Consider the following 139,696-nt stretch of genomic DNA (forward strand, 5'->3'; position numbering starts at 1 on the left):
GAGTTCCATCTTTACCTGAACCTCTCCTGTCCTGCGGTGTCCCAAATCTGAAGTTTGATCCTTTTGCCCGGCTCGATCTCCACCAGCCGGGAGAAGAAGTCCACCCCCACAGTGGGGTCTGACACCTGGGCGAAGCGGCCCTCTGTGAACCTGCGGATCAGACACGACTTGCCGACTGTGGAGTCTCCGATGACGATCAGGCGAAACTGATAAAGCCATATCGTCTCCATGTCTCATGGGAAATAAGATCTGTAGCGAAATTCAGAATAAATCCCTCCGTTACTATATTTTTCATACTTGGGCATCAAAATGTCTGATTTTATTCTAGCAACAGTTTAATAGATGTAAAGTTTAGCATCACATAAAAGAACAGATTTTCACATTGAATGGATAGAAACAGTTGAAAAATGTTCCCCTTTTAAATTAAATTTCCTCATATTATTGATAAAATATTGTTAAATTCAGTGAGACACAAAAACTGATTTCAAATCCCTGCAGAAATGGCCTTGATGAAACAGAAAACGTAAACCTGGTCTTCACCTTTAATTGCAGATTTCCCTTTGTCACAATATTAAGCTGTGAAAAAATATACAGTTTTATTTGTAAGTCTTTTTACGTACATGAAACAGCAGGAAACCCTGTGTCCATGTCATTCTTAAATATTAAAGTAAGGATTATGACACAGTCAAACATTACTACAAGACCAAAAAGTATAGAAAATTGAAACATATTAAATAAATCAGCTTGGATTTAACTCCCTTTAAAGCTTCTACTCAGAGTTAAAGCAACAGGGAAAAAGGGATGTGTTTAATCCCCGTTTTCTTTCTCGGATGACTCCCAGATTAATGTGCAGTTAATCCACAGACTGTGTGGACCACATGGTTATGATACTGAGATTATCACAGGAAGAGAATGACAGGCTCGGATCATCTCAGCCGTGTGCATGTGATTCACAGTAGTGATCTAATCTGAGGGGACGGACGGGAGGAGGAGGGAGGCCACTCCTCTACTACTCAGTAAACACCCTGCCACAGTCATCCCCCAGGTGGCCTGCAGACAGGTTGCTCAAAAGCAAATGAGGCCCTGAAGGTAGAAAAGTGGTTTGGTGTGAGATTCACAGAAGGCCTCCAGCTGCAGCCATAACAACATATAAGTTCACAGCTCATCATGAGGCCCTGCCCTGCTGGTCTAACGTCAGTTTATGAGTGTATTATCCACTATAATAATTCACAATAATAAAAACAGCAGGTGATGACTTACCTTAAAGTTATCGGCTCAGTATGTGTAGAAAACAAACCCCATATCAATGGTTGTGTTTTCAGGAGATGAGGCTCCAGACTGGTTTGCTTCCGGAGAAATCTCATAAATTACATCATCTTTTGTAAACGTCCCTCTGGTCTGTGGTCAGTGTTTTAAGGTGGAATCGTCCGGCTGTGTGGTGGTGATGGTTAAAGGAAGCAGAGCGGTGGCTGTGTCCGTGAAGATGTGCTGATGAAATGGCAGCAGGACACAAACAGCAGCATCACACATCTCCCCCTCGCCCTCATCAGCACCATTACCGTAACTGTACACAGAGAGGCGCAGCAGCATCAGCAGAGCTCACGGTGAGGCCTTCACAGACTGTGGGAACAAAAACACATGAACATGGGTTGAGTTCTCTATAAAAGGATAAATACAAATGTAGACTCAGTAAATAATACTCATTCTATTTTACATCAGCATTTTACAAACTGTAATTATTTTAACTCACTTTAGATTTAAATAAAATCATTTTTCTGCTAAGAATATCTATACTATTGTAAGGATTCAACCTTAAAAAACCTTGATGAACATAAGTTATGATTTGGTGCCATAGAAATAAAATTGGATTTGAGTGTTGTCATTTAATGTTGGTACTAGTGTTCATTTTTAAAGTTTATCCAACATTCAGAAAAGAATAAACATGCAGTGCCGTGCATTAATGTAGGCTACAAAAAAATTACACATGTTGCTGTATTACATTCACTGTGAAGTTTTGAGGTTATTGTACTTTACTGTAATGTTTCAACTTAATACTTCAGCCTCTACATATGAAGATTAAAATATTATATTTGGTTTTAGCCTTAATATTTAAAGTTTAGACATTAGAGATGAAGAACTTGAAACCATGTTATGTGATTTTAATATTTGTTTTCATTGGCCTTTGATTAATTTGTGATTTAATGCTTATTGATATTTCAATGCTTTTCATATATTTTCCACGGGTTGAAGATCGTACTGTGTTCTAATTTTTATACTGTTTTTATTTGTAATAAGAATATGCTTCATCCTTGATCATTAACTGGTAACCAAACTAATGTAATCCCAACCATATTTAAAGTTAATGGTTGTATTAGCGCAGCCTCCAACACATTTGATAGTCAAATACTGGTAAGACCTCAATGTATATGTAATAATTGTGTCATTGTGTAATATACAAGAGGGTAGTCAAGTTTACATTATGAGTATTTTTCTAAAACACTTTTTTATTTTTGCTTTAGTTCATTTTTTAATACTGGTCTGTAAATGTTTGTGGTAAAGGTCCTAATAACATCTTTCTGCCTGAATGTCTTCTTTACGATGAGTACTTGAACACACCATCTGCTATGAACAGCTGTATTGAAGTTGCTCACAGAGTGAACTGCTTCAGACTGAGAAGAGAGGAGGACTTCAGAGGTCACTGCATTATATTTGAGAAGAAAGGAAATGCCCTATTTATAATATTTTTCTACTTTCAAGGACTTTACTTTAACTAGTTCAGTAGTTTTGGTTCTTTGACTCAGTATCTGAGTTTTTCTTCATTATACTGAGAAGGTTGTTCTTCCTTCAGGGCTGCAGCCATGCAGCAGGAGCTGTTGTTCAAAGTGTTGGTCATCGGGGACCTGGGGGTCGGGAAGACGTCCATCATCAAGCGGTACGTCCATCAGATCTTCTCCCAGCACTACAGAGCCACCATCGGGGTGGACTTCGCTCTGAAGGTGCTGCAGTGGGACCACGACACAGTGATCCGGCTGCAGCTGTGGGACATAGCAGGTCGGTCACACTTTGTCAAAGGTTTATTACACATCAGGTGACTGTTACAGCTATGTGTGTTTGTGTTTGTGTGTGTGCGTGTGTGCGTGTGTGTGTGTGTATACTCATTTCCAGCATTAACACTGACCTCAAGCTTGATCCTAATGAGGCTAAACATCACTTCTGAGGTCCTGGCTAAAGTTAGGCTTAGGGCTGGAGTAGTCACGGTCAAGGTTAGAAATAAGGTTTTGGTTAGGGTGTCCACAATGAATGAAAGTCAATGCAAAGTCATAAAGCGAGAGCTGTGTTTCAGCTTCAGCATCTTGTAAAAGCTACTTCTATAAGGGTTTAGGAGCCTTTTTAGGAGAGTGAGCACATGTTACATAACAACATAAGGACTAACTGGAGAGTGCCGGTAGATATCTCAGTTTATCATGCAAATCCCTGAAAGTTGTGTTGTCTTGAAAATGATTTCCAGAGCGATCGCCTCAGCATCTGAAAACAAAACCGGATAAATAGAAATGAGCCTCTAACACAAACTAAACATGAGAGGATGAAGTGAGCGATGTGAACTCCCAGTGAAAGAGTGTGACAGTGGTCCCTCCCCGTCATTTCATGTCTGGTTGAGGAATGTAGATCTTGTGGCTGACCATGACTCAATTGACCCCATGGTCATAATATCACATGACGGTGACTACTGTAGAATACACACCCACACACATACACACATACACACATACTCTTATACCTGTCAATAATGAACGTGTTGATTTCATTTTCTGGATCTTTAAGGTAGCTTCACATCCAGCATTACATGTGTGTATGTGTGTGTGTTTGTGTGTGATGCCTCCCAGGACAGGAGCGGTACGGGAACATGACTCGTGTCTATTACCGGGAGGCGGTGGGAGCACTTGTGGTGTTTGACGTATCGAGGGCCTCTACGTTCGATGCTGTGCTGAAGTGGAAAGACGACCTGGACTCAAAGGTCAGATCACAGCTCTGTGAGCTCCACCCATCGGTGGTCCACATTTGGCAGAGAGACTCAAACTCTCCCTGTCTCTCTGCGCCTTTTTTAAAGTTGTAAATGAAAAACCATACTGAACATACCCGCACAAGCTGGGCCACCACCACACACTTCAACAATTCATGTCAAGGTTTTGTTCAAAGTAAGCTTAATGTTCATGGTTGTATAAGATTTAGTTTTAGTGAAAAGGAAAGCACATGTTTTTCTTCAAGCACTGGCATTGAAAGCAGTTGGTGATGCATCATCCACTTTACAGTTTAGTCCCATTCAGGAGCTGCATCCCAAGGACTCAGTCGACAAAGACCACATCTACTTTTTTACTCCTCCGCCTTAGTGGACTGCAAATTCAGAACAGAAATGAGACGGCAGATTTGGATGATTTTCTAATTGTGTCACCGGCTTGTCCGCCCCTTGCCATGGCCATAGCTTGTTCCCTTCGTCATCACAACGAATCCTGGACGGACTGAAAGGGGTTCCACTTGTTGGATCTTTTGTTGCTCTGGAATTGAAGGCTCTAGAATTCTCTGCCAGGGTTGAAGGAGCCTTTGAAAAGGGACAGCCTATAAATGAGATACAATCAATCTTCAAATGCAGCCATCGAAGGATGCAGCCCCATGAATTGGGAAAAGGCTCAAATATGAGCCTGTTGTCCTCCTCTCATACATACCTCGGAAAAATGAAAGAGAATTTAGTTTTGCTTAATTTCTGGATTCCAACGTGTTTCCGTTTGCGATAAAGAATACTTTGATAAAGCACAAGGTTAGACGAAGGGTAATTCGTCAAATGAAAATCTAGCCTAATGCAACACAGACGTAGGACCCATATTTTACTACACTGATTTGTTTATCTCTTAATACTGTCACTAAATGGTCAAAGTATCATATGTTGTCGGAATTTCAGAATTTCTGATTGTATATTGTACAGAGGGAAAAATGTAAGTAGAAATATGACAATTATAATACTTTTGGTAATGCTGAGGGGGATCTGGTACAGATTCATTTTCAATTCCTCTGTTTCTGAAAAGAGAGATGTTAATGCTGTGCCAACTAAATCTAATTTTGGTTCTTATTTTGTTTGTTTATTTATTAGTAATTTGGATGACTTGAAGTTTTTTAATAAGATTGAGAAGTGTTTGTAGAGGAGTTTATAATTCCCCTGTGTCTCCTTTGTTGGTTTGTTTGGCCTTTGCAGAGAGATGCACTCTACTGAATGCAATTCTAGGTATTTATGATTCATATTAAGAATTTAGAGGAATATAGTTCACCTGTGTGAATCACTGTAGCTGTCATGGCGTTGTTGCTATAGCTGCAGCGAAAGCAAGTAACACGTCAATGTTGATTTCACATCTTGGCTCTGCCTGCTGCCTCCAAGTTACTGAAGGTTTACCTTTCTGAAACTGGCAATTCAGAACAATTAGGGAGCAATGTTCCTGTTGAATAAGTCAAAACATTATTTGTTTCATTTCCTAAGCGAACAATGCCACAAATCCCTTCAAGTAAAGATGCACTGAAAGACATGTGAAGATTATCTGGTTCCTTGCTTTGACGGATGACTTCTCACGACATCTTTCGAATGTGGCCGTTCAGAGAAGGGATAATTACTTTTGATCATTCTGACACCTTTATGTTTACAGGACTAGGAAATACACAACTAAAGGTAGATAAGACAAGTGTCATACCCATTCATTTAATGGTTAAACCTTTGGCCTGTAAGGAAGTTGCACTTTTCCACAACCATCACGTAACCCATCCCTCTTCTTTCTTAAGGTGACTCTAAACAATGGGAGGCCAGTTCCCGCTGTGCTCTTGGCCAACAAGTCCGACCAACTGGGTTCCCAGCAGCCCAAACTCGACTCCTTCTGCAGGGACAATGGCTTCGTCAGCTGGTTCGAGACCTCTGCAAAGGTACAAGAGGGGGAACCTTGGGAAGTAGGAGGCAGTCACTGAGGGGAGTGGGGACAGGCGTCAGTTACTGTAGCTGGATTTCTGTCAAGGTGTTTTGACTTGTTCCAAAAAGTCAAATCACAGGGCAAAGAAATTCAGAGTTAAATCAATGCCATAGTGATATTTTGCATTGACTTTGATATATTAGATTGGTTGGGTTTCTCTTTAATATTGAAGGGGCTCAACCTTATTATGTTAAGTGCCTAAAAGGGAGAGTTCACCAAGAAAGGATATTCACTCATTATCTATTCACCACTAAGCCTAAAAGTCCAGCAGAAGTAGCTAAGTTAGCAGACGTTAGCATGTGCGATGGTCCCTAAACGCACCTCACTGGAAGATATCAGTGGACCTTGAGGTTAAAACACGATGTCAATGACCTCGTCTCGACGGACTGGGATATGAATGTTGGGGCTTGAGGACACATGGATGTCACCACACGAGCAGTATGGTGTCATGTTGTGTTTTTTCTGTTCTTTTATTACGTCTGAAGATTTGTTCTCCATTGACTTCAATTGTATTGGATTCTGCTCTAACACTGTTTACCCCTGAGACTCCTAAAGTGTTCTGTGGACTCAAACACTTGCCGGTGGGGTTTTTCACTGCTGACACTAAAAGTAAGAGAACACTATTTGAGAACGAGAGGGACGTCTGCAGTCTGGTGTGAATTATTCCTCTGGTCTTCCCCCCCCTCTCGTGTGGGACCTGTCTAATGAGTTACGCACCAGAGTGCAAGTCAGAGACGGCAGCGCTGGTTGGGGAACATGAGAGAGCTCAGCACACAGGTCAGACAGATTAGCACACAGAGCAGTGTGTGACATCCCGGCTTCTAATTAGTTTTGTGGGCAGTGTCCAAAAAAAAAAGAAATGACCAAAATAACCATAGAAAAAAGAACAGTTTTATGATCGGAGCCACAGGACGCTTGCTTCTCTACAGCAGAGAAATCCTGTAATGTGACAAATAACACACTGGTTGTTTAACTGGCCGCCTGGAAAAAGAAGGTTTCAATAGGGAGGAAATTAAGATAAACCATCAATTCTGTGATGTTCTGGTGTTAAAGCTAAAATACTTCTGGAAAAGGAAATAACTCAACGAACCTCATAGAATATATGATTCTGAAGCAATAATTAATTTCTCTCAAACCTGCAACAGCTTCACTTGGTTCTAAAATGTGGACAATGTGACTTTTTTCATAAGACATGATGTGCTTCTGGTAAATAAATATATAACTGCAAATCCTTTAAATCATTTGGGGTCTGTGTTCCTGTATTAAAGCGAGTGGAGAGTGTAGAGGCAACAGTTTGGACTGAAACACTGGACTGCTCAGTTTCCTTCACTGAGCAGTGGCCGCTGTAGTAGCAGAAAACGTACATGACCTGTTTCCATGTGTTGTTTTTTTCTTGTCACAGGAAAACACAAACATCGAGGAGGCGGCCCGCTGCCTGATCAAGCACATCCTGGACATAGAGGAGAGTCCGATGTCAGAGCGAGACCCCAGCTCCCTCACCCTGTCCGGATACGCCAACGCCACCAAGGATCACCTCAAGTGCTCGTCATGTTCGAAATGGTGATGAGTCTCCGCCCAAACCGAGTAGATAACAGCTGTGAGGCCACAGAGAGACGTTCAGCTCAGGGACATTATTCCAAAAGATTCATAAAAATGTGTTGTTATTTAATATTTAACCAGAACTACTCAACTCTTTAGTCTTTAGTCTTTTTGTCAGAAACCGAAACGTATATTTCACAGCCATTGTTTGCCTTCCTTTTCCACCACAGAATTTTACAGTCTTATTTTATTTATATAAATATAGTATTATAAATAGGCTACATATCTTAATGTTTAATAAATCACTACATTTGTAGAAGAAATTCTGGTACACATTGTGTTTGATGTGCTCAGTTTCTGCATCCTTCTTCTCTTGCTTTGAACATATCTGCCACTGTGACTCTGACATTTGGCTGAAGTGACAGCTCCCGGTGAGGATGTTTCTGTAGCTCTTACATAACTTGGACAAAACAAAATCCACATTTTGACATTTTGATCTGTGGTGTGCACACAGACATATTCAGTCTTCTTGTTTTCTTTGACCTTTACCTCCGCCCACCTTAACGCCATCTTCATCAAGTCAAGGTGGAGGAAATTAAATCTTTAAAGTCACGAACAAGGACATAACTACAGGTCTGACCATGTATAGTGTGGTTTATCTGGACTAAAACACACAGATCAAAGTGTGAGGGTTGTACCCAGCGAACACCTGAGAAGTGATGATGTCATGAGAAGCTGAATTTGAACCACAGACTGTAACGACTGACCAAACCCGCTATCCAGAAATGAATCCAAAGTATCCTGGATATGAACGCTGCCATCTTGGACTGATTTTATTACCTTTTGCACTTTCATTACGTTATAGCTTCATTTATAAATTGATAAAACTTAATGCTTTTTCTGCTCATCAGTCTACACAAGTAAGTAAAATGATCAAGAGAGAAGCACATGGCACAGGCCAGCCCCCAAAACATGAAATATCATTATCTTCTACCTGAGTAAAAAGATGATAGATAACTTGATTCATCAAATCGTCTGTATGAAGTGATGGATTTCCCAACAATTACACAAGATGAATAAGAAATTACAAACAGAGACGTAAAAAACGACATCAGAAAGATAAAACGTCCCCGAAGTGACGCAGCAGGATCCCAGAGAGACACAATCAGGGCTTCAAATTTGCCTTGACACATTTTCTCCAATCTGTGCTCCCTTCCTCTTCTGAGTGTGTGCCCCAGTTTGCACATGTTCTCCCCCTCGTGCTTTGAATTATTTGGCGTGTTCCTAATCTTGGCTTAACCGGTTCCGCTGGGTATTAACCCAGTAGGGTTTGGGCAAAAGTATGTTGTCTAATGACTTGGGGACTATGTGTGGACTCAGAAAGTGAACTAGCCCCGAGTCTGTCACCACAAAGGTCATACCACACTATCTCTCTGCTGAAGATCACAGACGTATTGTACCACCTGAGTAAAGAGCATGCATTGTGTGCATTGATAACTGCCCTGGAAATATGTGAAGACGTTTTCATTCACGCTGATCATAAACCGATGGGCTGGAAAATCAGGTTTTGCACGATGCAGAGGAAAGAAACTCACAGGACTCCTTTACAGTCGGAAACAAACATGTGGAGATAACGGAGGAGAAGCAATTTAGCAGATATGTCCATTAAATTAACAATGTAATTAGCTGATAAAAGCTAAACGCTATTAGCAAATTGAGTATTCCTTTAATTAGAACAGCCCTGATGAAGTATCGAGCCCTTCACCAAGTCTCTTGGTTTCGTCCAGCGCTTCTCAGTCCTCTCATGATATAACATTGTATGCGTTTCACTCAGTGGCAACATCTATGTTCCAAAATGAAAGTAAATTTTGTTAAAATGACTTTACAGCAAACCTGATAACTGCTGAATGATTTCTTGGTATGAGGCGTCGTCTTTCTTTTTTCATTTCCAGTGAAGAACCTGATCTGTGGCGCTCAGAGACCACAGAACATGCAGCCTTCGTGGAGTCGGCCTCGAGTGTCATTTCATATTCCATGTTTTCAAATTAGGCATCTGCTTTATGTTTCATTTCGCTCCCTTTGATGTGTAATAGCCCGGCCTTGTACCGCAACACATTGGAAACGGCGTTCTCTGCGGATCCAGACGCCATTCAATAAAAATGTACTGTATATGTGGTTCCATATATAACACTGCACCACACATCTTCAAGGTCCATATATCTGTATCTTTGTAAAATATGTGAACATTAACACAATTTTGTGAAGTCCTATTGGCGCTGGGCACTTTCCCATTTTGCCTGTGCTATAATTGATCATTGTGAGAATCAAAATGAGTAAAGGTTTATATTTTTTTACCATTTTACATTTTCAGAAAGAAGTAGAAATGTTGAGATAATCATTTTGACTTGAGTCTCGTCATTTTGACCAAATTCTTGACATTTCGACCATATTTTAGATGATTCAATTTAAAAATGTTGACATTTCAATAAATTTTTCACAACCTTTTCACCGTTATTCGTGGCATTCTGACTTGATTGTCGACATTTCAAATTAATATTTGAAATGCCAAAAAAGATCATCTTCTGATTCAGTTTGACTTTATTCTGAACATTTCAAATATGTTTGACAGTTCGACTTTATTCCCAACGTTTCATTATTTTTCATAACATTTCAACTTCATTCTTGAAATTTCAGCTTTATGCTCGACATTTTACCTAATTCTGGACGTTTTGACTTTATTTCAAACGTTTCAAACTTCATGACGTTTTGAGGTAATTATCGTCAATCTGCATTTCCACAATATTCTTTAAATGCAAAAGGGGGAAAAAATCCTCCTCCTCCCATCTGTCTCCTGCTGCATTTCACATACAACCTGATGTGTTTTCATTAATATTCAAGTGGCAGATATGAACGCACCTTGCGATGACATGGATTAGCCTCAGTGTGTCAACATGTCATTGGCCAGCAGGTACTCGGGGAGAGTTTGCATTGAGGTGATGAACCAGCTGATGCTGCCCCCCCCCCCCCCCCCCCCCCTCGCCTCGAAAACCCGGGGCAGCCTTCTGCTTTAAGATGCCCTCCCCCGGACCCGAGAGGTGGCCCAATCGCCCTCCTTTCCCAGTCACCTGATTCATGTACTGCCATTTTACGCACAAGTTTGACTGATGAAACAACCCGGTGTTGGCCTATCGGAAACCTGAACACAGAAATACACCCTTTTGTAAGAAGATGAGAAGAACTGGATAGAGAGAAGAAGAAAAAAAAAAGAAAAACCCGGCGGAGGGCTGTGTGCAACCAGCGCGGGGAGCTGTGAGGATCAGACTGGGGGGGTTTGCGCTGCGATCTGTGCGCACGTTCAGAGGAGGAACCGGGTGAAGAAGAAGAAGAGGAGGAAGAAGAAGAAGAAGAAACGAAAGAGGGGGGGCGGAAGGACAATACTGGTTCTTTCTTTTTTATCGTCTGTTAGAAATGACGCTTCACTCGTAGGGGATGCCGCATAGATTTGATGATAGTCACCGGTAGTCGGCTGCGATTGTTTCGGATTCAATCCTCGTTCGGGCGCATCCTCCGGCATCTCGCCCTCTGGCAGCGGCTGTTTCAGGGACTCCACATTGTCTTATGTGCAGGATCATCGGATCGGACATTGATTTATTCAGGGGGTTATATTTGATTTCTGCGGCCGGACCCTCCTCATGCCTTCGACTGCATTTTGAATCGCTTCCCTGGATGTGACCGTCTCGCGCTGAATTTTGGCCGCCGCATGAATTCTCCCACCGGATCCTGGTCTGTGTTCTCTCCGCTGTCCTCCTCCTCCTCCTCCTACTCCGACACCCCCCCGATCCTCGCAGAGGGCACTACCCTCCTCCCTGCCGCTAAAGACATTTCGATCGTCCTCCCCGCTTCCCCCCCAGCCGGACTCGACCATCATCACCCCTCCTCCTCCTCCTCCTCCTCTTCCTCCTCCACCTCCTCTGGAACATGTCGGGACAGTCTTTGACGGACCGGATCGCCGCCGCGCAGCACAGCATGACCGGGTCTGCCATCAGCAAAGCCGTGTGCAAGGCCACGACGCACGAAGTCAGCGGACCTAAGAAGAAGCACCTTGACTGTAGGTTAAACATGCCATCACTAGCACTTGCATGCATCGCTTTCCCTCACAAAGGGCAGCTTGTATAAACAGCATCTTATTACCCCCCCTCACCCCCCCCTCCCCTCTCCTCTTTCATCCGACCCAGTGATGTTTGCAGCCTCTTTAATTAGCCACCGTTAGATTGAAAAGGTTTTTTTTTCTTTTTTACGCACGGAAAGCAAAAACCTCCTCAGTGGATCCAAGCAGTAAACGTGAAATCCAGGAGGGGGGGGGGGGGGGGGGGGGGCGCACAGGCGGCCACTATCTGTGCATGTCATTCAGGGGAAATAGGCCACTCACTCCGGTACAGGCTAATCATATTGCAACCAGCCGCTTTACAGTGTATAGGCCCATCCATTATTAACGCCAGTGTCTCCAGCAGCACTGTGATCCTCCGGAGACACCTCGCGCAGAATGGGGCTTTTTTTTTATTCTTATGCAGTAACGTGTTTTTTTTTTCCGGTCATTTCCCAGAAATCCAAGTTCACTGCCACGTCCTCTGCTGCATTATTATCATTAATGAATGTGTCAGTCCTGAGGTGCAGAGAGTCGGTGTGTGTTTTTGTGTGTGTGTGTACTGTGTGTCTGTACTGTGTGTACTGTGTGTACTGTAGCCGTGACGGTGGGTGTTACAATGGGGGCTTTTCTGTTTTTCCTCTCGGTGTCACCACAGATTCTCGTATCTTCCCATCCCTGCTAATTACCTGCAGCAATTACACACACACACACACACACACACACACAGACACACACACACACACACACGGGAGCGGGAGGATTCCTCACATGTAGATTTTGCCAGTGATTATTAGGTTACGTGGCTCCTCCGCCTCACCATAATTACTTGACATGATCGATGGAGAGCACGGGCAATCAATGGTGCTGCCAGTCAGACTCACATGGTGGGGGGGGGGGGGGGGGGGGGTGCAGACAGACAGACAGATGGGCAAAAAGCAGGACGGCTGATCAAGAGAGAGAGAGAGAGAGAGGGGGGGGGGGGGGTATGCATCATCAGTCGGGGAGAAACAACGAGGCAGGTAGCCAGACAGCCTGAGAGTCAGTCATCCAGCCACACACCCAGCTAGTCAGCCGGCAACTTTGGCATCAGATTAGTCGATTGTGTCCACTCCACAGCAGAGGTGACACTGGGAATTCTGGCAATTCTGCCCCCCCCCCCCCCATAGCAGATTTGCCAGCGTGTGCTTCAACGCAAGTCATTTAAATCAGAAGGCTGTATCACTTTGCAGGACTGAAAAGGCCCTAAAAGGTCCAGAGAGCGAAGTTTACATCTGCATTTGTGAGAAAATAAACCATTTAGTGACTAGAGTTTAATCACAGCTGCTTTTGATGTCACACAAATCTGCTTATCATGACGCTGACCACCACCATAGGCTAATTGATGTGGTTTACAGAGGTCCGGCTGCCATTCGTGAGGCTCGTGCTCTAGATTTCCGTTGCGCCATTCTCGACAGGAGCAGCGCGGAACCCCCCCCCACCAGTAAAGAAACTGGAGGATTTCTACAGAGAACGCTGACTACTGACCTAATTTCTGCAGAAAATCGAGCCAGTTGACGATTCCTAAGGAAGAATTGTGCGTAAAAGGCATATGATCAGATGAAGTGCACCGTTATTGGTTTACTAGTGCTTATTACCAAGCCGCAGTCTGAGAAGACCTTGTTAGGAGTGTAGATATGAAATGCCAGAAGGTCGTCCACCTTTGTCACCCGCCGTGAGTCAGAGATTCTCGGAATCTACAGCGATTGTCTCTCAGATATTCTGAAAAAAGCCGAGGGCATTTATGTGACAAATTGTCATCGAGCAAAGTGGTGATAAAATGGTTTGTACCACCACTCTGGAGAATGACTCTCACAATGAGTCAGGTTGTCCTGGTCGAGGCGGTTACATCAGGCCTGTGTTGTTCTGATCCAAATCTTATTCTGATCATTTGTGGAATAAAACGCTCAAAAGCAGAAACTGCCATTCAAATGCAGCTGTTCTAATTTCCACAGCTAGTTTCCACAATTTATATTTCCTGTAAGAGTTCCTCTCATCTCTACACAGGAAATGATATACAGTTTTCTATACGTCTTTTATCGAGAGGTGAAACTGCACTTTAAGGTTAAAGAAGGGCGCAGGAAGACGGTTTGTTTGTAATCAGGAAGACTCTAATGGAACTAATCCCTCCACTGTCTGGGAGGAACAATTGGAGTCGAAGTGAATAAAGATCGGAAAGAAAAAAAAAGATATAAACTCCACAGCTCCCAGGAGATCCTGGTGAGGCGGCTGTACAACACTGTGGGTCAATGTCAGGTCTGAGAGCTCAGATATGTGTGACCCACATTGTCTCGGTGCAACTCAGCCGAACCACCCCTGGATTTCAGGATTTTCTCAGTGTTGCCACCTGTTAAAATAGGATTTAGTATCATTGAGTAAAAGGAAAGGTGGACGGAAACTCGGCAGGAATTCAAATCAGTTTGGAGGTTTGTCCCAGAAGTGGCAAAAAAACTAAAAATCCCACTGATATTTGTAATAGCTATTCTAGTAACATTAATCATTTTAAATACAGCTTTGGAACTAAGCCTTCCATGAGGGAGTCGTTCAGTTCATATGTTAAGATAAGGGAGGACATTTTCTTTTAATTCCTATTTCTGAGATGAGCAACAGACAAACACCATTACCCACAATACCTAGGTTTGACAGAGCCCACAAGTCAAGGGGCCGGGTGAGGTCAGACATTTGGGGATGGGGGAGGAAGTGGTGAACAGGTTTGTAGACGGCAGAGATTACAGATTCAATGGAAAAGATCATTTGAGCTGTTTTTTTTTAACATGCTCACAAATTAATTGTTTAGCTTTAATCAGTTTAATTCTGTATTCAATGTGCAGTATGATTTGTCCAGGAGTGTGAAAAAGAAACCCTGGTTGCTATAAATATCAACTAAACAAAGATATTAAATATAAACTAGTGTCTTTATGTAAAAACATGAAGTGAGCCACACTCTTGAGAAGATAGGCTGTGTTCCAAATCCAACATGACAAACAATAAATGAATGATTTTTCTTCCTGCTGGAACAGAACTCAAAGGTTCCACTTTCATAAAGATAATGAAACAGATGTTACTCACAGAGTTGCCTGTCAGTAACATTTAAAATCTTCCTCCTTTGGTGAAAACCAGAGAAAAAATGTCTCTCTAGGTCGATTTGTTTTCACATCAAATGCACCTGGGCAGAGATTCTGGACTGGATCACCTCATCTGAGAGGTTTGATGAATACAGACAACATTTCAATTACATTTAAAAATTTACTCGACGTGTTATCGATCCATTCTTTCTGAGGCACTGTGGGAAGAAAAGATAAATGGCCGACCCACTCCTCCAAATACAAAACATGATAAATCAAACGCAGCGCTGGTCATTGAAGCTAGTCAGAGGGTCGCGACCTTGACAGACTGGGCGGTGACACAAACGGCCAGGGTGGATTATTCACTGCCCACGGCCAATGATCAGCACGACACACAGAGTTATGGGATTTCACTCTCACTGGACAATACTCTGCGTGGCTGAGATAGTCGAGCGCGGCAATAGAAAACCAGATTTATCTGCCGTGGAACAGTAATCAGGCCAAAAATGACCTCCTTCCCTGAGAGCACGGTCATCTGTGTTAATCGGCACATGATTTCTCTGGTCGTGTGTCATGGCCGCAGCAGAGATGTATTCCACACGTTTGCGAAAGAAAATACAATGTGTTGATAAGAAGTGTGAACGCTTTGCACCGCAACAGGCACATTTATGGCATGTTAGTCAAATGAAGAAGCTGAAATGACTCATGTGTGTTCTGCCTTGACGTAAACACACAAAGTGAGTGACTGAATGAATAATCCTCCTCATTTACTCCCACCTGTGTGTGTGTGTCATTACAACAACCTGTCCTTCTGTTTCAGGTCCCGCAAATTACTCATTTTACCTGACGCCAATTTCTGAAAAGAAATATAGTTTTTATAAACATTTTCAGTGAGTCTCGTTACGAGGGGGGAATCTCTCCAGCCACACGTACTTTAAAAACCTGGTCTTTCATTTGATCCTAACTAGCTTGGCAATTATCCTACATTTTAATTTGATGACGCTTCATATCATCATCAGTCTTTGCATAAATGTTTACAGCACTGATATCCCAGTGCTTATTTGTAATTGCGTTATTGACGCGGACTGCGGCTTATCAATAATCCCAGCCGGCAATCGTAGCGTCAATACTTCATTACATCCCTGCACCGAATAAATCCTAGATGATGCATTATCACATCGAGGCAGACACAGCATGGGCCGCTCTATTATTTAGGTGTGATCGTGTTTAAGTAGAGTTGTCCTCGTTTTGCAGTTTTTCGCCTGAAAGTAAACGATATCTTTGAAATCTGAAACAAAGGATTTTTACTGTGTCCCGAACAGTTGATGCAGCGCACTCGTTGACATTCTCATTTTTTCTTAAGTTCCTATATCGGAGTGGGATCCAGTAAATCCAAGACGTATTTGACACTCTGTTGAATTTCTTCTGGTCTGAATAAACGGACAAGAGTAAAACAGTAGACAGCTCTAGGAAATATGCCACAAAATTTAAACAGACAATAAATAGCCTAAAATATTGTTTGGCTGCCATGTTTGATCCTAATTAGCTTAACCAACACATTCCACTGTTGTTTATAACAATCAAACCGATGATAACCACTGGAGCATAAGTTAGAGGATCATTAAAGTCTTTAGGATCCAGACTGGACCAAAGTGGTGGAGCGGCACTGTCACTGGCGACAATAGTGAGCGGGCACGTCCACTAAAGTGTGTGTGGACTTATGACAGGAAACATTAATTAGTTGGAATCAATATGGTCCCAGTAATTATTGAGCCAGGAGGAAATTCACAAACAAGCCATTAGCGATGTGTAAAGCATGACTGAACGCCACCATTAGCATGATATTGTGATATTAATGCCCTGAGATCTAATTAGGTGAGGGGACTTTGAAAAACACAAATTCCTCCGAGCAAAACTTAGAAACATAATGTGGTGACTCCGGGGTGTGGTCGTTTAAATGTACAGTCAAAGAGCAACAATGACCAGGTGTAAATATATGCATTGGTTTCTAGATGTTACAGACACTAACTGACTTCTGGTCTGACAGCTGATGCAGAGTTTAATCAATAGCCCCACAGAACCTGTGTCTCTGTCCCTGAGCTTCTCACACTTAAAAAACAACAAAGTGAAGATGAAGAGTATTCGAAACGTTAGCTGCAGTGAATTGCTGCTGCTTCAGATGCCATTGACATCCATTACACTTTAACCAACTGGGACTCAGAGTTCTCCTCCACTCCTTCCCTCAGTGGTTTCACTGGCTGCACCACAGCCTTTGCTTTACGTGGTTCTTTTGTCATCTTTTGTCAAATTCAAGTAAAGTTGTTCCTCCTCTTTAATGTTTCTTTACATTATTCATTTATTTATTCAGCTGATCTGATCAAATTTAGGATTTATCCTTTTATCCCTTTGTTGCAATGGTCGTATATGTGGTTTACAGCTGAATTAACTGACTTTTAAATGATCTCAGTTTTGATATATAACAACATTGCATTTTTTAAATCAGAATAGTGAGATTAATGTAATTGGTTTATTCAGGAAAAGACCATAAACCCACTGAACCTTACATTTTACAACCACTCACATAAGAAGCTTGTTTGTGCCGTTTGACGTCCGGCCCCTTTTACTTGGGGTCGGTACTTTTTTGTTTAAGATTAAACAGATGCCAAACATACTTCACATTTTGTTCTCGAGCCAAAATCCTCAAGGAATTCAGGGCATTGTTTTACAATCTGGCCCAGTTTTACATTTACTGCTGAAATCTTAATCCCCTATCATCTGCATTTCACTATGTTCAGAGGACATTGTAAAAAAAACATTATTGGATTCTTATTCCTCTGCTTTTAAAAGAAATTATCTGTGTTTATTCTTTAATAACACATCGCACATCCGCACACACACAAACACAAACACACTCAGCCTGCCATTTGCCATACCTTTGAATCCGACACACACAGCAAACCACTGAGCTTCTCTCCCTTTAGAAATCTGCTCCACGTTTGCTTTGAAAAGGCAATCTCCACTCACGATGTGAATCTCAGAGGGTAAACGCTGGGGTCGAGTCGCTGTTGGTCCATTACCAGTCACAAAGATGCTCTGGATGAAAATTCAGTCTCAATATTCATCATCATCAGTTCATTTGACATCAGCCTATTCGTTTTGGGTTTGTAAATGATGCAGCCCTTTCAGTTGATTGCGCTGCGATGGAATTGACCTTGTGATGTAACTTTCCATCTTGCGAGTTGATATTTTGTTGACACGCTGGTGGAGTGGGTAGTTAGCCGCGTTGAATCACAGCCAGGAAATAGATTTTTCGATACAGCAGCTCCGGCTATATAGCGTCTGCCATTAAATTATCATTTGGTCATTGAACGTGCGCTGATATAGAGTGAGTCAAAATTAATGTACCAGTCGATATGGCTTCATTCATTGATTGATCATTAACTCTACCCGTCAGCTCGCTAAGGTTATAAATGGCGACTTTTGGCACGTGGCTGCTGCTTTTATTCACAAGGACGCACCATTAGTGAACAGGCAGAGATTGAGTTTGAGGACACTGCGGAAAAAAAACCTGCAACTCTACACTCGGTCCCTCACCTGCTGGCCCCAAACCTTCAGCTATATTCCATGCTCTGCTAATCATGTGTTTATTTATGTGCCTCTTGTCCCTACTTGTCCAGATTCATTCATTCATGCTGTTTCCCCCCCCCTGTCCCGCAGACCTGATCCACTGCACCAACGAGATGAACGTCAGCATCCCCCACCTGGCGGACACACTGCTGGAGCGCACAGCCAGTAACAGCTGGATAGTGGTTTTTAAAGCGCTCATCACCACACACCACCTCATGATGTACGGCAACGAGGTGAGTCCGAAGCACAGACGTATGGAAGCCCAGATCAATAGTGACATTTCTTTTTTTACAGATTATGTTCATATATGTATATAAACTCTCATAATTTAGTGCGCACTGGCTAATTTTGAATATGCAGACACTTATAAAGCCACAAGTACTTTACCCTCTTATTATAAGTCTTGACGTAGACAGGGATAAACATCTATACCTACATTACATTGTTTAGTTATGATTTAGTATTAATTAGTCAGTTGATAGAAAACTCATCAGCAACATTTTAGATGAACTATTAATCAATCAAGGCATGATGTTTTCCTGCACGTGGCATCTATTGCACTTCTGTCCGTCCTGGGAGAGGGATCCTCACATGTGGCTCTCTCTGAGGTTTCTACGTATTTTTACCCTGTTAAAAGGGTTTTTAGTAGTTTTTCCTTACTCTTGCTGAGGGTTAAGGACAGAGGATGTCACACCCTGTTAAAGCCCTATGAGATGAATTGTAATTTGTGAATACGGGGTATACAAATAAAATTTGATTGATTGATTGATTTATCAAGAAAGAAATGCCAAATATTTGACTGAACTCTTAAATTTGCAAAAATAATTGTTAATTTTTCATCTTTGAATATTCTTTAATTACTTTATAACCCCAATAATTGTTTTATTCATAGTGAAAATAATCTGCACCTTGATCCATGACTTCTCTGCCCTCCCCAACCCACCCACACACAAATATGACAGAGAGCGGCGGTGGCCAGTTGTCCAGCACCAGCTATCAATCTGTCCGGCGGCTGACATTTTGCTCACCTGGTCATCGTAACTCCTCTCCAGCTCTTGCAGAGAGTTTCTTTGAAGCCTTATCTTCCACGTGTCCAACAAGGAACGATGAAGTGTCCAGCTGACATTTCAATGGCCACTGAGGCAAATTGCCTGACTCCGCCGCTCGCTCCTACAAGAGCAACAACCAAAACATCAAACGAGTTAAACCCTGAGCGTCTCAGACCGGGAAGAGGAGCGAGGGCAGGGTTTACTGTGCGGCCATGACAGCCCTCTGAAGGAACAGGAACAACAAAGGGTTTGGTGACATGAGTAGTGACATGTTGTTCTTTTTTACAAAATGTCAGGGATAAGCTGACTGTGCCTGATCTGGTGTTTCTCAACTGAAAGCAGCGTGATTTGGCATCTTTGATTTCTAGGAGAAAGAAAGGTTACAGAAATAAAGGCTTGGTTTTGTGGTTTCAGTAAAGGGTTGTTGTTGTTAGTATTGTGCATTTGATTCACTGTAAGCTCCTGGTTTGTGTGGACCATGTGTTTTTCGGTTTTTGCAGTAACTCCTTCTGTGTCAAGTCCAGTTGTCTCTAAGGTCAAAATGTCAATTTCATTACTTTAAGTCAACAAACTCAGCCTCTGTGAGCTCTCATAAAGCTGCCAGTCTTCAATTAACTCTTCACTCACTCACACACACACACACTCACACACACACATACACACACTCACACACACACACACACACACACACACACACTGCTGATGTGTCTGTGTGGATATTACCTTGATATTGTCAGGGAGCAGCAGCAGATAAGACACTAACTCTTCCCTCTGTTCTCCTCTTTTCAGAGATTGATGCAGTACCTTGCCTCCAGAAACACGCTCTTCAACCTCAACAACTTTCTAGATAAGGCTGCACTACAAGGTGATTTAATGCCATTTGGCTGTTTGTAAACTCAGCAGTGCTGTTCGTCTCACAAAATGACTTTATGTCACGCTCCCCCCGGCTCTGTTACACCATCAATAAGCCTATTTCAGAGGGAGAACCACATCCCGGGATCTTAAAGCTACAAAAGTGCTTTTTCTTTGTCAAAATGAGCTGTTCATGGAAAACAAACATGCAGTGTGTTTTAATTGAATTTGTTCAAAAGAGGAAGATGAATAAGTAACTACATCTCAAGGTGAACTGGTGCCAGAGCGAGAAACAAGATTTTCATTAGGAAGGTAGCACACTTCATATGAAAAGGATTATGGTGTTATAATCTGATTTGTCAACCAGGCAAAAAGTAATAAATCTCTAACTGCAGCGCCCCCTCTCCCCTCCCCCAGGTTACAACATGTCAACTTTCATCAGACGGTACAGCCGCTACCTGAATGAAAAAGCCATGTCTTACAGAATAGCAGCGGTGGACTTCACTAAGATGAAGAGAGGGTAACAAACACACACTACTGACACGCCACTCATACATAAAGACATTATGGATCTGTTTAATCAACTCAACTGAACGTTACTTTTCACTCTTTGACTTAAAATGATGGGCTGACTGTGTTTTTACTTGTAAGCTCGATTTCAACTGTTTAACAAAACAGGTACGATGTTTTTCTACTTTTGATAAACAGCAGCTATGATGGCGTCACTTGTTTTGGGATAATGGTGAATGCTAAAACATTTCGTTTTACTAAGTAGAAAAGAGTCATAAAGTACGTGAACTGAACCTGTAATATCTATAAAGTTGGTTCGCATTATCTAACATGAGCTACTGGTCATTCTCATAGACTGTAAATAAAGTCTCCTCTTCTTCCCGTTTTACCATAATGAAGCTAAAATATCCTGGTACCATCATTTTACACTTTATGTAGTGCAAGAGTCTGGGCAATAGTGATCCTGGTGTAGAGTCAAGGTATTGAGGTCTTGCCGATACACGCGCCAGACCACTCAGGAGTCAGTCTCAGCTGTCAATCATAATGTTTCAGAAAAATCTGACTTTTTCGTTTGGTCTATGTCATATCTGCTAACATGGAAGAGGTGGGATTTATAAATTATACCGCAGCCAGCCACTAGGGGGTGCTCAAGAAGATTTGGCTTCATTTTTGGGATACTCTCATATCTCTCATCTTTACAGACAGATAATGGGTCATACCAAACTAAATAAGGATCAAGTGGCAAACCATCTGTTTTGAACTGAATCTGTTATTATTTTCTTTCTTCTTTAATCGTGTGCAGTTCTTCATCTTTAATTCCTGTGTGTTTGCTGTATTTGTGCTCCTGTGCTCTTGTGCGTTACCAGAGCTGAGGGTGTGATGCGCACCATGAACACAGAGAAGCTGATTAAGACTCTGCCTGTCATTCAGAACCAGCTGGACGCACTGCTGGATTTCCAGGTAAACATGTCGCTGCATCTTAACAACTGCAGCCGTGTCTGTTCATACCGGGTATACACATCCATCCTGAGTGAAGCGATCACAAATGGTCAGCGCTACGTTACACGCACACACACGCACTGACACACACTCAAACATTGCCATTGTAAAAACATCAGATATTGCTCTTCGCAAACACAAATAATGATGGTTGTGATATTTGGATATGGAGCCGGAAGTGAGATCTGAGCGGAAGTGATCCCAGGAGACACATTCAGGACATTTAAATGCCAGGTGTGAACAGACAGACATCCTGATGGGATCTGTCGGCACAGATGTCCACACCGGGTGTGAACAGGGCCGGAAATATCTTGATCTGATCTTCTCCTCCTCTTCCTCTTCCTCTTCCTCCTCCTCCTCCTCCTCCAGCCCAACTCCAACGAGCTGACCAACGGAGTCATCAACACAGCTTTCATGTTGCTCTTTAAAGATTCTATACGGTTGTTTGCTGCTTATAACGAAGGGGTCATCAACATGCTGGGTAAGGCACACACTCCACCGTTCACACACATGCACTGTATTTATGGAGTAATGTCCCTGTAAGAGTCGAGATCACAAGACCGTGACTCCACTCAATCTTTCTTTTGGGGGGGGGGGGGGGGGTCGATTTGTCCTGCTACTGTCTCTCAAAGTTCAATTAAATCACTGGATGGTCAGGGACATCAGGACAATTCCAAAACAGAAAACACCCAAGATACTTATACCACACACTTATTAACATTATCATGAAACATCTCAGGGACCTAGAATACATAATAAAACAAGTATTTGTTGCATGTTTACCTGTTTTTTGGGGGGTGAATAAATAATGAAATTAAAGCCATAATGCTATAAATATGGTCTTATTATCCACAGAGAAATACTTTGACATGAAGAAGAATCAGTGCAAAGAAGCCCTGGAGATCTACAAGACCTTCCTCAACAGGATGACCAAACTGTCCGAGTTCCTCAAAGTGGCTGAGGTAACGTCTGTTCGTCCTCCTCTGAGGAGGAACCGCAGAGTTAAACACCACAGGAGAGGGCGGGAACATCCGTCTGGAGCAAAAACTCAACGGCCTCCTCACTTCTCGTTTGCACACTAAACATCCTTCTCTGATTTTCGGATTCTAACCTGCAGCATAAAAATTGCACTTTGACCCGTTGAGATTTGCTCCAGACTTCTGTTTCCCTTTGGGCTCTGATTCACGGTCGATATTTTCCAACCCGAATCGACCGCAGATCAGCGTCCAGGCTCTTCTTCTTCTCCCTAACCTTCCAAGTCTTCTTTTTGCATCTAGATTTTCTGTCCTTCTCTTGCCCTGACCCGGGGAGGGGGTTATACTCCGAGACAGCGATTAATGGCTGAGTTCTTTAGCCAATCAGAGAGCCACTCATGTTAGAGCTTCCAGCTGAGGGACCCCTTTTCGCGTGCTGCCTTGTTACATGCCTGCACTGCATGCCCGAGCAAGCTCCTCTATCACTCTCTCTGTCTCCTCTTTCTTTCTTTATTTCAATATCTCCCCTTTTCTTCAGAATATAGATTTCTTCATAATGGCTGTTATTGTTAGCAGTTGCAGTCGTCGCTAGGCTTCACAGTGACTATCAACAGTTTCTATCCTCTGCGTAGCATTTATCCCGTGCGCCATCTCCAAAGGCTTTTCTCGCTGCTTGGTTTCGTTCCCATTTGGAAGAAGGTTTGGGCTGCGGCCGCTCGATCCAAAGAAACCCAAATCAACAGCAGACTAACGTTGACTTTAAGGACCCATCCATTTTACCTGTCTAACAAAATGTGTGTTTGTGTGTTTGTCTGTTTGTGTGTCATCTGTGTCCCTCCCTCCTCTTTCTGTTCAAAGTCAACATTAGTTGAGTGTCTTCCCTTTTGGATGTGTCTTTACCTCACGCAGTCATGTGACCTGTTGTCTGCCCTCTCCGCCCCTGCCTGCTCAGTCAGTCGGTGTGTGCTCGGCATTCATTCCAAACCCGTCTCCAGATCTCCGTGTGCGTACGCGTGTGTGTGTACTTATAAGTGTGCGTGCGTGCACATGTACTGTATTTATAGGTGTTTGTACGTGTGTGCATGTGCCCTCCTCCCCTCCTCCTCTGTTGTCTTTTGTTTGTTTTCCTTTCCAGCCATTGCATGAAGTAATGAATGCTTGGGTTTGATTCTTCTTTCTCCCTCCTCCTCCTCCTCCTCCTCTTCCTCCTTCACATGCCTCTTCCCTTTTTTTACTCTGTTGGGTTTTTTCTTTTTGGTTTACTCCTTGTTTTTATTATTACATTGGGTTTATTTTTATTTTGCCTCCCTCCTCCCTCCCCTACCCCCCCCCCTCCTCCTCCTTTTTTGTGACACAGCGAGTTGGGATAGATCAGGGCGACAGCCCCGATCTCACACAGGTCAGTCCACATCTCATCTCAATCAGTCAATCAACCAGTCAGTCAACCAGTATTTAAATCCGTCAAGTCAATCCCATAATGCTTCATTCTAAATGCTCCCGTTCCCTACTCACCCTACAGACCTGCCTACACTGCAGCTGCCCCGTTCTCCTCCTCTCTTCTTCACTCTCCTTAACTCCTTCGCTTTTTTTCTCCTCCTCTGTCTGAACAGTCTAGAATAGAGAGGAAACAATAAATGAAGACCTGCAAACAGCCTTGAAGCAACTTTCACAATATTTAAGCCTTAGTGCAGGAATTTCATTTCCTTTCCTCCTATTTGAATCTTTGCAGAACAAATTTGACTCCGAGGTAAGATTTTTTTTATGACTTTAAAAGCAGCGTTTATGCAGCTGCCTCTTTTTTTTCTATTTGAGATGTCCACGACTGGGGCTTAGTATCTGTCTGAATTTGTCTCCAGCAGTCATTGTGGCATTTCCCCAGTCTAATTAATCAAGGCTTGTTTCTCATCATGCAAACATAGATCAACCTGAGCAGTGTTCAGACCAATTTCCTGAAAAGATTACGTCCCGTTGCATTAGCTGTGGGGAGAGCAGCGAATGGTTTTTTATTAAGTAGGTTTCTGCAAATATGACTTGGGTAGGTGTACATAACGCCATCATAAGCACTGCACATCATGCAGAAGGACTTAAATTCAACCTATTCTTCATAATTGGAATTTCCAATATCTCAAATCAGGTCAAAACAATGACAAAGTGTGACTTTATTTTAAATTAACGTCATGTTTGCAGTGCTCATGAAGACCTTATATGCCCTTATTCAACAACATAACGACCCATGCCTATACTGAGCCCTAGATTTGTGTCTGTTTTACTTTTAAACTCTTTAGCATATTCTAGATTTCTCTGAAGAAGGATATCAAGAATTCGCATTTTACTCTCTTTTCCCCCTTTAAAATAAGTATATGAGAAATCTTTTCTTTGCTTGTTGTGTTTGCGCTGTGTTATCTTGGCGCTGAAATGTGAGACTCTGGGGGTGAAAACCGAGGTATCACATGATGTCCAAACGAACCCATCCATCCCTTTTGTTTATCAGTGGAAAGCGGCTGGCCAGCTGCTCAATGTGTATACCTGGTTTTTCACCAGATGTTTACATTTCACCGAGTTAACTTCCTTGGCTTCCAGTCGGAGAAAAAATGACGGCCTCAAACTGAATCAAACGAATGCTGCGTCAAATCTGACTCTTAACCTTAAATGGAATCCACGGGTTAACTCCTGATTTTTTGGGACTGTGATTTTCTTTCTGTGCGTGTAAGTGTGTTGTTACGAGAGCGTCTGTGTGCGCTGCTGGCGTCTGCATGGGCTGATTAAACGGTTCAGAGATGTGTGTTTGTTGTGTTTCTCCTCTGGAGCCCCCGCAGCAACGATGCTCTAATCTGTCCTGACCCGTCAGTCCCGCTGTGGACTCACTTGCATGATCCAGGGCTGACGTGTGCATGCTGGTCAACCAAACCTGATGAAACCAAATGAAAAAAAAAAAAAGAAAAAAAAAAGTACGATGAGCTGTCCTAGAATAGCTAACAAATCCCGAGGTGATGTCTTAATTTTGCTGCTGCTTCTGTGTGTCTGCGCGTATCTTTAAGTGTGTGGAACAAAGTGAGGAGGTGACGAGAGGGGAGTGAGAGAAAAACAATATGTCCCCCTTTGTCCGATTGGCTGTGGTTCTAATATGACCTCCTCGCCTCCCCACACCCTTTAACCCCCCCCCTCCTCGCAGGCTCCCAGCTCTCTCCTGGAGGCTCTGGAGCAGCACCTAGCTTCTCTGGAGGGCAGGAAGCTCAAGGACCTGTCCGCGGCCAGCAGGTACGATCAGATCAGGGAAATGCTCCTCAGATCTGTGCTTGTGATCAATCTGAAATCTGTCTGTAACTATTAAATGGAGTGCCATGAAACATTAAGGCATTCCCGGCTCCCAGGGGGGGTGCAGCGTCTCAACATCTTTTGGATAATCTTAAATTCACTTTGGTGCAGACACAGATCGCTGGACGTTTCCTCTCCTGCAGCTCTACAGTCAAACGTTCTCAATAAATTTGATAAATCATTGAGTTGTTTTAGTTTTGCTTCCCACACAGAGCAGTGCAGCCTCAGCCAGCTTGGCTTAGTCTTTTAAAAATAAAGTGAAGGTTACAAAGCACTATGAAGTAAAACTCAATAAATAGAGCAATGATCTTTAAGCCCTGCAGCCTTTGCAAAAATGTGTGTGTTTGTGTGTCTCCCCGTTAAGATCCAGCAACATGTCCAGTACAGTGTCCTCTCTCTCCAGCACTGGGATCTCTCTCAGCCGCATGGACGACAAGACAGAGGACAACAGGCTGCAGCAACACAAGGCGAGACATCTGCAAGACATTCTGTAACACCCACCCACAAGTAGAGATGAGATAAGCACAGTCAATACTACACATAAACAACACTGTGCTGAATGAAACTACAGTGAATTTCCTACAGTGCACACACATATTCACAAATCATCTGTTTGTGTGTGCGGTAAATAAAACTGTGCTCGAGTTTATTTCATTCCACATTTTTCATTCATTGAACAAGTGCATTAATCCTGCAGCACAGTGAAATACAATGTGTGTCTCAGGCTGTTTGTCCACAGAGCTGCACAGAGAGCAGAAGTGAACTCACAATCTAAGCCCCTTCTGCAGTTTATTAGTTTTTGAAGGCCCAAGGGAATGGACATTTTTAATGACTACGCTACTCGATGCCACAGAACACTGGGATCTTTCTTTGACTACAACTTCAATCATGTTCTCTCGATGCTTTCCGTGCAGGAGGACGGCCATAAGGGGATCGACGCTCAGACGCCCAACGTGTCCCCCGGCACCCAGTCAGTGGGAAGTGCCAACAGCAGCGGAGGGGCCACAGAGCTCTACTGCAACTCCCCCATCGTACCCATCAACAACCAGTGAGTCTATCGCCCCCGCACGGTGTCCAGCACCGAGGGCAATGGGACAAATGGAAAGAATGTTTGTTTAGTGTAGAATAAGCAAAGAGTTTGTTTGCTGTATTGAATAGCCTTCAGTTTGTTGCTTCATTTTCATGCTTCCAAACCGGAGACAGCCAGTGGCCACAGTTTGGGGAATTCTTCAAATTTGGCTCGTTCCCTTAGACTTAAAGATGAAGTGATTATATTTCAGTGGTCAAAGGTCCCTCTCACCTCATATGGATCTAGAAAATATGATATAGACTTAAACTGCAGTGGTTTGCGAAGGCATACAACCACAGGACAGTGATTCCAGTTATCCCACTGCCTCAACAACAGACCTGTCACTGGAAATCACATTTTTATAAATACATTTTTTAAAGTTACATAAAAATAAAATGATAAACACAACTGTGCTCTCTGTTCTGTTTTCCTTCCTGCAGTGTGCCAAATCTGACCAGTGAGCTGTTCACCCTGCAGCCAAACTTCACCCACATCCAGACCACACACACTGTGCCCAACAATAACAATGCCTGGGGAGGTAGGATGTGCACACACACACACACACACACACACACACACATATATACATATATAATCATGGAGAGTACACATAAGTACCCTCTCACTCATACACCCCCTCTCTCTCTCACACACACACACACACACTCTTGTTAGAGATGGATAAGCTGTGACAGTGAGTTGTTTTGTGCGTTTGACTCATTTCCCCTCTTTTGTCCTTTCCATATTACCACGGTAACCTCTGCGTGTCAGGTGACCTGCTGAAGCCAAACCATCCCTCTCAGATACACAGCCCAGGAGCCCAGTTGTACTCTGGGAAAATGCTGCCCAATGATTTGGATTCTTCATTAGCCAACCTCGTTGGTAGTGAGTGTCTCTCCAAATATCCGGTCATCTCTCCCTGTTCCATTCCTGTTTCACTCTTCCTGCTCTGTGTTGTTTATTTCTCAGCTGATGTTGTGTTTGTTTCTATTGTTTGTTTTCCTTCTCTCAGACCTGCAGTTTGGGGGGATGCCAGCGAAAAAGTGAGTGGGTTTTCCTCACAACTAAAACAGAGCCCAGAGCGAAACTCTGCTGTCTGTTTAGATTCCTCACTGTTTAATCTCCCATATGAGTCACCCAATTAGCACCTGTAAACACTGTGTGTGTGTGTGTGTGTGTGTGTGTGTGTGTGTGTGTGTGTGTGTGTGTGCATCAGGCCGGAGCTCCAGTGGAGTCAGCTGGTGGAGAAGAAGCCAACAGGAGGAAGTAGCTGGCAGTCAAAGACAATGTGCACCAGCACCAACTGGACTCACACCGGCCATCCCATGGCACCTGCCCCCATGCCCGTCCCTCAGATGGTAAATTAAAAGCTACGTTCACGTGGTCATGAAGTTCGGACATGCACACTTTCCCCCACACACATCCTCACACAAGAGTAGCCAGTAATGATAAAACATCATCTAGACAATCTGACGCCATGAATGGGAAAGTTAAATAAAACATATATAGAAATGTTCTCATGTCAAAGACCAATCAAAGCCCTTTACAGTACACACATTACACAGCTGTCAGGGGTTAATTTGGGGATTTAGTGTCTTGTCAAACGACTCTTGGCCGGGGATCGACCTTTCACCTTCTGGTTAGTTAGTTAGTTTTGTCGGTTAAAAGTATTCGGTTCAAATTATCATTTTATCAGTGAAGTCGGCTTTAAAAAATGCTATTTTATCTCATTCTGGATTTTAATGAATCAAATTTATACCTGTTTGCCAAACGTCACTTTGTGCTTTTGAAAGAGCTCAGACATGAGCCCGCGTCCTTTGTGCTTTGCTCTAATTACCCACACGTCTCTTCCATTCAATCTGGCTTCATATTTTTAATTTTCAACTGATTGACCTCTCAACTCAAAACGGTCATTTGTCGAGCAAATGGATCGGAAAGCCGGCGGCATGGCTCGAATAGAAAGTAGAAGTGATGGGAACGTGAGGGATAGTTTAAGCTCTGGTTTATCGTCTCTGCACAGCTTGAGATGAATTGTTCTACACAGACTTGCATTAAAAACTTTATTTTTTTCTCTTCTCCTTTTCCATAACTTTTCATAGAATGGGATGATCTATACTGGCTATGTAAGTACCTTTCATTATTTCAACTTTTCCTTTACTTTGCTTTTAAAAGTACTCAAATTGAACTATTTGGCTTTTTGTGCTGCATTTGCAGTGACTGCAAATTTACCACTTCAATTCAGCTTTACTACATTGTGCATCTATCTTTTTACTCACTTGAAGGTGTTGTGTTATGGAGCTGTATTGCTTCAACGCCAGAAAAATAAGAACTGATCACATTTTATCATGAAAAATGTATCGTAGTAACATGATGTTTTTCACATAATATCTCGATAATTTCATGTTATTACAAAATAGAAATGTATCAAATTATGAAGTAATATGCATCACGTTGTAGCCTATAAATGCATTTATTGTTAATATGTTACAACATGATTATTACAATAAACTTTTCACGTTACCACATGACACTCCCTTTTCCCTTTTTCTGACATGGCAGCAATATGCTTCTGTACTATGACAGATGAATACTTAAGATAGTAAAAGGCCGACAGTATCAGGATCATGTTTGTAACTGATTCTTCTATACACACTGTAAAGGCTAGAAAGTGATCTGTTGTGTTTTTCTGCTCAGGCTCCAGCACCAGTGGCTTTTCCTATGACGTCACCCCAAGTGCCTATGTATGGAATGGTAAATGAAGTCTTATCTCAGTCACGCATTCACAAATCTCTGATTAACATGCCGCGGGCTCCGGTCCTAGCGGCACCCAAATGACCCTGTTTGTTCCCTCGCCCATTATCCCACCTTCAAGCTCTCTCACCTGTCGTTTCGCCAGCTCCCTCCTCAGATGAGTCATCAGATGGGGGGTGTTCCCATGATGCCGCCACAGCATGTCATGTACAACCAGCCGGTCCTGAGACCTACCAATCCCTTCGGACCCATGCCGGGGACACAGGTAACACAAACACACACATAAAGACACACACCTACAGCTGATGCAATTATTCATTTGTATACAGCAAGGCAGGGGGGGGGCTGACCTGGAAGAGCTAAAAATAGACATAAATTAGAGAATGGCGAAGTGGGATATCTCTCATTATGCCTGATGTCAGAGCAGCATTTTATGAAACTCACTGTCCATGTGTGGTGACAGCCGACTATTGTCTCTCTGTCGGATTCTGTAAATATCTGGGTTTTAAAACCAACCAAACAAAAAACCATTAAGTTATCAATTGTGTTGTGTTATTGTTACTTTTAATTGTATTAGTTGGTTGATTTACTGATTGAAGTATTTTTAAGTTAGTTAGTTAGTCCAACACTTTTCATACTGAAACTAAAATAGATAAGGTGCAGAGAGACAAACTTCCTGTCTCTATCCTCGAAATGCCCAGGATGCATTTGAACATCCTAAATTGATATAAAACACAAAGACACAAGAGCGATTCCTTCAACAGCTGCTGCGTCTATGCCTCGTGTCCGTAAGTCTCCTGGAATCATTGATGCATTTATTTGAAGCTACACTTAAAGATTGATAAGTCTCTCTCTAGCTGTGGACCCCCCCGGAGAAACAGGATGAATCATGTTGTCAGATAATTTGACCAGCGAGTGTAAAAAGGTGTTTTTCACTGCGTATAACCAGCAGTTGGTGCAGCGACAAGACTCTCAGCAGAATAAACAAGTGTATTTTGAGCATTTATTCAAAACAGAGCTGTATAATTGCTCACTGAGCATGCACCGCCCCTAGATGCTGTTTTCTTGGCACTGCGGCAGGTAATATGCTTGTCAATAGATGCCTGAGCACTTGACGAGTTGTTTTGTTGAACTAAATTACTCTCCATTCTCCCCCGGTCCTCTGCAGATGCACTTCATGTAGGGATGATCTCGTTACCATGGCAGCAGAGCTGAGAACGAGAAGGCGAGAGGAAAGAGATGAAGGCGAAGAGTCAAAGAAAACAAATCCAGAACCAAATCCCAGTGCAGGAGGAAGGAAGACAAAGACAGAGAGGAAGGAGGGAGCGGAGAGGAAGAAGGAGGAGAGGACCGGAGGATGGATAAAGGATGAAATGCTGATCTCTCTTTCCATGGCGCCTGACCCTCTAATCTCCTCTCCTCTCTCCATGTGGCTGCTGATCTCTCTGTCTTTGAATCCATAATGCCGGGGCACCAGCGGCTCCACGTCCGTCCCACTCATCCTCTGTTTGATTTGCCGGTTCAGACGGCGAATACGTCCTGTGATGAGGCCACAAAAACTGACAGCTCAATGGAAGTGCAGACGCTCTACAGGCCACTTCCTGACCTCCTCATCCAGATCATTTCCTGTATTAAATAACTGACCCTCCTCCCCCTCCATCCCCCGACTGAATCAAACCTGGAGGACGCGCGCCTCTTTCTCCGATTGGATCGTTTCCTGGCACTTTACTCAATGTGAACTTTGCCAAGGGTGTGTGTCTGTGTGGGTGATTTTAGCATCTTGTTTAGATTGGTTCCCGGTTGCGTGTCATCCATCACCTGATGTCAGAAGTAATCGATTCAAATGCAAGCGTGCGTGTCCCTTTTTCTACATTTCAGTGTGCTGCATCAACATTTACTGTTCCGAGTCTTTTTATGAGCTCAATTTGTTCTTAATTGCCAACGTCACGTTCAGAATCTAGCATGGAAGGATCATTTGCAGGCACGTGTGTGTGTGTGTGTATTAATGTGTGTGTGTGTGTGGATGGATGGAGCTGTGTAGGGTAAGTACTGTACGTTTCTCTTTTGGTACCTGAGGTCATTACTGTGTTGCCAGGTACCAACGTGTTACTGCACTGGAACTAACTGATGAAAGCACTGAGCCACAGCCAGGCATCACATTTGGATGTAAACAAACCTCTTACACTAACTTTGCTACTTGGGGATGTGCTGTACACACTGTATTCTGTTCTTTTTGTCCCTCCTCTACAGCTGTGCAATATCATGCAAACCCTGTCACGTCTTTTCCACCCATCCGTACTTGTCTAGAAGCCGTTGCCTGATGAAGTGTTGTACCTCTTGTGTGTCCACATCAGGTTTCTGTACAGAATGTTGTTTTTGTTTGGTTCTTTTTCACCATGTCCTGTTTGACCCGCACTGCTCTAAAAGTAAGGGGAAAATGCACTGAGAGCCAGATAGAGACGTGACTGGATATTAGTTAGATGACTCCCAGTCTTGCCAAATCAGTAAAGGTCTAACTCTCAATTGTAAGATGTCCTCCCTGTCCTGAGCATTCGTCCTTTACAAAAATTTGTCTCTTGAGAAGTCCTCTATGCACTCCAGAAAAAAACTGGGTAGGTGTAATCACAGCAGTAGAAGTCTCATCTCTCAACAATCGGAGGAATTAAAAGATTTCGCCAGCACAGAAGTAAGTTAGTTAATGTAGTGTTAACATTTGAGGACAGGATTGTTAGGAGGTCAGTTGGAGGAGACGAGTGAAGCCCAGACTGTGGGAAAGCCACTGAGGGAATCGTCTGCCGGTCACGACCCTAGCGTGGCCTGCAGTGAAGACGCACAGATTAATTCAGACAGCCGGAGGCGGGGGGGCTTTAATGAGACGTTTAATGTTAATGTGGCTTTTCTCGTAGATCCAAGGTCAAGTTAAACCCACAGATGGACGATATATATATATACACCCTTATATATATATATATATATATATATAGCACAAACCTTTTAAGAGGGGACAATGCTCTGCTGCACAAAAACCTAAAATCATTGCTGGGATGTACAGTTATAGGGGCAATAATTAACTGGGGTTGAAGTCGTTTTCTATTGATTGTGTCTGTTCTGTGTACTGTACGTGTGTTTGTGTGCACATGCCTTCCCATAGAGATAAACAGGGTCATGTGGCTCGGTTGGAGATGAAAGGTCTCTAGCGAGCTGGTAGCGTGTACTGACTTAGCAGTGAGTGCCATCGTGACCGTGTCCCAGTCTGTTCTACACCCCATCGATTCAAAGTAGTTCTAGGAACACTCGTATGACGAGGAGAAATGCAAAAAAACAAAGGCCAGAGTCGGCAGACCTGGAAGTGAATCTGAGGTGAGCCTCTCCAGTCGGATCTGCACAGGGTGGTGATTTCTAACAAAGCCGCCAGAGAAGTGCAACTGCACATGATTCATCCTCGAAATGTAAGAGCTGGATTCACGAGTCCACTACCAGCAGTGTGTTAGAAATCATCACCAAGCAGGCTGATAGTCTCTGAGGTTTCTAAATAAGCCGCAGCTGACATTTGGAAATCTCCTTTTGGAAAAATTGTTGATCCGGCCCACCCCCCCCATTTACTTGTTGTTCCAGTGGTTTGTCTTTCCCCGTCAGCTGAATGCTCTTTTCATTGTGCACTTCATTCCCACTACGCAGCTTGTTCCATTCTGGGCCAACCTCTCTGACTGTTACTGTGTCCTCTGTATATAGGTAATGCCGTTCATGTGTTTTTAGACGTGCTCTCTCTGTAAAGTGATCGAAGCCCCATTGGATGACGTTACTGTATGTGGGACAACTTATTGCTGTATCTGTGTTTGAATGGTTGTATTTTGAAGGTGTCATCATCCAGGGATGGGTAGGGGGTGGGTGGGGTTGATGTTTGTGATGTTTGTGTCCATCTCGAGGAGGAAGGGGGTGGGGTTTCTGGGTGGGGGTGGGTCAAGGGTAAATTATCACAACTGGTTTATACCAAGAGTGTCTTCATCAAGGAAGTGGACAGGACAGGGTCTGTCCTCTTCGAAACAGGAACATTTTTTTGCACCAAAGTCATCATCAAAGCGCAGCTTCTTCTTATTCAAGGTCACAATGGATGGATGATATCAGAACTCTAATGGATTCTTTTGGTTCTTTTATTTTGAGACAAGAAAAACCTGTCTTTTTTTGCATGATTAAGTGTCGTCTTTTTATTGGCTTGTGTGCCCGGTAAAAGCATGACCATTGTGTGAACTCTCACTTACCGGTGTGTTTGGAAAAACGAGATTTTTTACTTACCTCTTGACATGAACCTTCATTGACATTCATAATCAACGGTTTTACAATGTAGGGTCTGTAACTCGTTTGAAGGCTGTCTCGCATGCAGAAATGCAACTTGCAAGTAACCCATCAAACTTCAAACCCAGTTACCATAACTGCATCTTTGTAAACCACCATGGATGTCAATGCCAGATATCACCTAGCTAGCCAGACATTGCAGTCTTGTAAAATCGCTCTTTATTAAAGCGTTGCTATTTTCAATACTTACGTTTGAATGCTCGCTCCTTTTTCATACTACGCCAGCAGCATCATGGGAAGTCGTGATTGAAAGTCAAAGTACTGTATCTATGTGTTTGGTCTGGTCCACAGTGTGTGGTGTTTCTTAATGTTTGCAAAGTCTTGTCATGTCTGTCTCCATCAACTGGACTTAATAATTCCCAGTCGACTGCTTTACTTGAAATCAGGCTTGGATTCCCCAGAAGCTCCAACTTTATTTTGAGACAATTCCAGCAACCCAGGGCAGAATGTGTACAGAAGTGAACAAGGGGGTTTTCAGATGGGTAAAGTGTCCATCTGTCGTTTCATCAGTTGTGTCTCTGTACACTATATTTTTGTAGCCATGGCTTATTTATCAGTAACATTCACCTGAATGACCTTTTCTTTTGTTTTCCTCGACCCTGCTAATCAATGCAAGACACACAGCATGATCACTTTGAGCTAACCAGCATCCACAGTATTTAATGAGGTTGGATTTAGAATTAGCGGTTTGACAAAACCTGTTTCAACGGATGCGTATCCGAGAAAGTATTTTTCTCTTAAGTTTATAGAACTGAGATGAAAGGAGGATTTCTAAAACATTTAAGCTCCAGTTTCTTATTTTATAAGAGTCAGCACACGCAATACTTCTAGATGCTCTCTAACCTTACAAAAACAACACTGGAGTGGTACTTACAATGGGTTGCTTGTAGCGGTATCCTTCATAATGGAAGATTCAAGTGGCTGCAGATACTTAAAGGAGACCCTCACAAACCAGTGTAGTCATCACTGAAACCACTTAAAATCAACTGATCTGGCAGCTGGAAACCAGTTGTTTCCAATGCAGAAAATGCTGATGTCTATTCAGTCTCCCAATCCCCTGTTTGTCCATTCAGGAGCAGTATAATCTCAGTATTGTGTATACTGTTTTCTCCACACATTTAATACTATAGCATCCATCTGTGAACTGTCATTGTTGAGACCATTCAAAGTCTTTTTAGCAGGGAGTGAGGTTCCATACCTTCTATTTCTTCTCATTTTCTTTCTGTTTGTTTTTTGTGAATCAAAGTGATTGAATTATCAATAGGTTTTGATTGTTATCAAATTATTGGTTTTTATTTGAAAAGCATAGGTTGATGTTTTTGGAAGAAAATGGAATAAAACGTCATCTCAAGCTGAGCTCAGTTAGTTATTTGATGCCTCCTCTGCAAACGCATTAGACAAATGATAACAGTGTCTAGACTGGCACAACTCACATTAATATTCACACAGAGAAGTTCAGATGAAATTCATTTATTGATAATTAAGCATTTCAAAGAACATGGAACAAAATGTAATTTAAAACAAAATGATAATATTTGTGTTCATTGTTATTCATACAAGTTGAATGTGGCATCAAAAATCGTTGATTTGGGGGGGAGGGAGAATCGGAGTCGTTGAACCAGCAACCGATCCTGAGCAGGGTTTATTCAACTCTGAAATTGAGGGCCTACAGACGTGCTCTTAAGCAAGGCACTTAACCCCAAGTGGCCCCAGGGGTACACGTTTACAAAAACTAGAACAATGCATCCCACCTACATGTCCCACGTTCAGCTCTGGATGTGATTGCCTGGAACTCTTGAAAGACAGGCCGTCAGATACAGGACGTACTAACGACAATGTGCCTGCTTCAGATTTAGACTAAACGATGGCGTGCGTGTCCTCAACAGTTGGTGTTCGAGCAGTCGGTTGGTTGGGAGCTGGAATGTATGAGCAGAGAATGCTTGGGGGGGGGGGAAGAAACATTTTTTGGGATGTTATCTAGAAAATCGAAAGCAGGAAAAATAAAAAGAGTATCACCCATTTAAAAAAAGATGAGTTATCCATTCCCAACTTTCTGAAATTCCAAACGTCGGATGAGGAATGGAAAGTGTGGCCAAAGGTGTGTCTGTTTGTGTGTGTGAGTGTGTTTTGTGAGTGTGTACGTGTGTTACAGGGAGGGGCAGGAGTGTGTGATCTGCGTGTTTACCTTAGTGGGGGGACACCCCATCGTCCACAGCAGTTTCAGGCCTAACGCTGCTGTTTTCCCCATCCCACGCTACAGCTGCGTGTGGCGTACGTCCAGGGCAAGGGCTCAGTTTGGCTCCCTCCCACTCTAGCTGCAATAATCAGCAAGAGGAAGAAGGTGGCTGGAGCAGCAGCAACAACAAGGCATGCAACTAACAGTTCACATGGAGAAGGTGGAATAATGTGGAAATGTAGAGAGGCTATCTGTCACTTAAACCTAACGTAGCACTACCAGTTCAGGTGGCGAAACAGAAACAGGAGTAACTAGTGTGTGGTACAATTATGAACAGGACTATTGTCAGTCATAAAAACAACATTCAGGCGAGATCAGGTGTAGATTATGATCATTGGCCTGTGTAACCTGGTTGACATGAATCAATGAACCCAAATACAATGCATCTAGATAAACATGTGGCGTCAAACAACCCTTGAGGTGTGATATGGATGCAGAGCCAGGCAGCGATCTTAGCCATGTGTTTCTGTTGAGATCACAAGAGGGGGAAAAGGGAAAGGTCACGACCTTTCTCGCTACTGCTCGGGAAAGTCAGCGGCCTTCACAAAAACCAAAACAACCAAAGACCATCACCTCATTTCCACTCAGTGAAGAGCCTAAGACTGTGCACATCAGCAACACGCCAAAGCACTGCATTTAGAAGACACACACTCAGCCACTGAAATTATTTCTCAGTTTTTCTACAATTTCTAGAATCTGCATTTAAACTCGTTTGCGACGTCTGATTTTACAGTGTGTTTCTTACATGTGCCAGAGGCTCAACCCCACTCAACACACGCTACTGGTATGACAGTCTTCCTTCTCAGCCAATAAAAGGGCTGCCTTTTATTTACACAGACCGGTACAACAAATCAGTAGTCCTATGTAATCTTGTCTACAAGCCATCTTCAACTGTTTAGGAGGACACACAATCGCTTCATCTTCAAATGAACAGTCAATATTTTTACCAAATGTTGGTTGAAATTACTTTTGCAGCTTAAAATATTTACACAAGTAGCAAATTGTACATTTTCTTGTATGAAAACGAGCTCCACTTTCCCTCTAAATCTCCAGTGGTTTACTAATGTGAGCTGAAGCGTGACGGCAGCTGATGGGACCGGAACAAAACCAATGGTAGGAAATGTCAAAGGAAAGAGAAAAAAATGTAATCTATCAAGGTATGAATCTCTTGACATCATTGGCCAAACAATATTTGCCAACATCCTTCTGGAGTTTAGAAATTCAAATATGTAATAACAAAACCAACACGTCCCTTTAGGCTGGATTTGAGTAGGACGGAGAACTTGCTCCTAACACAGGGTGCTCCGACAGATATTCAAGACAAACAAAAAATCTAGGGGGGGAAATGCAATTACCACAAGATTCCTTCTTCTGATAACCTTTGACCTAAGACTGACACGATAAACTGTATTTTCTGTTTGCGTCGACTTTGAGATACATGGAGGGGCTCAAAATAAAGCAAGCGACGTTAATTATGACAACTCAGAGGAAAACCAAGTCTAAAAACATCCACTCAGTATTTTTACCCTGTTCTCAAAGTTCTTTCAAAAGTCGCTACTGAGCCAAACAATGAACCTTGAACCTGCACCGTCACAGACTTACGACATCCCTCTGAGGTTAAACTAACTCCCACTTCCACAGCATGACCATCAATCCGGGAAAACAGCTTGGCAAAAAGAAAAAAACCTAAGTCAGGTCAGGTAACCACAAAATCACTTTCTGAATCTGGGAAGTTCACTGCAAAGCAAACTGATCGACCTGCGACTGAGACAGTTTGAACGGTTTCAGTAGCTTGAAAAACCTCTGCTCAGTGAAACATACTCGTACCACAATCCGGTCAATTTAAACACATTCTCAATGTTAACCAGGTGAAGATTATTTACTAAGAAGGCAACAAATGATGAAATGTCTCCCGTTTTAATGTCTGGACAAACAGTCTGGCTTTTACAAACAGGTCAATGTGACAGAATTCAAACCAAGGCCTGTTACATTCTCTACACAGGGCAATGAGTGTTTGGACACAAATATAAATTTAAAATTGGTCATAATCATTGTGTACAAGTGTGTACAAACCTGAATGTCTGTTACTGCAAGAAAAGTTGTAACAAGTGGAAGAAAATATTTTGTATCCGTTAACAAAAGTGCAAGATGGGTGAGTTCCTGATTTTGACATGGCAGCACTCATCTGCTCAAACAGATGAACAGTTTTTTTGCGACTCAGCATCTACAAGTAATTTTTTTTTTTTAGATGACGCAGTTACAATTTTATTTAGGAAATTTTAACAATTATTTTAGGTAGAGTATGTAAGAGGCCTTAAACCAGCACTAAACAAAAAGCTTCAATGGAACCCAACCTTTCTGTAACTTAACCAAAGAAACGTTCAGCTGTGCCTCAGTAACATCAAACTAAAACTGATGCTTGAAAATATTCAAATATTAACTGTCCCACTCATCGCCACCTTTGTCCACTTGTTAACGCATATAATCAACCCTCTTAACAACGATAACCGACGGGCTGGCAAGTTACAGACTTGGGTAAAATGTACAAAAGGGGTGGCGCGCTTCATATTTAAAGCACTTTCGAATTACAACCTCGCTCCCTCGGATTTTCCGCTTTAAACTGTCCCTCATGTAAATACACATGCACACACGCGAGCACACACAAACACACGCTCACACATCTGCAGTGTGGTAGGAGTGTGCGGGGGATGGAACTATCGATAAGGGGGTTCTGGCGTGTGGTAAGGGTAATCATGGCGCTGGGGCATGGGTTGCCCGTGTGCGGGTGTCTGCTCATACGGTGTGGATGCGGAGTAGCCTCCCGCTGCTGTGTAAGCTCCTGATGAATCATATGCTCCGTAGCCTCCAGACGCGTCATAGCCAGCCGAGCCGTCGTAGCTTCTTGACGAGGCGTCGTAGTTCCCCGAAGCGCCATATGTACCGGGCGGCGCGTAGGCTCCCGGTGCGGCATATGATGGGGGTGCCGTGTACGTCCCTGGGGGTGCAGGATTTGTGGTGGCCTGTGTGGCTGGCGGAGGCGGAGGAGGTGGGGGAGGAGGATTGGTGTAGGCATACTGGAGGTACTGGTACTGTTGCTGGTATTGTTGCTGGTACTGTTGGTATTGGTGCATTTGCTGATAGTACTCAGTGTAAGACCTGGAGTGAAGGTTACCGTTGACAAGGTAAGAGGGAGGTAAAAGAGAGGAAGGTCAGAGAGCAAGTGGATGTTTTCAAACACATTTGTGAAGTTTTGCAAGTGCTGTACAATAAACCATTTGTTATGCATTAAATAAAAAATGTTTGATGTACCTAGCAACAGGATCTGACCCCTCAGGTGTGGTGGCAGCAGTGCTGTCCTCTGGTACGCCGGGGGGTGTCGGCAGCAGGGCTCGTCGTTTGGGTCGTATCTGAGCGAAGGAACCAGGAACGGGGTCAGGGAGGAGGGGGGCTCGATTTCCTCTGATTGGGCTGCGGTCCCGCTCGTTTTCTGAAGACGCTCCCTTTCTACCCGCCTGCTGCTCTGCCAGAACCTGGTCAGTGAATACACATTACATGTAGAAAATTTAAACCAATGCACAAAATTTAAATGGAAAAGAAAATTATAATTTCACACAAATCAAAAAAATAAAAGACCTTCTGTCCTTCCTGAAAGAACTTGGCTCTTGCTGCCTCAAAAAGCGTTGTTGGATCCGGTCCATTCTGTGAATCCGACTCGTCAACAGTGGCGCTGGATATGTTATTATGATTGGCCATATCGGTGTACACCTGGTCCGCTACAGTACCATACACCTGGCTGGCAAGAGCCCCGTAAATCACCCCATCTGCACCTTTAGCACTGGTAATGCCCTTCAGAGCTGCATAGGTGGGGTCGAAGGATGTGGTGTTGTAGAATGAATTATGAACACTTTGCTGAACCTGCAAAGACAAATGAAAGAAACCAGCATGTAAAAGTTAGCGGAAATATTCAAACCGGATTTATCTAAAATACATCACTACATTATTGACTGCAAAGTGTGACGTAAAGTTTTATCACGGATCTGACCTTTTCAGAAATGATTAGTTTCCCCATGATAGCTGGACAACGTCTATACTAATGTGTTTGTTTTGTTTGGAACAAATTCCGGCCTGACAAGCATTTTACCTCTGTATAATTAGTCTCCATCAAAGGAACACAACGGAAACCAATGTCACATGATCAAGTACAGTGTATTCTAATAGTTTTTAGATCTTTAAGTTTTCCACATTTTGCAGACTCAGCTTCAAATGGAGTCATTAGGTCTCCTATCAAATCAATCTACACACAATACTTCACACTGACAAAGCAAAAACAAGTTTTTGGATTATAAATCTATTAAAAATAAAAGACTGAAATATCCAATTTACATAACTATTCAGACTGTTCATTAAGTACTTTGTTGAAGCACCTTTGGCAGCAATGACAGCCTCAAGTCGTCTTGAAAATGATCCTACATTTATGGCCCACAGTTATTTTTAAAGTTTCTCCCAGTCTTCTTGCTGGACACTTTCTTATATCCTTACCCAGATCTGTGTTTCAACAGAATCCTGTCTCACAGGTCTACAGACAATTCTCTCTAACTCATGGCTTGGCTTTCACTCAGACATATATCAACTGTGGGACTTCATATAGACAGGTGTTTGCCGTTCCTGATTATGTCCAAGGAAGTCCATTAGAATCGAGTTGTAGAAGCATCTCAAGGGCCATTGATAGAAGTAGGATACACCAGAGCACAGTTTCAAGTATCATAACAAAGTATCTGAAAACTAAACTGGAAACAAAACTAAATGTGGAAAACTCAAATCTTGTTGTCTCGTGTCCAGCAGGCAAAAATATAGCAAACTTGAAGCACTTCAAACCTAAAAGGTATTGGTGTGGATGTAGCATTAGCTTACTTGTATGGGTAGTCCTGCAGCGGCCGCTGCAGCTGCTGCTAGCACAGCTGCTTGACTCTGGTGATGTTCTAATGATGGAGGAGGTCGGGGAAGAAGACCGTCTCTGCCGCCTAGGAGAAGAAAGACATGACATGCGAGCTCTTTATAGCATTCAATTAAATACATAACATTGTTCAGTGAATCCTTCATCTCCAAATTCTGATACAGTACCAGCATGATTGCCTCCATTTCCCCCGGCGAGCTGGTTGATCAAAGGTTGTGCTTTGGACAGCTCTACGGCCAGCTGACGGCCCTTGAACATGGTCCCGTTAAGTCCCTCGATCGCTACAAGGGCCTCCTCCTTCCTCTCCATATGCACAAAGGCATAGCCGACATTTGAGCATAATCTTGCTGTAGAGTAGAGAGGGAGCAGTGAGATCAGTGTTAGCTCAGAGGGCCATCATATATTTTCATTCTCACCTTTCGACCATTATTAATTATTGATGGTTTTAATACTTTGAAACCCAACTGTCTAGATAAAAATGCACTTACATAGGAACTTCTAAATAAAACTGTTGTAATTACACAATATTCCTATTAGTTCACACTATATTCAAACAAATGGCTCATTTCAATGTATTTAAGAGCTGATTAACAACGCACCTTTGACTTTATCACAGTCTAAAACTCTTCCGAATGTTGAGAACAGCCCGTGCAAGTCGTCTGCGGAGCATGTTGCACTGAGGTTCCCTACAAACACTTTTGTGGAGTTGGGTGGGCGAGCGCGGGATTCCTCTACCACCAGGGGTCTGCCCCTGTACTCTTTGCCATCAAGATGCCGTATGGCCCTGTAGATACGAGAATTACCTGTTATTACCAGGTGAACAGCACAAGGCACAGAGTAACACAGCAGACATATTTGGTAATAATGAATTGTAAAAAAAATCCTGCATTATTAAGTATGTATAATAGACTTGGTAAACGGGTATCTTGCTGCTCATCTTTAGAATAAATAAACCTCTGTCTTGTCTTATCTTAAGGTAATTTAATCCTTTAAGTACCACAGTAGGGAAATTTGCAAAGTTAACTAAGTTAAAGTTGTGTTTGACAGTGGACATTAACCAGCTCTGACAGGTTGGACTGGAAAACCCAGTAACAGTTTGATAAACAGTTTGATAAACCTGATGAAGTGATTTGAAACTAAGCTTCCTGATATTGTAAAAGAATATAGAACTTGATATGCCCACTTCGTTTAGTCATACAAATACAAGAGGGGAGCGATTCCTTCATCACATCACACAGTTACCTGTCCGCGGCGCCTTCTCCCTTCAGAGTCACAAAGGCGTACTGTCGGAGCAGGGAGCAGGTGTTGATCTCTCCGTACGGGGCGAAGAGCTTGGTCAGCTCGTCGTGAGTTGCATCTAAAGGAAGGTTCCCCACGAACAACTTCACGTGGTCGGTCATCTCTGAATCAACCAGACATCTGCAAGAGAGTAAACAGGACGCATCGGTTACGTTCGCCACGTAGGGTAGAGCTAATTAATCCGATAATCCACATGGGAAATCCAGATTAAAGCAAAACTATCGGACTAAACCCTACTTGTTCGTATTAAACTGAGGTTATTATCAATACAATGGAGTGTTTACATTCCCCTCCTTCTAAGAAGTGCACTGCCGCTAGCTAGCCGAGTGTTAGCTAAGCGAATATAATTTACTTTCCCGGTCGAAAAGCTGATCGCATGAAGTTAAAAACAGTTTGGGAACTTACTGGGTTATTAAATATTAAACAAACACCAACATAAAACCTCCTGAATGAGACGGCTTGAGGCCAGTAACGTTACCAGCAGTTAGCTTAGAAACTACTGGCCATCTTGTGGAACGGCAGCATCGGTGACGTAGATAAGCTAGGTAGCTAATGCTAACGTAGTGGGTTTTATCATTGTATACTGGAGTAATTGCTACAGCTAGATGTATATAAATGGCACGCGCTGCCTTAAAGACTATAAACTACTTCTGCTGCTTTCAGGTTGAGTCTAAATAAAGCGGAGAAAGACGTTAAATACGGCAGCACGGTACCGACTTCTTACCCAACGCGGTCCCGTAGCTGTATTTCAAACCTCTTTTCCGGTTCCGGTGTGGCGAGGAGGAGCAGAGGCGACGCATCATCATCCCACTCACACAGGTCAAGTTCTTTTATTTTTAAATATACAACGTGAACAACGTTTTGAAGTCAAGATTTACTTTACTTCAGCATGGCTTTAGTTTGTATAGCAGTATTTGAACATGCCGGGATTTGTACGTGATTTCCTGTAAATTTGTGTGTGTGTAATCTGATCGATGTTGTGCAAAAACACACAACACGTGAGAGTCAACACTAGAAGAAAGTGCAGCAGCCTTTTGAGCAATGTTTGCACACTGAGAGAATCAGATGATTTTTTATTATTTGCTTTGGTGTATTTATATAAGTATAAATATAACAAATATAAAAGTAGAAAACAAAAACAACAACAATAAACAAAACTGTGAGCACAAGGGGAGGGATTTGGCAATATGTTGTAAGTTCACACACGAGACTGGATTGTGCAACGTATCGTTAGTCCGTTGTTTGCCAAGGGAAGTTAAAGAGTTATCCAGTTTGAGTTATTTATTTAAATTATGCAGGTTTTTAATCATTTACATTGTTTACCAACCATCGCATTGCTGTAACACTTTACTTCAGAACCCCTTTTATCTCACGGAAAAGTCTAACCACTCCAAGGCCTGTGCCAACACTTTGAAGCAGTACTACAGTTTCACCTCTGGAGGATGCTGTTTCTTTGAACAGACACATACACACACAGAGCGTTATAATATAAAGTTAGATGTTAGGTGTTGCACCATGTATCTGTCCTGTATCAAACATTGCACATTACTGTTTTATTATCTCATTAACAACTCATTACATCAACTGTTCAGCTGAAGGACTGCTGGTCAAGTTACAGTCGGACTCATGTCTCACAGTCAGTACAGTCCTGTGGTGCAGGCATGTTTTCAACAGGTGAGGTCAGGCGGGGAGGAGGAGGAGGAGGAGGAGAAGTAGGAGGAGGAGGAGCCAGAAGAAGGAAGCAAGACGACTCCAGACCTGTGGACTCACGGGAGCTAGAGGAGAAGTTGACTTTCCATCTAGTAAACTTGGCTGCTGGAAGAGATAAAAAGGAGTATGTCATCATAAAGGGGATTAAGAGAAGGATCAGGCCAAAGAGGTAAACAACAATCCGGGCTATGATACACTGGGAATCTGTAGCTGATGTTAAAAAGTGTTGTTGTTGTCAGGAAGAGAAGTGTGTGAACAGTTAGAAGAGGAAATGTAGTTTCACAGGAATGCAAGCTGCAGATCCAGGCAGATGTTTGCCTGTGGACCACAGCTTTGACCGAATGGAAGCCACTAGATATGTTCACATGTTATTATTAAATCAAAAAAAATAGTAATAGCGCTTTATGTGGTGTTTGGTGTGTGCTGCATGCTTCCTCTTAGCCTTGAAGCCCTGTCTGAGCCTGAGCGGCTGCACTTTACCAAGTCTGGACTTGCTGTCTCAATCCAGGCAGATTTACAGCGCAGGTGTGTGTCTGCTGCAGGCCCGGCTATCTCCCTGTTAGAAAGACATGCAGCATGTTGAGGGGTGCATGATCATTTGAAGGACTATTCATAACAGTGTGTGTGTGTTTGTGTGTAGATGGCACAGCAGGAGGAACCCCTGTATGATTTCCCGGAGCCCACCCAGTCAACAGAGCGGCCGTTCCAGGGGCATCAAAGGGGACAAGGCTCCTTGAGAAGCGTCAGCGTGCTGGACCGCCTCCTGCTCACCGTGCCTGTCTGGCTTCAGCTGTCAATCAACCCTGCTACCGCGCTTCACATACTGCAGAGAGAGCCTCCAGGGGTCAGATACACACGCTTAGTACTTAAATGGAGAAAATCACAAGAGAGCAAGCACACACACACACACAGTGACCTTGTTTAGACCTTGTTTTAACAACTGCCCTGAGATCCAATCATCAGGCCATGTCCGGGTCACATGGGCCGAGCTGCTATAGCTTCTTTGTAAATCAAATGATTTGTTATGCTTCTCAATGCCCATTCGCTGATTTATTTGTGGCCACTATGTGAACATTGACACCTTTCTAAAATTGGTGAAATCTTTTTCCATAGCAGAACTGCGCATTCATTCAGTCCCCCATGACTCTGCTCTCTTTTTCTCTCTCTCTCTCTCTCTCTCACTAACCGACACAAACATCTGTTAACTCAGACTGGGTAAAAACAGCATCCTTTGGTCTTCACAAACTCACATACCTATGTGATTATTTGCATATAGAGTGGGGAAGTGACATCCCATCACCAGGGGACACATTCAGGACATGTTTTTTAATGAGAGGTGTATACAGACAATGTGTTTCTCTGTCTTGCCAGCTAATCAGTTGTGTCGTCCCGCAGACATTCCTGGTGCGGAAGTCTCGCACATCTCAGAGAAACGTTTTGTGCGTGCGGCTGGTGGACGACAGCGTGCCGTCCTTCGTTCGGCAGTTTGGCATCAGGGAGGAACAGAGCAGTAAGTGCCCAACACTCTTAAACCCTAATGAGCTTTAACGTGTGTCTCATCCCAAACAAAGAAGATAAAAAATCTCTGGATCAGAAACGTATAATCACCACAGTTTGATTACACATTCATGTCATATTAACACTTGAAGACTGATGTAAACATCCTGCCAAGCTTATGTGATTACATTGTTTTAGTTTGTTTCAAATGCTGTATATGCTACGGTTTAGATTACTGTAATTTGGTTAATTTGGACAGATTTCAACAGAAACAAATCTAAAAACAAGGAAAATTGTTTTTTATTTTGAAATCCCTTTAACAGCCATTGGAATGAGGCGTTAGGTTTTTTGGTTGTCCATTTGTTGCATTATTTAGAATGCCTTGAGGGTATTTCTTCAATTTTGGGGCAAATTTTCAGTTAGAGTAATGGATTAATTTATTATATTTGGGAAGTCAAGGTCAAATCTCAACACATGTTTTCGGCCTCTTAAACATGATATCGCAAGTCTGCTTCAAGTCTAGAGTTTTGACTAGGTGTCACTCTGACCTAAAGATGAACTGATTACATATCAGTGGTTTACATACAATAAGAGGTGGCTGAAACTTCATATTGACAATAAATGATCAGAATTGAAACACATCCAAGGGGTGCCAATTCAAAATATTTGTATGTATTATATACTTTTAAAATGGTTGGTTATTCAGTCCGTGTGCTGTTATATTAGACTTAGCCAGACTGGCATGATCCACACATCTAACGTGTAGATCTCAGAAAGAAGGAAATTGCCACTGTCTCCCTGTTTACAGCAGTTTAATCACAACACAAATAACCACATTATCCCAGTAAATAGTCAAATAACCATAGAGGCAGTTTAACCACATCAATCCCATCTCATCACCCCAGCTCTGTGTCTGGAGACTTCGGCCATCAGTTTTCCAGATCTGCCGAGACTCATTTCTTTCTACTGTGTCAGCAGGTAAGACTTTATCTTACTTGTATAACAACATTCCTTCCACTTCTATTGAGTCACCATCAATTTGACATCTATTTCCAATCGCTTGTTCATATTCATTGATCAACAGGAACTGATATTGTGTGTTTCAGAGATGTATTACCTTTCCCTCTGGAGCTTCCTGAAGCCATCGCAAAGGCGACATCACACAAAGAGCTGGAGTCCATCTCACATATGGGAATAGGTTGGTGAACACAAATCCTCGTTTCCTTACAGATGATTTTTCTAACAAGAACCTAAGCCTCAATGGGTTTATTTACACAAGGTGCTCACAAACATAAAGTTACAGACTTCACATTAATTATTGTTCTATAAAGTTTGTCCAATTATCCAGATTAAGATCACTCAATATTTACCGATTGAGCAAAAAATAACAGTTCACCACAATGACAAAAACATCTGTATTGTTTTCTAGAGTTTTGGAGTTCACAGCTGAACGTCCGAGGGCCGCGGGACGCCCCCAAGCCTCAGAAGGACAAGGAGAAGAAGCCAGACTCTGTAACGCCAGCCCCACCTGCTGCTCCTCCACAGACCAGATCTGAAGGTACTTCTCAGCCCGACTCAGACCACCAGCCCAAGACAGCACCTGAACAGGACGCAGCCACCAGTCAATCAGCTTCCAACCCCACACTGTTCCATGAGTTTTGTCCAATCACGACGCGCAGCCCCGGGGAGTTGGACTATGGAACCGGCTTGGGCGCTCTCTGCTTCATCAATCCGCTTTTCCTGCAGTATCAGAACGTTTTGTCCCGACGGCAACTTCTCAAACGCAGCCTCAAAATTCGAATTTCCACAGAGACATCCACCATGCTGCCACCGCCGCTCGCTCCACCACCTCCACCGCCTCTCATGCCCAAAACTAAGGGGAGGTGTAAAGCACAGAAAAAGAAACAGGTTGATGGAGGCGCCCAGCTCAGTGGAAGTCTTTCTCAAGGTGGGAACCTAAGTCAAGCCACCACCCAGGGGGATCCCACAGCTCAGGACACCTCAGAGACTCTGACACAAACACAGGAAGGTCCCACTGGAGCGCAAACACAGCTTCCGTCTGCATCTCCTCTCTCCCAGCCTGAGGAGCAGGAGCCGGGTCAAACTAAAGCTCGATTCGAGGGAGCAGAGGCTGCCCAGCTCCCAACGGTGATAGACCATCTCCAAGAGGACTCAGACTACATGCAGCCCTCTCCAATTATCAGCTTCTCCCAACCTCCCTCACTCTCCCCTTACATGGCACCTCCTCTTTTCCCGAAATTATCATTGTCCCACACTCCTCGCAGCTCCCCCGGTATTTCTCCCTCTCTCTCCCCTTATCAATCCCCAAGCATGTCTCCCAAGGCCCCCTTTGGTCTCTCTCCATACGACTCCCCCTGTGCCTCACCTTCCCTTTCACCTTATCAGTCCCCATCACTTTCTCCAAAGACCGCCTTCCCCCTGTCTCCCTTCACTGCCTCACCCTTCTCTCAGCTGGCCGAGCAGGTGTATCACATACCCTCGGCCACCGCTTTAAGACCCGATCAGCAAAGATCAGAGCCAGACGCTGGGGAGAAAGGGGCAGCCACTGATGGAAATAAGGAGGAAGAAGATGAAACGAATGAGGAAGAGGAGGGTTTGGTTTTACAGATGAATGCTGCTTTTCTTAATGACACGGACAGCTGCAGTTCCTTTAGCAGTCTCGAGGGGGCAGCAGAGACTCCAACTTGTTCACTGCATGACAGTGTGAATCTCTAGCAGAAATACAAGACTATTAATTATTATATTATGTGATATAATAAAGTAACGTGTACAATTAGCGCAGATATGTTGACATCATTCAAGGAGCGTAGAAGTTTATCACGCACATACCGAATGTTTTTTGATTTATAAAGACGTGTTAATAGAAATTTTGTACAGTTTCTATCAACCTCTGTTTTCCGAGCATACAATAAAATATGACAGATTTTGTACCCGACAGGATTTCCGTATCTCCTGAGATCTAAATTGCAGATTTGAAACTTTCTTGAAAAATCACTGCTGTTCAGCATTAAATATCAGAATGACTTTGAGAGTTTCTTGCTGCAGCGCAAGTGGTTTGTTTCTGACATATTATTCAGATTCCTTTTGAAAGAAATTGTTCATCTTTCAGTCAATTGTCATTATTACATTTCATCTAATTATAACAAATAATTTGAACATTTATTTTATGGTTCTGGTAGAAAGAAAAATCCACTAAGATCTTATCAAACAATTTTTATTGTGTAGATCAACACTACATTTCTTCAGTACACTTTTTTAGGCCTTCCAAATACAACAATATTTTGAACAGTCAATTCATCTTTTAATTCTTATACCAAACCTGGCAAAAACATTAAGTGTTTCTGTGTTACCATATTATCATCTTAAGCTTTCAGATAATGATGAACACCGATGCTTGACAAACATTTAATTGGGAGGACTAGTTGTAAAGATCCTTTTAAGCCAAAAGTAGAGACAAATATTTCTCCTTATTATTTTGGGAATATTTGTGAAGCCAATTTGTGACCAACGTGATTTAAATAGAAAGTTATACCCAGATTTGAACCGTCAGGCAGCGTGTGTTATGGCATTGTTTGTGGTAATTTAGTCCCTCTATAGAAGTGTCCTCTTTAAGTTAAAAAGTGTCACCTCTCATCACATTTGGCAAAAAATTATTTTTTTATTTAGCTGGAATTTTTTAAGCCTATGGATAAGGTGTCCATCAACACCAGCAGGGGGAGTCTTTTTTGCTCATCTCCAGAAGGTCGGCCTCCAGCTTCTCTGCATCGTCCTGGAAGCGCTCAGTGAAGGAGCAGATCAATCCTTCCGCGCTGCCTTCATATTCCACCAGCTCAACACTGTCCCCTGGAAACCACACAGTCGGACAAACTCTTAGTAACTATCCATCTACTAACGAATGTGAGATAATCCCCAAAACAACAGGTCAAAAGTACACACCGTTGACTTTGGTGTTGGCCTGGACAAACATCTTTCGAGCTTCCTTCCTCAGCAGCACTGTCTCCCGAAGACGCAAGAAGTTGTGGGCGCCGGTGTCGCTGACAGTGGAGTAGAAGGCGTACAGAGCCCGGCCTCCGTCCACATCAGCTGTCGACTTTAAGACCTGCAAACGGGTGAAATCATGTAAACAAAAGAGGTTGGTCGAAAACAACAGTTTGATACAATCGAGAGATATTTAACGAACCAGTGTTTGACCAGTTCGATAGTGATCTATGGTAACAAGTCCATTAGATCCACAAATCTCACCTATTAAGAATTTGACTTGATGTTGGATGAGTAACATTAGTAGGTTAGTGAACCCAGTTTCATTAATGTGCCTCATTGCATTAATTAGAAATCACACAAAATCTATTCAAGTAGATACAACAGCCTGAAAAGTTAATTTTCTTTGTTTTTGTTGATTGATTTATTGATTCATTTGCTGATTGTCTTGATTAAACCAAAATTATGTTTAGTTTATAAAAACAACATAAAATAAAAAAATACATCCACCAATGTTTCCCAAAGCATTAGCTGAGAGTCTAATATGTTGAGTCTATTATTATTAAAGCCTGAGAAATCAATCACTAATATGATCAGTCGAATATCAAAAAAACAGACCAATTCTATGTGGGTTAACTAATGACCTTATAGATTCTGCTCTAACTTTGATATAAGGGAATTCTCAGTGGTGTATTAGTGCAATAAGTTTCTGTTTATTTCCACAATATTACTTAAAAGCCAACACATTTGTTTCTCCACTGTCCGAACCATTGAAGTAAAGATTTACCTGCAGTTTACAGAGGAACCTGTGGATGGCGTTCTTGCCCACAGTGTGGATCTTGCTTCGGTCCAGTGTGATTCGAGCGTCGGGCTTGCCGTCCGCCCCGGTCACTTCCTCCAGGCCCACCAGGCCCTCCCCGGCCTCCAGCAGGACACACAGGATCACGAAACGAGCCTGCATGTGAGCCTGAGACAGACGCACAAAACGCACACGTGTGACATACAATGTGTACACAATCTGACACTCATGTTTATACTGAGGCAGACATACTATAAGCTGAATTATAAAGCAACACAGACACATGAGACTGAGCCAGTCGGGCTGTGGGAAACAGACGGTCCCTGCATGGACGTCTGTTGTAAACACTGATCACCCGACACTATGCGTCTCTGATATTCTACATAACTGAATGAGTCATTTTGTAGGTCGTGAGCCAAGGCCTGTTTCTACAGGCCAATTATCCAAGTATAAACTCTGTGACTGATACAACATTATAAATATTTTATTGTTCCTTTACCATGAGATTTAAAGATTTCACACTAAACCTTTTCAAACAACCACCACTGAATAAACTAATGACATTACAAAATAGCAGATGTAGAGTCAAAGTACCAAACTGTTCTGCATCAAACATGTGATCACTGGAGGTTCTTAGTAAATTGTACACTTTTCTGTCAGAAAGTTACTTTATAAATGTCTTATTTCTCACCATCATCCAAGTACTTTTTACTCTCAAATTAATACTAAAGAGAATCGCTTTTTTAAACCTGTTTGGCTTTTATATGATAAAAAACATAGACAGATCTATATACGAGTAAAATAAGCAGTCAGTGCCGTGACTGAGTACACAAATGCCAGTCTGAAAAATTGGATTCGACAACCAGGCTTTGTGATGTCACAAACCTAAGAAACCAATCCTGTCAACTTGTTGGTGGAGCTCAGTAGCTGTAAGTTTCCTTAAGTGCAGGTGATCACTAATTTGTTGATCCCAGTTCCAAAAAGGAGAAGGAGGAAGTATATCTAAACTATTTAAGAGGAATTCTTTATAGAAAAAACATTTAAATATGTAATTTTGATGAACAAATAGTTTGGAGTGGCTCCATTAGTGTAATACAGGCCGATTCCAAGAAAATGGAGATTACCTGTCTCCAGCTCTTGCTCTCAGCTGTGTAGAACTCCAAGCCCAAGAGTCCAGCTCTGACCATACTGAGCCAGTTGATATACACAACGTCCTCGGCGTCCTCGCCTTCGTGGCCAAAGATACTGGAACACACACAAACAAACATTTTTTGTATGTCTTTGATGTGTAAAAAACATTTTCTAGTCTACATTTTCATTTTTCTATTGGCTCGCCTTGCAACATAAATCACAGCCAATAGCGAATCACGGCGACATACGTCATTCATTTTGAGGTAATGCGGCCAAAGGCTCACATCATAAATAACAGTCACATCTAAAAAGCCACATATTCAATGCAGCACTCATTTCCCAGATGTGATTAACTGAATGTCACTGAGCAAAACAGCTTCAGTATCAACAACTCTGTCTGCTGGCAGAGGCTCAAACGTAAAGGTTGACGATGCCTTGGATAAAAAAAAAAAAAAAACTCCTCTTCGTCCTCATTCTGTTCCTGAGAGATGAAAGAGGTGTTGCTCTTCTGCCGCCCCTGTCAGCATCCATTGTGCACGCTTCTCTCTGTTACTTCTAAATTTAAAATGTACAGAGATACAGGTTGAGGAGGGTTTATAACCCATTAAACACATACCTGAGTACTTTCTTGATGAGACACAGGTAGAGTCCGACACACTCGGCGCGGCATTCTTCATAAGAGGAGGCGATGGTGGAAAATTTACTGTCCCACGTCTCGCTGCCTTGATACCAACTGGACACCTGAAAGACAGACTCTCACTTATCAGTCACTTGTTCACCAGCTGGATGCAAAGTGAAACACTGTTGTCTGTGCAGTGAGCAGGTAAATGTACAAACAAAAAAGGAAAACTCACCGGTTCTCCAGTTTCTGGGTTGATCACCTTGTTTTCGTCGAAGTTAAACTTGCCTTCGTCATCCTTGTAAATAAAAACACACCAATCCCGATTTAGATTATACAACTCTAATCGTCCAAGTTCCAGTTAGTGGTATATGGACTGCATTTAAATGTTGCTGGCTATATACTGTTTAGATTTCTTTCCTTAACATAGCATGGAAAGTAAAGGGGAACAGACATTTTCAAACGTAACATTGTGGTTGTTGTTTTCAGCTAATTGCTTGTGTATGTGGTATTTAACATTCATGTGACCACAAATGGTGCAGCCTAATTCTATGGTGCTGACATCACTTCACTTTAATGGACACGCAACCACAGTCAGTGAACTGTTTTCCATCAGGAGACAATATCAACTACACAACATACAGCCACAGAGAACACTTACACAATAAATTAGAATCACAATATTCCCATGTAACGTATCACAACTCCATTTACAGTATATAAAACCATATGTTTGACTAACCTTGACAAACAGTTTGCCGCTTCCATGGCCCAACAGCTCATGAAGTCCAACCTGCACCTCGAACGATGGGCCCTTCCACTTGATAAACAGATCCTAGAGCAGCAACACACAAACACAAAGGATTGGAGTGTGTGACAGACAAGAGCAGATGTGTAAGAAAAAGGCTGGTGTGTTACCTTGTCCTCCTCTTGCAGGAAGGTGAGTTTTTCTTTCTGGGTAGCGTAGGCCACAGCCAGCACGTTGCCGAGCGACACGTTTTTAAAGCCCTCTGACTGTCTGATGTCGTCGTCTGTACAAAGACACACACAAACACCATGTCAGTGTAGTACTGCACTGTGTTTTCACAACTTAAAGCCATTTGAAATGGGTAAATGTGAAGCTCTTCAACAGCGTCTGACATCTCAGTGCACGTACAGTTGGGGATGTTGATGCCAGCTGGTATTCCACTGCCAGCGAAGGTGAGAACATCCAGGGAGGTGAAGTCGGGTTTCAGGAAAGTGTCCTTCTCAAACTCCCGGGGCCAAGGCAGCTCAGGGAGCAAGACCTCCGCGGAGCTCACCAGCTTCGAAAAGCGCTCGCTCATCGCCTTGTTCACCACAGCAACAAAACCTGGAGGTGAAACCACAAGACCGGAATTAAGAAGAATAAATAACCCACAACCCTAACAACGAATCAGAAACTAAAAATCACAAAACTAAGCATTCAGACTTCTTTTCTTTTTGAACACTAAATTGTGATGACGATTTAATATGAATTTAAATTAGTGGCCATTTTTGTATATGTGGTTAAGTAATTGTTTGAGTTGCTAAGTGACAAAGTTAATATTTCCCCTATTGTCTTTAACTTTGTATCACAGCCATAAAACCTTGAGAGGTCCAGAGTCTCACTATCCTCAGTCAGTGTAGAGTTACCTTCAAACTCTCCTCTGGAGCCAAACGGGTCTCTGTAGCTCTCTATGAAACCTATGTAACTGAGAGAAGAAGAGAAGGTGTTGTCATACAGAATAAAGGGCTGAGGGAGAAAGGATCAGGTGATTTACACAATAGAGTTTGATTTAACAGCAGATTCAAAGGTCAACAACCAAGAAATATAAAAAAATAAGGTTTGGTCTACAAGGAAGTGAAAGTTTGATAAGGCCATAATTCCTCACCGTCTTATGTTTATATATTTGAATGTCTATATTTAGCTTTTTTCTAGTTTACTGGTTTGTTGCATCACTGCTTTCACATGCACCTGGTGATTTGTTTAATACATTTGGACAGTGATATTTTTTGAATAAACAGGCAACCAGTACTCCGTGGCAGCAGCTGCTGGGACTCATCAACCCAAGTGCAGTTGTTGATCACGACAACAGCAATGACAACTGATTCTCCAGTTCAAGTTCTGTGCGCTGAGTTGAGCTTTATTGAACTTTGAATAAACAGGCGAACAGCTCTTTGTGCAGCCGGGCTTCAGTCACTTTTACGGTTTTAAAAAGAAAGAAAACTGCAGCCATGATAACCACAGGCGAGACAAACAGCCCAGTCCAAACATGCATGTTTAGAAACCGGCAATGAACTACTAGTTTAAATAAAGAGTCCTCTTGCATCATATAATTAAATAGCAAAGTCCACAGATCTTCCAGCTGCACACTTTGGTTTCAGTTATACACAACATTTGTAAACACAACGGCTTGTTTTCTGCATTAACTCCATATTTCATAAATATATCACATGTAAAGACATCAATGGTTCCTTCAAATTATGAGTTCTGTGGTTTAATTTCCAAGATCCCTTTTGTAATTAAGCAGGCACTAAAGAATGGAGCCACTTTCACTTCACATGTTCAGTAGATGTTACTTTGGCTCAGTGGACTTACCTCTCAACAATTGGTCCTTTGTCTTTGATCCAATAGCGGGAGCCTTCTTTGTGGGCTTCAACTGAGCCAAGGGTGAAGCTGCGTTCGTACTCTTCCAGCATCTTTCTCTGGTTCTCATTGGCAGCGTAGCCCTGTGTCGGAAAATTTGGAAACAGAAAAATTATTTTATAGTGGAAAGGTGGCAGAGGGAACTGTTTCTAGGAAACTTGGATACAATTATATTGTTAAATCAACTTCATATTCTGGTGAATTTTTGGGAGCACAGACTAAACATGGACTACACACACCATTTGTTTCCTGATCTCTCACCTGTGCTTGTTGGAGGTAATAGCTGACTTTCTCCATGAGAGGAGCGTAGTCTCCTCTCTTCACAGTGAACTCTTTGTCTTCAAAGCTGAAGCTGCCGCAGCACGACTCGCCTTCACCGTCCACAGCACAATCTGAAGCAGCAGAGAAGATTCAGACTGTAAAGCATTGTCCACTTTCTCCAAATTCAATTGTCAGTAATAGTTGTGTATTTGAGATCACAGGGTAGAATGTCTTTGACACAACATGTGGACTAACCTTATGTGATACAAGTTCACATATACACATAAACATGGTTAGTGATAGTACCTAATAGTTATAAATATTTAGATTCTCCTGTGAAACTCAGTTAACGTCTCTGCAATTCTTACCTTTCTGCACAGCTGAGGCCAAGCGCACCTCATAGCAGGCTTTCCCTCCATTGTCCCTCTTGAAAAGACGTGTGTTGTATGCCGAAAGTTTCTAGAGTAAACACAGCACAAGTCAAATTAGACTGAAATATACACAAAAGAGCAGGAAAACAGAAGGACAGGACGAGCCATCAAAATGCAAGAGAGACAAAAGGTGTTTTATAAGTCAGGCTTCAGTCAAAATCTAAAACATGAGAGGAAAGGTGACATGTTACAGGAGAAATGGACAGGAATCGTGGCAGTAAAGAGTATTTGATGTGGGGGTGAATTCAGTTTACCTTTGAGTCAAGGAACCTCTGAGCCAGCTCAGCATCCTCCAAGCAGCAGTTTCCTGAGAAGTAAGTGGTGATTCCCTAAAGAGAATAAAAAGGGTAAATGAGCCATATAATTTCTCATTGGAACAGAGAGGCAAGTCACTTTTTCTGGAAATTTGAGGTATAGCAATGGTGTGGTCGGCAGCCAATCTGAAAACACCAGCCTGTCAACAGTTGGACTTATGACTTGAAATCTTTCAAAGTCTGACACAGGTAACATTTAATAAATTAAACAGGGAATACCTGCCACAGAGACAAAATGCCACTAATGCCAGCCCTACAGCAGTGTGCAGAATTTAACTAATCAAATATGTCAAGTCTTGCAAACATTCGATTTTTTGTTAAACAGGCATGAATGATGGAACCCACCTTGTCGCCCAGCCCCAGCTGTTTCTGTCTGTCTTCCAGAGAGTAGAGAAGACAAGAGCAGCTGTTCCACAACGCCTCCATCTCAGTGGGCTGCTCCTGAAATGCCTGGCTGGCCTTCACCAGAGCTTTCAGCTTGTCCTGGGTGAACATACCACATATGAAGACGGCTTCACAATAATTTGCAGCAGCAGTAAAGGGAATTATGGATCTAAACATGACACAGCAGGTCTTCTTACCTTAGGCAGATTTGGTATGAACTTTGTGTCACCAAAAGACTTGTAGTTTCCCATGTTGGCATACAGACCTGCCGCATACACCAAGAAGGCCTACATGTGAAAAACAAGAAAAAGGTATTTTAAGTATGTGGCAAAAACTTTCCATGAGTCTGTATTTGGTTGTGGATGAAAGCGTGAGGCAAGACAGGAGGAGAAACAGCCAGAGGTTACTATACGGTGTACCTGGTACTCCTCAGAGCTGAGTCCAGCTGCTGTGACGACCTGTGCCAGCTGTGAAGGTGTCTGCTTCCTGAAGATTTTCTGCAGCAGGACAAAGATGTCTGCCGATTCAGGGGACGTCTGCAGCAGCACTGCAAGACCACCATACCTAAGAAAGGTGACATTTGTTCTGATCAGGTGAGATATGGCTTTTCGCTGTACTGATTCCATTAAAACCTATTGATTCTATATTTCGATACTCGTAACTTCAACTTGCAACATATACGGATTAGTAACGTACCAGGCGGAACGCGACAGGTAGTGGGAGTACATCTTCTCCTGGGGTGAAAGCAAGCGGAAGGCCTCCCCACAGTCAAGGGCCGAGATGCCGATGTCATTCGGGAGGTAGTACTGAGAGTCCACCATCTTCAGACAGAGGTTCACCGATGATGAAAAGGAACTGAATTAAGATTGAGGGGGGAAAAGGAGAAAGGAAGTATATGTTTAGTAGAATATGAGAAAAAGGAAAAAACTGGCTGTCGTTTGTTTGACACCATGAGCTCCGCCTCTCTGCAGCAGGTTCAGCAGCCTGATTATTGTACAAACATGCATTCCCTTTATCAATCATTATATTAATCCCTCTTTAGTGGACTCAGCAGTTGCCAGTTTAATAAGTAAAGGTACCTTTAGTAATGCAGTCGTACAAAAGTCCCTCCCTTCATGAAAAATGAAGTAGTCCTGTTTCCTGGAAACAGTTTTAATAGGTGTTGACTTGTTTTAGATGCTGTTGAACTTTACTGTATTATAGAGTGAGCTGTTATTTTACATACCCCCATACATACCCATTGAAAATTGGTTAGATACAAGAATAAGTACTAATTAATATCATCAATTTACATTAGCTGACAAATAAGTTACTGTCCACTGACTAATCTTACAACAATGATATTTCAATCACTGATACTGATTGACTATGGGATTCTGATGAGTTTTGTTATAGATGGGGTTTTCTCATGGTTCTTGACAGCTCTGAGGAGACAGAGGATGAACTGACGTGTTGACACTGTCAGGATACCGTTACAGCATGAAGAGGTAAGTTAACACGTAAAGCTGTTGGGACTCAGACACAAAGCGAAACACCTGCCAACAGACGTGTCCAATATACATAAACGTAACTGAACCTCGAGAGTAGTAAATCACCGAGGGCCAGGTTTCTTTCACACTTTTCATTAAAACCACCAAAAATAAGAAAAAGTTTGAGAGAACGCGCTGCAGACCGAGAGCAACGTGTTCAGAACCAAGAGTCTACAAACAGCGGGACAACAATAAAACCTCACATTTAAATACACAGTGTTCGGACTCCAGGCTACTGCTCAGCTCAGTGTTACCGTTAGCTGCTAGCGTACATGCTAAGCCGGCTGCTGTGTTTGTAGCGTTTAAACGCACCAACCACGACTTCTATGAGAACAACAAAGGGCACAAAATACAAATTCACCCCTTCCTGTACACGAGCGGCTGCTATTCAGGACGTTTAAACAGGTGTAAATGTGTAAATAAACTCAACAGCTTGTTACCGTGATTTTCCTGGAAGAGCTAAAGTCAAATTGCAGTCTCACGCTGCACACTTCCTGCATCTATTCAAAAAGCGACGCCGCCCCTCAACCAATCACAGCTCGGATTCTGTGATTGACAGCGGTTTGAACCAGTAGCGTCGCCGGACTGCTCGAATATCGTCGCAGCAATGTATCGACGGTCAAAGTCAAACACACGAGCTCTAAAGTAGATGCTACGGATCCCATAACAACTCCTGATGCGATATCAACCACAATTGAAAATGTTCATTTTGACATGAATAAATACCGCAGATTTATCCATATACGGACACGCGACGAGGTGGCCGAGTGGTTAAGGCGATGGACTGCTAATCCATTGTGCTCTGCACGCGTGGGTTCGAATCCCATCCTCGTCGAATGCTTTTTCCATCTTTGGAGCAGTTTTAACATCTTTTTACCTCTAAACGAGACACGTTAGCATCTGAGCCACAAACGCGCTCGTCTGGAAAGGTCACTTTTTATCTTCCTGTGGTCTCAAGTCTCTTCTTCTTCTTATTGTCGGATGCAAACCGACGTCAAGGCCCAATACCGCCACCTGCTGGATCTACTTCTTCCTACGTCCTTTTTTCTGTCTACCCGAGATGAGGGAAGACCATCCTCTTCACCTTTGCTACTAATTGGCTAGTACTCACTGCCTTCGTTGGTTGGTCTCTGGTTTCGGCTTGAAGACCTGTGATTGGTTATGATGAACGTCAGGCACACAAGGTGAGCTAATCAGAGGCAGGGTAGGGGCTGGTCAACGCTCACCTCGGGTGGGGAAAAAATGTCGTCACCTCCTGGTTGAGGCTTAAAAGGATAGTTCACCCAAAAATGAACATTCACTCGTCATCTGCTCACCTCTATGGTGATGGAGGAGTGGGTGAAGTGTTTGAGTCCACAACACTTGTTTGGTCGTTTCAGGGGTAAACAGAGTTGCAGCAAAATCCGATACATTAAAATGGAGATCACTTCTTCAACCATAAAAAAAAACAACAACAGAAAAAGCCTCCATACCTGTGGTGTGATCCAAGTGCCTGTATGGCCCGGCATTCAAATTTGACTTGAAATGTAATCATTAACAACCTATTTTTAGCTTAATTATCCCCGGTTATCCTCCTACTAGTTACCAAGAACTTGTGAGTATCGTTAGATCTCACAGTTCTTGTGTTTTTTTTTGTAGTTGTTTTTTTATGTTTTAGTAAGTGTTCGACATTTACTAATCACTACAGCCTAGAACATCAGCCACCATAGAGGCGAGTATTCACATTGAAGGAAACTGAAGGGCATTTGTCCCTCTTCCCTTTCCCCCATTTTTTGTTCCTTCTAAAAGGAAAATTAGGAAAATTCTTAGTTTTCTTTGCACACACGGAGCCATAAAGCCATAACCACACATTCTTTCCAAACACTTTCCCCTTGATTTCCAAAAGGGCTTTCTTTCACAAGCTAGATAGGCTTACAAACCACACAGTGTTTCTCCAGTTTCATGGTTTTATTGAATTTTAAAAACATGATGAAAGAGTGAATTATTTACAAAGAGTGTGCAGCAGAAAGAATTAAGTTTTCCTTGATGAGAGCGAAGCCGGTCAGCTGTATATCCAAATGGTAGCTTCGATGACCAGTCCTGTACCATAAGAGAAATGTTAACAGACATCTGGACAGTCAGCACATCTGTGTGTGTGTGTGTGTGTGTGTGTGCATGTGGTTCTTCGTTTGCTTATTTAAGGGTTCATGCTTGGGTTTTGCCATTCCTCCTGTCAGGAGGCGGTGTGGGGAGTACCCAGCGATAGCAGTTTGAGAAGCTCAGGCTCTTGTCCACAGCACAGCTGGTGCAGTAGACAATCCCCAAGGCCAGCATCACTACAAGGAACACACACAGAGGCACCAGCAGGGCAACCAGCAGCCAGCTCTTGTCATGTTTCTGTTTACCTGTGGCGGATTCTTCTCCCACCTCCGCCGTGCCGCTGATATCCTCTGCACTGTCCATCTTAGATCTGTCCCCATTCCCAGTGGCGGCCCCGTTTTCAGTCTCAGTTCCCACCCCACCATTAGCCTCTCTACCTCTTGTCTTAGCCTCATTATCGATTTCATTGCCCGTGTTGTGTTTTTGCGTGGGGGACGGGGCCGTCTGATATTGCTTTGGTGACAGGGCATCCCATTGGTTCAAGTGATTGTCTCCCCCTTGAGCCAGGTCAGGGGAGGGTCCTTCAGGGGCTTCCGTAAACCATAAACCGTCAAAGTTAGTTTCAGCTTCAAAGTTTGGATCCGGGGTGAAAGAAATGGACCATGTATCATCATGGTCAGGGTCCACATCTGGTATGTGAGCCGAGTCGCTCGGGTCAGGGGTCAGAGTGGAATATTCTTCATCATCTGGTGAAGGCAGGCAAGTAAGTCCATCTGTCTGCATGTCATAGCCGTTGTCACAGTAACACTGGTACCCTCCCATATAATTCAGACACTGTTGCTGGCAGGGCGACTCCCCCACACACTCGTCCACATCTACACACTCTCCTCCACTGACCATTTCATACCCAGGGTTACAAAGGCATGTGAAGGAACCCACAGTGTTCTCACAAGTGTCTTCACAGCTGCCCTCATCGAGGCACTCGTCGACGTCCACGCACTCACCCTCATCGTCCTGCTGGTAGCCAGAGTGGCAGGTGCAGTGGAAGGTGCCTGGGATGTTGATACATTGTTGCGGGCATGGCTGCTGCCGGCATTCGTCCACATCAGAACATTTGCGGCCGTCTGGGGCCATTTGGTAACCCGGGGGGCACGTGCAGCGGATGCCCCGCTGTGTCTCCACACAGTTGTACTCGCACCCCATCTTCAAGCAGGCTTCGTTCATTTGGGTTTGGTCGGTGGGACCGGCGGAGTCGGAGGACAGCTCAGGGGGATCGGTTGGGCTGAGAGGGTCGGGCTTACAGGTGTACCCGTCCTCATCTATTGTAAAGCCCTCAGAGCAGTAGCAGTAGTAGTCGTTATCTGTGTTTTGGCAGAAATGGTCACATCCATGATCCCCGCTACACCAGTCCAGGTTCTTTGGAGCTGCACTGAGAGAGCAGAGCGGGGCATCCCTGGACCAGCCCACTGTCTTGTCATCCCTCTCCATACACAGTATGGTTTGCTCAGCAGGAGCATCCGGTTCCGAACTGTCTGCAGGACACGGCAGAGCAGCTACAGACCCATAGGGCACATGAGTCAGCAGGGTGCTGACAAGGTGAAACGGGGTGGTGTAGACAGCTGGACCGTTTCCCTCGTCTTCCAGCGGTGGACACATTCCTCTGTAGTTGTACTGGCAAACGTATCCATCCAGCGGCAGCGCGCAGGAGCCATCGAGCCACTGGAAGTTGTCGCTGCTGTCACGTCCACCCTCTGCAGTGTGGACAGTCATGGCCACACAGCGAGGGGCGGCACACGTCCCGGGGGTGTCTTCACGGAGCCAGTTGGTGAACTGGCCATCCTGGTCTCCTATTGGAAAATAAAGACAAAGACCAGGTTAGTAAAAGTAAAAGAGCCTTATTTTTAATCCTCTTATTTTACTTTCAAACCATCTCAAATGTTTTTTTATGTGATGTAAAAATATATATATATAAATGTTATCTATGTGAGCCATTTAAAGTGTTAATCCTCAAGATTATCACAATGGAAGTTGGCATGTGTAGAATAGAGCATTTGTAGCTCATTGCAGTCCGAATATGAATCCCGCAACCAAAATGAGTATGTTTTTTTGTATTGTGCTAACAAGCAGGCAGTAATATATATTTGAGAACCTATTCCTTCCTAAAGTGATGCTAGCGTCTATATAAAACACTAAAGCTTCATGACGCATTGTGTATTTTATCATATTGTATAGCAATCAATATTAATATTTGGGTTTGAGTTTGGGCATGCTGCCCCAGAAAAACTTTACTTTGCCAAATTGAATTTTTCTCACTATTCTCTATTCTTAACGGTAAAGATGAAATCGAATAACACAAAAACTATCTGTGACTATGACTAGTTGCTAGTTTTAATAATTTGGGTAAACCAATCCAGCCAAATTTTGTGTCTGCTCTGACTGAAGACACATTGAGTGATAAAATACCCATCTGGTTTTTAGTGGGAGAAGTTTGTGTGATGACTAAATCAGGTTGAGAGGTAATAGTGAGGTCAAGGGGGGGTTAGCCCCTCCCCTGTCGCGCCAGCTCTGTCTCGGTGAAACAAAAGTAGTTAATGTAATAACCATCCAGTATGGAGCTGTGGAGGCCGGCCCCTCCACCAAAGTCTGACAAAGAGTTTAGAGAGGTGACATTTTGTCTGGAAACACTGTCAGAAACAATTTCGTCAAGATGGTAATTAACTAAGTGGTGAGTTTCTGACCAGATTCAGCTTCAGTTACACTGAGATTTTCCATTAGATCACTGTCAGAAACTTGAGAAACTGAATTCTTCTCTCTCTGTTCTCACTTTTAAAAACCCAATAAGATGTCAGATATATGGTGATGACGGTCAATATCACAGTGAGGGGTCAAATGTCAAGAAAGTGGGACTTTGCCTGTGACCCAGACGAATCCTCTGAGTGGTCGAGTGGTTGAACACTGGCGTGGAGGTCTGTGCAGCCCGATCCAGAGACGAAGCCTTGACCTGGTCCCCTGGGACTCCAAAGCCGACAGCAGATCATGGACCACACCCGCTGCCTCACGGGTATGCATGGTCGCCAGGGTCCCACCTCGCTCCCGGCAGCTCCTCCCAGCCTCCCTGAAGGCCCTCTTCTGGAGGAAGACAGCATAGCATCCCTCCTGGTGGCAGACTGCGTCTTCCTCTGCCAGCTGAGCCCTGGCTGCTTGCTGATCCCCCTCCGTCTCCCTCAGCCTCTGGCCGTGGCTTCCAGGAGCCAGATAGATGGTCAGCAGCAGAATACACAGGAGACTCATGCTGCTGCTGCTGCAGCTGCTACTGCTCCTGGTCTTTTGCATCCTCCACGGAGACATGAGTTTTTAACTAGACCAACATTCAAAGGAGTGCCGCAGCCTTACTGTCAAAAATAAATAACCTAACAAATGAAGGTGACTATCTTTTCTGGCCGCCTGTCCAAATAAATCGGACAAAAATTCAACCGCTTCACTTAAACTAATGTCAACTTGCCAATGTTGACTTTTCTACCCTGTTTGTTTGTTTAAATAAATAATCTGGTAATCTAATTGTAATCTGAGACAGATTATTCAAAAATTGATGCCTGATTACTCAAACCTTTCGGCAAACCGTCCTACGGTGCAGAATCAGTCAGACTCCATTCGTCAGCTCTGCAGCCACAGTGAGATTGATTTCAAAACAAATACCAACACAGAACGATGGCACAAGCTTGTAAGTCCAATACAGCCCAATATGGTCAAAATAAAGTCCAGTGAAGTATCAGTCGAGTTCCGAGTTCAAATTGTTGAATGGACAAATCTCCCCAGTTGTGTCCAAAAGGTTCTAATTAGAGTCCTGAATGAAACTGATGAGTTTCAGTGACCATTCCTCTCCTGTGTCTGATCCTGCCGGGGCTTTTCTTGCCTCTGCAAAGTTGGTTTTCTGACTGAACCTCAGAAAGAGAGAAAGATGGGGGAGGGTGGAAGGGGGGGGGCTACGTAGAGGAAAAAGAATTGTGTGTTTTTGGAAGAGGGGGCTGGTGGTAAAGTGTGTGTGTGTGTGTTAGAGAGGGCTAGAGGGGTTGACGGGTTGGGGGGGGGGGGGGGTCGGTGTGGTGTGTGTGTGTGTCTGAATTGAACACCCTCAGAGAGTTATGAAAACCATACGGCACCATTCTGTCCCCCCATCTTGCCTATGGCTTCAGACACACACACACGCCCGCAAGCCGGCACACACACACACACACACACACACACGCACACACGCACACTAGTGCACTCTGCACAGCATCCACAGGAGTGGAAAGAGTTTGTCAGCTCTGAGATGCAAAGATTGTCTCCCCCTCCTTCTTCTCCCTTCTTCTTTTTTCTCCTTCACCTTCTGCCTCTCTGTCTGTCTCTCTTGTTCTCTGTCAGCCTCTCTATTTTTATGTCTCATTCTTTCTCCATTTCTATCTTTACATCATATTTCATTTGGTTTTCTCATCATCTGCTGCCACCACTCCACTTCATCTGTCTTTGTCTGTCTACAGAGTCGATGGCAGCTGGAAGTTTTTACTGGCCGATGGAAACATTAGTAGCAGGAATACCTGTTGAACCATGCATGAATGCATGTGTGTGTGTCTGCGTGTGTGTGTGTGTGTGTGCATGCGCGCAAGTTAATTCTGATGCTGTTTACAATAACCCTGTATGGGGCCAGATGTCTAAGTGTATGTGTAAGTGTGGCTATCACTCGGGGGCATGAGGAGAAGAGGAAACAGGAAATGCCAGATGTGCATCAGCCTGACCTCTCAGTAGCTGGGGAGCAGGGGTGTACACCAGGGGCACCTCCACTGCTGTCACATGATCCGTCCGCCATGAATGGCACGTCTGGAACAAAGTCAAAGGCCGAGTTTGTATTTTCCCAAAGAAAAATATGGAAAAATATGATCTGTTTTTTCTCTTGTAACTCTGCAGCGGCTGAAGCCAATTACTCTGATTTGAGGGTCCAAGGAATGTTAAAGACAACAACCCGGGTGAGAGACTGCAAAATAAAGTCCACCGCACAAACAAGCCAAATTGAAAACTTCACAATAATGCACATCACATTTTCTCTTGAGTGTGTCTGTGTGTGTGTGTGTGAGCTGCCACACGCAGCAAAACTGAAGCAGCTTGATGTCATTATTACATCTGGCAGTTTTCCTCTATGGTCCTGGTGTGAAATGGCTCTTTAATGCAACATAAAAAGGACAGTAAAGTTTCACCCTCTCTACGCAGGATGATGGGATGGAAAAGTAATTGTCTACGTGTGTGTGTGTGTGTGTGCGAGTCAGTTATCAGCCACAGTCAGTGTGTGTGTGTTTGTGTGTGTGGAAGCCTGTGTTCTGTCTGTGTACAGCAGATGAGTCGCCTGGCCGTGGCATGTTGGTTTTGGCACACACAATATATACAGCCTAACGATTCAGCAGTCTTTTCCACTTATGTAATGACTATCGGAACTATGAGGGACAACGAACATAAAACCTCAGGATCCGGGAGAACCCGAAGAGCCTTTTGGTCTTGTTCCCCACTGCCTCCTCCTCCTCCTCCTCCTCCTCCTCCTCTGCATCCCTCATCCTCCTCCTGTCTTCCTTTGCTTTTCTTTTCCTTGGACTACCCCCATCCTCCTCTCCTCTCTCTCTTTTCTTGTTATTCCATCCCCCCCCCTAGTCCCTCCTGTCGTTTCTTGCATCCTCTTGCTCTCCAACCCTCTCTTATCTTCGTGTTAGTCCTCTCCCCCTCTGCTCTTCAAAGTCTCATTACTTGGGCTCCATGTCAACAATCTTTCCCCTGCATTTACCCCAAACCTCCCACTCTTGGTCTGTTTATTCTATCATTGAGCCCGGGTTAAACCCTCCTCCGGCTCAGACGGCCACGCCTCCACAGGCGCATTCCAGAAATGTAATTGATAGAACAGTCAATAGTCTCCTTTCCGTAGCCCTGCGCTCCCAATTCCCCGCTTCCACATTAATCAACTTACTGTACCTCCAAGATGCTCTATCTCCCAACCCAATGATCTCTAATGGAACCTACAGATTTCTTGATTTTGTATTCCCACACCTCCTCGGTCGCACACTTCTTTCTACCTCCTTGACTCCTAGCCACTCGCCAAATATCTTCACTGGCTCGGATACATAGTCAACCTCCAGCTTCCAAGCAGTGGAACTCTACCTTCCAGCTCTAAAGTCCACCCATTTCCCTTCAACCCACTAAGTCTATTTTCTTAAGCAGCCCAGTAGATGTTCTTGATTTGCTAAACCTCTGGTATCTGGACTTTAGGAACTTCTCCTTCACTTAAAGATCATATGACGTGTATTTAACACTGTAAAGGCTGGGTGAAGCTGAACAGAGCTGGTTTCTACAACATGTTGTTCGGCCATGTTGGAAACCAAGTGTTTACGCTTTTTACAAATGGCCACATTTGAACTCATCGTAAAATGGCAGCCATTGGAGCGTGGAGGGTTGAGATGACATAATCATTTAAATATGGGGATAACACATGACGGTTAACATTCAGACAGTTTTCCCTGCACATTTTTTAAGTGATGCATTCATTTGTCCACACAAAAATGGCAGAAATTGTTTTGTAGAAATGAGGGAATAAAAAAAAATGTATCTTTTCATTAGATTTGTCTTCTCTTCTTCTCAATGTTCTTCCTCATGCTTTCTTTATGTAGCACTAGAATAAGAATCAGAATCAGAATTATTTTTATTGCAATGTATATTTGCAAATACAGGAAATTGCTATGTATATGAAATACAACTCATCACGATTGCCCTAACCCTAACCCTAACCCTATGTATAGAGAAAAAACGTCTGCTGTTTAATTCAAGATTCTAAACTTTATTTATTAAGACTTTATTTATCATGTGCACAACAATTACATACAGTAGTCGTTGGCAATGAAATGCTTTGGTCACTATTCTCAGTGGAAGTAATAAGACTAACTTAATAAAGGACAAACAGTACATAAAGTAATTTATTTTACAAGTGTCCTCCTTTTCCCTGTTTTTGCTTTGATAATTAAAAGAAAACCTTATTTCTTTATTGCTGGTCCATAGGTCACCAAACGTCCACAATGATGTCAAGGCAACATTGTTAATTTCTTTTCGTCTGGGCTCGGTGGGGGGGTATAGACTCGCACCACTCGGGTTGACTGAAGCATTTGTACCATATGAAATTCAGAAGGACACGTCGATTGTTCATTTTTCCCAACCGCTGGTTTCTTATGTCACACACACACACACACACACACACACGCACAAGTGCACACACACACGCACACACTGAAGCAATTAGCTGCGGCCTTGTGGTTAAATAATGGAGTGTAGGCATTCCTGCTGATTTCTGTGGAGTGCAGGAAAAAGACGATACTTTTATCCACGTCCTCGACAAGGTCCATATGTTTCATCTTTCACAGCCTCCACGAAGGCCCTCCATCGACACCCAGTCTCCTACCATTACCTACTGACCAGCTCCATTGGAACAACTCATGATCTTCAGATTTAGGAATGGGAGCCTCATGCGCATAGAATATGGGAAATGTGATTAGTTTCCACATAAATGTACTTATAAAACAAGATGTCAGAGATCCTCATTTACAAGAATACTTCCATGCATTCCTTAATCTGTTAAGAATGGAACAGCTGAGAAAGAAAAAAATAGCACTGTGTGAACAGCTGCTACTGAATTTCCAGTAAGGAGTCAAATGACAAGTTTAAAACAAACATGGCTGCAGATGGAAACTGCAAATGACGGAGGTCTGTAGCTGCCTGAAACACTGGAGAGAAAATAAAAAGCAGCATGACTGAGGCTCGAGTGACAATAACAGATGATGAGCTGGATCCATTCAAAGAATCAGACAAACAGAAACTCTGATAGTTAAGGGGTTTTAAAAAAGTGCTGAGAGGCAGAAAGAGAGATGGGGAGAGAGAGAGAGAGAGCGCGCGCTGGGAGAGGAGAGGATAAGTCCTCACATATTATTCCTTTACCAGATGATAGGCTCAGCTTTTCCATAGACACAGCCATGCACATACACGCACAGACGCACAGAGAAACCTACTCTGCTTTGTAGTGTCTTTCATCACTAACTTCTCCAAAGAGGGGAAGGAGTGTGTTTATGTGTGTGTGTGTGTGTGTGTGTAATGGTGAATGCATTAACAGTGAGAAGAAAGGACGATGACTCCCCAGCTGAGGGACGGGACATAATTAAAGTCTCGACAGAGACAGACAGGCGTCTCATGTGTCGGACGTTTGAGATAACCCACCACACGTCTGTATCTGTTCCTGCTCTTCTATCTGCTCATTTTCTATTCAAACCTCGCAATTTGTGACCACGGTCTTAATAGCTGCTCAAAAAACAGCTGTTCTTGGCAAAAGAAGCTGAGAAACTGTAAAGTGTCTGACTCAACCTCATGCAGCAGAGGAAGGTAAATTACTCTCTGAGCACATTTTTTGCAGTCCACTCAAATGAGCAGGGAACTCGAATAAAATTGTTTCTTTCTTTTCGCTCCGTTGTTCATCGGTCTTCATCCAAATCGGAGGTCATTGGATTATATCTCAGCGAAAACACTGGGGAGGTAAAAAGGTGATACTTCTTGCAAAAACTGCAAGGTCTTCAAAATCTGATCCGTTGTTATATTGGAAAAAACCCAAGCACGTCTTGTTGAGTTGAAAAATATGACAGCGGGGCAGAGCGTGAGCATGATAAGTCCATATCCCTGAATAAATCAAGATTTGGGGAAAAAAACAATCCTATATAATCCCCTTAAACTGAGCCTTCTCCCTGGACAGATCATAAATCCGGGATTGTCACCATTCGTTAGTATTAAGACTAATGTGGGTTTCTGTTACACTCACTGCACAGATACACATAAAACTCCAGTTCATACATTGTGAAAAAGGAAACTTCTAATGGAATAAACTGAACAGAAACTCTGAATGGAATTATAAACTGCTAAAACTAACATCTTCAAGTTTCTTTTGTAAAGATGTCCCCAGTACACGACTTAAGAAATAAAGTTTAAAGTCCGGACCAGTTAAAGCCCAGTCAAATGTAATCAATCCTTTTCTAATCAGTAGTTTTCAGTTACAAATACAGGGAGTAGCTGTGTGTCAGGGGGTAAACAGATTTTGACAAATATGCCCTTTGAATTCCTTGACTGGAAAACCTCTAATGAAGATGTTAAATTATAATATATTTCAGATAACACAGTAGAGACTTCTCATAGACTCTGCTGTTTAGACCAGGCCCTAAAATGAACAAAATAAATATATATATATATATAATCTTATATAATTTGCTCCATTTGAACAGAGTCAGGCTGTTTCCCTTGTTTTCCTCTCTTTATGCTAAGCTAAGCTACATATTTAACAAACATGAGGGTGCCATCAATCTTCACGACTCATATGACTCACAGCAAGAAAGCAAATAATCTAAATGTATTTCCCAAATGTTGAACTCTTCCATTAATATGTCATGCCAGCCATATAAAGTGAAGATGTATTTTTCTTGGAACAACAACTCGAAAGCCAAAGCCAAGTTTAGAGCCAAACGCCAAAATAGAAAATGCAAATAAAAAGACAACACAGGAACATGTCTTATCAAATGCACTGAAATGAAGGGAAATACATGCTGCAGTCTGGTGCTGTGAGCATCTGCAGAAGTATGTAAGTGAATTTACTTTGTCCTCAAAGCCTTAAGTTGTAAACAAAGCTTTTATGAATAGCTTGTCAGTCTGTTTCATAAATCTTCACTGACATAACCTCTCACCCCTCACTCTGAACCCTCGTAATTTCCATTGACCCCGGATGACCTCTCTCCTCTCCTCTCATTCTGGATTTCCGAGGGGACGCGTTAATTCCCCCACCCCCCATCACCTCCCCCTCTTCTCTTCTCTTCTCTTCTCTTCTCTTCTCTTCTCTTCTCTTCTCTTCTCTTCTCTTCTCTTCTCTTCTCTTCTCTGTGCTCTTGTTGCTTCTGGCTGTGACCATTTTCTGACTTTCCTGGCCTTATTTGTCCTCATAATGTGCCTTCACTGGACATTAGCTGCTCTCTCCCTTTCCTCTTTGGTATTTGTGTTTTTTGGCAACAGTGTCCCTGTTTCTGTCCATTTGTCTCTCTCTCTCTCTTTCTCTGTCTGCATATGCGTCTTTGTCTACTGCCGTCTCCTCTACCGTCGTCCATTTTCAATCATTCGCTTTCACAGTTCATCTGTTTTTCTCTCAGACACGCACGCACACGCACAGATACACACACACACACACACACACGAACACCCTTCTTTCTTTTTCTCAGCCAGACAAAGTTGTTCTGGTGTTTAGTTTCAATACAGTAGGAAATATTTTCGACACTGCAGGAAATGTCTGCTGACTGCTAGAATCGTTACACACACACACACACACACACACACACACACACACACACACACGCACACACACGCGCTCACCCTTCTTCTTAACTCGTTATACAAACAACTCTTTATTTGAAAACCTTGTACAAAATGAACTGCAGGATAAAATAACAAAGTGTCTCTAAGCTAGCACGCGGACTCGGGGTCAGGAGCCAGGCTGCAGACGGGAATGGTGCCGTAGAAGAAGGGGTCTGTCAGCGGGAAGAGCAGCACCACAAACAGCAGGACTCCCATCAGATATGAGAAGAGGAGAGCCGGGCGCTGAGGGTGTTGGAGGGCAGAGCCGATGTCAGGCAGGCCCTGACTGTTACAGAAGGAATGGCACACAACAGGACCCACAACATGACCTTGAGAGAAAGAGACAAGAGATGAAATGAGACGTGTTCTCTCTGAGTAGCAGATAAACGTGCTGTTCACTCCACGTCTCACCAGTTCTCATGAATATAAAGGCAGAGAAGGCACCGAACACAGTGGTGTACAAGAACTGCATTCCTGCAACAGAGCAGTTGGACACATTTATGATGCTGCTCTGCAAAATGTTAGAACCTATAGCTTGGATATAGGTTGTTTGTTACATGAACTGAACATGAACTGTTGCATAATCTAAGCGCTATAAAGATGTCTGGGGTGCATGTGTGACGTTAGAGGAGGAAAAGTCGATCCTTGCAGTTCGGAAATAATGCATCAACCAAGGAAATTATATGTTTTTAATCATTTTGCTTGTGTTTGAGCATTCTGCAAAACAAAATGTGTTGTATGGAAAGTGTGCCTCTGCTTCAGCCAGTGTGTGATAAATAGATTTAGTTGGTATCGGAGTTGACTTGAGTGTTAAAGCAATTGAGAACAACTTCATTTCAGTCTGGTTTACTTGAGGAGAGGGTTGTGAGTCGACTGACCTGCCACCAGGAGAATGACACTCATACTCTCTTTGTGGAGGCGCCGTTGCTCTATGACGTGGTGCAAATGAGCTAGAATAAGACAGGACAACAGCAATGATGTTGGAATGTCAGTTAACAAATCTCATTGCAGCACTCGCTGACAGATCTTAAGTGTAATTCAAATGAAAGGATCCACTTTCATGTTTTTTCTGTAAAAGAGTCAGAAACAGATCACTGTTTACAGTTTGAAATCCTGGTCGCCATACCGACACCGAAGAACAGTGGTGCTGTGAAGATGGAACCAGTGGGTCCTGCACAGGGCACCAGCATGGGCAGCATGGCCCCCCGGAACACCAGCTCCTCCGTCACTGGCGCCACCACCTGGTCCCTGAGCCACACTGCGTCTCCCACACGTGACCTCCATGACTGAACGTCTGGGAAAATTTAGTCACACATGAAATACATGCAAGTACACGTGTATAACTCCTCAACCCCAATTCGATCAAAGGTCAGAGTTCACTTTATGTAACTCACCAAATGCTGAATGCAGTTCCAGGGTGAAGCCACCAGGGTTGTCCATTGCAGAATGAACCAGTGGGCCAAGATAAAAAACCTAATGTTTGGAATAAAATCAATTGTTAATAACATTGAGAGTGAAAATCTTTAAAAATATTAAAGATTCAGATCAAGAAACAGCAGTGCATAATTATGACCTCCACAAAAGAGGTTATGTTTCCACCTGTGTCTATTTGTTGGTTTACTTGTCAGCAGGATTATGCAAAAACTGCTGAACTGATTTCCAGAAAACCTGGCGGAGGGATTAAGCCTCTGTCTGTGAAGAATTCATAAAATGCAGAGGCGGAGGTATTATTTTCCCAGCTACTGTCAAAAGAGCGAGAAAACTTCCAATAATGTGTACCTGAGATCATGTGGATCTGAGAGGTAAAAATGGCTTCGTAATTTCATCTATAAGAACTAGACAATCATTTGTAGGATTTAGGACAAATAACAATTTATCTCATAGGGCTTAACAAGGTGCCACATCCTCTGTCCTTGACCTTCAACATGTGAGAGGAAAAAAACATATTAACGTAGAAGCCTCAGAGAGAGACACATGTGAACGATCCCTCTCTCATGGTGGATCGAAGTGTAAACTGATGTGTGTAACAGAGCACATCAACAAATGAGAAAAGACTAACATAAATGGAGAGGTGTGTCAATGTTTATTCAAATTGCTACACAGTATCATGAACAATATAATTTTTCATTTAATTACTTCCCCTCACAGAAAACAAATAATATAAGCGATGCAGTAAGAATTTGCTCATAACAAAAGAATGACTGTTGGTTGAAAGACAAAAGCACTAATAGAAGAGGGAAGCTGACTGTAGCAAAATATTTATTTTTTTGTTGTAGAGACAGATCATTGCTGCACATGTTCTTTAAAAAATATGAAAACATGTGATAAAAAAAAAAAAAAGCCCTAGTAGATTGTTGTATTTCTCTGCATCATAAATCAGGTGAGTCGCTCTCAATCCAGTCTTCTGTGGGCGAGTTGCTCTCCATCCAATCTTCTGAGGGCAGCTTGTTCCCCGACCAATCCTCTTTGTGCAGCTTGCTCTCCATCCAAAATTCTGTGCTTCGCAACTTGCTCTCCATCCAAAATTCTGTGCTGGGCAGCTTGCTCTCCATCCAATCCTCTGTGTGCAGCTATTGAATCGTCTTTGAGAATTTTGCACTCTATTAACTCTTGGATCTTCTTTTGCCTCCTTCTTTTTCTGGGCTGCTTCCTGCTTTTCACCTCCATCGACTCCTCTGTCTGCAGTTTGCTCTCAATCAAATCTTCTGTGAGCAGTTTGCTCTCTACTAACTCTGAGCAGTTTTCTCTCTGTTAAATCTTCTGTTAGCAGTTTACTCTCTATTGTATCATCTAAGAGCAGTCTGCTCTCTATTAATTCTTCTGTGTGCATTTTGTTGTCCATCTCCACCTTCTGCACCGTTGTGATGCACACTTCCTCATTCTGAGCCTGCTCCTGGCACAGGTTCACGTTACCAAGCTCCACCTGGAGCTCCTGCAGATCGAGCTCAGTCAGGCAGTCGACGAGGGCCATCGTGGGTTCCTGCCTTTTCTCAGTCTCAGTCTCAGTGATTCCTGTTCTCCTTGGATCCGGCCTGTTGGATTTACTGTTTCCCAGCTTTAGCCTTTCATCCTGCTCTGAAACCACCTGCTATTCTTCACCGTTTCTTAAGTCAAACTCAAACTCAACCCTCCTCCAGCCTAGCCACCACCAACTACACCCCAAATTGCAATTCACTGACTTCAAAAATGGTTCACTGACTCCTGCTCTGCATTTAATCACACAGTCATAACAGATTTGGAAATTGCATGGAGACTGCAGTCATTTTGAAAATGAAAAATATTGGTTTGACCTTTAATTCCACACTGAAGAAGATGACAAATCCCTCAGCCTCCTGCTCGATAAGTGAGCTGTAGTGTGTGTTCTCTCCTGAACTATATACACTGCAGATAATTTGAGCAATTCACGTGGAATATGCTTTTTACAACCTTAAAAGAAAAAAAAAGTATGTTCAAGCCGTTCAAGTGGAGACTGAACGGCTTGAACATACTAGTGGAGACTTACCACGGTCAGTAGCAGTGGCAGTGTGACTGCAGGGATGAAACCCTCCATTCGAACGCCCATCAGCTCCCACACAGACACGTTGACCTGAAAGGGCAGGACACAACTCTAATAACGTAGCTTTTGGCCTAAAGTGATTGTAAAGTTAAGCCATTGAGCTGTTAACCTCACAGAACTTCTTATGTTTAGCTAACGTGCCCCTGAGCGTGAGGACACGACTCTTCACCTGGACGTGCTCAGGGTTCAATCCCCTCTGTGAAGTGTCCTTCAGAAGGACAATGAAGCACATAGAGGACGCTACTTTTGATACAGATCAGGCATTATAATGGAAATAAATGTGTCTGTTACACTTCCTTGCCAGTTTATACTTCTGTGGTCAAAAAGGTCTGTATATTCACTGATGTATAACCTGCTCAGCTATTTTAACGTTCACAAAAACGTTGTCTGCCAAAGATGATTGTGAGAGTGAAATATTACACATTACGGTTGGTTGATTGACAGTTGACATGAGGCACCTGGATGGGGAAACAAAATGCAGGCACAGAGGAGCCAGGTGGAAACAGTTGAATTATAGAGGAGATGATGATGATGATGAAGGTTTTCAGGCAGACACGCCGGCAGCACCACAAACAGGGTTCAAGATGGAATGACTGGGAGAAGATGGCTGTTATTTGTACTGTGAGCTGATATGGGAATGAGAGACAGGTGAGGTGGGTGGGTGGAGTCAGGGAGGAAAGTCAGAGGACATCTGGTGGGCAGCAGGAGAGTGGCTGCAGACAGGGACATGTGTTCATAATATAAGGGGAATGAAAATAAAATGGACTCTCCCATAATGCCGTCACAGTTTCACAATCAATTCTAGAAAAGTATCTTGAACTTTTATTTTAAGTTTCTTTGGCTCACTGCACAGCTAATAATTCACCGCTCTGTTTGGTTGAGGTGGAGCCAGTTAGACTATTTTAAAGACACTCCCAAATTCCCGGTACAAAAATAGCAAGATGTCATATTCTATTGGCCCATCATGAGTAAAGTGAATTATAGTGGAGTGGAGGTATGAATGGAGAAGTGTCTGTACGAAAGTGTTTTAGTCAATATGCTGTTGGGCTCATCCCTGCAACACTATACAGTTCAAATCATTACATGTTATTTGGCTGACGCTTTTGTCCAAAGCGACTTACAATTAGTACACTCAACATTCATGAGGGGCCATTTAGGGGTTCAGTATTTTGCCAAGGACACTTCGGCATGCAGATGGGAAAGAGTGGGGTTTGAACCGGCAACCTTCTTGTTGGAGAACCACCACTCTAACCACTAGGCCACACTAACCACTAGGCCACGCCGCCCAAATCATTGGTATTTAATGAGGAAGAACTCATTTCTCTGGGATTTATTGAGTTAATGTTGATCACAGTTTAAAAAAAAGCCCAAATTGAGAATTAAAGACTGTGAATTTACGTCCACGTGTACTCACCCTGATTTCAGCCCAGTGTGTCCACGCCTTCACTGCCACAGGTGACAGGGCAGCCACCAGCAGCACACTGGCACAGCGACGCTTTATCACAGTGGGATGATCCCTGGACACACAGACACACACACACACACACACACACACACACACACAGCAGTTTCACAGCCCAGTCCAACAGCACTGTCACACAGCTGATGATGTGTAGGTACAGGTGTAGGATTGTGTACCTGGGTAAGCTGCTTTTCCAGACGTACAAACTTCCGACATACACACAGGCGAGCAGAAGGCAGCTCACGACACACACCCAACATTTGGTGTTGACCTGCCTCAGGAGAACATGTTCTGGTTCCAGCATGTCAAAATTGAGGCTATGAAATCAGGAGATTCCTCAGGTGAGCAAACAACAGCAGCTCAGGTTCATCATGGTGTGGACTGACTGGTCCAGGCTGTCAGTTCAAATTAGAGGGAGGCGGATTAGTTCTATTAGTGTCTGCTTGAAGGACACATGTATCGACACACACACATAAACACACACAGGCTGTATTCAGTCTTCACTGTGACAGTTGTGTGTAAAGATTTAGGGCACCTCAGTGTCCTCTTTTGAAAATGCATTTGAAGCAAATGGCTTTCAATTCCATCTTTTATCCATTGTCTCTTGGATCAACATGAACAAATTGTAATAGTTCTATGCGTTTTCTTTTTAAATGTTACTACTTTATTACTACTACTACTAATAATAAGCAACAGAATATTGTTATTAAGGTTTAAGTTGTGCACCATATGGATGGTGAAGACGCCTTACTGCAAACACCTTAAGTTACCTTGGTCGTTTCAATGAAGAACGAAATTCATGCTGACATTCAAACGCATCAGTTAGAACAGGCCCATTGTTCAGTAAGGAAACATCTCTTATTCCCTGACCTGTAATCGAACCCGGGCTGAATCCTAACCACTAAGCCACCAGGGAGCCACGAGTGACGTCACAGGAAAAATGAACCTAACGTACTAAAAACGGAGACGAAAGGGATGGTTGTGCAATTCTCTTTTGGCCGCACACTGTGTATGAATAAAAAGAACAAAGAGAAAAGGCTTGATACTGTTCCATAAGATTAAATATAGCCTACATTTAGAAAAAAACGTTTTATTTTCCGACTTACGGCAAACCATCCTGCTTTCATGAACCCAACCTCCATTATACAGGTTACAAATATAACTTCCAAGATGTAAAGCAAAAAAACCTATTTGGAATTTTTAACTTCAAGTAACCAGTTGGACCACCGGATATAACAATGGAATACACTAACTTTCAGCTTCAAACTTTATATAGATCCATGGAGTTGATTCCATTTCTAAACTGACACCACTAAGTCTGAGTTTGTTGCTGGGACATTATATCAGATTGTATAATATTTGTGTCCAAAGCACAGTAAGGGTGTGACAGACATCCACTCATAAAAGGTGTGAGCAACCAACCAATGTTTATTATAATTTGTCATCACAATTATCAACATCATCAACATAAATATACAGTGTGATGGGCACACAGTGGTGATGTGAAGCCACTTTAAGTACCACTTTATCAGCACAGCTCCTAAACAGCAGGCACACAGTAGTCAACACGACACAGAAATGAAGGAACAGGATCGTTTCTGTGAATAAAGCAGTTCAACCACACTGGTTTATTCAAGGCACTCATGGTGTAAAATAAATACTCTAAACTTGAAACTACATCAGGCATCTTTAACGTGTAGAAACACTTTATAAACCTCTCACTTCTAATGAAAAGCATGATTCTATTCTTGCAATAAGTGGAAATGCTTTCAGACTTTATCACAATGTGACGTTGGCATCAAACAACGTTGTGGGTTTGAGTCCAGCTCAGGATTTCTCACTTACAATGTTTGTATCTGAAATGTAATTGTTGTGTTTCTCATGGTGAAAAAACAGAAACGGATATTACTAACAAAAATGGTACAGATTTTTTTTTAATGTGCATTTATGATAAGAAACTGTTAACTGTTTATCATGAAGGATTTGGCACATATCCGTTTTGATTTGAACATGTTATGTTGGCCATGATAACAGGAAAACCCATTTTTAAATACTGAATGAGCACAGCAGAATATACACACAAACACACAAAAACAACACGTGTGCAACAGATGTACAACAATAAAAATAAAGGCACATCATTTAAATAAATACAAACAGGTGAATAGAATCAAAATAATATCATTACGATAAGACAGGCTGAAAATAATTAAACTGAATAAACAAAACGTTTTCAGCCCCAATCTGGAAGCTCTTAGGGAAAATCAAGGCACTAAGAAAGGGAGCGTTTTCCATTCTGCTCATATCGATTATGAACAGACTACTTCAGGGGCTCAGTAGTAAAAGCTGCTTGTGATTGTCCTGTCTTCTCACTGCAGGACACATTTGTCTTTGTTGCTGTATTTTCGCCTCCTCATCTCCAGACCACGCTCCAGCCGCTCATCCTCCTCCATTGCCCTAAGTCAAATAATAGGAAATAGATTATTTTTTTAAACAATTGCTTTTTTTTTTATTTTAGGACTTTGCCATCATCCTCCTGTTTTGTCTTCTGTACACAACCCCACACTGACACACACTCACCCTCTCTCCTTGGCGTCGATGTCTCTGATGATCTCGTCCCGCTGGTTGACCAGAGACACCAGCTCCTGGAGGAGCAGCTGCTCCCTCTGCTGCTGAGTGGACGACTTCTGCCACTCTGCAGGACCAACACCAGCAATTTCACAATGGTTCAAAATGATAATGTACAATAAAGAAAGGACCCAATAGTTTGTAAAATATTCTCCATCCAGTCTCTCCAGTGTCAACATATAGATGCACAAGCTGGGTGTTGTTTTTTCTTTCATGTGAGTGTGTGTTTGTAAAAAATAACTCAACAACACATTGATGGATTATCACCACAACTTATCAGTCAAGGTCTAAGTCATGGGAAATGTGTTACATTTTGATTGATGTTTATGTCAGAAGATTTCTGTGTGATATTCTGTGTTCATGCTGTGAAGCAGCCAGATGAGAGTCAGCTCACAATCAACTGAAAAGGCCATTGTGTTGAGATAGGCCTGATTAACACGTTGAAATGTGACTGATATAATCAGACATGTCATGAGTCGGCATCCGTTCCTCAAACATATGGTCAAAATAACAGATTTGACATGATGTCTCTGCAAATAATAGAGATCAAATTATTGTGAAAAAATTACTTCAAGCATAACTCAAAAATGGACTGTTGACCAACTCAAAGCTTATATAGATTTGTCATGTATGAAGTGGCATTACCACAATATAAAAAGTTTGCATGTTTGTGCAGGGCAAGCATCGACCAACTGATGCTTTTCATTTTACACTGTGATATTGTGGATTTCACTCAAGTTAATGTTTTGAGTGGTTCTTCCACCCCTGCTGGTTACGAACCTTCTATAGCCATCATGACCCGCAGTTCTCTGTTGAGAAGCTCAAACCTCCGCTCCAGATCCTGCTCCTCTTGCCTGTGGATGCAGTCAATTATCAGGAAAATGAAACAGAAGCGTGTGACATATGTATATATATATGTACATGTGTATACTGCTGAGGGGGCTCACAGTAGCTCCAGGTTGTCCTGTCTGCGTATCAGAGCGTTCTTCTTGTTCACCAGCATGAACCACTCCTGGATCAGTCTCTCCTCTTCATCACGGTCACTTCCTGTGTAACGGAAAAAGACAGGCGATAGAATGTATTGAGATCTAACTTAAACTGTTTAGTTCTTGTTTTTTACAGGTACCCGGGCCTCGTCCTACATGCAGTTTATGTGCGACTCTAAATTGACTATAGATGTGAATGTGAGTGTGTGTTTGTTGCTGTAGATCTTACTGATGACCTGTCCAGGGTGTACCCCCCCCCCCCCCCTTGTGACCCTCAAAGTGAGTGATATACATACAGGATGGATGGATGTTCGGTTCTCATTCCTGCTCCTTGAGTAGATTCGGTTATTGACTAGTTGGAAATGCCAGTTTGTGTGTGTGTGTGTGTGTGTGTGACTCACCTGTTTCCATGAGGCTCCGCAGTCGTCGCTCCACCACAGCGGCTCTGCTGTCGATGTGCCTTTGCTCCGTCTCTAACGCTGCCAGCTCACTCAGCACATACTGACTGGTGTCCTGCAAACACTGACCACAAGCCCCATCATACATACACACACACAACCACACAACCACACGTGAACATACCCAACAAGGGAAAAGGAGGTAAAGGGGAAATAGAGAGTCGGAAAATGAAGACAGGGGGAAAACAAAGAGAAGAAGAGGTCAAAAGATTAGAGAGGTTTTGTATAAATTCGAAGAAACAAATGTTGAGGATTCATTCGATTTGATCTGAGAATCAAAGATACAGAAAAGAAGGAGAGAAGAGGACAACGTGAAGCGGGGCGTTCACATAACTGACCATTGTTTCAGCGTCTTGTTTTGGAGGCTCTGTCCCTGCAGCTGGTTGCAGCTCTGCACAAACAAGAAGAAATTACAGAGTAAAAAAAAAAGAAAAAGAGTCAGACAGAAGGTGCTGTTTGTGTTGTATTACTTTGACATGTTGTGTACTCACCTGTTTTCTTTGTGTTTGTCATTGTGTCTTCATCCTGAAGATAACAAAGATTTTTCATTAATGAAAAGTGTATGACAGCTTTCTCCTCTTCGGATTATACATTCAAACCCTTACATTCTGGATAATAAGGTTAAAGATTCAGAAACAGAAAAGCAGTGTCACCTGAGTGAATCCAGATGTGACTGTCTTGGTGATAGATCTTGGGGGTGCGACAGGGGATATTGACTCGTCACCTAAAACAGATGAGAAAAACAATCAAAAAGTTCAACATTTTTGTATAAAGTATTGGTTGAATGTAGGATTCCTTATAGATTTTGGCTGATTGGAAGTTTTCACACTTGGGCCGCACGCTGGAACAGTGGTTAGCCAGGGTCTATCTGTGCGGTGCAAGTCCTTCCTGTATCAGTGGATTTTTTTCTACATGTAATCGGCCTCCTCCTACACTCCAAAGACGTCTACTTGGATTAACTGGAGACTTTAAATCTAACGTACCGCAGGCCTGTACAATTTGTTTTGATGAACCCACTAAAGAGTTCAAAAGGTTGAAGCAGATGAAATGAGACTTGAGGACAGACGAAAGAAATGATGACGGGTTGATACCTTTAACTAGTCGTTTGGTCCTCGGAGGCGGGACCACCAGTGTGCTGCTTCCCCCTTCCTCTAGAGTCACTCCCTCGTTCAGTCTGGCCATGCAGAAAGCGGCAGCGTCGACGTTGGTGGGGGCGGGGCCGGAGGGGGCCAGGCCGTAGCTGGACTGGCTGCTGTTGTGCTCGATCTGCAGCACGCTCAGCTCCTGGTTGGTGAAGTGCGAGCGGATCTGGCTGAGGTAGGTCATCACTATGAGCCTGTCGGGGACGGCCAGGAGAACCATGTCGGACGGCTCCAGCAGCCGCGAGATGCCCAGCGCCTCGAAACCGTCAAACGCCTGAAGGAGCACATGATCAGCGAAGAATAGAGGTTATAATAATGACTCCTCTGAAATCCACCAGGGCCTGTCGCTCTGTATTTAACAGTTTCAGTGTGATGACCTCACAGAGATCTCAGTTAACATTGTCCTCTGACAGAACAATTCAGACTCAAGAAGAGACAAAACATTGAGTCACTTGTCTGAACCATTTTCAATAACAGAAATACACTGTGCTCAGAACAATGAGCTTATTGAGCCTCAGAGTGTTGCAGCCAGTGCTCTGCAGACTTCTTAGCCTCGGTTCTGCCTCTAGGGAGGCATAAAGTCTGGAGCTTGTTAGGATCTTATGCAACGTAAGAGGAGGACTGCAGGCACTGCTACCAAATGAGCATGTACACTTTCTTTGTATGAAAAAAATATTGAGAAATAAGTCCCTATCACGAAAATCTAATCTGTGTAGGTTTATGTCCTTAAACGACAAACCTCTACACTCTTGCAGATAAGAGCTGACACCCATCCAAACACTGTCCTAAGAGCATAAGACCATGTGGTTCAGATTATTGGAAAATACACTGGCTTAAGGATTCAATATTATTTTACCAGCGTCAATTAGAGATAACTTAAATGTTTTAAAAGAAGAAGAGAAATATCATTATAAGGAGGGACCATGTGACAGGACAATAAAAACACTAGAAAATCGAATAACTGAGGCTATAGCGTTTATATATTAAACTCATATAACACTAATGATGGAATTGTTGCTGTGAAAAGTCAATATATATTTGACTAATTAATGTCTCATCCTTACCTTTTTGTTGTTGAGCTTGATGTCATGTGGCTTCAACTGGTCAAAATCTCTAGTGGGACAAAAGCAAATAATGAAAGCATTTAAATTTTACACTATAGAGCTGAAATTCACAACAATCTTTTAATTATTTTAAAATACGGAATGCATTCAAAAATATCTACAATCAGCTTTAAGAGAGATTGGTAGTGATGTACATTTTGTCTGGGTGGAAGTGATGCAGGAGGGCACAGAAGGCCAGGCCGTTCCTCCAGGACGTGCTGAAGTTGGTGACCTTTACCCCCCGGTACTGGCTGGTGATGTCCTGACACCACTGCAGCAGCGACTGGCTGGAGTTCACCAGCTCCTGAAAAAACACAAGCTCAGTCTCAGGTGTGTGCATGTGCGCGTTTATCTGTGATTTCAAAATAAGAGAGTTTTCAGGCCGACGTTTGCATTCCGAGTATTTACCTCAGAGGAGTCATCCTTCCCATCGGCCTCCTGTCTGACTGTTGAAACTGGAGCAGGTGTTTTGATATCCGCGGTTTCCTCTTCTATTAATGTAGGAAGCCAAGAGGTCTGCATCTCAGAGTAATGGGCAGGAGGGTTGTGTGTGTCTGTGCTGGACTTGTCTCTGAGGCATAAAAATATAGACAAAATTGGCGATGAATAGAAATAGTTTGGTCAAAGCAGCTTGGTATCAGCGACATGTAGATGTGAGCAGGAGACATGCAAGCTTTGCCGACATGGCGGATCAGAGAGCAGATCTCAGCACTGTCATGATGTTAGCGGGCATGATAGCAAGCATACACCATTCAAGACAATGGGTATATGAATTTGAAGCATAATCAAACATTGATCTGTGCTGTTGGGAAAAAAACAGAAACAAGCCAATACACTGAAGTATCTCATTCTTTGAATAGTCGGCTGAAAAACAATCAATTCTTTGTTTCCGTTTTTTCAATGTTTTCTGCCATGGATTGAAAACAGAAAAACAACAACTCCATTTATTATTTTTTCCTCGTTTTTATGTTGTGTTCATGTCTATTGGTTTTTAGTACGTTTTTTCCGGATTCCGTTTTGAATCAGAAAAGCTAAAGAACCAAAGTCACTCGGATCGAAACAGCTGCATTGGCAGTAATTTCGTCATCTCTCATATACAGTATAAGTGTTGCTTTTTCACAAAGCTGGCCGACTTGCAAAAGACTCACAACTGACGCAAGAGCAAAACAACATATTCTAACTTTGACGCCCTCTTTTGGAAGTTTTAAGCTCTAAAATCTCTGGATCTTGCACATGGTAAATGGTTTTGTATTTATATAGCGCTTTTCTAGTCTTGATGACCACTCAAAGTGCTTTACAGTACAGTTTTACATTCACCCATTCACACACACATTCATACAGTGCATCTATTTGCAGAACTTTGTTATTCTATGGGGGGGCATTCAGGGTTCAGCATCTTGCCCAAGGACAATTCGGAATGCAGATGGGTCAGACTGGGGATCGAACTGCCGACCTTCAAGTTGGAGGACGACCACTCTACCCCTCAGCCACAGCCGCCCCACTGATGCAACTCCTTGCCCATGTTGTTCAAACACCAAACACCAAGAGAGGACACTAGACTGATGTTATTGTCTCAGACTTCACAGCAATGTGAGAAATTATACATGTGTATACACACAAATCACACACAAGGCTCAGTGTCCTTGCAAAAAGCAGCACCGGTTGTCGCCTCATGCTGACTTACACACGCTTCCCTCTCAGTGGCTCCTCTGTCTCAGTTAGAGATATTTCCTGCAGGCCGTCACAGCCGCGGGTGAATGAGATCTGATTCTGATCAATAAGTTCAGGAGGGTTTTCTGTGGCGTCACACTCGATCTCCCCGGGGGCGGGGATGAGGCGTTTCATACTGCGAGCGCCGGAGACGGGTGACGTGTCGCCACCGGTCAGCAGACGGAATTTGGCTAACAGGAACTCCTCCTCCTCCTGGAGCTGTTTGGCTTTGATGGGGTCGTTCTGATCTGGGGTCGAGGTGTGTCGGCCGTCCATCCGTGTGCTGTCGTTCTCTGTGGGATGCTTACTCAAGCTCTTGGAATGTTTCACGTTTTTAACTTCACTCTTTTCAAGACTCATGAGTGAATCTGTGGGTTTCCTTGGGTCGTCATGTGTCTTGCTGATGTGCATGTCAACGTTTATCTTGGTGTGTTTCAAGTCAGAGTGTTTGCCGGTTGCGTTTGCGCTTGGATGAAGAGGCTCGGTTTGTTGGGAAGAAGGTTTAGGCCTCATCTCAATTGGATGGTCAGCCGGACTGGTCATTAAGTAACTGGCAGCAGAGGTCTGGTGACGGGTTTGTTCCCTGAAGGGCAGAGGGGAGGGCTTCTGGGTTACAGCAGAGGATGGCTGTCCTGGGCTGAAGACAGAAAAGAAGATTTCAGAGCTTAAGTGCTTTTGACAAAACTGACGGCAGTGTCATTGTCATGCCAGTCATCTGTCGTCAATCATCGCAGCCAGAGCTCCATCCCTTTTAGGTCAAGGAACGTGAAAACCTTGCTTTGAAGAAATGTTTTTCTTAATCCAAGCCATAAAGTTCAATGTCCCGGCTGTGGCTGTCTCAAGCCTTCCAGAGGTCTTGACATGCCGATTGTTTGTACGAGATTTCCCCCAGAGTTCTACAAGTCTGATGAGACAGAGGTCTGACTGTGTGAAAGCAACCAAAGCAAAACACCAGATTTCAACATGCTTCAGCCTTCAACATCCAATGATCAAACCAATCCATGCTATTAAGCTGCAGCAAGTAGGCCACTGAACAAATGCTGTGAGCCTTTTGATATTCAACCACAAACACAGTGATAATCATGCAACATATACAGAAGAGATGTGCCATCGCACAGCTCACACTTTCTCACACATTATGCTCTGTGGAACTAATCCTTTTCCCTCAAAGTACAACAACACATGACAGATGCCAAAGTTGTCAGCCCAGTTTGTTGGCAGTGGATTTCTACAAAATTGTGGAAGGATGGAGCATGGGTCAGGAAATAACCCATTAAAGATCTGGATCTTGGGCGGATCCTGGATTTTTTTAAAGAAAAAACAGTTCCAGTTTGCAATTTTCCCACCGAGATATATTTGTAATAATGAAGAAAACTTAAAAAAAGTGATGATTCTCAGGCAAGTTCTAAAGTTTGAAGGAGAGAGTCTGAAGGTAATGATATTCTCGTTAAGTAAGTCAAAGTAAATAATAAGTAATATTGAATTATTCAGGACAAGGAGTGACTACTTAGTGCAAACAGCCGCTGAGGGTTTACAGACTTTAATTTCTTAGGGTAAGGCGTGCCTCGTGGTTTTTTAACCTCCGCTATGAAGCCGTTCATCCCTGAGGCAGGACGTAAAGAGGAAATTCCAGGTTCCTTCACAAACAACACGATAATGATTTAGTTTGGTGGAGACGTGCATGACTCACATGCCAACACACAAGTCTGACTTGAGGAAGATCTAAAGGATAACAACCACAGGCACGGTCCTCTTTAATCCACATGAAGCAACACGCAGATCCCTCTCATGTACCCAATTCCTTCCTGGTTACTCACCCCTCTCTCTTCCTGCTGCTATAAACCCCTCTCGCCCACTTTACTCACCCCGCTTCCCCCTCCATGTACAGCTCAGCCAGCCAGATGGTGCCGAGATCCTCGTGGCCTCTCTCGTACTCCACCTCCTCGCTCTCCTCCTCCCTCATCCACTCCGGGATGGCAGCCAGTTGAATGTTGGCTTTGACTGGTTTAACTGATCTGGGACGAGTATCACTCAGGGGCTTCTTGACAGAAGTATCACGGTCCTCAGGTTTGCCTGATCTGAGGTCAGATTTATTTGTTGGTCCGGCTGCAGGGGCAGAGTCAGCTGATCTGGTGGAGAGCAGTTTGATTTCAGCTTTGGGATCAGATTTGTTTTCTGACTCCTCTTCATCATCATCATCATCATATGCGATATCATCCAGGTCTGCTTCTCTCAGTGGAGGCCACTCAGCTGATTGGATGCCCACAACTTCCTGTCTGCTTTGCACTGAGTCACAAGCTAACTCTTGTCTCTGTTGTGGTTTCATTCCTTTGCTCCTATCAACCCTCTCCACCATATTCTCTTGCTCTTTTTTTCTGCTCTTCTCCTCTTCCATCTTCTTTTTTGCCATTTCTTTTTTCTTTTCTTCCTCATCTAACGTCCGCTGCTCCCTTTCTTTATCTGCCTTTTCCCTACCTTCCCTTTGCCGATTCTCCAACTCCTCCCTCTCTTTTTCCATCCTCTTTCTCTCCTCTGCCTTTTCCCTCTCGATCCTTTCCCTCTCCTTCCGCTCCATCTCTGCTTTCTCCTTTGCCAACCTCTCTCTTTCCTTCTTTTCCCTCTCCACTCTTTCTTTCTCTTCCCTCACTTCTCTCTCCACCTTCTCCCTCTCTTTTTCCAGCCTCTGTTTCTCTTCTGCCTTTTCCCTCTCCATCCTTTCCCTCTCCTTCCTCTCCATCTTCTCCCTCTCTCTTTCTAACCTCTCTCTCTCTTCTGCCTTTTCACTCTCCTTCCTCTCCATATCTTCTTTCTCCTTTGCCAGCCTCTCTCTTTCCTCCTTTTCCTTCTTAACCTTTTCTTTCTCTTCCCTCTCCAGCTTCTCCCTCTCTTTTTCCAACCTCTTTCTCTCTTCTTCCTTTTCCCTCTCCATCCTTTCCCTCTCATTCCTCTCCATCTCCTCTTTCTCCTTTTCCAGCCTCTCTCTTTCCTCCTTTTCCCTCTCAACTCTTTCTTTCTCTTCCCTCTCCAGCTTCTCCCTCTCTTTTTCCAACCTCTTTTTCTTTTCTGCCTTTTCCCTCTCCATCTTTTCCCTCTCCTTCCTCTCCATCTCTGATTTCTCCTTTTCCAGCCTCTCTCTTTCCTCCTTTTCCCTCTCAACTCTTTCTTTCTCTTCCCTCTCCAGCTTCTCCCTCTCTTTTTCCAACCTCTTTCTCTCTTCAGCCTTTTCCCTCTCCTTCCTTTCCATCTCATCTTTCTCCTTTGCCAGCCTCTGTCTTTCCTCCCTTTCCCTCTCAGCCCTCACTTTCATTTCCCTCTCAACCCTTTCTTTCTCTTCCCTCTCCAGCTTCTCCCTCTCTTTTTCCAACCTCTTTCTCTCTTCTGCCTTTTCCCTCTCCTTCCTCTCCATCTCTGCTTTCTCTGTTGCCAATCTCTCTCTTTCCTCCTTTTCCCTCTCAATCCTCACTTTCTCTTCCCTCTCCAGCTTCTCCCTCTCTTTTTCCAACCTCTTTCTCTCTTCTTCCTTTTCCCTCTCCATCCTTTCCCTCTCCTTCCTCTCGATCTCCTCTTTCTCCTTTTCCAGCCTCTCTCTTTCCTCCTTTTCCCTCTCAACTCTTTCTTTCTCTTCCCTCTCCAGCTTCTCCCTCTCTTTTTCCAACCTCTTTCTCTCTTCAGCCTTTTCCCTCTCCTTCCTTTCCATCTCCTCTTTCTCCTTTGCCAGCCTCTGTCTTACCTCCCTTTCCCTCTCAGCCCTCACTTTCATTTCCCTCTCAACCTTTTCTTTCTCTTCCCTTTCCAGCTTCTCCCTCTCTTTTTCCAACCTCTTTCTCTCTTCTGCCTTTTCCCTCTCCTTCCTCTCCATCTCTGCTTTCTCTGTTGCCAGCCTCTCTCTTTCCTCCTTTTCCCTCTCAATCCTCACTTTCATTTCCCTCTCTGCCTTTTCCCTCACTTCCTTCTCCAGCTTCTCCCTCTCTTTTTCCAACCTCTTTCTCTCTTCTGCTTTTTCCTTCTCCATCTTTTCCCTCTCCTCCCTCTCCATCTCTGCTTTCTCCTTTGCCAGCCTCTCTCTTTCCTGCTTCTCCCTCTCAACCCTTTCTTTCTCTTCTTTCTCCAGCTTCACCCTCTCTTTTTCCAACCTGTTTCTCTCGTCTTCCTTTTCCCTCTCTATCTTTTTCCTCTCCTTCCTCTCCATCTCCTCTTTCTCCTTTGCCAGCCTCTGTCTTTCCTCCTTTTCCCTCTCAGCCCTCACTTTCAGTTCCCTCTCAACCCTTTCTTTCTCTTCCCTCTCCAGCTTCTGCCTCTCTTTTTCCAACCTCTTTCTCTCTTCTGCCTTTTCCCTCTCCATCCTTTCCCTCTCCTTCCTCTCCATCTCCTCTTTCTCCTTTGCCAGCCTCTCTCTTTCCTCCTTTTCCCTCTCAACCCTTTCTTTCTCTTCCCTCTCCAGCTTCTCCCTCTCTTTTTCCAACCTCTTTCTTTCTTCTGCCTTTTCCCTCTCCTTCCTCTCCATCTCCTCTTTCTCCTTTGCCAGCCTCTCTCTTTCCTCCTTTTCCCTCTCAACCCTTTCTTTCTCTTCCCTCTCCAGCTTCTCCCTCTCTTTTTCCAACCTCTTTCTTTCTTCTGCCTTTTCCCTCTCCATCTTTTCCCTCTCCTTCCTCTCCATCTCTGCTTTCTCCTTTGCCAACCTCTCTCTTTCCTCCTTTTCCCTCTCAATCCTCACTTTCATTTCCCTCTCTGCCTTTTCCCTCACTTCCCTCTCCAGCTTCTCTCTCTCTTTTTCTAACCTCTTTCTCTCTTCTTCCTTTTCCCTCTCCTTCCTCTCCATCTCTGATTTCTCCTTTGCCAGCCTATCTCTTTCCTCCTTTTCTCTCTCAATCCTCACTTTCATTTCCCTCTCTGCCTTTTCCCTCTCCAACTTTTCTCTCTCTTTTTCTAACCTCTTTCTATCTTCTGCCTTTTCCCTCTCAATCCTTTCCCTCTCCTGTTTCTCCTTTGCCAGCCTCTGTCTTTCCTCCTTTTCTCTCTCAGCCCTGACTTTTATTTCCCTCTCAACCCTTTCTTTCTCTTCCCTCTCCTTCCTCACCATCTCTGCTTTCTCCTTTGCCAGCCTCTCTCTTTCCTCCTTCTCCCTCTCAACCCTTTCTTTCTCTTCCCTCTCCAGCTTCTCCCTCTCTTTTTCCAACCTCTTTTTCTTTTCTGCCTTTTCCCTCTCCATCCTCTCCATCTCTGATTTCTCCTTTGCCAGCCTCTCTCTTTCCTCCTTTTCTCTCTCAGCCCTCACTTTTATTTCCCTCTCAACCCTTTCTTTCTCTTCCCTCTCCTTCCTCACCATCTCTGCTTTCTCCTTTGCCAGCCTCTCTCTTTCCTCCTTCTCCCTCTCAACCCTTTCTTTCTCTTCCCTCTCCAGCTTCTCCCTCTCTTTTTCCAACCTCTTTTTCTTTTCTGCCTTTTCCCTCTCCATCTTTTCCCTCTCCATCTCTGATTTCTCCTTTGCCAGCCTCTCTCTTTCCTCCTTTTCTCTCTCAATCCTCACTTTCATTTCCCTCTCTGCCTTTTCCCTCACTTCTCTCTCCAGCTTCTCTCTCTCTTTTTCTAACCTCTTTCTCTCTTCTGCCTTTTCCCTCTCAATCCTTTCCCTCTCCTGTTTCTCCTTTGCCAGCCTCTGTCTTTCCTCCTTTTCCCTCTCAGCCCTCACTTTCATTTCCCTCTCAACCCTTTCTTTCTCCTCCCTCTCCAGCTTCTCCCTCTCTTTTTCCAACCTCTTTCTTTCTTCTGCCTTTTCCCTCTCGATCTTTTCCCTCTCCTTCCTCTCCATCTCTTCTTTCTCCTTTTCCCGCCTCTCTCTTTCCTCCTTTTCTCTTTGTGCCTTTTCTCTCCCCTTCCTGGCCCTCTCCTCCCTCTCCATGTTCTCTATCCTTTCTTTCTCCCTCTTCTCCTTCTCCTGCTCTCTATTTTTCTCCTGCTCACTGGCTGCCAGTCGCAGACTTGCCACCAGACTTAGCCCACGTGGCTCCACTGAAGTCAAGCACTCCACTTTCTGAGCCGATTCCTTCTCTTCACTAATAGTCCGATTTTCAGTTACGTCAGAGAAGGCTGTGGGTGGTGAAATGCCCACTCCAACGGCAACCAGTGGATCCTCATCTTGATCAGAGGAAGACTTCATCCCTGCGTGACCTGCATCAGCGGATCCAGTCGTGTGCAGGAGGGAGGTCACTGTCTCGTAGCTGAAGGGACAGACACGAGGGACAGAAATACTCTGAGACAGAGCTCACCCTGAAATGACCTGCAGAGTGATCACAGCCGGCTCCGGACAGTGTCACAGACAGACTGCATGCTTGATTAAATGGTTCCTTCTCAGACTTTGTTTTGGGGCTGGTCCAAAGTGCCGTGCAAAAGCAAACAGCAGACACATTTCTTGTTTGTTAAACGCTGAGAACCATCCTGCAGTTTTTTTCCCACCCAGACCACTAGAGCCCACGGAGATTTGAATTACCACTGACATGAGAACAGTTCGAAAAACTGATCCAAAATGTAAAACTTACTAAAGAGGATTCTCCTTGAACGAGAAAAAACTATCATCACTTGGTTTGAGGCAGTTCACTGAGTGGACCAAACACATCAACCCCTGACAACACAAAGTAGTACTGCTAAATGAAGGAGGGATGGTTGTATACACAGTATTTATATACAGCACAGACAGTGTTTCAAACTCTCATACAAATAATATAAAAACTTGTTTATCAGCTGCAAAAGAACATCTCTCTGAATAAGGTGACAGCGTATTCAAATTAATGATAAATAATTTGAACAATGGAAATAAATATTGCTTGACTCGTTCTATTCTCTATACAATACATGTAGAAGTAACTTTTTAACTTTACCTTATTAAAAAACCTCTGACGCAACAATGATTTTAATTTTAATATATTAATATTAAATATATGTAATGCATAATATGTCAATGCCAAAGAATAATAATAGCAAAAATTATCCTATTACTAAAAAGCATGTTTTAGGTGAAATCTGATGAAGCAATAAAGCCTTGCTTTGTTGGATTTAATGTGTCAATCTTGGTGTATTTTATGTATTACACGTAATTCAATTATTCAAAAGCTGTACTGGTAACATGTACCGGATGTATCTATAGGCTCAGTGTAATGTTTTTTGCATTCTGAGTCACTCCTTCACAAATCAGTGACCACACATGCAGGCAGAGAGACTCACCCTCTGTACAACACCCCGACGACTGCTGACATGAAGCCAGCAGACGCCTCCTTCTCCTCTTCTGCAACACACATACCTGCCTCTGCATGTGCACTGTCACGCACAGACACACACACACCCATTTTAATCTTTTCAAAACTTGTCATCATATCGACTCTGTTCAAATATTCAGTCTAGCGGCGTAGAAATAGGTTAAGATAGAGAGAACAGATTGGTGTTAATCTCAGCTGCAGTTGAAGCAGTGGTTAGGCTGCAGGAACATCAGTCAGTGTGTGTCCATGTGTGTGTGAATGTGTGCTTATATGTGATGGTTTATGGAGAATAGAAACGTCACGCCATGCAGCAAAAGGCTCTGAGGAATCATTACTGACTCACCCCCCTGTTACACCTTCCTCCCTCTTCTCCTGCTCATCCTTCTCTTCAGCGCTCTCACTGCTTTCCATCGCTTTGTCTCCTCCTGTCTCCGCTGTGGTCTCCTCCACAGCTGCCCACAGCTGCTTCTCCGCAGCGCACACTGGCTCCTTATTGTCAACCAAACTCTCCTCACCACCAGCAGAGCTGCCTGCTGGCTTCTCCTCATCTGCTGCCTCCTCTTGTGGTTTACCCGACGGCTGGAGGACTGGTTCTGTCTGCAATCCTGGTTCTGGCTTTGAGGGCAGCAGTGGCTCCAGCGCCAAGGCCGTGCGCTCGCCGCCTGGTTTGGGGGAAACCTTGAAAGAGGTTGTTGGTTCCATGCAGGGTCCCTCTGGCTCTTTGGGCTCCTCTGTAACGGATGGTGCACCAGGTCGAGCAGGAGGTGGTTCTACGTGAGGTGGTTCTGAGTCTTTGGCTGTGATTGGCTGGGCCTCTTGAGTGACAGGGGCGTCCACCTCAGAAGCATCTTCTCTGTTTGAGCTAGGAAAGAAGAAAAACCTATGAAATTACAGTTTTTACTAAATCACATTTCCTGTATGCTATCATACAAAGCTTGACTTTTAGCAAGGCATGGACACAGACAGACATGGAGATAAGACTGAGAAAGGAGGCAGACAGACAGACAGACAGACAGACAGACAGACAGACCCTCATCCATTCTTACCCTCTGCACAAAGGTTTTGTACCGTCCTTGGCAGAGATTGTTTCAGGTGAATCTTTTCCACTTTTACTTTCTAGCACGTTCCACAGAGGAATCTCTGCATCACACAGACCGTTTGGTGGAGGCACCAGGGTCAAGTCCTCTGATGTGACTGGTCTATCCTGAGCAGTGGGGGCTGAATGGATGGCAGTTGGAGCACATGCAGAAGATATTTTGTTTTCTGGGACAACAGTGTTCGACAGTGAACCTTCCTCGACGAGGGAGAGTTGCCCCAGACTAGAGTAAGACGAAAGAGGAAAAATGTAAAAGTGAAGAAAAGAGGAAGAACATGGAGAAGAGTTCAGTAGCAGTAAGAAAGCCACAATGAAGGAAAAGAACAATCAAAGAGTAGGGGTGGGTGATACCACCAAAAATGGTTTCTAAGTAATAACAGAGCCACACACCAGTATCAATACCAGTATCAATACTTTGTATTGGTCCAAGTTGCTTTGAGGTGCATTCACCATTAATTGATGTATCACTACTGTGTAACTGGCAATCAAGCTTTTCCTTTCGACAATTATGTGTCTACATGTTCAAATGAAAGACGGTTGAATTCACAAAATAAACAGTGTCAATTCTAATAATAATCAGTAACCAATAATCAATAGACAATGTGATAATGCATGCACATACAAGAGCAGCAGAGACACAAGTGCTGCAGCAGAGTGTATCAACACTGGTACTCAATACTTTGGGGTTTTATCTGCCCACCCCTACAACACAGATAATCAACCAATCCAAATTTTACATGAGAAGAGAATTATAAAATGAATTACCACAAAGGAACAGGAAATAAAACATAAAATAAAATGCAAAACCTGATTTTTATTTACCTTTACTGCGGAAAATACAAAACAGAGCAAAGGCTAATGCTTAAATCAGTAGATTTAGATCAGAGAGAGTTCAAAGCAACACTGGAACTTTTCAGCCTTAGAATAGTGGCTTGTAGATCGTTTAGAAGTCATTAAAAACCAGCGTTCACCTCAGATATTCAGCGAGGAAACTTAAAATATGAAAAATTCTGAACAGAGTTTGGTGTCTTTGTTACAGTGGCAGCTCCTCTGCTGGAGGAAGCCGGAGATCATGGGTAATATCCAACCTTCAATTTTGGGATTTGAGACTTTTCTCCTAATGAAAACTGTTAAATCGCTCGGACACCGAAAGTACAACAGAATCAATCCCCAGACGTGGCTGCAGAGGGCGCCGCTGCTCAGCAAAAGTTACACAGTGTTGCTTTAAAGGGATTTGTGATTGATTGATTTTATTTGAGGTTTAAGAAAGCAGATGAAATCCACAGTGACGTAATCACACGTCGTTTCATCAACTCACCGGTCTGTGCTGGAGTTAATGGAGGCAGAGCCCTGGAGGAGAATTTGTGAGGGCAGGTCCTTGAATGTAACAGTGGTTTTGTTCTGAGGAGGGAGGGGGCCAGCAGGGAGAGGGAGACCAGGAGGAGGTGTGGGCGTGAGGTGTGTGTTTAACTGAGAGACTGATAAAGGAGGAGATGAAGAGGAAACCAGAGTTCTCATCTTCTGCTTGTCCTCGTCTGATCTGTTGGCGTCTGGACTGAAGATTAGAGCCTTTCCAAGAAGTCTCTCCTTTTCTTCCACTTCCCTCCTTCTTCTCTCCTCTGCTTCTTTGACTTTCTTCTCCTTCTCTTCCATCCTCCTCCTCTCTTCTTCAGCTTTTTGCATCCTTTCTTTCTCTCTCTGCTCCTTTAAGAGTCGTTCTTTCATCCTCTTCTCCGCCTCCTCTTCACGTCTTTCCTCCTCTTCTTTTTTCTTTTTCTCCATCCTTTCCCTCTCCACCTTTAAGAGTCTCTCATTCTCCTTTTCTTTGAGAAGTCTCTCCTTTTCTTCGACTTCCCTCTTTCTGCTCTCCTCTGCTTCTTTGACTTTCTTCTCCTCCTCTGCCACCCTCCTCATGTCCTCTCCCTCTTTTTGCATCCTTTCTCTCTGTTCTTTTAAGAGCCTTTCTTTCCTCCTCTCCTCCTCCTCTTCATGCCTTTTCTGCCTTTCCTCCTCTTCTTTTTTCTTTCTCTCCATCCTTTCTTTCTCATCGTTTAAGAGTGTCTCCTTTTTTTCTAATTCCCTCTTTCGTCTCTCCTCTGCTTCTTTGACTTTGTTCTCCTCCTCTTCCTTCCTCCTCCTCTCCTCTTCATCCTTTTGCACCTTTTCCTTTTCTCTCTGCTCCTTCAACAGTTTTTCTTTACTCCTGTTCACCTCCTCCTCTGCATGTCTTTTCTCTTCTTCTCTTTTCTGCCTTTCCACCTCTTCTTTTTTCTTTGTATCCCTCCTCTTTTTCTCCTCCTGAAGGAGTTTCTCTTTCTCCTCCTTGAGAAGTCTCTCCTTTTCTTCCATTTCTCTCCTTCCTCTCTCCTCTGTTTCTATGACTTTCTTCTCCTCCTTAATTTTCTGTTGCTCCACTTTCAGAGCTTTCTCCTCCAGTTTCCTCCTCTCCTCTTCCTCCAGGAGCTTCTTCTTCTCTTCCTCCCTCTTCCTCCTTTGCTCCTCAAGCACTCTCCACTCTTCCATCCTCTTCTCCTCCTCCTCCTTCATCTTTCTCAGGAATCTCTCTCTCTCACTTCTCCTCTCCTCTTCCCTTTTAAGTTTTTCCTTTTCCTCCTCCGCCTTCAGGAGTCTCCTCTCCTGCTCTCTTTTCTTCCTCTCCTCTTCCTCCCGCTTTCTTTTCTCCTCTTCCTCTCTCAGCTGATTTTCCTGTTTATCTCTCTTCCCCTTCAGGAGTCTCTCCTCCTCGCGTTTCCTCCTTTCCCTCTCTTTTTTCACCTCCTCCTCCTCTTGCCACAGCCTCTTCTTCTCCTCCTCTAACAGTCTCTTTCTCTCTTCCTCATGTTTTTTCCTCTCCTCCTGCCCCTGTTTCAGGAGCACTGCTCTTTCCTCTTCCTCCTTCCTCCTCCGTTCCTCCTCTTGTTTTTCTTTTTCGCTCTGTTCGGCCCTCATCTTCTCCTCCCTCTGCGTCGCTGCTCCCTCTAACTGCTCTGTCTTTTCTCCACAGGTCTTTTCTTTTGCTTTTTGTTCGAAACTGCAGAACAGATAAACAATATTTCTTAAGCCCAATTCTCTCTGTGTTTTTAACCATGATCATCACCACCAGTTCACACTTTCTACCTTGACATAAATACTCACCCTGGAGGACACCTTTTGATAGTATCCCGCTTAGAATCATCCTCTTCCAGAAACAAGCTCCCTGATTCATGTCTCTGGTCAAACGGCTCAAAAATGACGCTGTCAAAGTCGAGCTCAGACTCGGGCTGCGCCAATGGCGGCTTTTTGGCCATACTGGCGCCGATAACATTCTGCGTTTCATCGATTGGCTTTTTCAAATCAATAACCCTCTGAGCATTTGGCTGCCTGTGAGTGATAAAAGCAGCCACAACGTTGGTGGAGGGCTGCTGATTGGTGGAGCTCTCACTGCACGAGAAGGGCCATGGAGGGGGCGGGGCTATGATCAGCTCAGAGCGGGATTGGGCAGAACTGGGGGACAGAAATACTGGTGGTCAGGCTTGAGAGACAAGTGTGTGAGAGGGTTCGCAAGACTGAAGCGTTAAGGAGGTGACAGGGGGGGGGGGGGGGGGGAGGCCAGCCACACTACACACCTGGCAACAAATCCACTGCGGTGACACCTACTGGAAGGTGAGTGCAACACGATGCAGCGTACAAACCACTCAAGTTAGCATCAAGGAAGCACGAGTACAGAGAACAAAGCAGCCGTGAACAGCAACAAGTCGATAAATTCTCATAAAACTTTGATCAGACACACGGATTAACTGTTATTCAATAACATGCCCCTGCACTAAAGTGGTCATTAATATCATAATGATTCCGATTAAGTGTTGATCAATACAAAACAAAGCACTCCTTATGATAATACTGTAAAGTGTTGCAGGCTTGAAATAAATATCTAAGTTTTCCTCTATGATGCACTCTGAAGAGCCATATCATCATAATACAGTTTAAAATAATAAATAATAACATTATAGGCAGTTATATAAATAGGAAATAAAAGAGAACAACCCTAACTTTCCTTTACATTCTGTTTAAATGAGATAGAACTTCAGAGATTTTGTACAGAACCAGGCTAGCTGTTCCCCTCTGTTTCCAGTCTTTGTGCTAAGCTAAGCTAACCTGGGTTCCGGTTGTCATTTCTTATAATGAGAGAAGTATCAACCCCCATAATCTAACTCCCTTATACATTTTGAACAAATTCTTTAAGAAATCCTGTAGTGTCACGCAGGCAGCCCCTCTCAAGCGGAATCTGTTATAAAGCTGAATCCGACCTGAAAGGTTTTGCCTTTCACATATGAAAAACACAGCAGGAGATTGTCCGGGTCAGACACGTTCACAACAACAGCGATATGTCCAGAACATTCAGGCGGGACATGACATCACATCTGAATTCCACTGCGGGAATCACATTTATACATATTGCATTGGCCCTTATTGCCAAATATCGAATATCGTTGCAGGTCGATATCTTTGTCTGTGTCTTTAACATGTTTTTTTTGTCGCGTGTCACAAACATCATAAACACACCCATTCGGTCACTATGAATTTTTCTGGATGTTTTCCAGATGTATTCTCACACAGTCTCACTGGAAGGAAAGGATCCAGTAAATGTGCAGAGCAACTGACTCAGACGTTAGCGTTCTCACACACAGCCCCTCCAGGGAATGTTGAGTGCATCTCTGAAAATAGTTTAAGGTTCATGAGCCAATTCTTCTTGAGACAAATTGGGAGGAAACAGCAAGGAGGATCCAAGCCCTTTGGAAGTTTATCTATGTTGTGTCTCCTACACTCTGCTTCAAAACGTTGCTTCGGCTCTGTCCTCTATTGACACATGTTGGCCTCACACAACAGTTTGAGGCACAACACATCTTTAAGGAGCCAAACCAAGCAATACAAGTTCACACGCTCGTGTCGTCATCATCCCATGACCTCACCTGATCCTTCCTGGCTCAGCTTTGTTTTCTGTGACGGCCGCCTTTGAGTTCAGGTCTGGTCTGATTTGCTGGTTGGATATCCTGATGTTAGCCGCCTCTTCCCCTCGGCTTAGAGGGCTCTGAGTCGTTTCCTTTTCTGCTTGAGCGAGGGGGAACGTTAAGCCTGCAGAGAGAAAGAGCAACATCAGATAATAAATAACACTGGGGGAGACATATTTAAAAGAATGGAGGGGAAATGTGGTTATTTTGGACAAGACAAAGAAATGTTCATTGCTGAATAGCAAGGGGCAAAAAACACTGACGGGTGAAACGTTTGATTGGTCGGCTGGTGTACCTGAGCCGACCTGAGCAGGAGGAGCAGAAGGAGAAACAGCGGACGGAGGGTGAGGAGAGGAGAGTAAAACAGAGGTGGAAAGAGAAGAGGAGCGAGGAGGTGAGGAGCGAGGAAGGGAGGCAGGGACAGATGGGGCCACGGGGTCGCAGAGAGCATCAAGATCAGGGCTGCTCAGCAGAGGGACAGGGGCGATGTCTCCTCTGGTCGGGGCAGAGTCAGATGCCCGCCACGTCCCCTGAGCAGCTGAGGAAAGTGTGCAGAAGAACAGAATAAACATAGTAACGGAGAGCCAAGAAGGATGACAGAGAGGAGCAAGTGGGGTGGACAGTGAGAGGATTTTGAGAAAGATTGGAAAATGACAGCAGCACAAAGAAATAGAAAAGACCAGAGGTGAGAGGGAGTTTAAAAGAAGGTGTTGAGATGATTATAAATATGAAGGAAATATGAGAAGGGGAAGAACATTGGCTGTAAAGTGCACTCGTTCGGTTACCTGACGCCAAGCCAGAGGGGTGAGGTTTGGGGACGGGAGGTGTTGAAGCCAGGGGAGGTGCATCAGCAGAAAAGGGTGAGGGAGAAGAAGGGCGGGCGATTGACTTGACAAGCTGAGGTTTGAAAATATGGGAACGAACTAGAAGAGAGGAAAATACATAAGAAAAAAGAGAAAAGGACAAGAGAAGAGAGGAAAAGAAACAAATATGTTATAGATTTGAAAAGAATATCAGCAGCTGATTGAAATTTCTCAAAGCAAGAGACGGACCAATCGCTGAAGTAGAATCATCTACAGCTTGAGCCTCTGGGGGGCGCCGTTGATATGAAGCAGGAACTGAGAAGAGGGGAGCAGAGGAGGCAGAGAGAAGAGTCATGGACATGAAAGTCACATTCACCCATTCATACAGCTCTTCTATACTCAGAGCTTTTTCTATCACACACCATTCATACAGTGATGGCACAGCCGCCAGCCGTCCTGCCCAAGAACACTATGGAATGCAGCCTGGAGCTGCCGGGGATCAAACGGCCGACCTACTAGTAAGTGGACGTGTAAATGACAGCACCTCAATTTGGCTCAGTTTGACTTAGGAGTCCAATAATTACTCTTGTCAAAAAAATATCATTGCAAAGGCTGAAAACAATATTGAATTTTCTTAATGTTGAATTATTCACAAAAGTTGGTATCTGAATTTCCCTCGGGATTAATAAAGTATCCATCTATCTATCTATCTATCTAGGATTTGAAAATGCAGATGGAGAAAAAAACAGTTAAGGACATATTTGTACTGAATAAATGTGATAATCTTATCAAATACTTCTCCAAACCAAAGAAAACATGCAGAAAGCAAATGGGTTCATCCAAACTTCACAGCTTTCACTTGTTCTTATTGCGTGAGGTCCTGCAGAATTAATGTTCAACTTTAAAATGATCAACAAATTCTGTTATCATAACAACCAATCCATGCATAGACCTTCCTGATGACACAAAATACTGTACATGAGCAGTAAACTAAAATCTGTATCATGGGCACGAAGCTAAGACACGAGGTCAAACCAGACCTTCACTCACGAGGAATCGGTTAGCGTGAAAGCGTGCAGCATGCCTGTCAGCCGGCCAGCCAGCCTGTCAATACCTTTCGCTGAACCTGACTGGAAGATTCTGGGCAGAGAAGGTGGATCAGAGAGGGTCCGGACGAGCGGAGGGCGAGTGGATGTGGACTCAGAGGACAGGGTGGAGTTTGAGGGTGAGGGTGAGGTGGATTTGAAAGGGAGAGGCTGAGAGGCAGCAGAGACGGGCTTATGGGTCAAAGAGACGAAAGAGGACTTTAGGGGAGCTGATGAAGATGATGTAATGGTAATGTCAGTGGGTGACGTCACAGTGGAGGGAGGTTTGGGGGTTAAAGTAGTAATGCCTGTTGCAGGTATGCTGATTGGATGAAGATTTGGGGGAGTCTCCACTGAGGCTGTAGTGGACACAGATGTGGAGGATGTGGGAGATGGAGGAAGGGGAGAAGAGGTAGGGGGGGTTATGGAGGTGGACTTAGGTGATGGAGGAGTTGCAGGAGACACATCAGAGAGAGGCTGAACGGGGGATTGACTCTGGGTTGAGGGAGCAGCTGCTGGGACCTGGGGACCTGGAGGTTGTGGGTGAGCTAAAGCAGGAGGCTCAGGAGCAACGGGATTGGTTAGTTTCTTATGCTTGGCCCTGGGCGAGGGCTGAGGGGAGGGGCCAGGGGAAGGCTGGATCTCTGATTGGACAGGGGCGTTGGTGAGGGAGTGTCGGGAGCGGCGGGGTGAGGGGCGAGGTGTGATGGGTAGGGGAGGGCGAGAGTGGATGGCAGGACTGGGAGGACCGCCATCTCGTCCATAGACTGATGGATGGATGGAGTGATGGAGGGATGATGGAGGGATGGAGGGAGGGAGAGACATTGAAAAACACAATGAAAAACTTGACTTGAGAATGAAAATGAAATGAAAACTGGATCACTGTCCGTGTCACATGTCAGGATCATCTGTTAATCACACGACTGACTTGTTTGGGGCGACACCACAAACAAAATATGAAACTGTGATGAACGGTGATGGACTTAAAGCCCATTTGTCATCCTCTGCTTTTCCTTTCACCTCATTGTTTTACTCCTCACCAACACATTTGCAACAGAGAAGCAAACTGAACTGAAATTTAAGGAGATTAAACGTCCCCGAGTTTAATTTATAACATGCTGTTTGGTGTCAGTATACGAGTGGATCCACACATTGAACTTTTAATAATTACAGTGCAAGCTGCAATGGTTTCTCTTGTTTCCAGATGCAGAGAGTCTTTCAGTTTTTTACATTTTTAACCAAAAACCTGTTGAACGGTTGTTTTGGGACTTTTAGATCAAAATGCTTGAATAAGATTGGATTATTTTAATGAATAAGTGAAACCTACATGAGACAGTGACATTACTATTCAAGTGCAATTAGCTTTAATACTTTCAACTTTGACTGCTTGACTTTAACATACCAGTAAATTACATGCTATTTATGACCATCTGAGTTGCTGTCACAGTTTATCTCTGCTTCTACATTTTTTCACATCCCATGGGCACAATAACTCAGTTGAAACTATTCATGCCTCCAAACAAGCTTCGATACAGTTTAAATGCAAGGTGGCACCAGCATCATCCCATGATTCCTAATTGAATTTGATGTCCAGATGAGAAATATGTGGTATGCAAAGAACATATCTAGAAGAAGCTGTCCGGTCATGTGATGAGGACTTCAGAACAAATGGCATGTGTGTGTGAAATAGTGTAAGATAAAGTAGGCAGCCCAATAATGCACAAAGAGAGAGAGAGAGGGACTGAGCTCCTGTCCTCCTTCTCCCTGGGAAGAGAAACAAATGACAGGACAGTGAGAGGGAGGGGGAGCTACCTGAGGATGGAAGAGAAGCTCCTGTGGAGTGTCGCTTGTCAGGCGGAGGGGGAGCGGGGCGATTTGGGCGGATGAGAGTGTGAGGAACTACAGCAGCAGCCAGGAAAAGAGACGGGAATAAGAGAGGACAAAGACAGTGGAGGAGGAGGAAATGTAAAAAGTGTGATGCAGGGATATAGGTCAGAGAGGAGAAACAGCGTCGGTGTGAGTCTGCCAACCTGACGCAGTGACGGACTTCTTGTCCTCGTCTTCATCGCTCTCATTGAAGTCGTCCATGTTACCGATGTCTAAGGGTTTCACGCTCATCAGGCTGGCAAGACTCTGCATGTCTTCATCACTGAGGAGCAAAGACACAACATTCACCATCACTTTCAGATACTCACACTGATAGGAAAAACTATGTATATATATATATAACTAGATAATATGACCAGTGTTGTGGTATGCTTCATTTTGATAAGTAATAAAGATGGACAACACGTCTCCCCTTCTATCTGTTGTAAAAAATATGAAGCAGATACAGGTGCTGCCATCTTGCTTTTATGACGTATAATTTAGAGTCTGAGTCGGCACCATAATGATCGCAGATGGAGCTGCAGTATAAAGGTCCCACCCATACAGGCTCTCGACCAATGGTGAGTCAGTCTCAGCTGTCAATCATGACATTTCACCTCGTATTATAGCATCAAAAAACGAATCAAAACCAAAATCACAGGAAAAATAAGTACTTGAACAAACATCAGTGTGATATGGACAACACAAAATTACACAAACGTTTTTAACTTTTTTAATTGATACAAGTCCCATCTACGAACATGAGGAGGTGGGGTTTAAGACCTATACTACAGCTAAGTGCAGCAGTTAACCTTTCAAATATTGACTTCATCAAAACATGGCGTCATACAACCTTCATGGCACTGATGCATCAAGTAGAATAACTCCAACCACTACTCACGTGGCTTTTCCCTCACGAACAAAGACACACGACAGCGAGAGCTTGAGCGTGGCCTCCACCACTTTGACGGACAGCGGCTTCAGCTTCAGCGTCAGGTCAATCTGCGTCGGCGTGGGACTGGCAAACCGCTTCAGGTTGATGTCAGCCGACGCCAGCACCTTACGATGCCCCTTGCTCTCCTGGACATGACCAGGAAAAACACATCCATTTTTAAATCAATTTAAATTCTGATTCGTCTCATTTAAATGTCGAACCGTAGTGTTTTACTTACACCTTCAATGACAAAGGTCCACTCTTTGTCCTCAAACTCATCAGCGTTGGCATCCTGAGGACGAAAATACAATTTGTTTTTGTGTTTATTTCCTTCACATAGTAATTGTAAAAGTACAGTAGATCCTAATAGTTTACGAATGCATGAATTTGCTCATGTGGTTGTATAACTTCTCTATATCCCTGTATATATGCTCACTCATAAAATAAAACCATGGGAACTTTGAACAAGCAAGGTTCTGGTTTCAGCTCGACGCTCTCTACAAATAGGATGAATATACTTTTTCATCTGCATTTGTGTCTGATGTATATAAGCAAGATTCACTTCCATGACATTTTTTGGAAGCGTGGGGCATGATTACAGAAAGATTTAGAATTATTTTGAATCATTTTCTCTCTTGGTATTCCTCTCTCTCCCCTCTCCTCTAGTTTGAAACTGGAATCTTTCATTTCACTGTAATGAGACTTCTAATGCTCCGCTTGTTTTTCATATTGTCAAACTACTGAAACTTGTGTGTGCAAGTTATTTTTCCTCTAGTACACATTTCTATCTTGAAAAAAAGATAATAACAAACATAGATAAAAGCCTACTTTGTGGAGGTCTATTGCTGTAAGTGCAAACATTGAGTGTTTTTGTTTTTGTACCTTGAAGAGTGTCACAGAGATGTCGATGTTCTCTGGGACCGGCCACACCACCGTGCCCCTGTAGGGGTTCTTGATTCCAGGCGTCCAGCTGTGGAGCTGCACAACAAACAACACGTTAACAAGAGGCAGTGTGTGTGTCTCTGTACGTGTGTGTGTGTCTGTACGTGTGTGTGTGTGTGTGCGTGTGTGTGTGTGTAAGTTTACCTTGGAACACATGCGTCTGTTCCTCCTGGTCCACACCACCCTCAGCTTGTCCGGTTGCCTACAGAAACACAACAAACACAAACCAAAACACACAAATAAATGACGCCCTTCCTCTTGATGTGACATGACAGTTACAGTTATTACACAGAGGAGAACATGACGAGAAAGAGACTGGGAACATTTTCATTATTTGATCAAATAATGTCTCCAAACAAAGTGGACATTGTTAAATGAGACAACACAGGGGCAAACAGAAGGTCTTAGGACTTTCACCGCTGGATGATGAAGCCTCGGAGTCAAACACAACACCATGATTTACTGTATGTGTGTACTTGTAGTTATTTACATGTGAGGAGGACCATGTTGAGCTTCACCCTTAGAGAGTGAGGTCAGTTCGGGAAAGTGAGGACATTTTGTCCGGTCCCCACTACCTGAGCCACCTTTAATGGACTGTTTGAGGGTTAAACCTTGGATTTAGGATTATAATTTGGCTGGTGATAGAAGAACAAATGTGTGTGTGTGTGTGTGTGTGTGTGTGTGTGTGTGCGTGTGTTCAAATACTTTTTGGCTCAAGCGTTAGGGTTAGACTGGGTGTATTTTAAAAAAATGTAATATTTAATGAATGGTGCAAGAATGTCAACCAGTTCACGCTTATAAATTGTGTTTGCATATCGAGCATGTGTGTGGTTACGTCGTGCATAAATATGCTTCTATTGTATTTTTTCAGACGTCTGCAGCACAGGACGTGAGACAGGAAGCTGCCGAGTCATGTGACCTGAGTCGATTTGAATGTGAGGCGTGCCCCATGACAGGAAGAAGGAACCCCCTTTACCACCAACCACACACAAAAGAATAAGTCTTTAATTTTCAGGTGTTGGATATTGTCTCAGTGTCCGGGTTCAGAACGGAACAGCTGTTTGTGTATGTGTGTTAATGTGTGTTAGGGGGTCAGGAGTGGCATTAGAAATAGACTGACAGCAGCAGAGTGGGGGTAATAGAGGTAAGAGTGTGCGTGTGTGTGTGTGTGTGTGTGTGGGGGGGGGGGGGGTCAAAAATAGGAAGCGTCATAGACAAAGTTGAACAGAAATTATAATGTGTGACACGAAGTCACAAACATGTTGTGAGCGCAGTAACAATGGGCAGTGGTGGAGGGTTGTAATTGGTTGAACTCGGGCGAACATGAGTAGCACAACACAGTTTAGCAACATGTGATTACTTGACATTGTGGTTCCACAGACAGTCGCTTTGTTTTCCTGCAGCAGACCGATGACTGGATGAGAACCGATGAACGTTACCCTCCTCCCAGCTGGAGCGTTCCAGTTCGAAAAAGATCTGAGTGAATTATTAGCGATTCCCTGATACACATTTACAGGAAGAAAAAATGAATACAAATCCTCACTAACCTCTGTCATGCTTGAGTCACATGAAACCCTCCTATTGTTGCATAAAAACAATCCCATTGTGTCACACAGACTCCTGGGACGTCTCATCTTCACCGTGTTCTAAGTTCCAATATCCAAAAACCTTGTGATGCAGATTAGAAGGCCTCGCTCCTCTAGTCGAGCAATCATGTAAATGTCACATTATTAACCAAATGTCACTGATGAATCTTAATGTCATATATATATTACTGCCTGACTAATTCCCAGATAAAGTTGTTATTGGCATCTATGTTTGCGGAGATTTACAGAATAAACCATGTGTATTTATGTTTTTGCAATTAAGTTTATGGTTAAACTGTTTAATATCAAGACTCAAGTACATTTCTTTGTTCTATGGATTTGACAATGACATCCTGGGACTCATTGCTGCTTTTGAATATACATTTCGGTAAACTGTTTACTCCATAATATCAGCATTGGCCTCCAGAAACCGATAGTTAATTGGACTTTAGTATATTTCCTTTTCAAGGGTCAGATTTCAGTAAGAACAGTCTGAAGTTATATAACTCCAGGAAGTGGAGCTATTGTTACAATAAAGCGATTAATGAGGATCTAAATAAAGTTGAACTTAACCTTACACTTGATAGACAGATTTCCTCTCTCCTCTGTCTCTCTGTGCTTCCTGACCTCTGTCTCCATGTTTAAACAGCAGCCTGGTATTAACTCTGATTTCATCACACTGTTAACGTGCAGATTAAACTCTTTCTAAATCATTGTGGCTCCTCCTGTCTCTGTGTCCACACAACACAAGCCTCCTTGCAACTGATCAAACTCTGAAACTTCATTGAACCCAGCCTTAGAAGAAACAACGGATCGGTCTCTTATCACGCTTTTGACGAGCCTCTTGCACAATTAGTCCGTGCTTTAATGTAATCTGGGCTGATAAGAAGACGCAGTAGGGGCCACGCTGGCATGTGAGTAAGAGATTAAAGACACTTAGAAACTTTTCCATAGTTTATCACTGAAGAACATTGTGCAGAGAGACAACAGCCATATGTTAAAGTAATAATAATAATAATAATAATACATTTTATTTGTAAGGCACTCTTCATCCGAGAATCTCAGAGTGCCAAGTAAGCTGGTAGCACAAATGGAATCAAATAGAAACGTGTCAGTGAAGCTTGACCTTTGAACCCTACAAGTGTCTTTTTGGATTTGTTTTGTTTGTGTGTTGCTGCTTCAGTGGATGTTTTGAATAAAGGCCCGAGCTGCATCACCCGGACTTCTCCCAACTGGGTTGTACAACAGGAAATTGCACAAGTGAGTTAAAGCCCTACAGGGCCTGAGCTATGAGGTGACTTAACTGCACCTGTGAAATGAAATAACAGCAAAACACACGGGTCTAATGTCGTGCTAATAATGAAACATTAATATATGTTGATGCTGAATGTTAAGCTGTAAATCTTGCAATGGGAATATATACTTTTTTAATATATTGTTTACATTTAGTTTTGTCTGTTTATACTATATACATAGCTCTCTCTCTCTCTCTCTCTCTCTCTCTCTCTCTCTCTCTCTCTATATATATATATATATATATAATTTTGTTCTGTTGTCTTATTCCCATGTATTTAGTAAATCGCATATATACTTACATATTTATTATGTTATTATTGTTATATAACAAGGAGCACTTTGTTTTATCCCTTTCCTCAATTTATTCTGACAGTAATTTGTATTATTTAGTTGCTATAGTGATCAGTGACCCTAATGATTAACTATTAACTCAGTCAAACCGGATCAGTTGCGCACATGTACGCACATGAGGGACGCCCTCATCCTCCTCAACACAGGAGGATAAGACCGACAACACTGAACATGGCCATAATAATGGAGCCCTGCTGTCGGTAGTAATAATAATAACACCCGGAATGTGTCCTCAGAGAGATATTGATATTTCACACACAGTCGGAAGGAGGAACAGCGCGTCTCCACTGTACTCACCATTTCTTGTTGCACTCCAACACCAGTTCCTGGTAGGAAGCGACGAACTGAAACTTTGACGCCTTTTTACCAACGCGCTGAAGTCTCTTCCAAACCGAAGTCATGACTTCCTCTGAACTTAATAAAGTCCGAGGAGAGACGAAAAGGAGGAAATCACACTCTCCTGTGCGCAACAGGCACTTTAGTCCACTTTCTCCTCCGCGGCTGCTCCTTAAAAGGTCCTCCTCTCTTTCCCCTGCTGCTCCTGGTGATGATGAACCTCGCACAAGCTGAGACGTGCGCTCATTTGCAGTGTGAGTTGAATCACGCACAGGGCGGAAAAGAAAATAGGTGATGTCTTTACGCAGAAGTGACAATCAGGCCATGCGCAAAGAGGAACCGAATCCGCTGCGCGCACAGATCCGCTCCTGATACGAGGCTGAAGTTTGGAGCTGTCATTGAAAACTCCCCTCTCTCTCTCTCTGGCAGTAATCCACAGGGAGACAGCGCAGCTCAGTCCCGCTTGCATGGGGGCTTGTTGTAATGTGGGTCTGCTGCCTCTATAGCGAGTCCCCCCTCCCTCCCCCCATGTGCTCCAGTGACAGAGAGTGAGACAGGATATGCAAGGGAGTCTACTGGTGATGCAGCAGTATGCAAAGGGACTTTATCTCGTCCTCCCTGAGCACGGTGTGTGAAGGCACTGAGGTAAAAGTCTTCAGTGTACATGCAGACTTTGATCCTGACTGTCTGTGTCACAGTAAAGGGCCTTATCTGCTGCAGGGTTTCATTTTATCAGCTCAGTATACTCCCATCGGCCTACAGGGCTGCAGGGCAACACACTGAATGTCTGTGAAAAGTAGTTGTTTAGCTCAAGTCACTTCCTAAAGTTCCAGCTGCGTCATCCAGAGCTTTCCAGAGCCGTGCCTCATCCAGTTAATTACACAGGAATAGTTTCCAGGGAGAGGAGGCCAACTGACTCAGTGTGTGTGTGTGTGTGTGTGTGTGTTTGTATGTGTGTGCTCAGGTCTTTCTAGAGTTAAGAGGGCAAATTTTGGTGCCCTAGCATAGTTGTGAGGATATTTTGATGCTGTTAGGACATTTAGGCACGTCCTCAAAGGGGTTGGGTTAAAATTAGGTTTATGTTAGGCATTAAGCTGTGACGGTTAAGGTTAGGGTAAGGGGCTAGGGAGTATGGGGCATTATGTGAATGAGCGTCCTCACAACTACAGAGAGACAGGTGTGCTTGCGTGGTGAAGCCAGGGATTTTCCTCGGTGAGAGCAGCAGGGTATTTTTAGGTGGGCTAACGGGGATGGATGGATGGACAGAGGCAGCTGGAGGAGTGTGCGGGGAGGGCAGAACAACTCCCTCATGACTCAGAGTTGGTCTAATATTACACTGCGGGTCCAGTGTTCAGACGTGCATCACACACTCCCTCCCAAAACACGCACACACACAGAGCAACATACGAGACCCTCCACTTTATCCCGACATATCTGCAGCTTCCTGTCTGCCCTGTGAACAGAGCTGACCACAAGCTTTTATTTTAACACCGAACCATAGATACTAAACATAAAGGTAACAGCAGTGTCCTGTTTGTGTCGTTTTTTGCCTTGATGGATATGTGCTTTAACATTTTCAGAATTTGTGACTTCTTATGTAGTGTACTGCATTATTTTTGCGTGCCATACACCGGTAAAAGATCACATTTATTTTCATTATTGTACAACGAAGTTTTGAATTGTTAAAAACTGATCTCAACACAATTTGAATTTGAGAGGAAGCTCTCATGTCCACTTAATTGAACCAGGAAGAACAGTAGTTCCCCTATGAAACCAAATTTACTGACAGATTAGTTGTATTTTTGGAGTCCACACCCATAGCACGCACACATGAATACCGATATATGATGAAAATATCAAAATCTCCAGAGTTAATAATCTCCTACTGTAGTACACTTACACTTACAGTAACTGCGGGGTAAGACAATAACAGCTTTAACTCGGCTCAGTGACAGAACTCCATACAACAAGAGGCAGAGACAGAGAGATGTGGAAGTAAAGACAGGTGAGAGGGACGAAATAAAAGTCGCAGGCTGGTAAAATCCACATTTACATTTCTTTGTTGATAATCAAATCATGCGGTGTAATGGGTGAGACACAGATCAACAGTTGACTGTCAGCCGGTCTAAGAGACAGTTCTAAGTTTATCTGCGACACATGATGATTATAAATAGAGAACAGCATGAGATTTTCTTCTCAACCCCCCCCCCCCCCTCTATTCCTGCTCCCTTCACGCCTAATGGTTTTCCCCAAGCTGTTGCTTTCGGCATGACCTCTGAGGAAGAGGCCTGAACGATTGAACACAGGCACAGTGCGACCCCTGCTGGTAACTTTGTAAATCCTCCCCTGGTGGCCTTTTAATCCAATGCAGGAACACACACTATGCATGTATGTAGTTAACAAAGATTTATTTTAATGGGTTAGTTGACCAGAAAAAAAAAAATTCACTCATGATCTACTAACCACTATGCCGATGGAGTGGTTGTAGAAGTGTTTGAGTACACAAAACACTCCAGGAGTTTCAGGGGTAAACAGCATAGCAGCCATATCCAAAACAATTGAAGTCAATGGTGACTTCTTCTTCAGACATAATAAAACAGAAAATGACTCCATCCTGCTCGAAGGGTATCATCCATCATAAAGTGTCCACAAGCCCCGACATTATAATTCAACTCAAAGCGGCATCATTTACACTGGGTTTTAAGCCTAAAAGTCTCCACCAGAAGAAGAGATGCTAGTTGATGTCGCAATGCTAACGTGCACCTCACATGTTCCCTTGGGCGAAAGCTTGTGGGCAGTGTGTGCGGTGATTCCGGTGTGTGCGTGCGAATGTGGCAACTTCTCGATGACACCGGGGTGCTGAGGGAAAAACCAGTCATATCCCTCCTGTGCTCTGGATGTGATGGTGCCACAGTGGGAGAAGGATTCCAGGTTAATGCAAGTTTCCTCTCCTTTGTGTGGGAGAGTTCATACCGCCCTTGGCCCCACCCAGTGGTTTGACTGATTCCACTGAATATCTTATGAGCTACGTTTGTACAGCAGAGAAAAACTCAGGCTGTTAAACAGTCACAGAAAACACAGGCCCATTAAGCGGGGGACTAGAAGTGGAGGGTTCATTTACCTATTTGGCTTAATAAACAATTAATACTCGTCACCCCAATAAGACCAGAGCAACTTGTGTGCACAAACAAAGCTTTATAGGAACTTCAATTTGCATGTTATAAACAGAAATGCAGTTTATAATTGGTTATTAATAATAAAGTACTTTTTTAACTCATGCATTCAGGGCAATGCTCTCTGCATGGCACCCTCTTGTGGAAATAAACATACTGCGCGCCTCCTGAACTGGCAAAGCTTTATTCAGGTATGCAATTAGAAAACAGTCAGGCTCGAACAACACTGAAACTTGCTTCTTCAAATATGAAGTGCTGTCTACTGATGAACAGTGCACACCTCATTCACTCCACATGTATTTTAATGAATGAGGAACAATGAGTCCGACTCCTAAATGTTGCCCGTCTCATCTGAGCATCACCGAACAAACTGACCATCATGCATCAAAGATATTTACAATAAAAACCTAGAAAGTGCCAGCACACAGTGACAAGTTTTGTTTACCCCAGAGGACATGAGAAATCTATCTGAGCATCAGACTGAGCAGTAAATAAAAAATGTTGTCCTGTGTCTGTGAGGAAAAGCAGGGTCGGATTAGAGGACTGGTAACAACAGGCCACACATTTCCACCTATGTTCTTGTACCACAGAGACTCTTGTGTGTACACACAATTACAAAAGCATGTATACATAGGGATTTTAGCTTTTGCTCAAAATGTGATTTGCAAACCTACATCTTTTTTTGTGAAACTACAAAACGTTCAATCGAGAAGAAAAATGTCTGTCTGCTAAATGTGGCCATTTTGAATCTATGAGAGCCGAACCACTATGGATATATCTTAACACTGATTTGTTCTGAAAATATACAGATATTTAAGCCTTATTTCGATTTTTTATGATCAGATGGTTTCAAATGAATACTAGCAATATGTTTTGACGAATGTTCTATTGTTTACAATTAAATCTTAATTTACAAGTTGACAAACAATAAAAATGAACATATTATGAAACCATGTAATATGGTATTTCTGCCAGTGGTACATTAACTCAAGAGTGACCTGTGCACTTTTGACACTTTAATCCCATTTTGAATGCATTTTTCAGACTAATTTTGAATTCAGCTGTATGCAAGGATTCAGTCAAAGGGTGATTCTGCAAAGCAGCAAACCAGAATCAGTATTCCAAGACAAGAGGGCAATTAAAACCGCGTTCCCATTTCTCCACAGCTTCAACCAGTCAAAGATGGTTACTGGTCGAGTTCCTTGAGACTGCGCAGTGAGTTGGCACAGCTGGAGATGAGGCTGCAGAGCTGGATACTTGCCTCTAGAGAGGCTGAGCTCTGTAGCTGGGCGGTGGCCCAGCGAAGTTTGGTAAGAACCGCTTCCTCAGCATCTTGCAACACAGGTCGAATGGCAGCGACCGGTGGTAGAACCGGGGGACGAGGTGGTGCCAGGACTACGGGGGCGGCCGGAGCTGACGGAGGAGGCACAGCAGGTGGAAGAAGGGAGGCTCTTCCTCCTGCGGCAGCCCCCTCGCAGTGCTCTGGTCTGGGCTGAGGAACCAATCCACTGGCCTGGCTGTTGTTGGGGACGCCGTTGAGCTCAGGGGCCTCGGGCGGTGCAGGGGCCTGGGCTGCGAGCTGCCGTTCTCTCACCTGGGACAACGCTGCTTGTGCATTTAGAGCTGAGGAATGGGAAAGGAAGAGAGGAAGAGAAAGAAATGGGAGGAAGAGAAAGAAATGGGAGAGGAAGAGAGGAAGACAAGCACAAATGCAGTTTACAACAAGCGACGGGTAGTAGGAGTAATGATGGAGGAGTGACAGCTGGTTCTGGCATTTAATGTGCACGTGTGTTTACCAGGGTTGTCCTTGTCAACATCAGAGTCCAGCTCCTGACACGAAACACAGTAGTATTTCTGCTGTTTGTCCTGGAGAATAATTGTCTGCACAACAAATCAGATGTTATCCCACTTCACTCGTCTTTCATTATCGTAGATTAAACGTCCAGACAGGTTCGCTCCACTTACCCCACACACATCGCAGCATTCTCCCAGCATCCTGTACCCTTTGAGCAGGTAGTCCCCCATCAGCTTGCTGATCTTGTCCTGTCGCTCCCTGCGAGCATGGATCACCTTCAGCTCGGCCTCGGTCGGAGGCTCCCAGTCGTAGTCCTTGTCATCTGGAAGCAATAACAAACCGATGATTTCATTCAACTGACCTACATTTACAGAGACGGCATGTTTATGCTGTGATGGGACTCGTGATTAGCTGCTAGCATCACTCGTACATGTGCGACTACATCCCGTCTGCCACTTTGTCCATTTCAACCCGCACATTTTATTAAAGTTTATCATTATTAAAGGATTAACAGGTTTAAAAGTAGTTGTCATACGCAGCGTAGCCGCAGTGCGCTAAAGATAGCTAGCAAACCAGGCAGGCTAACGTCTAGCTAACTTCATGTAGCTATTACCGACGATAAATCATAGTAAACATTAGAAGTACACTCGGGAATCGATCCCTGTGCGTGCGCCATGTTGTGTCTTTATCTGCAAGACAAGTGAAGAGCAGAAATGTCAAAGTTCGCTGAGTTATTAGCTCACAAACCTCCATTCAGAGCCATGTTGCTTCGGCTGCTGCTACACGTTGTGCGCGATGACGTTTGCTGTGTCGTCTTCGTCGTTGGTCGGATAGAGACTTTTCAGGTGAGTCGTTGTGGCCCCCTGCTGGCTGAGCACAGAACAGCTCCTGCAGTGTGGACTGGACTAGATAGATAGATAGATAGACAGATAGATAGATAGATAGATAGATAGATAGATAGATAGATAGAAAGGCGAGTAATAGTATAGTGTACTGTAAATCCATAATAACTTTCTCTCAATGGTTTAAGGGTTCCAGGGTTTTAAGGGCCCCTGTCACCTGTCACCAGCAACATATTCAAGAGACAGAAAAAAAACCTTGCACCAAAACATTATGTTCTTAAAATAACTTTATTGTATTTAGGGTCATTTGACATAGCCAGTCAAAAACAGAAACTGGTACATTTCACAGAAAGTGAAAGTAACATTAAAAACAATAGAGGTGTTTACCAACTTAATCCAAAGCACACTGACGTTTATCGTCTTCAATCTGATTTTCCACCTTCCTTCACTCATACTCTACAGTGTGACGAAAATAACATTTATTCTGAACATGTAGGTATGTGTTTCTATACACAGGTCTTTGGTCACAAAGTGTGGAATACTAATTAAATACCCAAGTACTTTCTTTACAGCTAAATTACTTTAATTAAACATCAAAATCAATCTGTGAGATCCGATGTCACATCTGTACGAGTATCCTTGAGGTCATTGTCTTCAGTTGCTTGGTTTCTGTTATTTGGTTGTTTATGTCAGAGTCCTCGGCTTCTTTCTGTCTCTTTGCTTGCCCTCGGTGTCGTCCTTTCTGTATGTGTCTTCCTTCTCAACCTCCGGGGAAACTCTGAAAAGAAGTAAACACACAGAGAGGTTTTCTGAACATGTCGTTAATCAACACAATTATCTGAAATTTCCAAATCGATGCTATGTAACAAACACACTACAACACACTACAACATATTAAATTGTTACATGAATGATCCCTGAACTTAATTTACCATTGCCTTGGTAAAATCCTCTTTAAATGGTGTAAACTTTTATTCTTTTCTTAAAGCCCTGATAGTTATATTTAATTTTGACTATTAGCAATAACAGTGGCGATTGCAATACCACTGTGTAGTAGTACTCAGCTATGAGTAAAAGTACATCTGTAAAGTTCCGAAGTAAAATGGTTCATTACAAAATAACATACTTAACCTTATTGGATCATAATTATAAATGTACAACGTTTAAGTTTAAGGCATGAACTAGAAATACTCAAGTCAAGTAAAAGTACCTCAAAATCATACTACGGTATTTATCTTGAGTAAGGTACTTTTTACTACTGATACATTTGGAATAAAACATCAGAAAGGGCTTTACTCTCACCTTGATTATGGGGGAGTTTTCTTTCAAGACGCTGTAGAAGGAAGAACACAAAGAATTAATCCCCCAAAAAATCGGAATATCGTTTTTTTTACTCAGTAAAATGTACAATGAATATCATAAATGTGATTTGTAGGTGATGGTGGTAACATAGAAAGTGAGAAGAGGATGAGAAAGTGAAATCTTTAGAAACTGTGAGATACACCGGAGGCAGAAATACACTGTCCAGTTATTTATATTAGAAATACCTTCAGGCAAAGGGTGCATGAGCAGCAGTGGCAGCTCTGCTGTGACATCACTGCGGGAGAAACAAATCAACCAATCAGAATCACTGACTTCCTTGGTAAAAATCAGTGTCAAATGTCTGTGACATAATTGTTAATGGAGAGTACCCACCTGGAGGTGAGGCCACCCAGCAGGCTACACGGAGACAAGAGGGACAACAGTTTTGATAGGTTAATTTCACACCATTGAATCAATGATTGAGTTTTCATGTGTTAAACTTACCCTCCTCCAGCCACCATGAGGTTAACCTTGATCTTGTAGGAAACCATGATTCCTATCACCTCATTTTCGACAATCTTTGTCAGCCTGTGGTAAAGACCAATTAAAAGGATTTGAGGGATTACAGGGTTTAATATAGTTGCGTGTACCTAGGACGATGAAACATCACGGACACTGATCAACATGCTGTATAAAAAGATTCTAAATCCCAAACTGTAAAGTGGGATCGTGTGTGTACAGTTGTTTGTGTCACAGAGGAGATAATTGCTTTGGTCAACATCAATGAATTCCTACACTGTCCAGCATTAACTGAGCGAGTTAAACATAAATCCTGCTCCAGTGGTCCCTGCTGTGTTTGTGCACCTACATGGTGGAGGAGGCCAAGTTAGTGTCCTCGTCCTTCAGTCGTCCGTCCAGCGACAGACCTCGTTTCTCCTTGTTCTCAGACAGCAGGGGGGTGATGGTCAGCGTGTTCTCGTAGGTGCTGCCGGCCTCCACCGTCTCTCTGAAGAAAGCAAACCCACACATGAACACTACGCCTCTCATTGCCCCTGGGATACGGGCGGTTTGATGCATGCTGGGAATTCAGTACTTTCAGTTCTGTCCACGCACCCAAACTCTTTGTTGAGAACAGCCTTGGTGTATTTGTCTGCTGAGTAGAGGACAATGTCTGTGGTTTGGTCCACTGGACGGAGACAAGAGGACAGAGTGAGACAAAATATTAGCTTTGTTTCTCTTGGTATCAGTCATGTTGTTTCTACAAACAGGTACGCACCAATAATTTTGATATTCTTGACCGTTTTGTTGCTCTCGTTGTTGACTTTGATTTTGATTGGGATCGCTTCACCGTGGAAGTAGAGCTGTGGTCAAAACAAGACGGCAACCGGTTAATAATGGAGAATGGCGAAAGGGTTAGCTTAACCTGGTCCCTGTCTGATCTAGGGGCTGCACAGCCAAGCTACATGTATGTGTGTCTGTATGTGTGTGTATTCAAAACAATCCAACAGTTCCTGTATGGATTTTAATCAAACTTGGTGGGAATATTTCTTGAGAGGGAATCTCCAGATGAATAACTTTTTGGAGCTTATCAGTCAAAGGTCAAAGGGTATCTAAGCAAATTACTTTTATTCCACCCCCACACCTCAAGGATGTGTTAAATTAACACATTATATCATATTATACTGCATTACATTGCATATTGCATCTGACACTGTTCATCGTTTTGCATCTTGCATTTCTTTGTATTTATTATGATATGTTTATGTCAAAATAAATGTTACTTTGTATAAATATTAGAAAAAGGGAGTAAATAAGAAGTGAATAGTGTGTTGTATTTATTGTGTTTTTATGTTTTTATGTTTCTATGTTCATTGTTTGCACCAATAACCAGAGCAAATTCCTTGTAGATCTAAACCTACTTGGCAATAAATACTTTCTGATTCTGATTCTGATTCTGATGACAGGGCTATGTTGACAATCAAAAGCTGTAACAATATAAACAAGTTGTGCAAAGTATTTATTGCCTGATTTTTGTTGCTACTAATTATTTCTGTTCTGCATAAACGGGACAGTATGTGTCTGAGCTCTATGTTGTCAGCATCTGCTTTAAGTTTTTGTAAATATAATTGTCAATTGTTGAAAATTATATTCATTCTCTCCTCCTTTGGTTTTGTCAATGATCTCGTCAGCAGTTAGTTGACATTGACTTGGCCTTCGTCACATAGCTGTTGACTTTTAAGAACTACAAAGGTGTGCAACCCCTATTGAGAGGTGTTCAGCTTTTTTAAACGAGAAGTTTTGCTACTGTACATCTTTCTCCATGGAAACCTCTAGATGAACAGGCTTGTCGGACATCATGAAGCTTTCTTTTGCAGATCTCGGCTTTGGGCCCGGCGCCCACCTGAGAGGGAGCAAACTGGACTTTACGAATGATGAGGCGAGCAGTGTCCCTGTCAGAAAAAGTGGGACACAGAGAGGAAGAAGAAAGGACAGAGTAGAGAACAGGTTACTTTTTCTGAAAATAACACTGATGCTGAAAAGAGGAATAAACACAAAGACTTAGAGGAAATGACCGGGAGCAACAGTGCACTCACTTCTTTTCAATCTTCTCGTCAGGGTCGGTCCTGTCCTTGGCCAGGTAAGTTTTCACCTCAAAGTCGACGCCACAAGCCTGGAGAGCAAAACTTATCAGTTAATAAACCTGCCTATGCACTAACATTATGGGACGCTAATTATTACATTGTAAAGTTGAATGGTGGTGAAATATCAACGAGAAATATACCTTCCCCTTGTCATCAGGGCCGGGCTGCAGAGAGACTGAGCACGGCAGGTTGTTGGGAATCTGGAGAGAAAGAAGAACATTCATGAGTCTACGTGTAAGTTATTATATTTGATTACTCACAAAATAAAGCATATTTTTCGAGATTTAATTCCGACAGATGAATGGAAATCAAGATATACAAGATCAGATTTGTTTATCAACCATCAATTTTTTTATCCTAAAATTCATGGTATCATGTGAATTTTATAGGATTATGTAGAATATATGATCTCTCTCTAATTTATCAATTCATTATTAATTAAGAATACACCTTTATTTAAACAAGTGGTTCAAGGAATATGCCATGGTGGCGTAGTCACAACCTCAAGTCTGAATTATTATTTTTGATGCAAAAAGCTCTTTAACGGTCGATAGGGTTGTGGCCATGAAAAGAGGTGATGGAACCGGCTGTGGACTCTTTGGAACCTGAGACGTACCTCAAAAGAGAAGGGGACGGCGTCGTCCCCGGCCTTCTTCAGCAGCGTCTCGTGCATGGCGCTCAGAGTGGGCTTGTGGTTCTCTGGGTAGATCTGGACGTGCTGGATCCAGATGTCTTTCCTGAAGCACAGGCCCATCACATCCAGATCGTCACTGCCATAACGGAAGGCACACGCCAGCTGCACATACACTGTCAACACATGTTTGTAGATTTAATCTCTGATTATTTTATCCTGCATCGCCCATCGAGTGGACTCAGGAAGATATTTGTATCTTTTTTTAAGGCGTTAAAAGTTAAACCTTTGCTGATGTTACCTTTTCTGTCTTTAAAATCGGCTGGGTTCAGCTTCACAACACCATCTGTTTGGGTAGTAATATTACAGATGAAGTGAAATGTATCACCCTCAAGCCACTGCACACACACACGCACAGACGCACACACACACACACACACACACACACACACACATTGTAGAAGGAACATACCAACTATGTCCACTTTGTTAAAATGGTCCACATAGTCTCTCTTCCCCAGGTAGAGGGTCAGCTGTGAGACAGGAGGAAGAAAAACCGGCTGAGTGAGTCTGAACCCTGATGATGTTTTCATAAATTTTCCAGTGATGGCAAATCAAAGACAGAATTACAACAAGGGAAGAATTCAGTACAAATAAAGAAATCTAGACTTACTCCTCCGTTTCCACTTGACTTCTTGTAAACTCTGCAAGGAAAGAAACACGATAATAGTATTTGTGATAATATTTAAATTATTGATATGAGGGATTACATATTCCCTCATATGTTTTCACCCCTGTCCATTTGTTTGTACTTTCAGCGAGATTACACAAAAACTACCAAACTCCATGAATCTTAGTTGAAGGATGAGACATGGGCCAAGAAAGAACCTGTTAGATTGAGGCCCAGATCCGGACGCATCGGCCGATCCAGGAATTATTTTATCATTTTGTTCAACATTGTGGAATTTGCACTTATATCCCACAGAATGATTCACAGATTTTACAAGGGAAAAAAATCTGACATATCTATATGACTGATATGAGTGTGTTCAATTTGGGGCAGCTTGATAGACTCAAAGAGGAGAAAAGACAAAAATATAAATACACAGTTTCTCTCCACTGGCTTTACTCTGCTAGTTGATGATGATGATGATTATTTCTATACTTTAGCTATCAGGAGTAATCGCTGTAATATTTATGAATAAGACGTTGAATTTAATTGCACAACTTATTGTTTAACTAAAGCAAAGGCAGTAGATGGCATGTGACTGAATCACTGCCTGGATTAACCAGATGAAATAATGATTTGTTCTCCTGAAGGTAAAGAAGGTCGGAGAGCAGCAGAAGGGCCTCTAATCCCTTATTCCCTTTTATCCAGTTAGGAAAACCTAAGTGTGGAGCAGCTTTAGCTCATCAGGCCCGGATTGAGAGGCTGGCCCAGGTGACACAGCCACAAATGGAGTAACAGGGTTCCTAAATAGCTGATTACCAGAGTGATCCAAAATAGCTCATTACCTGTTCTATTGTTTGAGTCCCCATTTATCGGGACAAATTTGTTGACTAAGCCTTAAGTAAACACTTTATAACAGCTTGACCCTTTCAGTGGAGTCGGCTGACCCCGAAATCTAAATCTGTGACCCTGAACAACAATGACAATGGCAGCACAATAACAACAACAACTGGCCAACATCTCCTCAACTTTTCTCAAACTTTTTCAACACTTACTTCGCCATCTCTGGAGGATCTCCTGAGGTGTTTTGCTGTGGGAGGAGAAAAAACAGGTGATGAACTTTCGGTCACATGCAGCATCAATCAAACGTCGTGGTTAAGTCATTGATCCCTCATTAGCTGTCAGCTCTCTGGCAGCCGGAGCTATGTTTTGTTTAGGAGGGTATGGTAGGTTAATCCGTTGGGTTAAGATTACAACATCAGTGTAAAGGCTCCTGCGCCAAAGCCGTTATCCGTTACCCTGTGTTTGCTACCTGCCCCCCCACCTTTCAACAGACCGCGCCTCACGCCAAACTCTTGGGCCAGATTTACATGGCACTCATGATCATGTCACAGAGTGTTTTCCTCAATGCTGCCAAAGCTGGTGCCTGAGTGGATATTCAAGGACAGTTAAATACATAGGAGACATTAAGTCCTGACAGCAGCCTCACAATACAGTGACTGTGTAATGTGGATTATACCAGGAAGGTTTAGAGAGCTGCGAGCGTTTGATTCTCGGTTGTTCATTAAAGATTTCCAAATTAACAGACGTGCCGTCAATCGTGTTAATGTGCTTCTTTATTTACAACATCTACTGTCCAGCGGCCATTTGGTCTCATTTATGTGTGAATCTGCAAAAATATTTACCTGGAGAACTTAATACAGCAATTCAAAACTTTTTTTTATTTGATTTACATACACTAACAGTCTTCAGCCTCAACTTGAAGCGTAACACACCCAGGTTCAACACTGAGCAGACATTAAAATGTACTTTATGTAACGGTAAAATAAAGTTTGGTAAATGTATCAAATGTTGGAGGATCTGATTGCATGATGAAAATTTGAGTCAGGACATTGACTCACTTGATGTAACACTGTAGAAAGAAGATGAAATATCCTGGAAATGAAAGAGTCACTCAATTTTCTATATGCTGGAAAAAGAATAAGAGCTTAAATACAGATATATATCCAGCATTGTCTTTTTCCCTGCATTACCCTGGTTTTAAACTTAAAAGAAGTGCAGTGTTACGCACAGAGACTATTTTAGTGTGTAAATGCATGTGGAGGACAAATGTGGCTTGTTTGGAAAAGCAAAAACCTGCAGTTCAAACAGCAACGTGGGCTGAAGGTCTCTTCAGAACCATCCAGACTAACAGCACCGGGATTTAACATTATTTTGTAAAAAATACATCATGTCTTCTGTTTTTTTTTAAAAATGTGACGGCATTCCAATCTGTGCAGTGAGCATTTTAACGTGAACTGCACCTAACAAATGTAAAGGACAAATAAAGCTAAATCTGAATCAGGAATGATTAAAACCTATATCCTGTTTTAATATCATGGCTTAATATTAATACACTAAATGAAAAATATAAAAAATATAAAATGTTTTCGTTTATATCATAAGTTCATAAGTTTAGCAGCAACAATGATGGCTGTTGGAACTTTATAAACGTAATTTCGATTCTATCCTTGAACCAGTGTATCTTCAAACAAACCACCTAAAAGTGTTGGTTTGTGTTTCTTACTGATCTGTTCTCTGCCTGCACTCAGACTTCTGACTCAGGGTTTCACTTGATCAGAGCAGCAAAAACATTTAACTGTCAAACCGCCATGAATATTTAATGCGGCTTTAATCTACGGTCGAACATCGAAGGCCTATAAACTCTTGTTGCCTGGCTGGTATAACGATTTACCCATAATGTGCATCACATTTCTTTCCCCGATACATTTATCTGGAGCAGAAAGTGGCTGTAGAAGCCCTTTGAAAGAAAATTAGGGTGACTGCCCACATAACGATTTGAGGTGAAGGTGTAAAATAACTCAGTGATTTCAGCTGAGTTATTAATATCTACGAATGTGACCCATCATCATCTTTAATCTAATCTAATGAATATGATCCTATAGTTATCTGCTTAATCTGATCAAAAAGTTAAATCATGCATTTCAGACGCCAAGTGAAAAGTTAGGCAGCAGCTTTCCTCTGTTTTGGCACCGTCCGTCTATCCATCTATCCATCTATCAATCTATCCATCTATCCATCTATCAATCTATCCATCTATCCATACATGCTTACCTCAGTGGTCTGGGATCTTGGTAGAGTGTGTCAGGGTCCGTTGAGTGTGCTCTCCGCAACAGTTGATCTCCCCTTTTATACATGGAGCCTCACTCTGTGCATCATTCGGATTTAACCCGGTTGTTACTGCCTCATAATCTAGTTAAAGAATCAGCTGGAGTCCTTTTCGGACTACTAAGGGTTTAAAAATACCAGCCAGATAAATCACAGAGACAGACTATACAACTGCACGGGGACATGTGGCCGCTGTAGTAGAAGGCTGATAATCCCCATCCGCATCTCCTAAAGCCAAACAATCCAAAGAAGTTACCTATAAGTGAACAGAAGCAAGTAGTGTGAGTTGAAAATAAACCTGGGTCTTTGTATGTTAACATCATTTCCTCAAGAGGGATTGTTGTGATTTTGTTTGGACGTGTCGTGACATAGGGGTTATTGTGTTGTTTAATATTAGCCTTTGGAATTGTTATTATTAGCCTGATCTATCTGTGAACTCGTACTTAATTGAAAACAATCTCTTATTGTCACTTCCCTGACTCCGACTGTCGGGGAACACTGGTGCCCCGGTGTTAACACATCCTTGCCAAATTCTATGCATAATTTTTGAAACAATAGATAGCTCTAACTACAAACTATGTTAAGGACTTATTAAGCTTCCCCATGTGCCGGGTGTTCAATAGGCTTTAGATAGAGCTCTGATGGTTATTTCCAGATCGCGGCCGGGGCCTGAGGTTAACAGGGCCCAGACTGTGGAGCGGTTAAGATGAGACAGTCGACATCTTTATTTCCTCTTCTTAAAACATATTTGATCAGAGAGCTTTTATTAATGTTTGACATATGTGTTTAGTTTTACTTTGTGTTGCTTAATTGTATCCCCCTTCTGTTTTGTGATCGTTTTATTTCTCTTGGGTAAATAACTGTTCTTCTAAATCAAATTTTTTATCAAGCACATTGTAACTTTAACTGTAACTATAAATAGTCTGTTGTTATTATTATTATTATTGTTGTTGCTATTATTATTATTATTATTTTGATCATTCATCAAAACATAAATCATATTTCTCCCGCCAGCAAATGAGAGAATTCTTTGCTATTGTTAAATGATCCACAAAAGCCATTATTATTATTATTATTATTATTATTATTATTATTATTATTATTGGCAGATGGAGTGTGAATCAACAGCTGCATCTTCTCAGCTCTTCGTGACGCAGTGTCGGACCTTCTCAGCTTGTCTGATCCGGGCAGATTAAGGATTCCCCGTCTTCTTACGGTGCGGATGATGGGAGCACCGCCTGCAACGTCAGAGTAATCGGACTTATCCAACTGTTTCTCAGTAGCAAAATGGAGATTAGGCAGAACGCCCTCTGACCTTTAAGATCTCTCTGGCAGAAAGTCAAATTTAGCTATCAGAGGTGATGTTGGATACAGAGACTGGATCCTTATTTGGGCGGCAGGGATAAAAGGACCAGGTAAAAGTGGCTTAAAACCTAATTATTTCATACTCTACAGGAAGTGACCACTGAGGTTATTAATTTAATTTAATTTAATTCAACAGTTAATGTGATGTGATTAAAGACCTCAGCTGGACTCGTGGTCAGCAGAAGGACCTCTCGGACGCCGGGATGCTGCAAAGATCACTCTGTTGTAATGACCTTAACTGAGGTATTACTCAAATCAAAATATAGAAGCTGTGCATGAAGCATGTGTAACAACTGATTCCATAAGGGGAAGAAACATCTAATCACGTCTATTTGTTTTCCGGGGAAGTTAAAATAAAACATTAAAAGTCAGTTCCTGTTCCATTGTAATCTCTGTTTTGTCAGCAGCACAGTTTATTTTCAAGAAGTTGTCCGACTTCTCTGGCTCTTGGCCTTTTGTCAGCCAACCAAGGCACAACTCAGTGATTCTCCATGAGGAAGATCTCCCTCACTAATCCGTGACCGAGTGAGAAAAGGTCATGTTTATTTGTGCATGAATAATAAGGGAGGGACTCGAGGGAGAGAGGAAAAGACTGCAAATACACTGGTCTGATCAATCTTTATCCGAAAGTCTTAGTGGGGTGTTCATCTCAATCAAAAACATTTGATACAAACATACAGAATCAAATCTAAATAACAATCTCAATATAAAATATGCAATAGCATTATTCATTTGATTTCACTGAAACAGATGTGAAGGAAGAAAACTCAGGCTGACAAAAACACTGAGAGACTTCCTGCTTATTAGAGTGAAGCCAATTCGAGGCGAATCTGAATGTCGGGGTTTAGAGACACTTCGCTGACACCACAGTTCATTTTCCGGTGAACTATCCCTTTTTTTTAAAGAATTTATCCGGAATTACGTCAGCTGTATTCCATTTGGAGTTTATCCCTGGAACTCCACAAGTGACACTTCACCCACCCCTCCAGCAGCATAGTGGTGAGTAGATAATGAGTGAATTTTCATTTTCCGGTGAACTATCCCTTTAATCTGCCCCCTTCTCAAGGTGAAGCCGGTGTCGGCTCCTCAGCAGCTCCTGAGCTACGAGCGCCATCTAGCGGATCCAGGTAACGCTTCAGTCTATCTCTCATTTTAAAGTGAAGCGTGGTGCAGTCTCAATCTTTAAATGAATCAAGAAGAGGCAGAGACCCAAGTTCAAATCCAGAGAGGCGAGGACAAGTCACTTCAGACAGGTCTTCATAGTTTCTAATTCTTCTGTGGACAGATTGGATTTTAGAATGGATTCATAGTTTATTCTGGTAACTTCACTGATCACAACCCGGAGACCCGGGGCTTCGGAGCGGAGGACTCAGTTTGTCTTTGACGTCAGGTGAGCGGAACCCATCCCATCATCCTGCTCCAGAGGAGAAGTGGCTCAGCGCGCACCCAGCGCGCCGCTCGGCCCGCCCGGACACTGCAGTGGAGGGGACCGTGCCTCCGCTGCTCGCTCCCGACACGCACCGCGTCCCGCCGCAGACTCCTGAGGAACCGGAGGAAGAACAGCCGAGGAAGCCATGGCCGAGTCCAACCCGCTGCGGGGGTTCCCCCGCCTGCGCCGGGCCGCGGTAAGCTCCGCCGGGAGGAGGGGAGGTGGGAGGAGGGAGGCTCCATCAGCACAGCGAGGATACTGCAGCAGAGAGAGAGAGAGAGAGGAGAGAGGAGGAGAGAGCTGGCTCTGTCAGTGCTGCGACACACACACACACACACACACACACAAACACACACACACACACACACACACACGCAACAAGCACACACAAGCACAGACACAGAGGCTGGGCTCTGATCTCAGTGCTGCAGATATTTAACATGGCTGCAAGAGTCTGGTCCGGTTCAGATTCAGTGTTAAAAGTCTGGGAAGGGGCCCAGGACTGGACATGACAAGTCTGTGTGTGTGTGTGTGTGTGTGTGTGTGTGTGTGTGTGTGTGTGTGTGTGTGTGTGTGTGTGTGTGTGTGTGTTTGTGTGTGTGTTGACTGTATCTGCAGGTGCACAGCAGCATTAGTCTGTACCAGCTCTGGCACTGCAGTCTGTAACTATGTGTTCAAGTTGTGCAGTTTTATGTAACTGCTTTGGGAATATGTGTCTAATACTCACACATCTAATGTGGATCTGACCTGAGCAGACTGCAAATCACCTAACTGTATCCATCATGGCTGCTGTATCTGTCAATGTTAAGGTGCATTGTGACAAATGTGTATCATGCACCTTAGTATTGTGCTAATGGCTACTGTTCAAATGAAGGTGACTGGGGGAAAGAGCGTTCTGCAGAGCGACAGAGTCTGGAAGTCCGTGTATTGTGGTTGTAAAGACAGCTGTTGGAGTTAGAAGTCCACGTGTGCTGAAATACATGTAACCTTGTCTCTGCAGGTGAATATCAAGCCTCCCAGCCATTATAGCTGGGGACCAGGTGAAAGCCACGCTGCTTGAAATCAGTGCGCTTTCCCTCTCAGGTCCATCAGTTGGTGAAGTGGGAGAAGTGCGAGATAAAGTTTAAGCTATAAGATCTGTGCAAGAAAACTTGTGAGAAAAGACATTGTGGGCAGTTTTGGAAGAGAGGAGAGAGAGATGCCTGAACAATGTTTCAAGCAGGTGATGAAAGAGTGAAGATTGGTGATCTGCTCAGTGTCGTCCAAGCCTTGGTGCCTTCACGTGTTGTACATATAGACATCTGGACTATAGACATGTCATCTCACATCTAAGAGGCTTGAGGTAGTCACTTGTCCAAAGTCATAATAAGAACACCGTAATATTTGTGCCCCTGGGCTCCAAGACTGCACAGATTTGAATTTGCTGTGTATTTCTAAAAAAATATGGGCTGCAACTCTAAGTTGAGGATGGCACAGTGGTACAGTGCTGGGTTCAAAGAGTCTGAGTGGGTTTTCTCCAGGCTGTCCGGGCCTCCCTCCACAGTCCAAAGACATGCAGGTTATCTCAACTGAAGACTCTGAATTACCTGTAGGTGTGGATGTTTGTTATTTGCTGTCCATAAGCCCTGTGATGGAATGGAAGTGGACCCTGCCTCTTTCCCAATGTCTCCTGGAGTTGCAGCCCTCTCTGCTCCTATAACTTAAAGGATAAACAGAGTAAATATTGGAATTGGTCTCTAGCACAGCCAGAAACTTAGGTGCTGCAATAATGAATAAAAAACAGAGCTACAAACACACCTTCTGAATAATTCACACATCGACTGACACTGACGAAGTAGTGTCTGCTTTGTGTTCACTGTGGAAGAAGAATAGATTCTGTGGTACAGGCATGCAAACACGAGGCAGGACAGTTGATAATGAAGAGAGTCACAGAAGAGCTGAGTCAGTAAGTGTGTGTGTGTGTGTGTGTGGAGGGGGGGGGGGCACTCAAGTGCTGCAGAGACCCAAACCCTTCCCAGATTGACACAGAGACATGCTGATGCTATGTTGAGCTTTGCTAGAAGCCACGACTAACACCAGTCAGCTGTCGACATCACATCCGACGGACTCCTCTTATTTCCTCACTCTCTCCACTTGTAGTGCAGAGATGGGTTGGGGGATGGATCTACAATGTAAGGTTGACTTCATTAATGCCATTCTACATGTATATATCTATATATCTATATATGAATGTTGCAAGCCTTAGCAAAGCCCCAAAATAAGTAGAAATCACACATTTAGTCATCAAAATGTTTGACAGCAGCTTACTGAGTTTTTTAATTTGGAAATGTATACATCAGTGTAAAAAAAGTATAAATAAAATATTTGTGTAGTTTAAGCTTTTAGCTTTTTGTCCGTGTCCCATCTGCTACCATGGAGGTTGCAGGGTTCATGACCTGTACTCCAGCCAGCCAACAGGGGGTGATGAAGATAATTTGGCTTCACTTTGGTGCCGTCGTGCATCTGTATATATAGTCTGCATTTGGTTTTGGTCTGAGATGCTGGTGCAAGTGCGATATCGAGTGGCTATGAATGTCATTGATTCAACCTTAAATTAACTTGAAAAGCATCTAATACAAATTGTCTAGTAAATGTCTGTAAAAACATGTCAGGATGGGAGCTTTAAATACTCCTCCTGCTCTGCTCCTTTGTCTTTACAGCATCTAATAATATTACAACATCACACTTTCCATTTCAGACCTCATTTCCAGGCAACCTGCATTTGGTCTTGGTGCTCCACCCCAGCGGCTTGTTAAGCTCTGCCCCCAGTCCGTCCTCCAGCACTGACCTGGGCTTTCGCTTCAGCCAGGATGACTTCCTGTTAAAGATGCCGGTAAGACTTCTCTTCTCTTCTCTTCTCTTCTCTTCTCTTCTCTTCTCTTCTCTTCTCTTCTCTTCTCATCTCATTCTATCGATTTACATGTAACAAAATACACAAGAAGAACGACATCCCTACAAAAATTACAAATCTTTGGAAGAAATAATTACTCACCATATTACTACAGTTCAACAATGTAAAAAATATTGTTTCAGTATTTATACACACGAGTGCAACAAATAAATCCAAACAATAAAACTATGATTCAGTTTACTTACATATATCATTTTATTGCAAACAGGCATGAATGACAGACACAATCTTTACAGTAACACTTCTCTCTACATGACATAGAAATATAGATATGTTAGTAATGTGTGAAGAGGCCGACTACAGAGGTTACAATGTAAGTAGCGTATATTTGGCTGCGTGATGCCTTGTTTCTCTCTGTTTCCAGGTGGTGATGCTGCGTTCAGTCGGGGAACTTCTGCGCTACATCGATGAAAACCACCTGACCTCAGACTTTACTGCAAAAGTGGAATATTGTCAAAGTGACTGGATCGTCCTTCGCACGGTACAAACTTCTAATGCTGCTCTATAGTGTAGGTTAAACCTGTGCTAGGACGAGGTGCCCAGTCTGGACTAATGAGGTGAAATGCAAGAAATCAAACAAACAGCTTAGCCTGAGTCAGTGCTTCTGAATTACTAGATTCATCGAACTGCTGTGGAAGCACAACATCTTCTATAGAGCTGTGATCCATCTTTTGTCAGTAAGAGAATTCTGTCTTGGTGTAAAGGGAGAGGATTTCACCGCCCTTCTTAATTTTGGTGAATTTGCCAAACCTGGATGAATTAGAAATGTTCAGAATGGCTTCATGTGTGTGTGTCTGTGTGTGTGTGTGTGTGTGTTGTGTATGTGCGTGCAGTCCATTGAGACCTTTGCGGTGACAGTGAAGGAGATTGCTCAGCTGCTGCAGGGCTTTGGATCGGAACTGTCTGAGACCGAACTTCCGGATGAGGCGAACGCCATCGAGTTCCTGCTGCACTCACACACACACCGATACCGACAGATGAAGGTTATTCTCTCTCTCTTCTTCAGTTTTCTGCCTTTGCTCCGGCTTTGTGCGGCGGCCTGTTTTGATTTCCCCGTCTGTCGTTGATTCAGGATGATATCCGCAATGTGCTGAAAGAAGGACGCCTGCTGCTGTCCAACCTGGAAACTCTCAAGACCTCGAATAGAGACGCAGAGGAGGAGAGGGAAATACAGGGAGATATGAAGACTGTGCAGAGGTACAGTGGATTAACGTGAACACTGCACAACAACACAAGGAGCTCAGGTCATCGTTAGATATATTTTCAGTGTCAGTGAATACATGTGGTATTGAAAGAAAAGTATATACAGTAGATGAGAGCATGTAGACAGCTTGCTTGTCACTTTGTGTGCGTTTGTTTTAGGCTCCTGGCTCAGCTCAGAGACATGGAGGAGGCGTTTGATGGCTTCTTTGAGAAACATCACCTGAAGCTGCAGCAGTACCTCCAGCTGCTGCAGTATGAAATCAGTTTCCAGCAGGTACGATGACTGGGGCCTGTCTCTGATGAATCACGTCGGTGTTTTCTCAGTGTTACGCTGCTGTGACGATACACTGTGTGTCTCTGTGTGTGTCTTTGTGCGTAGATGGAGGACGTGCTGGAGAGACTCTCTGCCCAGGAGAAGGAGATCTCCTCTGCGGGAACCACTTTGGTTCAAACAGAGCAACTGCTGAAAGACCTGGAGACGCTGGACAAGCACGCTCAGGCAGGTCTCACACACAAACACACCCCCACACACACACATACACACAAACACACAAACACACACAAACAGTGTCCAAAATGGGTTGGGTGCACCACTTTCATTGCTTGGAAATCTCCCTTTTGTTTTAATTAGAGATTTTTTTTTTATAGTTTTAAAAGTTGCAACGTTTCATTTAATCATACACAAATGTTTTGTTTAGTTTAGTTGGTTTTTAGTTAATTTCGAAACCTGAAACCTTGATCTTTGTGTGTCTCTGTGTGTGTGTGTGTGTGTGTGTGTGTGTGTGTGTGTGTGTGTGTGTGTGTGTGTGTGTGTGTGTGTGTGTGTGTGTGTGTGTGTGTGTGTGTGTGTGTGTGTGTTATCAGGAGGAGATGGCTCGTGCCCAGGTGGTGATCCTGCACGGTCACCAGTTGGCTGCCAGTAGCCACTACGCCCTGGCGCTCATCGTCCAGCACTGCAACGAGCTGCGACATCACTGTGATGTCCTCACCACCGCCATGCGCACCAAGCGGGCCTCGCTCACCCGAGCGAGAGACCTGCTGCACCGGCTTGAGGACGTGAGAAATGCTCTGTGACGCACTTGCTCACAGATTTACATGTGAAATAAAAATCAAAGCATCATGAATTGTTTTGCATTCCCGTTTTCACTGGTGTTTTCTTCCGTGCGTCGTTGTTAATGCAGGTTCAGCATGAACCACAGCTGTATGTTAGTGTCAAAATGTTAGAGATATAAAGTCTTTCTCACAAATGCGAAAGGCCACCACACTCTGTTCTGCATCTTGGATTTGTGCTTCTTAAAGAGAACTACCGATCCAAAACCTTCCAAAGGCAATTTGCAAAGTTCATCCGGTGAATCTTTTCTTTCTTCTTAATTTTTGATTCCTTTAAGAAACATCTCAGCGAGTCCTTCACATGTCTTTTCTAGTGTTGTGTTGTTTGTCTTTGTGCAGGCGCTGCGTTGGTGTGATGAGGGAGCCTATCTGCTGGCGAGTCAGATGGTGGACAAGTTCCAAACTAAAGAGGGAGCCCAGGACGCACTGCAGTACCTGAGGTTTCACCAGGAGAGGGCGCCGTCCGTTCTGACTAACAGCCAGGACACCCTGAGCCTGGAGTTTGAAGCCATACTGACTCCACAGCTGCAGGTGAACCACAGCTACTGACACCAGCTACAGAAGAACCACAATCTCACCTCGACTTACACTTCTTACACCTCTCTAGTCCCAGATCTCCATAGTCACGGAGAAGCTGACCTCGGTGCAGTCCATGATCAGAAACAGAGAGCAGTGTCTGAGGAGGCTGGCGGAAGTGCAGGTCAGACCCATCCAGCTGGTGGCACCGAGGCCCGAGCCTGAGCAGACCTTGCAGCGCTGCAAGTCCCCGCTCTTCTCCCCGAAACATGGTACCAGCCTCTTTTCCTCTTGAGTTTTCTCATGAAAACAAGTCAGGAACAAGTTTCAGTCCAGTTTTGCTTGTTTTCAGAATTTTTCAATTGGTTTCTGCTTTTTGATTTTTTTTTAAATCTTGCAAAACTGTCTCATCCCGTTTCCCCCATCACCTGGACTGTAAGTTATACAAATTAGATGCCATCTCATGGGATTTTACCCATGAGCTATCTTTTTTCTGCCTTTTCTCGTTGCTCCGTCAAACTCTCTGCAGGTGTCGACCTAAACGTCCTGAACTCCAAGTTTTCCTTTGACCTTCTTCCTGGAAAGAGAGCTGCGAGGAGGAACAACAGCCAGCGCAAGGTGCGTGTGGGATTCCTATTTGTGAGGGGGGGACAATTGGATTTATTGTGCTGCTTTTAAAGTACAAAAATGTAAAAAAAATATGTAAAAGTGCAATAAATACTGTAGCTGTTCTGCCAACCTGTCGGCTGAGGATTCATCGTCTGGGGAACATGAGTTTTAACTTTTATCACAATCCGGATATTTCATACTTTTTTGAATTGCCATCCCTAGACTCATGCAAGCTCAATAATGTAAATTGTTTTAAAATATCTACAGTATAAATATAATGGGCTTTTGAAATGTGCCAAAAAAACGACTTTTAAACACGTCCATGCTGAGAGAGTTGTGTGTGTCTTTTGTTTTTCGTCAGATCGAGGTGATGCATGATTATCAAGGCAACCGGAGCTGTTTGTATGGCTCGAATCCCGAGACGGATTCAGAGGTGGAGGACAATCCAGAGCAGGTGACACGGTACGTCTCACCTGACTGTTAACGTGCAGCTGTATGTGTATGTGTGTCCTGCCACAGTGCACGCTGGGGCTTTTCCTTTGCTTTGAATTGAGTTGTTGTTCATTCTCACGGTTTTCTAGCCATATTATGAAGGAGCTGATCGCTACAGAGAGGATCTATGTGGACGAGCTGCTCTCTGTTCTTCTGGTGAGTGTGTGTTCTCGATTGTGTTACTATTGGTTTTGTAAGTTTACAGTGCAGAGCATCAGAGTTTGTTGGGTGAAAAGTCCCCCTGCTGGTGAGTTTATAGTAATAACAAAACAATAATGCTCCTCAAAAGCAAAAACTTCTCCTATACTACTACCACATACATTAGTCACATTATGTATAGACCTTTACGTCTTGATTGCAGTATAACATTATATTGGAGTTTTCATAGCATTTTGTGACAAAGACATACGCCATTTTTTGCTTGAAGACACAAATAACAGGAGTTAAAGCTTTAGCAAATTTAGATATTAAAAAACTTGAAAGGGTTTAATGGTATATTACATTTAACTATTAGTTGGTGTTTAAAAATTCTGTCAGGAACATTGGACGTATGACGTAGTGGATGTAATATTGATGTGAGTCATAATCAGACTATGCTCTGTAACATGTAAACTGGATTATTCTGTTAGCAGCTAATATAAACCCCATAATGGGAATAATGTCTTGTAGTCAGATTATTGGTGTCGATGTAAACATAGTCCAGACATGCCGATTTTCCCCAATAAAAAAATTGTCCCAGTTTTATCCAGTTTTTTTTTTCATGACCTCTCCTCTCCTCTCCTCTCTTCTCCTCTTCTCCTCTCCTCCTCTCCTCTCCTCTCCTCTCCTCTACTCTAATCAGGGCTACAGGGCAGAAATGGAGGACCCGTCTGTGTCTTATCTTCTTCCCTTTGCTCTGTGCAGCCAGAAGGACGTTCTGTTTGGCAACATGCCAGAGATTTACCAGTTCCACAGCAGGCGAGCCACATACACACACACACACACACGCACACACAAACACAAACACACACACACACAAAGCTCACAGGGTGTGGCAGAGTAGTCCTTTTCACAACAATCCCATTTCCTTTCACACCCCTCTTCTTCAGGATTTTCCTTCAAGATCTTCAGTGTTGCCTGGAGACACCGGAGCGAGTGGGGGCTTGCTTCCTGCAGCGGGTGAGGAAACATGGCAGGAAACATTAGGACTTAATGGTAAGTGATATGACACACAACGCATTTAAGTGCATACTGTCTGTGTGTGTGTGTCTGGTGTGTGTGTGTGTGTCTGTGAGCAGAAAGTGAAGTTCCAGGTGTACGAGCGTTACTGCCAAAACAAGTCTCGCTCTGAGTCCCTATGGAGACAGTGCTCCGATTCCCCATTTTTTCAGGTGGTTATATTTCATATCATCTACAAAACGGTTGCCTCAGCTTTTACAATGCGAATATCAGTCATTAATGAATCTCTCTGGCTCTCTCTGGCTCTCGCTGTCTCTTGGCAGGAGTGCCAGAAGAAGCTGGACCACAAGCTGGGTTTGGACTCTTATCTCCTGAAACCAGTCCAGCGTCTCACCAAGTACCAGCTGATCCTCAAGGTTTTGTACATCTGAGCCAGTCGGTGATGCAGGGTCCCACAGAAACACATCTCACTCAGAGACGTGAATGTTCTGAAGTGTTTTGAGTTCACACGTCCATCATTTCAGAAAATATTGAAATATTTTTTACCATCAACACCGGGAGGAAAACATAAAAAATCCATGAAGTAAGGAACAATTTAAAAGTTTTGGTTGCAAAAGGGAATTTGTCTATAACCTTCTCACATTTGGTGAACTTCTCTTGATCGTACAAATTGAGGGATAAAATAAGTTTGATCGAAGAAAATTATGGCGAGTAGAGACCAAAAAAAGACTTGAATCTTTGACTTAAGATGAAAGGGGGAATAATAATGAAATTCACCGTGCCTGCATTTTTGGGTCTGGCCTCTGTCGGTGCTGTGATGATTAGTTTAACACAGCTTTGAAAGAAAAAGAGGCCATGAGGTCTGTTCAGAAATGAGTTTTCTTCAAAAAATAAATACAGGGACATTGACACAGAGTCAGACAGCAGCAACGGGGACAAGAGGCGCTGAGACATAGAAAAATACGACCCCGTATGACGAGTAGATGCTTTAAACAGCCACAGATCAACGGCATCTTCTCAGACAAAAATGATTTGTTGAGTTGTAGACAGGCAGACAATAAATAAAGCTTATGTGTGGACGTTCATGCAGGAAGACATGAAAACAGACGACAGTAGATTAAATGAGATCGGACCTGTCAACCTGTGTCTGTGTCGTTGCTCAGGAGCTGCTGAAGCACTGTACGGAGGAGAGATACCGCTGTGAGCTGCAGGAGGCCCTGGACTCCATGCTGGAGCTGCTCAAGTCTGTCAACGACTCCATGCATCAGATCGCCATCACTGGATATCAGGTGACAGCTGCTCCAATCGATATACATGATGGATGCCACTTCTTTATGCTTTTATGCTTTCATTAAAAAATGGTCCGATCGAAGCTCTGAGAACGACGTAGCCACTGCCGTGTAATAAATCTAGTAAAAAATATATCTCATGTAATCTTATTTTATCTTTATCAGTGTATCATTAACCATTTTTTGCCTAAACACATTATAATTCACAAACCACACCATGACATTTAAATAAAAGCTTCTCAAGTTGCTAATAACCACAACCTGGTGTGATTCCTCATAGACTGAGCTGCAGTCTTGAATCACATTGTTACATGTCATTGGAAATCAATACTGTTGCGTGTCGAATCACAAATAGCTTCCCACTCATGTTGTTGGCTGAAGTGTCATCTATATGTCACCGTCTTCTCCGACCCTCCCAGGGTGACCTCAGCCAGCTGGGCCGGGTGCTGATGCAGGGAGGCTTTAGCGTGTGGATCAGCCACAAGAGGGCGGCAGTGAGGATGAAGGAGCTGGCCCGGTTCAAACCCATGCAGAGACACCTCTTCCTCTACGACCACGCCCTGCTCTTCTGCAAGCGCAGAGACGAGGACAACCACGACCGGACGCCCTTCTACAGCTTCAAATCCTGCCTCAGAGTAACAAATACATAATACACCCACGTTATTGGGAGCTACACCCAGTGCAACTCAACAGCCCTACAATAAACTCTCCCTTTGTGATGCTTTTCACAGACTTAAAGGTTAAGTGTGTAAGATTTAGGGGAAAGGGATCTATTGGTAAGGTTAGGCCTAACCCTTTAAACATAAAATAACCTTAGTGATGTATTCACTAGTTTGTTTCATCTAAATTTTATGAATTGTTGTTTTATTTAAGTACTTTGTATTTACATCAAGAGTGGGTCCTCTCTACGATAGCCGCCATTTTTTATTTTTTTATTTTTACAGTAAACCAGACTGGACAAACTAAATAACTTTTTTTATGACAACTGAAGGCTTTCAACAGGTTCTCTTTCATGTTTGGAAGGGGAGGGGGAAGTGAGGTGTGTTCGGCTGCAATATGCACCTTCACCACTAGATGCCACGGATTTCTACACACTGAACCTTTAAGTGGTCTTTTTGGAGGCTTGGATGCAGCTTCTAATCAAAATAACAGTGTAGAATCAGTCAATATTTCAGGTAATGGAGAAATTAATGAATTTTGACCCTTCTCTTTAGATGAGTGCGGTGGGAATCACAGAAAATGTGAAAGGAGATGTGAAGAAATTTGAGATCTGGTACAGTGGAAGAGAAGTAGTTTATATCGTTCAGGTATTTGATCTTCAGATTTTTCTTTTCATTGTTTTCCGTCAAGTTTTTTCTTGTATGTGGGTGAAAACTTCAGTGTTGAGCTCTCTCTCTCTCTCTCTCTCGCTCTCTCTCTGTGTGTGTGTGTGTGTGTGTGTGTGTGTGTGTGTGTCTAGGCTCCCACAGTGGAGGTCAAAGTTGCCTGGCTGACAGAGATTCGAAAGATTCTCACCAACCAGCTGAAAATGTGTCAAGGTTTCTATTGCTGTTATGAACCGTTTGCTCTCTCTATGTTTCCGTCTTTCTTTAAATTACCTGATTTCACCTAGCCTCCATGCCGGCGACACCCATGATGGGTGACCGATGTCAAAGTCACGGTGACCTCATAAATAATCCCTTTTTTGCCACCTGAATGTGTAATCTTAAAAACAGCTGTGGGAGAATCTTGTTTAGTTAGACAACAGCATGAATGTGTTAAATTTTGGTGGCTAAAGGTCAAAGTTCAAGGTAACGATGGTCTCATAAAACACGTTTCCGGCCCCTGGAACAATATATCTCAAGTCTGCCTTACAGAATTTCCCTTAATGTTAAAGTCACTTGAAGATAAACTGATTTGATTTCAGTGGTGAAAAGGTCATGGTGACCTCATTTGACTCTAGAAAGAATAACATGTAGACTGAAACTGTATTGGTCAGCAGAGGTATACAACAGCACTGGGTAATTTCTAGTTTTCTTTAAACTTGGGTTCAGCTCCAGTGTGAAGAGGAAATACAGAACTATAGAAACTTTCATTGTGAGCTTGTGTTCTTTACTGTTGATGCTCTCCAGCAGCGAAGCCTTTTTTATTTTGGAAACAGCACATGGGTTTGAATAAACGTTTTATTTTTATGTCTTTAATTTAATTCTGCCTCTGCGTCATCTGTCCCTTCTGTTTTCCTCAGATGAGCCTCGTTCTCTACCACTTACAGACAACACAGTTTCTGACAGGTGACGCTCTCTGCATGATCTCCTCTTTCTGTCCTGGCTTGTGATGGTGACAATGGGCAGACTCACCTATAATCCATTCTCAATTCAAAAATGGATGTAAAGTTAGATGAATGAAGGGGAATGGTTCCTCTCAGCAATGGTGTTTATGATGCAAATTCAATTTCTGAAATGATTTAATGATCAAATAACTCCTCAATCTCACCCACATGCCAGCCTGTCTTATTATTTTTCTGACAAAGCATCATGATTATCTGTGCACAGGATGTAAAAGCTATTAATTGAATTTCTACGACTGCAGCTTGTGTGTGTGGCCATGTGTTATCTTTTATCTTTGTCATTACCCTTGAGAACTGGAATTCATGACGACGTTGTGCCGTGCAGATGGTTTTAACACTGTTCATACTGAATTTCAGCACCATGGAGAGTGACTCACACCGAAGCTAATGCAAAATCCTTTTGCACTTGTTCTCAGTTATTATGACGACTGCTGCTTATTAATTCAACTCGCTGTCGTCTACACCCCCCTGGTTTCCACCACTGTTTAATTATCTTTGATTAGATGTTTGAAAGAGCTATTGACCATGATTGAGAGCCACTGCATTGACGTATCAAGCTGCTTTAGCAGTTCTTAAGTGTGTCAGCAGTAATCGTATTGATCCTTGTGTAAAAGATTCAGTATGTAAGATTCAGCTGAAAGGGATATATTGGTGGAATTTGAATATAAAATAATCCTCATGATGTTACAAGTGTGTGATCATCTAGTACGAATTGTTGTTTTCTTTACCGTAGAATGGGCCCTTTTTTAATGAAAGCTCACTGAATCTTTAGGCAATTTCAAAACATTATTCTCAGATGTTTCTTCAGTTAGAACACTTTAAACCTCGGACTGTAAATAAAGTTGGATGACATGTCATCACTTCTTCCTGTTTCACAAAAACTAAGCTAAAATATCTCAGATACAGGTGCCGCCATGTTGCCCTTTTCTGCGTCATTTGGAGTCTACACATGCTCGACCAATCACATGTCAGTAAATCATGATGTCACACCTTTGTTCAATAGCATCAAGTAACTAATCCAAATCAAACTTATCTTAAGATTTAACGCTTGAACAAACATCAGTGTGATAAGAAGTACATACAATTTTAGTTTGGTCTGTTTCTTTTTCACTAACATGGAGGAGGCAGGGTTTATGACCTATATTGCAGCCAGCCACCAGGGGGCGATCGAGTCGGTTTGGCTCAACATCCCAAAGTCGCTGCTCAGATGTTTGTCAGTCATTGGAAGTGCTGGTTCTCAGGGATAGTGACTATACTGGAAAATTAAGTTGTGTTTGGTCTGAATAGTTTTGGTGGTCAAACAGCATTTATAATTAATGAAAGAGTTTCTACTTTATTTAGCAGATGGGTTCAAGCTTTAATGTATTCAAATTTAATTTCATATCCATTCTCTGTCTGCATCTTGACTAAAGTCGAACCCATCTGCTGCTTAAAGCAGGTTAAAAACTAAACTGTATGAATGTCTAACGCTGTTTATATAAACCCTGGTATGTGTGAAAACTACTCTAACCTCAAAGTAACATTTCCATGCATTGCAGCGATCTGATAAAACTGATATTTGTGTTTTAAATTCAAACATCCAGTGAAATCAGACACTGAAATATATGTGACTGTGTATTCAATGGAACGTTGTATCAACCTACAGAATGTGGATGAGCTCGTTTTGTGACATCGTGAATGTTGTTGTTGTTGTCGTTCGTTTTGTTTGTCGTGGTCATGGTGATGCTGTTCAGTGCATCAGAGATGTGTGTGTCGTGGGGCGGAGCGTCGGTGGGAGGCTGCTCAGCGTGTCTCCCTGTTCCTCACAGCTCCTCTGCAACAAGCCACTCCTACAGGCGCCAGGGGGAGGAGTCAGTACACAGTAGTCCTGCCCACTCAGAACCTGTGGTTAACTCGCCCCGACGCAGTGAGTCATTGAGACTTCGTGGAACATTTAGCTTTCGCATTACTTTTGTCTTTGCATCATTGGAGGGTATAATAGCGACATCCTAGGAATCATAGACAATTGTTTTAGCATACGGACATATTTGTTTAGGGGATTTTTTACTCCGAAATATTACTATATTCTTCAGTTCCCAAATATCCATATCAGTCGGGCTCTTGACTGTAGTTTTCAGTTGTCTCAGTTGTCTGTCACCTACAGGTTGGCCTGTTCCGGCCCACTCTGTGGCGATCTGCGATGGCCTGGAGGACTGGGGCGCCACTGACCTCTCTAACCTCTCAGACTCGGAGGAGGAGGATCAGCCTACTCCGCTGGTGAGATGGTTTTACTGTCAGTTAGTTAGAGGTAGTGCTGGAGAACAGATTTGTTGTTCTGTCGAGGCAAATTCCTGATCACTAAGTGTTGCCATGATATCAGCCTCTACAAACCTTCCACATAATTGATGCTCTCAGCATCATAGATATCTGTCCCCTTATTATGGCCAGATTTCTTTTCCATAATGATCCATGAAAAATCCCTAGAAAATACGGGAAGATGTATTATACAATGAGAAGAAAGTGATACAAAATCCTGGATCCGGCCCCTGATAGGGATTCACACCTAAATTATAGTCTTGTTCCCTGACTCATACCACATCCTTTAACCTAGTTTTGTGGTAATAAAATTAGTAGTAACAAACCAACAGGGGTACAATCATAACGTAACAACAACTGCCTGATATTAGATTAACAGTAAAATAATCTTACTTTGCTTGGGTTCTGACTTTCATCTGAAGGGGCTGGTACTCCATATAAATCTATTTAAAAATATACATTGTTGTGCATGTAGAAAACTGAAAGAACAAGTGTCCATGTTCTGTTTCAGGTGGCGGGCAGGTACAGGGTTATGGTGGAGAGCAGCATGGCCAGCACTGATGACATCATCTTTAACTGCGGGGACGTCATACAGCTGCTCCGTGAGGATTCGACAGGAATGTGGTAATGTGTCCGAAGTTATGATTACAGCCACTTTAAAAAACAATCATAGGGATGAAGAAATGAAGAGAATGAATAGATAAGTAGAAACGGTGACGTTTCTGAGACTGTGGTTTGTTGTGTTGTTGACAGGAGGGTGAGGAATGTAAGTCGCGGTGAGGAGGGCCGTGTTCTCCCTGAAGACCTGCACAGGATTCTAGGAGAGTCCTGCTGAGAACCAATCAGAAGAGAGGATAGATGACGCCTGTATCTATTCTCCTTCCGCTTTTGTCACTTATTTGGCCCCCTCTCTCCTCAAAGCACAACATCAGCCATAAACTTTACACTTCAAACTACTGTGACAGTCAGAAGGATGTAAATTACAGAAATGGCCTCATAAGACTGTATCACAATAAACAACATAAATGGGACCTCACACTATTTTCCAGCATTAACGCAGAAGATTATCTGGACTGAAGATGCTAAACAGGGAGTTTTTATTCATACATACTGTGTGGACTTTTATTCATCGTTTTATCATTTCTATTTTCTTATGAAATATCAGAAACCATGCATATGCCTAATGACATATCATCACTGATCATGTGCCAAACAGCTCAGCTTTGTACAAAGCAACAATCTGCTTTTTGGAAAATAGCTTTAACTTGTGATGTCATTGTTTTGGATGAATTTATTTTTGCGTATCTGCGACCTCATATTTGAATGAGTGTGATAGGCCAGGAACACCAGGAAGGTGTCATTGGTGCAGAGTCATTTTTGATGATCGGAGCCATCTACAGTGACTGCCATCAGAGCTGCCTGGTGATGTTGTTCAGTAGTTAGTGAACTTTGCAGGAATTTGACGGATACATTTTCCCGTTTTCACGTTTCTCTTTACCTTTGCTGCTGCAGATGATGTATTATTTGCTGAATTTTGATTTGTGCCTTTGGAAACCTGGTCCTCCTCTGCTGCAGTTGTAGTTTCCACTGTCGCCATGAGATGAGGCCAGCTCTTTGTTTGCTGCTCTGCACTTACAACTCCCCCCCAATGCCCACTGATATTTATACTGCTGTTTAACACCAACAGGGAATCTGGACTTTGGGTAGTTAATGTTACTATAGTGTAGAATTGTTGATGCCAACTGATCTATTACCCTTAGATTGTGGATTATAGTGTAGTTACTTACATTACTGACAGCTTGTGACTGCAATAACAAACAAAGCTACATTTTATACACAGCTTTGGTCACTACTCGTGTTGTTTGGACGAACAGGTGATTTCTGCAGAATTTGCTGCATCTCTGCACAATTTAGAGTAACATACATTAATCCTAACACTGATCCATTTCCACAGTTGGAGAATTAAAGCAACACCACACATAATGCCACACTATCTAAATAAAGTGTGCTTAAGGATACTCAGTAATTAGTAACACTCCTTCATGTAAACTTATTTGAAATCCACCAAACACACCTTACACTGTAACATCATAATGTTATTGTGTTGGATCAGTTAGGCTGTAATATGTCCACAGTCCCTGAAACTGGCGTTTGCTGCTTCTGCTCAATTTGCACTTTTCTGATATGTTGAATCATCGTGAAAGCCTGTATGATAATGCACAATGTATATGATTATTTTCCAAAATTAAAGCACAGGATTATTGGATTAGAATCAACCTGACTGATGTGATTAATTGTCGGAGATGGAGAGCAGGAGGAGCCAAATGCAGGAGCAACAGATTCAGGTGAAAAAACGAACAAGTCCTTTATTGTAGGCAATAAATGAGGAAAAGGGAACTTAACTTAAGAGCGTTCCAAAAAACAAAGAACAAAACTCAACATGGAAGGAAACACTAGGGAAACAGTACAAAGCAGCAAAGCACAACGCGATGACAAGCGAAGACAACAAACTGACAAAGTCAAAGTGAGGCACAGTGAC

General features: G+C 43.1%; 12 protein-coding genes and 1 non-coding gene across 21 annotated transcripts in view; 5 read left to right on the forward strand and 8 right to left on the reverse strand.

Moving 5' to 3' along the window:
* The window catches only part of LOC128456717 (ras-related protein Rab-39B-like), a 1,215-nt gene extending 985 nt beyond the window's left edge, over positions 1-230 (reverse strand). The window contains exon 1 of the mRNA XM_053441012.1: positions 16-230. Within this exon, the coding sequence (XP_053296987.1) occupies positions 16-230 (215 nt within the window). The remainder of the gene's footprint in view (positions 1-15) is intronic.
* A 2,394-nt stretch (positions 231-2,624) lies between these two features.
* On the forward strand, positions 2,625-7,566 carry LOC128457399 (ras-related protein Rab-38-like). Its single transcript, XM_053442066.1, has 5 exons — positions 2,625-2,694; positions 2,833-3,051; positions 3,885-4,015; positions 5,821-5,958; positions 7,405-7,566. Exons 1-5 carry the CDS (start codon positions 2,625-2,627, stop codon positions 7,564-7,566), a joined length of 720 nt encoding a protein of 239 aa, XP_053298041.1.
* Positions 7,567-11,519: 3,953 nt separating this feature from the next.
* LOC128457585 (phosphatidylinositol-binding clathrin assembly protein) lies at positions 11,520-31,632 on the forward strand. Of its 2 annotated transcripts, none has more exons than XM_053442358.1 (19): positions 11,520-11,649; positions 18,507-18,649; positions 20,255-20,330; positions 20,735-20,837; positions 21,694-21,787; positions 22,196-22,307; positions 22,682-22,788; positions 24,158-24,199; positions 25,973-26,058; positions 26,480-26,582; positions 27,030-27,163; positions 27,625-27,722; positions 27,956-28,069; positions 28,197-28,227; positions 28,401-28,542; positions 29,284-29,307; positions 29,879-29,935; positions 30,081-30,200; positions 31,104-31,632. In XM_053442358.1, exons 1-19 carry the CDS (start codon positions 11,520-11,522, stop codon positions 31,116-31,118), a joined length of 1,731 nt encoding a protein of 576 aa, XP_053298333.1. In that variant the 3' UTR covers positions 31,119-31,632. The 2 variants fall into 2 exon arrangements, with proteins under 2 accessions (XP_053298333.1, XP_053298334.1); XM_053442359.1 differs by having other exon boundaries at positions 30,081-30,201; positions 31,087-31,118.
* A 4,110-nt stretch (positions 31,633-35,742) lies between these two features.
* Positions 35,743-43,709, reverse strand: rbm14a (RNA binding motif protein 14a). Of its 3 annotated transcripts, XR_008341938.1 has the most exons (9): positions 43,502-43,709; positions 42,721-42,897; positions 42,078-42,262; positions 41,646-41,825; positions 41,436-41,545; positions 40,158-40,439; positions 39,834-40,054; positions 36,474-39,680; positions 35,743-36,265 (listed from the first exon to the last, which is right to left on the reverse strand). XR_008341938.1 is itself a non-coding variant. In XM_053442364.1 (8 exons), exons 2-8 carry the CDS (start codon positions 42,876-42,878, stop codon positions 39,239-39,241), a joined length of 1,578 nt encoding a protein of 525 aa, XP_053298339.1. In that variant the 5' UTR covers positions 42,879-42,897; positions 43,502-43,709; the 3' UTR covers positions 35,743-39,238. The 3 variants fall into 3 exon arrangements, 2 of the variants coding, with proteins under 2 accessions (XP_053298339.1, XP_053298340.1); XM_053442364.1 differs by having other exon boundaries at positions 35,743-39,680; XM_053442365.1 differs by lacking the exon at positions 43,502-43,709 and adding an exon at positions 43,183-43,495 and having other exon boundaries at positions 35,743-39,680.
* On the forward strand, positions 43,538-49,039 carry LOC128457587 (ras and Rab interactor 1). 2 transcript variants are annotated; one of them, XM_053442363.1, is made up of 7 exons: positions 43,538-44,656; positions 44,929-45,012; positions 45,128-45,331; positions 45,883-45,997; positions 46,890-46,962; positions 47,091-47,182; positions 47,414-49,039. In XM_053442363.1, exons 3-7 carry the CDS (start codon positions 45,128-45,130, stop codon positions 48,718-48,720), a joined length of 1,791 nt encoding a protein of 596 aa, XP_053298338.1. In that variant the 5' UTR covers positions 43,538-44,656; positions 44,929-45,012; the 3' UTR covers positions 48,721-49,039. The 2 variants fall into 2 exon arrangements, with proteins under 2 accessions (XP_053298338.1, XP_053298337.1); XM_053442362.1 differs by lacking the exon at positions 44,929-45,012.
* Positions 49,040-49,203: 164 nt separating this feature from the next.
* dpp3 (dipeptidyl-peptidase 3) lies at positions 49,204-58,969 on the reverse strand. The gene is made up of 19 exons (XM_053442360.1): positions 58,825-58,969; positions 57,266-57,424; positions 56,989-57,133; positions 56,767-56,856; positions 56,531-56,668; positions 56,126-56,200; positions 55,809-55,899; positions 55,441-55,571; positions 55,132-55,262; positions 54,186-54,244; positions 53,689-53,883; positions 53,451-53,563; positions 53,275-53,367; positions 52,768-52,830; positions 52,530-52,654; positions 51,907-52,027; positions 50,771-50,950; positions 49,942-50,104; positions 49,204-49,848 (listed from the first exon to the last, which is right to left on the reverse strand). The coding sequence occupies exons 1-19, from the start codon at positions 58,965-58,967 to the stop codon at positions 49,706-49,708; spliced, it is 2,358 nt and encodes a 785-aa protein (XP_053298335.1). The 5' UTR covers positions 58,968-58,969; the 3' UTR covers positions 49,204-49,705.
* On the forward strand, positions 58,852-58,933 carry trnas-gcu (transfer RNA serine (anticodon GCU)). The gene has a single exon. It is a non-coding gene; the product is annotated as a tRNA-Ser (tRNA).
* Positions 58,970-60,026: 1,057 nt separating the features above from the next.
* LOC128457589 (endosialin) lies at positions 60,027-64,146 on the reverse strand. The gene is made up of 2 exons (XM_053442366.1): positions 63,090-64,146; positions 60,027-62,024 (listed from the first exon to the last, which is right to left on the reverse strand). Exons 1-2 carry the CDS (start codon positions 63,523-63,525, stop codon positions 60,283-60,285), a joined length of 2,178 nt encoding a protein of 725 aa, XP_053298341.1. The 5' UTR covers positions 63,526-64,146; the 3' UTR covers positions 60,027-60,282.
* A 6,576-nt stretch (positions 64,147-70,722) lies between these two features.
* Positions 70,723-75,936, reverse strand: LOC128457400 (CAAX prenyl protease 2). The gene is made up of 8 exons (XM_053442067.1): positions 75,809-75,936; positions 75,585-75,687; positions 74,117-74,200; positions 72,009-72,087; positions 71,741-71,908; positions 71,493-71,564; positions 71,026-71,088; positions 70,723-70,943 (listed from the first exon to the last, which is right to left on the reverse strand). The coding sequence occupies exons 1-8, from the start codon at positions 75,934-75,936 to the stop codon at positions 70,723-70,725; spliced, it is 918 nt and encodes a 305-aa protein (XP_053298042.1).
* Positions 75,937-77,042: 1,106 nt separating this feature from the next.
* Positions 77,043-106,751, reverse strand: LOC128457378 (trichohyalin). Of its 5 annotated transcripts, none has more exons than XM_053442041.1 (24): positions 106,154-106,742; positions 102,768-102,825; positions 102,564-102,659; positions 101,920-101,973; positions 101,649-101,827; positions 100,912-101,030; positions 96,955-97,117; positions 95,141-95,488; positions 93,324-95,036; positions 91,253-91,771; positions 85,525-89,877; positions 83,634-84,296; positions 82,358-82,520; positions 82,105-82,253; positions 81,911-81,959; positions 80,796-81,120; positions 80,358-80,428; positions 80,196-80,229; positions 80,043-80,095; positions 79,648-79,759; positions 79,208-79,307; positions 79,041-79,114; positions 78,213-78,327; positions 77,043-78,089 (listed from the first exon to the last, which is right to left on the reverse strand). In XM_053442041.1, the coding sequence occupies exons 1-24, from the start codon at positions 106,255-106,257 to the stop codon at positions 78,002-78,004; spliced, it is 9,702 nt and encodes a 3,233-aa protein (XP_053298016.1). In that variant the 5' UTR covers positions 106,258-106,742; the 3' UTR covers positions 77,043-78,001. The 5 variants fall into 5 exon arrangements, with proteins under 5 accessions (XP_053298016.1, XP_053298015.1, XP_053298018.1 ...); XM_053442040.1 differs by having other exon boundaries at positions 79,648-79,768; XM_053442043.1 differs by lacking the exon at positions 95,141-95,488 and having other exon boundaries at positions 79,648-79,768.
* Positions 106,752-109,533: 2,782 nt separating this feature from the next.
* Positions 109,534-111,970, reverse strand: znrd2 (zinc ribbon domain containing 2). Its single transcript, XM_053442046.1, has 4 exons — positions 111,908-111,970; positions 111,331-111,482; positions 111,162-111,246; positions 109,534-110,988 (listed from the first exon to the last, which is right to left on the reverse strand). The coding sequence occupies exons 1-4, from the start codon at positions 111,921-111,923 to the stop codon at positions 110,552-110,554; spliced, it is 690 nt and encodes a 229-aa protein (XP_053298021.1). The 5' UTR covers positions 111,924-111,970; the 3' UTR covers positions 109,534-110,551.
* Positions 111,971-113,327: 1,357 nt separating this feature from the next.
* arr3a (arrestin 3a, retinal (X-arrestin)) lies at positions 113,328-118,310 on the reverse strand. Its single transcript, XM_053442069.1, is given in 16 exon segments — positions 113,328-113,335; positions 113,550-113,599; positions 113,698-113,721; positions 113,809-113,892; positions 114,173-114,310; positions 114,418-114,490; positions 114,581-114,665; positions 115,615-115,668; positions 115,670-115,754; positions 115,899-115,975; positions 116,087-116,146; positions 116,563-116,753; positions 116,879-116,923; positions 117,050-117,110; positions 117,251-117,281; positions 118,303-118,310. Coding segments are annotated over 16 exon segments (1,074 nt in total).
* A 5,044-nt stretch (positions 118,311-123,354) lies between these two features.
* On the forward strand, positions 123,355-137,992 carry LOC128457042 (proto-oncogene DBL). Its single transcript, XM_053441547.1, has 26 exons — positions 123,355-123,405; positions 125,947-126,081; positions 126,524-126,640; positions 126,993-127,142; positions 127,232-127,356; positions 127,522-127,636; positions 127,742-127,861; positions 128,227-128,418; positions 128,812-129,003; positions 129,080-129,260; positions 129,518-129,606; positions 129,959-130,059; positions 130,179-130,245; positions 130,931-131,046; positions 131,178-131,247; positions 131,367-131,459; positions 131,571-131,663; positions 132,411-132,536; positions 132,956-133,171; positions 133,751-133,843; positions 133,996-134,074; positions 134,761-134,806; positions 136,596-136,768; positions 137,006-137,118; positions 137,669-137,781; positions 137,911-137,992. The coding sequence occupies exons 1-26, from the start codon at positions 123,355-123,357 to the stop codon at positions 137,990-137,992; spliced, it is 3,048 nt and encodes a 1,015-aa protein (XP_053297522.1).
* The last annotated feature ends 1,704 nt before the right edge of the window (positions 137,993-139,696 follow it).

The sequence above is a fragment of the Pleuronectes platessa genome, chromosome 15 (assembly GCF_947347685.1).
Source record: "Pleuronectes platessa chromosome 15, fPlePla1.1, whole genome shotgun sequence".
Lineage (NCBI taxonomy): Eukaryota > Metazoa > Chordata > Actinopteri > Pleuronectiformes > Pleuronectidae > Pleuronectes > Pleuronectes platessa.

Bases quoted from the DNA above. Each gene is read 5' to 3' on its own strand.
- LOC128457399 (XM_053442066.1), top strand. From the start codon at position 2,625: ATGAACAGCTGTATTGAAGTTGCTCACAGAGTGAACTGCTTCAGACTG. The intron at 2,695-2,832 runs GTCACTGCATTA...TATACTGAGAAG, and splicing joins AAGAGAGGAGGACTTCAGAG to GTTGTTCTTCCTTCAGGGCT. The intron at 4,016-5,820 runs GTCAGATCACAG...TTCTTTCTTAAG, and splicing joins AAGACGACCTGGACTCAAAG to GTGACTCTAAACAATGGGAG.
- LOC128457585 (XM_053442359.1), top strand. From the start codon at position 11,520: ATGTCGGGACAGTCTTTGACGGACCGGATCGCCGCCGCGCAGCACAGC. The intron at 22,308-22,681 runs GTAAGGCACACA...TATTATCCACAG, and splicing joins AGGGGTCATCAACATGCTGG to AGAAATACTTTGACATGAAG. The intron at 26,583-27,029 runs GCGAGACATCTG...CTTTCCGTGCAG, and splicing joins ACAGGCTGCAGCAACACAAG to GAGGACGGCCATAAGGGGAT.
- rbm14a (XM_053442364.1), bottom strand. From the start codon at position 42,878: ATGACCGACCACGTGAAGTTGTTCGTGGGGAACCTTCCTTTAGATGCA. The intron at 41,546-41,645 runs GTACTGTATCAG...TTCTTCTCCTAG, and splicing joins AAATGGAGGCAATCATGCTG to GCGGCAGAGACGGTCTTCTT. The intron at 40,440-41,435 runs GTAAGCTAATGC...TTGTCTTTGCAG, and splicing joins CTGCAGGACTACCCATACAA to GTTCAGCAAAGTGTTCATAA.
- LOC128457587 (XM_053442363.1), top strand. From the start codon at position 45,128: ATGGCACAGCAGGAGGAACCCCTGTATGATTTCCCGGAGCCCACCCAG. The intron at 45,332-45,882 runs GTCAGATACACA...GTCGTCCCGCAG, and splicing joins TGCAGAGAGAGCCTCCAGGG to ACATTCCTGGTGCGGAAGTC. The intron at 47,183-47,413 runs GTTGGTGAACAC...ATTGTTTTCTAG, and splicing joins CATCTCACATATGGGAATAG to AGTTTTGGAGTTCACAGCTG.
- dpp3 (XM_053442360.1), bottom strand. From the start codon at position 58,967: ATGTTAAAACTGCTCCAAAGATGGAAAAAGCATTCGACGAGGATGGGA. The intron at 53,884-54,185 runs GTAACTCTACAC...TTTCACCTCCAG, and splicing joins CTCCAGAGGAGAGTTTGAAG to GTTTTGTTGCTGTGGTGAAC. The intron at 50,951-51,906 runs GTAATCTCCATT...CGTCTGTCTCAG, and splicing joins AGAGCAAGAGCTGGAGACAG to GCTCACATGCAGGCTCGTTT.
- LOC128457589 (XM_053442366.1), bottom strand. From the start codon at position 63,525: ATGTCTCCGTGGAGGATGCAAAAGACCAGGAGCAGTAGCAGCTGCAGC. The intron at 62,025-63,089 runs GCAAAGTCCCAC...ATTTTCCAATAG, and splicing joins AGGATTCGTCTGGGTCACAG to GAGACCAGGATGGCCAGTTC.
- LOC128457400 (XM_053442067.1), bottom strand. From the start codon at position 75,936: ATGCTGGAACCAGAACATGTTCTCCTGAGGCAGGTCAACACCAAATGT. The intron at 71,909-72,008 runs GTGAGTTACATA...AAATTTTCCCAG, and splicing joins GGAACTGCATTCAGCATTTG to ACGTTCAGTCATGGAGGTCA. The intron at 71,565-71,740 runs GTATGGCGACCA...GTCTTATTCTAG, and splicing joins ACCACTGTTCTTCGGTGTCG to CTCATTTGCACCACGTCATA.
- LOC128457378 (XM_053442040.1), bottom strand. From the start codon at position 106,257: ATGACTTCGGTTTGGAAGAGACTTCAGCGCGTTGGTAAAAAGGCGTCA. The intron at 101,031-101,648 runs GTGAGTAGTGGT...TTTGCTCCTCAG, and splicing joins GTTCGTGAGGGAAAAGCCAC to TGATGAAGACATGCAGAGTC. The intron at 95,489-96,954 runs GTGAGGTCATGG...TCTGTCCCCCAG, and splicing joins GCTGAGCCAGGAAGGATCAG to TTCTGCCCAATCCCGCTCTG.
- znrd2 (XM_053442046.1), bottom strand. The intron at 111,247-111,330 runs GTAAGTGGAGCG...TTTGTTGTGCAG, and splicing joins AATGCTGCGATGTGTGTGGG to ACAATTATTCTCCAGGACAA. The intron at 110,989-111,161 runs GTAAACACACGT...CCCATTCCTCAG, and splicing joins TGTTGACAAGGACAACCCTG to CTCTAAATGCACAAGCAGCG.
- LOC128457042 (XM_053441547.1), top strand. From the start codon at position 123,355: ATGGCCGAGTCCAACCCGCTGCGGGGGTTCCCCCGCCTGCGCCGGGCC. The intron at 127,862-128,226 runs GCAGGTCTCACA...GTGTGTTATCAG, and splicing joins CGCTGGACAAGCACGCTCAG to GAGGAGATGGCTCGTGCCCA. The intron at 134,807-136,595 runs GTGACGCTCTCT...GATGCTGTTCAG, and splicing joins GACAACACAGTTTCTGACAG to TGCATCAGAGATGTGTGTGT.